This window comes from Magallana gigas, chromosome 6, assembly GCF_963853765.1.
Source record: "Magallana gigas chromosome 6, xbMagGiga1.1, whole genome shotgun sequence".
NCBI classification, from domain to species: domain Eukaryota; kingdom Metazoa; phylum Mollusca; class Bivalvia; order Ostreida; family Ostreidae; genus Magallana; species Magallana gigas.
This window is the reverse complement of record NC_088858.1, coordinates 40057039-40195873: the sequence shown is the minus strand read 5'-3', so window position 1 is coordinate 40195873 and position 138835 is coordinate 40057039. Positions and strand designations below refer to the sequence as shown.

At 33.6% G+C, this 138835-nt stretch overlaps 10 protein-coding genes and 4 long non-coding RNA genes across 22 annotated transcripts; 10 read left to right on the top strand and 4 right to left on the bottom strand.

Annotated features, from left to right (window-relative positions):
• The first annotated feature begins 4705 nt into the window (after positions 1–4705).
• On the top strand, positions 4706–12465 carry LOC117689051 (uncharacterized). Its single transcript, XM_034468673.2, has 6 exons — positions 4706–4846; positions 6948–7204; positions 7843–8067; positions 8302–8372; positions 8746–8824; positions 11689–12465. Exons 2-6 carry the CDS (start codon positions 6982–6984, stop codon positions 11904–11906), a joined length of 816 nt encoding a protein of 271 aa, XP_034324564.2. The 5' UTR covers positions 4706–4846; positions 6948–6981; the 3' UTR covers positions 11907–12465.
• Positions 12466–13901: 1436 nt separating this feature from the next.
• LOC136276627 (uncharacterized) lies at positions 13902–14184 on the bottom strand. Its single transcript, XR_010715170.1, has 2 exons — positions 14048–14184; positions 13902–14011 (listed from the first exon to the last, which is right to left on the bottom strand). It is a non-coding gene; the product is annotated as an uncharacterized lncRNA (long non-coding RNA).
• A 235-nt stretch (positions 14185–14419) lies between these two features.
• Positions 14420–24127, bottom strand: LOC117689050 (spindle and kinetochore-associated protein 1). 3 transcript variants are annotated; one of them, XM_066089142.1, is made up of 6 exons: positions 24114–24127; positions 17214–17453; positions 16807–16907; positions 16253–16426; positions 15279–15448; positions 14420–14798 (listed from the first exon to the last, which is right to left on the bottom strand). In XM_066089142.1, the coding sequence occupies exons 2-6, from the start codon at positions 17445–17447 to the stop codon at positions 14641–14643; spliced, it is 837 nt and encodes a 278-aa protein (XP_065945214.1). In that variant the 5' UTR covers positions 17448–17453; positions 24114–24127; the 3' UTR covers positions 14420–14640. The 3 variants fall into 3 exon arrangements, with proteins under 3 accessions (XP_065945214.1, XP_034324563.2, XP_034324562.2); XM_034468672.2 differs by lacking the exon at positions 24114–24127 and adding an exon at positions 23954–24111; XM_034468671.2 differs by lacking the exon at positions 24114–24127 and adding an exon at positions 23954–24100 and having other exon boundaries at positions 17214–17456.
• On the top strand, positions 24084–27661 carry LOC105317177 (cilia- and flagella-associated protein 53). The gene is made up of 9 exons (XM_011413737.4): positions 24084–24191; positions 24351–24446; positions 24867–25096; positions 25243–25416; positions 25529–25681; positions 25987–26137; positions 26427–26645; positions 26898–27114; positions 27310–27661. Exons 2-9 carry the CDS (start codon positions 24381–24383, stop codon positions 27630–27632), a joined length of 1533 nt encoding a protein of 510 aa, XP_011412039.1. The 5' UTR covers positions 24084–24191; positions 24351–24380; the 3' UTR covers positions 27633–27661.
• Positions 27662–29340: 1679 nt separating this feature from the next.
• On the top strand, positions 29341–37964 carry LOC105317179 (DNA polymerase kappa). Its single transcript, XM_011413738.4, has 13 exons — positions 29341–29459; positions 32296–32450; positions 32837–32992; positions 33260–33378; positions 33663–33815; positions 34047–34545; positions 34650–34774; positions 35044–35210; positions 35357–35389; positions 36041–36137; positions 36251–36422; positions 36580–37597; positions 37714–37964. Exons 2-13 carry the CDS (start codon positions 32297–32299, stop codon positions 37817–37819), a joined length of 2799 nt encoding a protein of 932 aa, XP_011412040.3. The 5' UTR covers positions 29341–29459; position 32296; the 3' UTR covers positions 37820–37964.
• A 1998-nt stretch (positions 37965–39962) lies between these two features.
• Positions 39963–52937, top strand: LOC105317181 (ceramide transfer protein). The gene is made up of 14 exons (XM_034468665.2): positions 39963–40329; positions 44910–45026; positions 45572–45679; positions 46473–46605; positions 46863–46970; positions 47178–47332; positions 47649–47744; positions 47832–47924; positions 48045–48116; positions 49043–49210; positions 49298–49361; positions 49596–49795; positions 49958–50078; positions 50493–52937. The coding sequence occupies exons 1-14, from the start codon at positions 40090–40092 to the stop codon at positions 50618–50620; spliced, it is 1803 nt and encodes a 600-aa protein (XP_034324556.2). The 5' UTR covers positions 39963–40089; the 3' UTR covers positions 50621–52937.
• Positions 52938–55049: 2112 nt separating this feature from the next.
• LOC117689052 (uncharacterized) lies at positions 55050–65931 on the top strand. Of its 3 annotated transcripts, none has more exons than XM_034468675.2 (22): positions 55050–55205; positions 56581–56645; positions 56793–56866; positions 57085–57352; positions 57595–58417; positions 58509–58546; positions 58663–58734; positions 59142–59264; positions 59645–59767; positions 59871–59945; positions 60362–60492; positions 60648–60743; positions 60853–60942; positions 61188–61307; positions 61457–61649; positions 61895–62041; positions 62483–62568; positions 62756–62826; positions 62919–62983; positions 64488–64629; positions 64998–65071; positions 65332–65931. In XM_034468675.2, exons 2-22 carry the CDS (start codon positions 56600–56602, stop codon positions 65346–65348), a joined length of 2874 nt encoding a protein of 957 aa, XP_034324566.2. In that variant the 5' UTR covers positions 55050–55205; positions 56581–56599; the 3' UTR covers positions 65349–65931. The 3 variants fall into 3 exon arrangements, with proteins under 3 accessions (XP_034324566.2, XP_034324565.2, XP_065943843.1); XM_034468674.2 differs by having other exon boundaries at positions 64995–65071; XM_066087771.1 differs by lacking the exon at positions 56581–56645 and having other exon boundaries at positions 55064–55205; positions 64995–65071.
• Positions 65932–73891: 7960 nt separating this feature from the next.
• On the bottom strand, positions 73892–89348 carry LOC105317183 (uncharacterized). 3 transcript variants are annotated; one of them, XM_011413745.4, is made up of 20 exons: positions 89192–89348; positions 88505–88852; positions 87147–87258; positions 86916–87019; positions 86290–86556; positions 85886–86008; positions 85623–85748; positions 85388–85462; positions 82810–82937; positions 80928–81014; positions 80447–80545; positions 79713–79823; positions 78387–78840; positions 76643–76771; positions 76315–76400; positions 75874–75941; positions 75559–75647; positions 74773–74911; positions 74305–74381; positions 73892–74171 (listed from the first exon to the last, which is right to left on the bottom strand). In XM_011413745.4, the coding sequence occupies exons 2-20, from the start codon at positions 88818–88820 to the stop codon at positions 74122–74124; spliced, it is 2640 nt and encodes an 879-aa protein (XP_011412047.3). In that variant the 5' UTR covers positions 88821–88852; positions 89192–89348; the 3' UTR covers positions 73892–74121. The 3 variants fall into 3 exon arrangements, with proteins under 3 accessions (XP_011412047.3, XP_065943841.1, XP_065943840.1); XM_066087769.1 differs by having other exon boundaries at positions 88631–88852; XM_066087768.1 differs by lacking the exon at positions 89192–89348 and having other exon boundaries at positions 88505–89080.
• LOC136276250 (uncharacterized) lies at positions 77318–79760 on the top strand. The gene is made up of 3 exons (XR_010714706.1): positions 77318–77456; positions 79234–79273; positions 79623–79760. It is a non-coding gene; the product is annotated as an uncharacterized lncRNA (long non-coding RNA).
• A 775-nt stretch (positions 89349–90123) lies between the features above and the next one.
• On the bottom strand, positions 90124–109249 carry LOC105317185 (uncharacterized protein KIAA0825). 2 transcript variants are annotated; one of them, XM_011413747.4, is made up of 22 exons: positions 109134–109249; positions 107346–107525; positions 106918–107089; positions 105605–106460; positions 105311–105454; positions 101349–101578; positions 101088–101234; positions 100532–100653; positions 100093–100246; positions 99281–99471; positions 98862–99041; positions 98355–98492; positions 97831–97921; positions 97516–97718; positions 97266–97373; positions 96865–97010; positions 96427–96587; positions 95571–95712; positions 95331–95433; positions 94252–94355; positions 93421–93623; positions 90124–93035 (listed from the first exon to the last, which is right to left on the bottom strand). In XM_011413747.4, the coding sequence occupies exons 2-22, from the start codon at positions 107516–107518 to the stop codon at positions 92841–92843; spliced, it is 3963 nt and encodes a 1320-aa protein (XP_011412049.3). In that variant the 5' UTR covers positions 107519–107525; positions 109134–109249; the 3' UTR covers positions 90124–92840. The 2 variants fall into 2 exon arrangements, with proteins under 2 accessions (XP_011412049.3, XP_034324567.2); XM_034468676.2 differs by having other exon boundaries at positions 107346–107520; positions 109134–109222.
• LOC136276249 (uncharacterized) lies at positions 92928–97472 on the top strand. Its single transcript, XR_010714705.1, has 2 exons — positions 92928–93050; positions 93495–97472. It is a non-coding gene; the product is annotated as an uncharacterized lncRNA (long non-coding RNA).
• On the top strand, positions 109202–113562 carry LOC105317184 (uncharacterized). Its single transcript, XR_898256.4, has 4 exons — positions 109202–109303; positions 110636–110692; positions 112916–113077; positions 113459–113562. It is a non-coding gene; the product is annotated as an uncharacterized lncRNA (long non-coding RNA).
• Positions 113563–117197: 3635 nt separating this feature from the next.
• On the top strand, positions 117198–120836 carry LOC105317186 (ribosome biogenesis protein NSA2 homolog). The gene is made up of 10 exons (XM_011413748.4): positions 117198–117312; positions 117692–117759; positions 117904–117969; positions 118302–118355; positions 118449–118599; positions 119066–119150; positions 119280–119374; positions 119741–119881; positions 120149–120200; positions 120740–120836. Exons 1-10 carry the CDS (start codon positions 117310–117312, stop codon positions 120805–120807), a joined length of 783 nt encoding a protein of 260 aa, XP_011412050.1. The 5' UTR covers positions 117198–117309; the 3' UTR covers positions 120808–120836.
• Positions 120837–124904: 4068 nt separating this feature from the next.
• On the top strand, positions 124905–137662 carry LOC105317188 (E3 ubiquitin-protein ligase MIB2). 2 transcript variants are annotated; one of them, XM_034468679.2, is made up of 19 exons: positions 124905–125128; positions 126011–126224; positions 128488–128659; positions 128841–128947; positions 129383–129589; positions 130466–130593; positions 131162–131272; positions 131584–131688; positions 131995–132193; positions 132833–132963; positions 133078–133226; positions 133834–133990; positions 134323–134483; positions 134700–134826; positions 135005–135101; positions 135345–135421; positions 135781–135911; positions 136580–136825; positions 136937–137662. In XM_034468679.2, exons 1-19 carry the CDS (start codon positions 125102–125104, stop codon positions 137358–137360), a joined length of 2970 nt encoding a protein of 989 aa, XP_034324570.2. In that variant the 5' UTR covers positions 124905–125101; the 3' UTR covers positions 137361–137662. The 2 variants fall into 2 exon arrangements, with proteins under 2 accessions (XP_034324570.2, XP_034324569.2); XM_034468678.2 differs by having other exon boundaries at positions 134999–135101.
• Positions 137663–138835: the final 1173 nt, after the last annotated feature.

Genomic DNA, 138835 nt, shown 5'->3' with positions numbered 1-138835 from the left:
TGTATAATATGATACTGTAATATTATATAATATCGTATCATACGATATTGTATAATATGATATTGGTTTATAATATGATATATTATCACATGAAATTGTATTGTATGATATTGTAAAATATATTATTGTATCATATGATACAATATGTATAATATAATATTGTATTATATAATATTTTACTTTATCACATAATATTGTATCATTTTATATGATACAATGTTGTATCAAATTATATTGTATCATATGATACAATATCATATTATGTATCAAAAATGATACAGTATCATACAATATCATACTATATTATACAATAGAATAACATATGTTTCAATGTTATGATGTATTATGTAATACACTATTGTTATATAATACTATATTGTTTTATATATTATGATATTGTATTATGTGATCAAATACAATAACGTACAACACAATACAATGTCATATCATACGTTACAATATCATATCTCATCATTGTTTATTATGGTATGTTATTGTATTATATGATATATGTTGTAAATATGATAGGATGCAATATTTAATTTGATATTATAGATTGATTATCATATGAACATATGATTATCATACAATTTTTTAACAGATGATATACGATATTGTGTCAAAACAGAATCCATGAATATCCAAGATCATAAAGTATGATTTTCATTTAATATGATAAAGGTGGTCTCATAAAGGTGAAGTCTCATAAGGGTGATGTCTCGTCTCGGTGAGCTTTGTAATCTGTGATTTCCTATGTTTGTTCATGTGAAAAGATCAAGGTCATAAATCGATGGGGGTCATGGTCGATTGTAAAGGTCAGCGTCAAATGCTTTCATCAAAATACTGTATAGATATTTGTTAAAAAAATAGACTGTAAAAAACAAACCACAAAGGTGTTGTTTTTTCGGGGGGGGGGGGGGGGGGGGTTAGGACCGTTCTGTGATGATACAAATTCAAATTGTTACACTTTCTCATATAGAGTTATCATTCATTGACCCTCTAGCTAGAAAAAATTTCTTGTTTACATGTTTCTGTGTTAGTAAAATAAAGACTATCTAAATAACAATATATTTACATCCACTAAGTATTTTTCCAATTTTTCTTACGATTGTAAGAACGCTAGCGCGGGTTATGTATTATATCTAATACTAGCTACTTTCATACTCGCATGATGCACCAAGAAGGCATAATTAATAAATGTATCGTATATGTTATGCATACTCAAAGTTGTGCAAACCGTTGCGTACTTGGTATAAGAATCAAAAAATTATACATGTAACAATTTGATTGCAGTATACTCGAATTCCTTGTCTAATATTATATGTTTGATATGTGATTTTTTTGTATGCCTGTTGTTTACCTGTATGTGTTTTAACTATCCAATTGTCATCTTTCTATGCCGGAATGTTCAGATAACTATTTTGAATCTTCATAATTTTTGTTTTGTATTATAAATAAATTGCTGTATACTAGGGTTGATCCAAAAGTAAAGTCACACAATGCACCGCGCTTCTCATGGGCGCTGTATTGTACACATATGCTACATCAAAATTTGCCTAATCAACAATTTAATTCGAAAATAAAATTTTGACCGAATTTTGTTGATTAATTACAAAGTTATATAAATGTTTACAACATGATATATACGTGACATCGCCGAGTCATGAATTTACGAATTTTTTTTAGGTTTTTATGTCAGACTAAATTACATGCTTCAAAATTTGAAAAAGCTCCAAACAACTCAATATTTTGAAAAAGATATAACATAGACTTTTTCTAACTGTTACATACATGTATATATCCGTGTTCACGATTGAGTAAAATATACATCTTTATTCACAGTGTAATTTTATTAATATTATAAATCGTGTTCACGTACGAAGGAAAAAAAGAAACATGTATACATGTTTATGTTCAATTACAATATGTTCGTGTTCAAAGTGGAGTAAAATTCACATGTTCATGTTCGGTTACGGTATTGTGTGTGTTCATAATGGAGTATTTATATATTCATGATCGGTAACGCTATTTTTTTTTTTGCTCATGATGGAGTATTTACATGTTCATCTTCGGTTACAGTACTGTTAGTTTTCATGATGGAGTATTTACATGTTCATGATTGGTTACGGTATTTTTTATTTTTTTTGCTCATGAAGTTTTTACATGTTCATGTTCGGTTACAGTACTGTCAGTGTTCATGATGGAGTATTTACATGTTCATGATCAGTAACGGTATTTTTTTGCTCATGACGGAGTAATTTACATGTTCATGTTTGGTAACTTTTTTTGCTCATAATGTAACTATTTATTACATGTTCATGTTTGGTTACAAATTTTTTTGCGTTCATGATGGAGTACTATATACATATTGATGTTCGGTAACAGTATTTTCGTTTTCAAGATCAAGTACATCGTGAATACTAGTATAAATATATATGTGTACACTGACTTATTGATAACGGATACAGCTAATGCAGTCTGATTAAAAGTTCAATATCCTGCGAAGATCAAAGCAACACACGAAATATCTGAATAAATCACTTCCGAATGAACCTTAATCACTGCATTCTATAGATTTCCAATTTCTGGATGGGTTTCATTGGGGCCAGTGACACCACTTTGTCGATGTATTATTGCGCCATTTATGAATACCTTCGTTTGTATTTTCGCATTATATCTGGGAAAAGAAGATGAATCGGGTTCATTATCTCATATTATCATCGCTCGCCTCTCTGATGTAGCAGTGATGGCGACATGAAGGGCTCCTTTTTTTCTGTGTCAGTCTTGTCTGACAAGGAATCCCTGTCTCTAAGAAGCAAAATGTCCCTTTGTATATAAGTTTCATCAAGCGCATGCATGCATGCGAACAAACATCATATATTACGATAATCCCTATAATATCCGTCGACCGCCATATTTTACGCATGTTAAAAAATAATTGAGTTGTTATCCTAGCACCAAACGGCTGCGGTAAAATTTACAAATGGTTCTGTAAATCTACTATATAAAAATTAATGATCACTTATCCATAAATTTGAAAGTATGTTTTTTTTTTATTTCCAAAGGAAGACAAATTATTCGTTAATAACTACATGTACAGGAATAGATCATCAAACAACTTAATAATAACGGATGGACTATTTAAAGTTTTCTGGACAGATAATGATAAAATAGTCTATTTCCAATCTTTTACTTATTTATAAGATCATACTGTCTTCTTCTTTCATCGATCATTCCGTTATTTAAGAACGTGGTAGTTTGGCTATATTCTAAAGCCCCCTGGTCTAAAAAAAGAAAAAAATAAACAGAGAGAAAGCCTGCAATTTAGACTCATTAGCAGAGCCACAAAATGGAACTTGATCTCGGTCATTTGTTAGACTGAGAATCAATTCTGGGAATCTTGTTGGGTTATTGGCGAAACCTTTCTTTGAGACCAAAAATGTCACAATCTAGTTATTCGGAGCATTAATTGGTAAATGCCTCAATTTACCGTGGAATTTAAAGCAAGAAAAAAATATAAACAGAGGTTGACTTTTTTTTTTTTTTGTTTTTTTTTTTACAAGCTTGTTTCGTGTAAAAATCGAAATTTCGCCCAAATACCGGTATTATCGAGCTACTATTTAAACGGAATGCGGTGTTAGTTATTGTTTTGCAACAACTGCATGATTAACCTTGTATGCAAAAACAAAAACGGACAATTAGACTACCCCTTGATTTTTTTCACGGTTTATTCCAAGTTTATTGTTTTCTAATCAAACGGTACACTGGTTTGTATACGTACACCCGAACGAGAATAATATTTATTGCTTTTTGGTTTTAATTGTTTTCTAGTCATTGCTTCTTCTTCTTTATACATATTTAAAGCCGAATGGATAAAAATAAAATAAATAAATTTTAAAAAGGGGAATAAGATAAAACTTCCATCAACGTTTATAATACCATAAAAAATATCAAATCAGGTCCTCAGAAATGAATACCATATTCTAAGATAAAATCAGTTAATTTAAACAAGTTACTTAAAACCAAAGAACATCATTGTAGTAATACAATTAGTTTCATAAATGTTGTTAACTACTATAGTATATTATATCATTATTAATCGGATTTTAAGTTAAGCACTCTCTTCATTCATAGATACTAGTAGGTGTAATATAATTCAAATTACACAAAAAATCCAGCTCTCCCGCTATAAACTTAAGATATGAGCTATGTCATAAATTTCACGTAAAAACCAAACAATTTGTTGAAAAACATCCCAAAAGAACATCTCTCTGTACCCCCCCCCCCCCCCCCCCCCCCTCCTTCCAACGGAACCATCAGATCTGGATACTTAGCACGGTATGTGTTGATAAACTGGTTCTGGCAGTACTTCGAGTCCGCAGGGTCGATAGAGAAACACCTACATACCATTATGTTGTTACGCTGAGTACTGTACAGTGATGACATGACCGCTTCCTTAATAATAACAATAACACCTGGCTTATCATATCCATCGATTTTTTATGAGGCAGTTAAGAAGTGTCATGCACTTTGTTCATGTCCCAAGGGAAGAGCCCGAGGACTTTCTTATCCATAGGATATCTGCTAACATTAGCACCGTGAAGGGATTTCGGGATAAAAAAGAACAAAATCGCTCTCTTGATCGCAGAGAGATTTTATACTGGTCGTGGCTATTCGTTGAGGAGTTGGATTAAAGGGGTGTTAAATCACTGGCATACTATTGGTCCTACTTTACTTGCCGTGTGCACTGTTCGCCTATTAAGCTTATTTTACCACCGTTAAGATCGATTGCTGAGGAGGGTTTATTATTTAATTCAAGCGGCAGCAGGTTGCATACATCCGACATGTAAGTATAGCTTTTATTTATATGTTCTACTTCCTTCCGTGTTTTGTCCGATTTGCTGATAATCTGTTGGGTTCAAGGCTAGTACAGATTAGCATTACCAAAAAGTGGATCTTAAACTGCTTCCTTGGCTAAAATATCTCTCTCTCTCTCTCTCTCTCTCTCTCTCTCTCTCTCTCTCTCTCTCTCTCTCTCTCTCTCTCTCTCTCTCTCTCTCTCTCAGTAATAACAACTTCACATGTGCGATTTTCAGAAGAACTGTTTATTCTTCTATGAGCCGGTGTAGTAATTGTACAAATGGCATGCTAGGATTTTTAAAAAAGAACTTGTGTGAAAACATCAAGTAGCTAATCTATACTTAGAGTAGGCATTGACGTGAATTCAACGCAGGTGGTAGAAATATGAACATTAAAAAACAGAAACTGTATTAGTCATGCATGAAAACAAAAAATGTGCAAAATGTACTCGGTCGTTTTGGTGTGTGGAAAACATCGCAGAATATTGTCAAGGGTTTAAAGTATTGTTTGAATGGCTGATTTCCTCAGAAAAGAAACTACTTGATTGTGAATTAAATACTAGACAGTTTATTGTTACAAACATAGTCATACAGAACAGAGGCCTCACGGTCCGCGATTTCAGCGTAATATTTTGAGAATTATTAAAATGTTATTCTGTGTAGGTCCAAGATTCAAATTGTATAAGAGATGTGGACAGGGGACATTCATTCTAATTTCTTTCAGTAAAAATACAGAGCTTTCTGTGCATTATACGACCATACTGCTATATGAACTTCTCTCAATTCTTATCGAAATTCAAGAAATTCGCATCGCCTGTCCAAACACAGCTTAATGATAGGAACGGTAATTATCCGCCTGTCTGTTTGTTTAGATCGGAACCTCTCTTGAGAATCTCGGCCGCGGTCAATATATTAAATCGAGTTTAATGACATATATCATAATGATAAATTCTAACGACATTGTTCAAACTGGTCACATAAAGCAGACTCCGCTTAATATTCATTCAATTACCCACACGATCAATAAACACGGATAATTGCATCTATGCCAGTGTCACGGATATTACACAGTCTAGAATTGAAATGCCTTTTCGTTTATGCTTGTCCACCTACCCATCTTTTATCCAGATTTATCAACTAAACGATTTCTTTCTTGTATTTAATCAGGTACGATGCCGACCCAATCCAATTTCTAATGAGTCGTTAACCAACATACCCATTAATATGATTGAGTCGTGTCGCGTGTAGGACTGTCTGTATTTAAGTGATTCCTTTTTATTGTTTAATGATATATGTTTGGTGACCTATAAAACATGGGGTCACTACATACAGCTATTTTGTTATGGTTTGTAAAAATCAGACGTGGTCGTCTTGGAAACAATTCGCTTGGATAAACAAACATGTACTAAAAGTTTTTACGATAGAGGAATGAAGAGTTGGCGAAGGGGGGGGGGGGGGGGGGGTTAGATCATATGCAACTTACAAACATTGACAAATATATAAAAGCGAATGTTAAATTGAATAAAACTTTAAAAATTCTCTATGCTAGTATGTCTGCGATAACTGTCCTTTTCTTAATACATTGGCAAATATATAAATGTGAAGGTTAAATAATTTTTTTTGTATATAAATTCTCTATGTCTACAACAATTGTCCTTTTCTTAACACATTTCTACCTATAGAAACTAGTTGTATGTATTGCTGAAAAAAATTTAAAGCGAAATTAACGATTGATCAATAAGGGAATATCGTGCCAAGGAACTATTCTAGCAGACTCCAAGCTTACTTATGGTAGTAATTATGGCCCCGTTTTGATGTATTTTTCATAAACCCCGCAATTAACTAGAAGAGGTTCTCATGACAAATAAATATCAGCAGCCTGTCGCTTTTACTACAGTCCAGCTCTATAACCATATCACTCTACACTGCAATGGCGAAGTGTGTTTGACGTTTCGTATAATTTGGTTTAGCTGCAGGCGAGGACACAAGTGAATTAAACCAGGTCACAACCGTTGACAAGGTATATAAAAGGAGGAGGAGGAGAAGGACTGCTCTTTATTGGTTTTTTCTTCTTTTTATTTTTTAAAGTGACTTGGAATCCTTCGACATTTTCGTATGAAGAATGGCTATGGTTACGCATAATGGACAAACGATCGGAATAGCAGACTACGTCTCACTTATAATTGAAGCAGCGAGGAAAATCATCGAAAGAGAACAACGAGAGAAGGGAAATTTGGATAAGAGTGGTATATCTTTAATCAGCGCGGACGCACCAGAAGACAGGCTAACTAACAGCGAATCAGAGACGCCAAAGGAAATGGAAAACACTACGCCAAACCCTTCAGGTAAATTGACGAGCAGTACGATCAATTGTCAAGAAACTCAATGGATCAATTAATTTAAGAGTGCAATTTAAATTCTGTAAACTGAACCGATAAGGGAACGATTATTTCATGCATTTTTTATTGTACATGTCGAGTTTGTTCATTGCTTGCTGTCATCATAAACAAACAATATCGCTAATGTTGAAATCATGTCGACTGTTTTCGATAAAATGTCACACCTCCCAGTCAAACAAACTCCACAAATCCTACAACACGATAGAAGGAAAATTACAATGGTATGGCACCATCAAATTGATTTTTAAAAGTGTTTTAAAACCTTCATTACCATTAATTATACCGTGCTTCATATATCGAGGATTTGGGACATCATAATTTTTAGATCCATTTCCAGTTAATTGTCGGAATAAAATAGAGTTCGGATCCCTCTGGAAAAAGATAATCTATAATGATCGAACTGGGATTAGTTCTGCAGCCAAGGAGAGGAAAATTTTAGCTATCATTTAATTTGATCCCAGTAATGGTGTTCTCAGTTGATAAGATTTGTTATCCTTACTTTTGTCGGCAAGTCGAAGAACATGCAGCAATCGTTATAAAATTTAGAATTCAATTAAAAATAATTCAATGCCCATTTTTTTTAGACATGAACTCGGTGATGTTGCGTTTGCCAGATGGAACCCTTCAATCGGTAGAAGATTACATCGTCGGAATTATAAAAGATGCAAGCAGTCAGATAGAAAAAGAACGCCAAAATACAAGTATTACAGCAGACGACATCCTTGATAAATCAGCAGACGTTGAAAACGTGCAGCAGACACCCCTAAAGACCGAACTCAACAACAGCACGCACGGAAAAGACTCAACACGTAATGATTTCTTAAATTGATGCTCATGGCTCATTAAATTTTCTATCTAAACTATATAATCCACGAAAAATTCAACGATGAAATACCTTAGATGACTAAGGTTATAATGAATTTAACTTGAGAGAGAGAGAGAGAGAGAGAGAGAGAGAGAGAGAGAGAGAGAGAGAGAGAGAGAGAGAGAGAGAGAGAGAGAGAAGTAAAAATATATAGAACATATATCTTCTTTTCTTTCAGCATCAAAGGCAGCAAAAGTATCTAGTCCAAGAGCAGGGCCAGTTTCAAAAGTCTTAAGCCGGATCTTTAAGGTACAATAAATCTGAGGGAGCCCTTTGTATAAATCTAGATAATAGTTTTTTCATATTCTGAATCATATAGGAGTTTCTAATCTCAGACCAGATGTTGCAATTTAATTAAAACTCCCCCTTTGTTTATTTTCTTGTAAATTGTGTATCTATATATACATGAACATTGCTTTTGCTATATACATTCCTACATCCTTTCTGCTTATGATTATAATATTAAGGTTAAATGATCTTTTTCCTGAACTCTAGTTAACCTCCAAACTCTTCCACATAATACTTTAGATTCATCCTGCATGCTAAATGAATGATTACTAAGTGGAATCCTAAGTATACAGTTAAGGCTAAAATATATGATTCCCTTCTTGTTCTTTTACAGCGGGGAAAAACAAAAGAGAAAGAAAAGCCTAAAGACGAAGTAATCCATGGATTTGACGAGTCACAAACAACAGACAGAGGTACCTCATTAATCTCTCCTTGACAGCGAAAAATCAATACCTAGGATGGATTTATTTCCACCGTTCTCATCTTTCACTCTTGAACTTCCTCTTTAGGCGAACATTTTTTTTTAAATTGGATTACGGATTTTTTATTTAAAAAATTGGGTCGGTAGGTCGAAAAAAAAAGAAAAAAAAACATGGCAAACTTCAAAGAAATAAAATAAGTCTTATGTTTTGTTTGATTTTTTATTTACTATTCCATGTACACATGCTTAAGTGTGTCTTTGGGCCACTTTTAGGGCATTCCGAGCCGCAGGTCTCACACCTCTATTGACACACGATTTACAAATTCAGGCCTCTCACACCTATTTTTGGTACTGGGGCCGGGGCCAATGGATTGGGAAAAATGCAACGTTTTGATAGAAATTGGAAATTTTTTTCCTTGCTTAATGTACAGTCCCCTGAACAAAAACCAGGGTATATTGATAGGATTTTTTAAAAGTTATTTTTTTTTAAAATTATTTTTAAAACTGGGAACATGTGTGTATAATAAGGAGAAGGAAAAAAGTGTATTCACAGTGTGTGATACAAGTTTGTTACTGACTGAAGATGTAAAATTTCCCAAAAGGTTTTTTGTGTTTAGTAGCCTGCTATATGTCAAATGGCATAGAAAATAATAAAAAAAAAATTTTTTAGAATTTAAAAAAAAAGTAATCTTATTTTTATTAATGTAAAATTTAATCTATATTTGTATTTATACATTTTACAGATAAATGTTTCCTGATTGTGTTAGCCTATTGACAATATTTATTAAATCAGTCTCTGTACTTCTGTGTATTTGGGGTATTAGTCCAACCCATTGACCCACTTACTACCGTTTTGTAGAGGATCTAGATCTGTTTAGACAAAAAAATTTATAATAATTTTAACATTTACTGCAGAATTATAAACTACTAACAGCTTATCAACTAACTGTAATATCAGAAAAAAAAGTAAATTAATAAACATCGTTTTTAAAATTACACCATCTCTGTCTAAGGAAATTCTGGCTAAGTTACCGATCACAAGAAACAGTTTACAACGCGGTAGTGTTGCACATATTCACAGTGCCTTTATGACTGCTGAATATACAATATATATATAGAATAAGTATAGTTTTCTTTTAAGTTACGTTATTAATTTTGGGCGATCTCAAATTGGGGAAAACACTCAATTTTGGGGGGAAATATGCCTTTTCACGTTGGGAATGGGGCCGAATATCGCCCCCAATTAAAGAGAATCGAGAGGCTTGAAATTAACTGAAAAAACTGAAAGTGTAAAAGTTAAGGTAATTTTTTCGTGAATGAAACCAATTTATGTGGTTTTTATTGATATTTTTCACCAGCCATTTTATTTTATTTTTTGTATTTCTTTAAATTTATGTCGGTCAGTAAAAAAAAATTTGGAAAAGTGCATTTTATTTTTTTTCTAAAAGTCAAAAAAATTCGGTCGGCGGATCCGTAATCCAACTAATAAAAAAACGTTCGCCTTATTTCTCCCGTATGTTTTACTTGTGACAAAAAAGAAATTTACTAGTGTCAATGTGACAAGATTGCAAAGTGTCTCTGGCTCACCAAATGGGGTTTCGCAATTTCCAATCAATTTCCTTCATGTCCATCAACACTGAATTTATTCCAGGTTTTTTTAAACGGAATTGAAATTAGTAAAATGTTGCCTACCCCTGATTTTCCATGGTTGTTTGATTGTTTGGGGTTGAGCATTAAAACTACAAGTACCGATAATACTGAAATGCAGATTAGATCAGTTGGTATTACATGCAGACGAAGTCCTTTGCTTTAGTTATAATAACTTTTATTAGAAGTGAAACAATTTTCCTTTTCATGTTATTAATAAAAACGTATAATATTATGAACAATAATCATTTCCTTATTTGACACTCCACATACAAAAACTTGCATAGACAATTGAATTGGACAAGTCAGGAATACATTTCTTATTGATTTCTACTCGCTAATAACCTGTTAACAATATAGAAAAAAATGTAATAAATCAAGTGAGAATTGTTGAAGACCTGGCAGCAATTTTCAGCAACTTGCCATGAAGAATATTCTAATATTGTCTCATGCTAATTTGGATGGACTTTTGGAAGACATTACATGGAATTGATTTTCTGTGTAATTATCGTTACACAACCTCTTGATATACTGGCAAATTTCTTCACAGTCTATCCATTAATTTTTTTGGCATCATATAACTGGCATTGATGGTTTTGTTAAAGTTCTGATCAATTATTCAATGATCAAATATTTCCTTCATCTTGAACAAGAGGAAGAATTAGTGAGAGAGATAAAATTATCAACCAGACACTACATAAAATATTAACTAGGTAGAAGGAAATAAATAAAATCCACCTTATTCATCTATATACATTACCTATGTGGCATATCAAATTTCAGTCAATTTTCCTTTCATGTTTTCAATAAAATTTTGATGTGCATGCAATACCATTTGAAGTAATGAAATACAACAAACAAGGGCAAATCATATACTGTGGAATCTAGAATTTGTGGTGGCTCAGTTTTCGTAGTATTCATGGATAGCACTCTCCCAAGAATTTACATCCTTGACAAAAACAAATTTCAAAAGAGTCAAGTTTTCTTACTGAAATTGAGAACCGCGCATTTACGAATTACTTTCCCACAAATAAGCAAAAAACCCTTAATTCACGAAAATTGGCCCCCATGAATTTAATTGGTTCTACAATACTGCATGTTATACATGGTACATAAAGTGCATACCATTAAAAAAACAACATTCAAAGTAATTTTGAAAATTTCCATATGACAAGTAATGGTATTATTATTTTTTAAAATCTTTTTCAGCTGCAGAAGAAGGATGTTCGCCCATTAAACCTGAGCCAGGCTCCCCCAACAGTATCCACAGTGAAGAGATTACTGCTCATGTTGCCACTGAAAACCACCAATCTCCTGGCAAAGACTCCAAACAAGAAATTCCCAAAGGAAAGGGAAAACTCAAAAAGAAAAATTCCCTTAGGAAAATGTTATCATGCTTTTCTTCCAAGGCGGCTCAAGCAGACTGAACTGCGATTGGACAATTATTTGATATCTAGACAAATCTCAAATCTGATATCTGATATCATAGAGTGGCATCTGTTCAAACATGATATCTATACTCTGTTTAATGATCAAGAGAATTTATCTGACTTCTTGGTAGATTCTGGATTTTATGACCATCTGTGATCACATTGGATTTAATAACTGTGACCCCTGGAAAATACCAGTATCTGAATTTTGCAAAATTGAATTAGTGGGTAGGATTGACGGGTCGATCATTGTTACTGTCATATTAAATAACATAAAGTAAGGATATTGCATTAATATTCTGTAAACCCATCAATAACTGTGTGCCATGAAGATTGATTAAGCTGCCAAATTAGAGACATTTTTTTGGGTGTGAAATAAATCATTTCAAATGCTCCCTGTAGGAAGAAAACCAAGAGAACTAGTGATGAAGAAAATTGCATTTATTAGAGTCTGCTCTCTTCCTGTCAGGCAAGAACAACAAGGATTTTCTCCCTCCTTGAAAGTGAAATAATGAACGGCCAATATGGAAAATTGCAGCATTCAGTCAATTCCCCTTGGATTTGCAGGTCAGAGCCATCACAACTTGCTAGGCATTGGAGACTGATCCAGAAGACGGGTTCAATACTACTAGGGTTTTGATGTTGAACAGACACTGGGTCCTTTCTGTTGTATGAATGGCGTGTGTGTTATTTATTGTGGGAGAACAATTATGTCACTCTAAACAAGACAATTTAATGACACAATATAGTTTGAACTGTCATGACTTTTGCAACACTGAAATGCAATTTGCACCAAAAAATTATCTGCTTTGAAAGTACACCAGGTTATTTGATTATTTTACAGTGTGAACTTAATAAACATTTATAGTTTCAAAATCCATATAGCACATTGTTTTGATGGTGCTAATTTTGATTCTTATGGTGGTTGATTACAAATCACCAAAATTAAGCTATTGTATATAATTTGTATAGTGTAAAATTTTTCTCTTAAAAAATTGCAAAGTCCTACACCTGCTATATGATAACCTCAAAGGTTCAAAATACATATTGTTTATTATTAAAGTACTTACCTCAGAATAGATAATTTATCAAAATCTAAATGATAGATGGGGTCATATTTAATGACAAAAAATTACCTATTTTTTTCAAAATGCATGCACTATAATATCAAAATTAATTTTTCCTGGACTGGGTACTTGTTTCTTGTTTTTAAATGTATGATGTACTTAGTATGGGTGTGGAACTTGTTGTATTATTATTTATTTGATGTCACTTTATATGTTTCTATTATATCAGTTGAATCCCTTAATTAACAAAGTCCAATCTAACAAGTGGTTACTAGTATTCCTCTCCTGGCCCCCGTGTTTGGCATTAACTTTAGAATCAATACACATAGAGAACGGCAATATAATTTGTTCATTGAAACAAATGTTTTTTTAACAAGTTGCTGTATATAATTGTATTATATTCAAATCATTGAAACTGCTCAGTTATGGGTATTCATTTTTTCATGGACACTTACTTTGAAATTGATACTTTGGTGATTTGAGAGAGAGAGAGAGAGAGAGAGAGAGAGAGAGAGAGAGAGAGAGAGAGAGAGAGAGAGAGAGAGAGAAAGAGAGAGAGAGAGAATAAATATGTACTTATTGGTACATATACATGTGTATGTCTATTATAATTTATTTTTGGTGAAAAATACTTTACCATATTGATCGTCATTTTAACAAAGTAAAGCTTTTAAATGACATTGTAAAAAATATTCCGTTATATGGCATGTTTTGACTGGTCTATCAACCATTTTGTATGTGTATATATAGAAATATGTCGCGAAAATTAACACAAGTATTTCTATTATGGTAAACAATAGAATGCTTAGTTTAAAACTCTAGTTCTGATGTTTTTCATTTAGGGTGTGTGTGTGCATGTGCATTATAAACATAATTTAGTAAAAGGAAGGAAAAATCATTGAAAATACTGGTCAATGAAATCATATTCTTTATCATGGAAATTTATTTAAAATATCAAAACTTATGTAATTTACAATAAATTGTAAAGAATTCTCGCATTAAGTATAGTTTTTTTTAGCTTGCTTCCCTCTCCCTCTTCAAATACACACACACACACACACACACACACACACACACACACACACACACACACACACACACAATGTTGTTTACATAAAATTGTTTAATGTCTACTGATATGTGTTTATAGATGAAATAAATTCAAAACCTGCAATAAACGTTCAAAAGAAAATTCTTTGATCTTTTATTCCCTTTATCTATACATGTGTCATACATGTATTAAAATGCTGTGTTTGAAACGGATGGACTGTAAACCAAATACTGCATGTACTGGTTTACACATCTTTTTTAAAAAAGCAAATGGCTGAGGAAGAAATAGTCTACAGTACATCAACAAATATCTAGGAGCAAGTTGTCATTCTGTATATTTTATATGTTTTTTCATATATTGAACCACTGACTCAAAACAATAACCTGCAAGAGTTTTTACGAGTGCATATTGCAGATATTTATTGCAGGCGTACAATGATTAGTTATATCATGTACATGTAATACAATGTATTGGTAATTTAAAAACATACCCAGTATGCATTAAAATTACTACCCAGTAGTCACATAGAAGTAGTCTGCCCTTGGTTTGATGGATAGACAGAATGAAACAGAACGGAATGGATGGACTGCAACTTTTCAGTTAGACTAACAGCTTAGTAGACTTCTATACAAGCATATCGAGTCAGTTTTCCACCTCTTATTTCCTTAATTCTACCAACATGTCGTAGAATTGTTAACACAGACCGCCCAACACTGTCCATTTTGAAGTTAGTGAATTCCTTGATGTCCCCATCCACTATAAAGTGCTCCCCTGTAAGTGTAAATTTCATGTTTGCAATTATCATGCATATATTATTGGTGACTGGTCTGTGTTTAGAAAATCCCTATAAACTAGGGTAAAGGCATTGGTGGAATCCTTGATCAGTCTTTCTCAACCACTTCTGAACTGACTGTATGTATGTTGAATGAAGTGCCAATCATATTCCGATTCTCAGTTAAAGAGAGGATACAATTTCCTTTAAATTGAATATGATATACACTACTTCTAGAACAAGTACTTGATGACATCATTGAAATGAGAATACAATATTCTCTATAAAAAAACATATTTCATGTGAATTTGACAGTGGCACACAGAATTTTTAATGTCGGGCAGTGGTACTATTAAAATTTTTATTTTTACTGTGGTGGTCGTAGAGTGTGCACAGTTATAACACTATAAAAGGTTCATGGAGAACCTTGGTAGTAGATCAAACATGGTTTGTTAAACAGAAGGTCCTTGTGAACTGACCTTTGGTATCCTTGGACTCCTGTTCTTTGTATCGTTCATATCGTTTCTTGTTCAGATCGTTCAGAGTGGTTCTCTTCATTCCTAGAACTTTGTACTTCTCACTGAACGCCTTGTTCAGTTCATCAATGGCTGTGTTCACTTGACTGTAGTTCATTCTTCCTTTCATGTATCTATGAAAGATGAAAACATGAATGTTTATGTTCACAATGATCTGCTCTGTGGATGAATCCATTGTGAAAATGATTGTGAAATACAGGAGCATTACAGTTCACATGTATCTAGTCATCCACAATGAAAGTTTGACACTCATGTTTCAGATGTAAAAGCATCTTTGCTCAGAAAAAAAATCAAACAGAAGGGGGAATAACTCTAAAATTTACTTCAACCTAACAATAAAATATTTCTTTAAGGTACCTCACTACACCTAGACTTATACTTTTTAAGACACTACATCACAAGATGGCGATTTAAATGTTTTGTTAAACTGTTTATATTGTTCGATTCAGTTGTCTATTGTTGTAGCTCAGTGGTTAAAGTATTGGGCTTCCGAACCACAGATCATGAGTTCAAATCTGCCTGGAGCTTTTATTCATGTTTACTGAATTAAATTTTCGGAAATGTAATTTTTCATCCAAAATTGCACATTTTTTGCCCATATGACTTGAATAATTCTTATCTATTATGATATCTATTATAATCAAGTAATTTTCTGCTGATTTGAGAAAATATTTCAAGGTGTAGTGTGCCACCTTAACCATTTAACAATTTCCATTTACACAATATGTGACTAAAAATTATTAATTATGATTTCATACTGAATATAATGAAGCTATGTCTAAGGAAAAAAGTTTTGGGGTTATCTTTCAACATTAAATATTTTTTTCTTGAGTATTAATTATGAAATACGGCAAACACAAAGAACAAAGATTAACTCCATGAATATGCATCAAAGTGATCACACAGCATTGTCTTACTTTGGGACCCCTTCAAATTCTTCCACCGTGATGTACACCAGGGTGGGGATATACACATTTTTGGCAGGCCTTCTTCCCCTGGAGGGCCCTCGTTTCTTTGGGTTGTTTTCTTTGTCCTCTGAGGATGAAGTTCTCCTTACTGGTGCTGCAGTAATTTCATCTTCACAACACTTGCTAAAGAATTAAAATACATGAAAATTCAAATATATAACAATATCCATACTTCTATTTCATTTTTCATTCATGTAAAATACAGACCAAAAGGAAATCAGTCTAAAAAATAAAATTTTATTCCCCAACTCTCAAAGAAAAAGCAACAAACAACATCAAACTTTAACAGAACTCTCACGAACCTTGTGAAAATATCTCGCATACGAATAAAATTTGGTTTACTGTACTCAATATTAAGGATTAAATTTTGTATTACTTGACAACATTTATTCACATATTTTTTGTTTGTTTAGTGTGGTTATTTTTGAAATCTTATTTACACAAAAACTTTCACTCAAATAGTATATTTAAAGATTCCTGTTTGTATGAATCTACTTTTATACTTTTGTTGTGGTGGATCTGGTTTGACTGGTTTTGGTAGGTGTGTAGGAAGGTTATCCACCATGTGTTGCAAACAGCCAACATCAATGCTCTCAGTTAATGCCTAAAACAGTACAAAACCAAAACCGGTACATATTATTAATGATGCAAAAATGAAAAACATGTAAAGAAATGGAATTTTTTTTTCAAGTTATATACCGTAATGTTTCAGAAGAAATAATTAAATGCATGAAAAATACCATATTCAATACATGAACGAATATCCACAACATGTTCCCATAGGAAAATTATATGTTTAATGAACATATCTCTCTTTTAATTTATCTTTAATCACATACAGTGTCAAGCATCTAAGCAAGCTTTTTTACTGGCCATTGACATTTTCTTTAAAAAAAAAAAAGGTCCATACCTTCAATTCATTGACTTTAGTTTGTCTGTACTTTAAAGCAGACTTAATATCTTTTAAAGTTCCTGAGAGGCCATCAATCTCCTCTGCAAGATCTTCAATATGTTCTTGACATGTTATTTCATCTTCATCGTCTTCACACATTTTCTTGTTGGTCTTCAGGTCCACCATGAATCTGATACCGTCTAACTTTTCACAGAAATGATTCATCAGCGCCATTAAACTATCGGACTCCATGATTCTCTGCTAAAAGGAATAATTTAATTTTAAATATTTATACCATCACATGATGTATCATGTGTAATAAGTATCAATAATCACACAAACCTACAGTCTGTCCCAAGACATTAACACAGCACAATTGGATGAAATTTAATAAAAATACAGGTACCTGTGGAAGAAATCAACTAGACAACATTGAGATGGTGACCATCTCAAAGGGCCCTCCTTAAATTATGGACAATAGGATGAAAAGCATTTCAGAGAATGTTTCTTTGACCTTGCCCTATAACTTAGAAATTTTCCAGCTGGCAATAAACTTTTAATTCAATCTCATTATCCCTAACATACAGGCATTTTTGTTCAACCTGAGCAAGATTAAGCAAATGTGAAATAATCTACGGTCTAAAACTGATTATAAAGAGATCTGCTATGACCTTCACATTGACTTGGTTCAAATTATAAAGTCACTGCACACCATTAACCCAAAAGCTCTCTTAATGTGAAGTAGGAGCCAAATAGGGCCAAGTAAAGAGTATATATATATGCTCTGAAAAAAAGAATTTTACATGATCCAATGCAACCGTGACACTTGACCTACAAACATCATTTAAGGTCACTGCACACCCTTTGATCATATGCACTATGTAAGTGAAGTATGAGCCAGATTGGACCAAAGGGAGAAAAGATATGCTCTGGACAAGAACAAGGTCACTGCACACCCTTTGCTCAAAAGCTCAGTTTATGTGGAGTATGAGTCAAATACTGTAGATTCCTTATTTTACGCGAGTACTTAATTCTGCGATTCAACGATTTTCCATCAAATCGCAAGAACAATAAATCGCAAATGCCAAAATATTATCATAGTTTCATGTACTTTAAATGTGTCCGAAAATTAAACACGAGATTCTAGAATTCGCGAGAAGGGCTTCTCGCGATTTTACGCGAATATTACTTCCTCGTGTTTAATTAGGAATTTACAGTAGGGTTAAGTGGAGAATAAATATGCTCTGAAAAATGTAATTTTTGCATGATCAAATATGACCTTGACCCTTGACCAACAAACTTCATTCAAGGTCACTTCACACCCTTTGACCATAGATACTCATTGAGTGAAGTTTGAGACGGATTGGACCAAGGGGAGAGAAGATATACTCTGGACAAGGATTTTTCATATAAATCTACTATGACCTTCAGCTTCGACCTAGAAGCGTGGTTCAAGGTCACTGCAAACCCTTTACCCAAAGGCTCTCTTTGTGTGAAGTATGAGCCAGATTTGGCCAAGGGGAGAGAAGATATGCTCCGGACAAGAGATCTCCGACAGACAGATGGACGGAAGGATGGACAGACTGATCACTATAGGGCGCCCGCAGAACGAGACCCTAATTAATGAAAGGGAAAATATGCAAGACATCTTTATTGACACATCATTGTTTTTCACTCGGAAAAATTCACAGGAATGAAAACAGATTTCTTAATTCTTACCGAGATTTATAAAGGGAAATGTGACATCTTTTCTCCATTCTGAAGTCACTCAGAATGCCTTGCACAATTTTTTAAAGTTATTATCAGGGTATTTTCATCATCCTTCAATTCCCATAGACTTTTTATTTTTAGTAACCATGTATTCACATTTGACAAGCTAGAGGGTGCATTTTAAAAAAGAAATCTTGGAATTTTCGTACTATTGAATGAACCTAGTTTGAACCCTGAGGTATATATATAAATATCGAATAATTTTAGAAAATAAGCTGCATAAATATCATGGGACAGATTATATGGTTCAAAATTTTCATATTCATGTTCCCTGTTTTAAACAGTGAAACTAACAAGAATGAAATTAAATTTCTGTAAGAAATCTATTCAATAATGAAAAACATAGGTAATCACAGATTACAAAGCTCACCGAGACGAGACATCACCCTTATGAGACTTCACCTTTATGAGACCACCTTTATCATATTAAATGAAAATCATACTTTATGATCTTGGATATTCATGGATTCTGTTTTGACACAATATCGTATATCATCTGTTAAAAAATTGTATGATAATCATATGTTCATATGTTAATCAATACAATAATATAAATATTGCATCCTATCATATTTACAACATGTATCATATAATACAATAAAATACCATAATAAACAATGATGAGATATGATATTGTAAAGTATGGTATGACATTGTATTGTGTTATACGTTATTGTATTTGATCACATAATACAATATCATAATATATAAAACAACAAAGTATTATATTACAATATCATATTACATAATAAATCATAACATTGAAAAATATGATATTATATTGTGTAATATAGTATGATATTGTATGATACTGTATCAATTTTGAAACATAATATGATATTGTATCATATGATACAATATAATTTGATACAACACTGTATCATTACAAATGATACAATATTATGTGATAAAGTAAAATATATAATACAACATTATATTATACATATTGTATCATATGATACAATAATATATTTTACAATATCATACAATACAATTTCATGTGATGTGATAATATATCATATTATAAACCAATATCATATTATACAATATCGTATGATACGATATTATATATTGTTATACTTTCATGTTAAATACTGAAATCTGATTGGTTAAGACGCAGTTAATAATATTTACTATAACCCTCAGCGTTAGCAACGCACTTGGCAACGGGTAACATTAAAAAATATTCCATGCGCGAAAATTATGTGCGTACGGTTCGCTGTAGAATTCACGTTATTCCTATATAAAAGCAGTAAAATTTTCTTAAAAATTTTAAAAAAGACATTCAGTATAACAAAATAAATAGTGCCTGTTTGGGAGGATAACAGTTGAAATTGACACCCCTCGAAAACCATTGTCAACCTCCGCTTCGCGTCGGTTGACAATGGTTTTCTCGGGGTGTCAATTTCAACTGTTACCCTCCCAAACAGGCACTATTTATATAATAATACAGTATCATATTATACAATTTCATGTGATATAATTCTATATTACAGAAACTAATATCATATTATACAATATCGTATGATACAATATTATAGAATATACAATATTGTATCATAGGATACAATATTTATTTATATTTTGCAATATCTTATGTGATAATACCATGTGATAAAATAATAAATTAATAATACAATATAATATTATACAATATTGTATCATAATATACAATACTAAACATAACGATATCATGTTACAATATCATAACATAAAATATAAAAAAAATTGATTTAATATCATATCATATCATATCACTTTTTATTATATTACATATGATATTATATTGTATCATATTAAACAATATTGTTTCATACCATACAATACTATATCATAGGAATCATGTTATATCATTTATCAACAAACACATCTATCTAACGAGCAGGTTTGAGTGAGGTGGGAGATTTCTTTAGCATCCTTGATAATGGAGATCAGGCTCTGCATCTGAAGCAACCTCTGTGTTTCATTTATAATATAGTTAAATCAACTATGCAAGTTATCATCTATGAAACATGTGACCTGTTCCAAAAAAACTAAACCTCATCCAGCATCCGAAACCTATGGCTCAGATTCAGCATACAAGCCTGTCAGGTGCATCAGTATACATAAGACGCATCTCCATGCAAGTTTGGTGAAGTTCAGACCAGTAATAACTAAGATTTTATCATCAGAGGGCACTAGCAATTAAAACCTTAACCTGCTCCAGCATCCGCAACCTAATATGGCCAAGATTCAACATCCATGCCTGTCAGGTGCATCTGTATCATAAGACACACCATCCTTTCAAGTTTGGTGAAGTTAGGACCAGTAATAACTAAGATATATTTTTTAGCATCCTTGATAATGGAGATCAAGCTCTGCATCTGAAGCTTCCTATGTGATTCATTCATATTACAGTTTAATCAACTATGCAAGTTTGAAATAGTACTATTATCTATTAAACATGTGACCTGTTCCAAAAAACTAAACCATATCCAGCATCTGAAACCTATGGCTCAGACTCAGCATTCAAGCCCGTCAGGTGCATCAGTATAATAAAACGCACCATCCATGGAAGTCTGGTGTAGTTAGGACAAGTAATAACTAAGATATGATCATCAGAGGGCACCTGTTTCAAAAACTTTAACCAGCTCTAAAAACCATAACCTCCCCCAGCATCCGAAACCTATGGCTCAGATTCAGCACCCAAGCCTGTCTGGTGCATCAGTATCATAATACGCACCATCCATGGAAGTCTGGTGAAGTTAGGACAAGTAGTAACTAAGATATAATCATCAGAGGGCACCTGCAACAAAAACTTTAACCAGCTCTAAAAACCTTAACCTCCTTCAGCATCTGTAACCTATAGCTCAGATTCAGCACCCAAGCCTGTCTGGTGCATCAGTATCATAAGACACACCATCAATGCAAGTTTGGTGAAGTACTGACCAGCAGTAACTTAGATATTGCTATCAAAGGGCACCTGCAACAAAAACTTTAACCTGCTCCAAAAACCTTAACCTCCTCCAGCATCCGAAACCTATAGCTCAGATTCAGCACTCAAGCCTGTCTGGTGCATCAGTATCATAAGACACACCATCCATGCAAGTTTGGTGAAGTACGGACCTGCAGTAACTTAGATATTGCTATCAAAGGGCACCTGCAACAAAAACTTTAACCTGGTCCAACAACCTTAACCTCCTCCAGCATCTGAAATTTAGGACTCAGATTCAGCATCCAAGTCTATCAAGTCCATAAGTAGGTCCAGATGCATCATCCATGCAAGTTTGGTGAAGATAGGACAAGTAATAGCTTAGATACAGGACCTGCAACAAAAACTTTAACCAGGTCCGGACGCGGACGCCGACACCGACGCCGACGCCGAGGGTATAGCATAAGCTCCCCCTGACTTCGTCTCGGTGAGCTAAAAATTGACATAGTTCTCCTCAGACCTTGCACCTGATGCACGATTTTTAACAATTTTTTCCGGGTACTTTAATGTCATTTATAATACAAAAAGCCTGTAATTTTTTAAGGTTGGGGGTTCAAACCCAAGCCCCATCCCCTTGGGTTAATTATCACTAATAAATGTTCAGTGAAAGATGTGGTATGAAAGGTTTTGATAAGGGTGCAGGTGCGTGATGCAGGCGTTGTAGCCAGTATCATTTCAGCTGGTTAGGAAAGTGAGAGAGCATGAGTTTCTCATGAGTTTATCATTTCTAAGTTAATATCTGCAATTTTCATTTGTTTTAATATTGTGCATGATAGAGTTCTGAGAGATGAAAGTGAGTAGTTGAGTAATGAGAGAGTCTAAGGAGTGAGAGTTAACTGGTATGGCAATACCCAGGGAACACAAGGGAGACAGAGGAGAATGAGTTTGGATGTTAAAGAGTGAGGACACATTTTGATATTATCTGTGTTTCATTTCTATTGTGTAATTTGTGTTTGTTATGTAAATAAACTTGTAAATATAAACAATAGTTATCCATCAATGCAGGTGACAGGGAGGACCCCCCCCCCCCTCCCGTCACAATTTCATTGTGATAAGTTGGCAAATTTATGTTTATGTTTATCAGAGATCTTGTTAGTCTGAGTGAACGTTAAATGTCGAGGTGGCACTTATACTCTGTTCCGAGTTTTTGCTTCCACTACTTTTTGCTTGATATTTCAATAATAGTAAATACCTTTGAGCTCAAACTACGTTCATCCACTAATATGAAAAATGTCCAGATTATATGTTTTGAAACGCCCCCTCTACAGCTTCAGGTTTCAATACACATTCAAAAATTGAAAGTCTACCGAGATTTTGCATTGGATCAGCCATTAATAAGCCCAGATGATAATGTTAAAAAATTGCGCGATGGATTCCGAGTGTATTCCGAATGGAGAAAAGATGTAAACATTTCCCATTACAAATCTCCGTAAGAAAACTGTTTTCGTTCCTGTGAAATTTTATTAGTGCATGAAAAGGGATAATTCTTCTTTGAAGATATCTTGGATATATTCCCTTTCATCGATTTCAATTGTATTTCTTTCACAGGTATGTGTATTTTTATTAAAAATCATCAAAAATTGATGGAAGCAATAACTTGGGACAGACTTTAATTAATATGTCATCTGTCTGTCTGTCTGTGCAGCTGGTGGGTCTCTGATATCTTATCAGACCTGTAGGAATAGGGGGATCATTGGTTTAATTGTTTATTTTGACTCTAGCCAGGAAGTGCTATGATGGGTGATTTATGGCTTCCCGGGTCTTACTCTCCAACTCTCTCATTCTCTGTATCATTTTCACCCCCCCCCCCCCTTCCCAGGGACTTGAAGAGGACATATCTTTAAGTTCATCATTAGTGTTGTGTTTTGCTCTGGCAGTGAATATTTGTTAATATGTAAATAAACTGTAAATAAAACTATTGTTTTAATTTAATTGACAAGTCCGTCACGATACGCTATTTACTGGAATTTCCTCAGTACAAAATCATATCAAACAAATCTAAAATAAAATAGCCTACCTGATGTGTCTGTATATTAAAAAATCTTAAACTATCAAATGAAAAATATCTCCCCTCGATGATTAAACGGTTTTACATGCTTTTACAAAGACATTCTCAAATAAACTATATTAAAAACCAAAATCATTAAATGTTGTTTTCAAAATTTCCGCCCTCTCACCGGAAGTCTCGATCTACTACGAGACTTCATAGACTTCCTGGATACACTGTGCAACAACCTCTACAGTCGATATTTTAGGTATGTAAATATATGAAAATTGTGATGTTTCCCCTATTTTATCGTTTGTTTGGCTATAATAACTTTTAATTTAGGTTAACGTGTTTTCAAACCGAGTAACTTAATTGTTTATTTCAAGATTAACCTATTGTAACTGTATATGATATTCCATAAATCCAGGTGCAAGAAGTATCATATCAACCTTTCAAGATGATGGTCCAAAGACCACGCAGGACCCGGGAGGTGACGGGGCCAACGCCACATTCCGTTGCTATTGTAAGTAGACATTGAATTAATGAACTTGGTCTGTTCAAGAGTGTAAGGAAATAAGACGAGATCCATTGATACAATATATTATAATTGAATATTAAAATTTGCATTGTAGTATATGTATACTATTACAGTAGGTTTTAAAAGCATATGAAGCATTTGTTAAATTTTTGAAAAAATGTTGGTCAAAGGAGGAGAAGTGAACAATTTTAGTGGAAATTGATTTTTTCAATAGTTTAGCAAAATATAGCATTTATAGCACATAGCAAAATGAACTTATTTATTTACTACACCGTAGAACACGACACTCTAGCTCACAATCTAATACTCTTTGGATCGACCATATTTAAAATTGTGTCTTGTAAGTATCGGTACATCATCTTGTACCACTAATATTATAACACAAACCATTTTTCCTGTTCACAGAAAGCAAGGCCACCAAATGTCAAACCCCCAGAGTACTTAATTCTAGAGAGAAGGAAGAAGGAGGATATGCTGGAAAACTATAGGAAAAATACACAATATATGGAATTCAATGACCTGAAGAATGAATGGGAAAGGTCTACTGACAGAAAAATCAAATTGAATACAGTAAAACGGAAAGTGGACAGTCTTTTGTTGGATAGTCAGTTCACAATTGAAGATAGGAGAGAAAGGTACCAATAAGTAGTTGTTAGGATACAAACCACATGCTGTATTTCTCTCTTAGAACATTAGTATGTATAGTTATCATATACATATGATACATATCATATTTAAATTTTTTTAGTACATGTTAAATGTTTTCATTCACTTTACTCAGATTAAGGGCCATGCTCAGATCAGAAGAGCAGAGGTACTTAAGAGAAATGGAAGCAGGAGAGGAAACTGTTTTAGAGCGTCAAGCTAAAATGAGAGAACGTGCCAAATTTTTGAAAGATAAAAGAGAAGAGGAGAGGTTGAATTTTGTTCAGGAGAAATATGATCAACAGTTTAGGTATTCTTCCATCATGCATAAAAGCATTAGCTTTTATAAACATTGGTTACTTTATTTTTTGGTTATTTTATGATTGAGGAAAATATTTATTACCAATCTATTTGATTTTCAGAAATCAGTGTGAAGAATTAAGATCCACATTGTCAAAGAGACAGCAGGATGAGGTTTGTGTAGAAAGACTGGAACAGCTTAGGATTAAGGAAGAAATTGAAATGGAAAAGAAAGAACAAGAAGCCATGTATGCTAAGCTCTGGGAACAAGACATGTAAGTATTTGATTCATTAAGTTGTAGAATGTATCTTTATACATATTCTTTAGCATGTTTTGATTATATGTATAGCATTAGTGGTTCAGAATCCATGGCATTGTTGTCGATGCAAAATGGTTATTTGCTTAAATTCCACTAATTCACATCTCCCTAAAGACGAAATGCTGATCATAATTATTAATGCTTATAATTACTGGTACCATACATACATGTACATGCAATACTACCATGTAAATATAATAACATGGTAAGAGTTATTCCTCCTTTTCAGCAGTCAAAATATATAATTGATTTGCTTTTAGGTTGGCTAAGGCTGCTCGTGAAGAGAGAGATGCACAGTCAGCACATGAGAGGAACCAGGAGGTCCTATCAGTCCTCAGGAAACAGATGGCAGCACTTGAGGAGCAGAAGGAGGCAGCCCGGCGCCTCAAGGAGGAGGAGGCTCAACTTTTGGTAATGTTTTTTTTACATTGACATTTTCCCAACTGATGTCTAGATATGTCAGGTACTTTATCATAATAGGAACCAATTACATATATACATTGCTACAGTAACATGATAGTCAAAAGTTTATAAAATATAAGTGTGTACCTGGCATAGTGTTAATATATTATATGTACACCAACAAACACTTATGTTAAAAAATGATGGTCATTCATTTACCTGTAGTTTAGTCTAATCTATTTAGAAGAAATAAATCAAAACACAAATTTTTAGTATGAAATATGTCATTTTGAAACAGAGGGAACAAGCCATGTTAAGACAAATGGAAGAGGCTAAAGCCAGAGAGGACAAGCTCAGACAGCAGCAGGAAACCCGAGACCAGCTCGATCTGTCCCTGAAAATAAAGATGAAGAAGAAGGCCAAGGCTGAGCAAGAGCAGCTGGCCTTTGACTTGAAGATTCTTGAACAGCTATTGGAGGAGTCTAGAAACGAGGCTATGGAACAGATGCAGAGGAAGGTAAAAATTCCTTTTAGTTCTGTTTTTTCTAAATTGAATAAAAATGTCCTTCTCTGTTAAGACTTTACTCATATACATCATGATTTACATGTACAATATTATAGAATTATGTTATAATGATAAACATTTTTGGATGGAACTTAATTTGTAGAATTCATGTTAATCGTTATTTCAATGCAATATAAAAGTGTAATACATTTAATACTAAAATAGGTCTATGATTTTAAATAATTCAAATAAATGATTTTGTAGAGAGAGCTTAGAGAGGAAGACAGAAGATATAGAGAATACCTCCACCAGTTAATGGAGGAAGAAAAAGTGAAAGAAAAAGAGCTGGAGAGGCTGGTGAATGAAGAGGTGGAGAAGATGTGGCAGAAACGTCTTCACCAATGGCAGCTGGAGAGACAAGCCAGGAAGAAGCTGCTGCAGGATGTAATGGCTGGCAGAGCCGTGCAGATCAGGGAGAGATGTAAGTTACTGGTGAAACTTACCTGGTATTTAAATGATTCTAAAGTATATTTACTTTAAATGATTGTACAGTATATCAATAAGAGAGAGAGAGAGAGAGAGAGAGAGAGAGAAATCCTGTTTACACCATACTCTGTTAGTCATAAATCCCCAAATTTACCAGTAAATTTCTTACAACTCTAATTACATCTTCCAGTGGCTGAAAATGATAGAAAGCAGAGAGTAGCCGAGGAGGAGAGGATGGAGTTGTTGAGGACCATTGAGGAGAACCGCAGGCTTGAGGAGCAGCAGGCTGCCAAGCTGTGGGAGAAGAACCACAACTACCAGCGAGACCTCCAGGACCAGATCATCTACAACTCAAAGATCCGAGAACTGGAGCAGCACCGGGATGAGGAAGAATTCCTGTTGGGAATGCAAGCAGAGCGGGAGTACCAAGTTCGGCTGAAGGAGTGCCTGGATAATCCACAGTATGATAAACTCCACCCCATGAGGAGGGCCATGCAAAACAGTGCTCACTAGGACAACAAATGTTACTGTTAATCGTTATTTCTGTTTTTTAAAAAGTGTGAACTTTGAAGTTATTTCAGTTGTGAAAAAAAAATTATTTAAGAGGCATGTACGTATTTGGTCTTTATAATTGAATGAAAAGTGGATTTGAATATTGTTTGGAATTTAGAATGTTAAAAGTGCAAATCAATACAAATTTAAATTTCCGATAGGTTTTCGTTTTTTGTTAAAAGATCTTATAATGATAATTATGGGTAGTATGAGTTGTAAAAAATCTAATTATGAACTATAGTTAGATTACTTAACTTTTTTTGTTGGTGTAATGAGGAAAGATTGGTATGAATGGAGGAAATGAATGATTGTTTTTTTTATTTTTTTTTATTGAGCTGTGTTAGATATTGGATTTTATTTAAATCTATAAGAGAGTTTTTGAGAGGGATGGAAAGAGAGATAGTGTCAAAGAGAGAGAGGAGATAGAGAGAAAAAGCTGGAATTTTGTCCACAAGCCTGCATTTCCTGTGATATGCTGTAAATACGTGTATTAATAACTTCATTAATCAATATAGAAACACAAATTATTGTTATTCACCGAGTAACAGTACTTTATTATATATTTAAAACATATGAAGTCTATATAGAAATGTTTTTGTATTTCTCTGTGTGAAGCCTGCATGAATTGTCCTCTATATTACATTGTCACTGATCCTTAATTTGAAGGAAATTGTGAGCTCAATATTGTACAGTTTACAACTCAAGTGTGTGGCAATGTTATCTTTTTTCCTTCGAACTGATTAAATGTTCACATTATAACAAAACACTGTCATCAAAATAATTATTCTGTTGAAAAAGAAAATAAATTGTTTTTAAATTACAACTTTCATTTTTTTTTTTTTTGCATTGAAATATTGATTTTACCTTTAGTGCCGTACGGTATTTAAAATGTAGTTTTATACAATACTAAGACATCTTCCAGTAGATTTGGCTGCTTGGTTGTCTGAAAATATGACACTGCATAAAAATAATTTTTGAAAAATATAGAAAATCAATATAACAAATTGCGAATTGTTAAATTTACTTTTTTTTTCAAATCCAGGGTGTAATTATAAAGAAAATTCTGATGAAACAAATGAGGGATATCATATCAATCACCTTTTGATATTCCTGTAGATCGAGGCATGTTGGACTGAAGTACAAATGTGAGAGTGTGAATACATGTACCGCTATATTTATATACAGGGTATATATAATGTCTAACATATTTATGCCTATCTTGGTGGAGCAGAAATAGTTTTTATCTGCCTTTTGATAATTTAAATGCAAACTTTCTATAGACATTAAACCAATTATACAAGATCAAACAAGAAAGACTTACAGATTTGTACTAAACATTGAATTATTTTCTTTTTTATATATAAAAGGCCCATAAAATTAAATTGATGATGAAAGCTCTTTTTAATAAGATAGTTACTTGTTCACATGAAACAATGTTTAGTCCATACAAATTCTATACTTAGAAAAGGTATGAAAATTATCCATTGTGTTTAAAATCAGTTATACTGTTGTCATAAAAGAAATAAATGAGCTGAAATAGTAAATAATAATATACTTTAACTTATGAAGTAAAACAATATTATTGTGACCCTTCATGTGCCAAATTTGTTTTTGACAAATTTTCAGGTGGGCAATGAAGCCCGTGAGCCTCTTGTTTTTACATCGGGCTCGGAAAACTGTCGCTACACATGGCGGCAATGTTGAAAGAAATGATATTTAGCAAGACATTTTAATCTGTGATCATTTTGCAAGCCCCTGATTATTACCAGATCATATTTATATTGTAAGGTGAGTTATTTATTCATGTATTGATTGTCACTTTTGTGCTATATATCGCTTGTCCAATGGTGACATTAATTTTTTTACGTTGCTAAATAACTTACTGCTACAGGCTAAATAGATAGAATGTTCTATCGTTAAAATGACAGATGTCCTACGGATCCGGTTTAACGATAGAATTCGTCCCATATACTCGCTTTGTAGCAAATGAAAAAAATTATATCGCGCTGTATCTCGCCTAAATTTTCATATGATTGCTCTCAAATACCTACAATGTTGCTCTTTTATAATCCCTTATTACCACATTAACTGTTTTTGCAACGAAATTGCTGCCACTTTTATCATCAAGTTTGAAAATTGAAATTAAAATCGACGCGAAGCTGATCAGCATCGCAGCTGCTACATTGCAAGTATATGGGACGAATTCTTACTGTGACCTGAGCGTAGCCTGGTCACGGTAAGATTAATATTCTTTCTACAGGTTAAATACAATCCCTGGACCTGGATACCTTTATTTAATAATTCAAAGTAGGTTTATTTTGCTACTTTAATACAATTTGTCTTTTACATAGAGAAAGTCGCATGTAAGTGAATGCCAGTTTTTGTACAGTAATATGTAGTTTTACAAACTACAGTAAAACTTTTAGTACAAACTAGGAAAACGCGAATTCTCAGATATCGCGAAGTTTTAAGTCTCCTAGAGGTGAATAATAACAATTTTAACATTTTTATAGCGAATTTCTTTACATATTGAAAAGTTCGCACTACCAAAAGTAATGTTTTTTTATTTAAAGCCACAATTAGGCCTAACAAAAAAAATTGTGTGTTTAGGGTAACATTGATGAAAAAATTAGGTTAGGTAGGTAGGGATTTTTTTTTATTTTATCATATTTTTTTTTTGTATGAATCCTAAGAATGTTTGTTTGTTTCATATTTAAAAACGTATTTTTTATTGGAAATAAGATAAAATCACAATCGGATAAAATCAGACATCTATTACACTGTAATAGACTGTAATACAGTGTTTTCCCCAGAAAATTTTTGAAGCATGGGGGGGGGGGGGGGGGGGAGTTTGTCAGAGTAAGTGCGAGGTGCGGTATTAAAGCGCCTAAGCCGGCGAAATCACTGTGTGTAATAGTATAACCATTTGATGAAACGTACTTCATGATATGTACTATAACTGATGCATTTTCATGAAATCTACATCAACAAGTATCATTTCAATTCATAATTATATTTTAATATCTGTGTATATTTAATATACAATTTTTCTGTTTTTTTTCTGGCAAAACTAATAACATTTTTTTTCAAAAATCAGTTTTTTAAAAGGTTGGTCCTCACAAGTTTTCACAAAACACAAGACATATAGATTCACATGGCAGTTCAACATCAGCTTCTGTCCCACTCCTTCTTCTACATATTATATAGAAGAGATTTTTTTAGGGGGTGTTGAACAAGAAATAGGCAGAACAAGTCCATACAATTACAGCAAACTTGATTCAACTTATTCTGGGCAGTTAATATTTCTTGTTTAAATTGGGGGTCCATATCAAAGTTTCTGTGATATCTTGACACCAGTCCCCTTCCCCGTTTATGTGTATGTACACAGTCAATCATTTTCATAGGCATACAATATACGATGTTTCTAGTCATGTGACATCGCTTCCGTGCATTTCTGCAAATAACTGTAGTTTTTTCTTTCTTTATTATGTACATTTTGTCAAGTTTCCAATATCCTTGCGGCAAATAAAGAGTTCAAGCACATCGAATCCAAGCTAACTCCATCGAGTGAACATTGTGCTATTTTTAGATTTTGGAAAATCCACAACATTCGATAATGGCGGAGATGTCGAAAAAAGCACATTATATTAAAACAAGAAGTAATCACGTCTCTATTTATGCATTAATCACCAATTAATAAACTCAGTTTTAATATATCTTAATCATAAGCTAAGTCCTTAAACCGTAAACCACGTGTGCCCCCTTGCCGAGATCGATGTCGAAATTAACTGCGCTCACTGCGGGTGCAAGTGTTTTTCCTGAAGTTTGAGCGGAGAAACGACAACTTTATATCTACTAATTACAGTTAAGATGTGTAATAATTGGAAAAAGAATTTTGCTTTGAAATAAACATGCATAGCGGGAAGCATGGCGGCATTGTGTTATGCATGGCGGGGGATCTTCAATGCATGGCGGTACCGCCATGCAAAATCGGCCTGGGGAAATTTTTAAAACACTGTCTAAAAATGGTAGGATCGGGCCATTTTTGTAGGTTAGGTCGGGTTACCTGAAACACAGAATTTTTTTTGATAGGCCTTAGCAAAAATTATAGTCTGGTGAAAGAAAACATGTATATAGTGAATTTGCTATAGTTATTATTACGAATTCTTTATACAGATATAACAAATCGCAGATATAACGAAGTAAATCCATTGGTCCGTAGGACTTCGCTATAGCCGAGTTTTACTGTACTTTTAAAAAGTAACCAAGAGCTAAGATAGTTTTATTTAAAAAAAAAAAAAATTGCTGCTTTTGAACAGAATATATTTCATGAACTGTACACCACCTTCTGTGTGATGAGGCATAGATAATTGTGATTACTTCACATCGTGCTGAATTAATACAAATTAATTATCATGTTAATTAGAACTGTTCTTGTTAGTTCATTCAAGAAGTAGCTGTTTGGTTACTAATAATCAGTTACATAAACATTATAGACGCAAAACTTGGAAAGCTTTGATTGCAATTGCGCTGAATTATCAAAAACATTTCTTTCAGCTCTATTTGCAAGGGAAAGGTTAAAACACCAGTAATCTAGCATTTGTGACTTGTAATCTTTATTTAGAATGGACACGATGAACAAAACTCCAGAATCATCAGATGAGGAGGAAGAAGAAGACTGGATGGCCATTAATTGGGATGGTAATCTCAACTCTGGAATAAAACTACTGGACAGGAAAAAGGATGTAGACAACCTCGACCAGTCAGAAAACAGTGCAGGTATGACTGAGATCTGCATGTTTACTGTAGGGACATCCAAATTTTTAAGTGAATTGTTTATGATAATACATAGCTTGACTATATAAAATTATGATCTTGATAGATAGAAGTCATTATAAACTTTACATTTTGAAATAACCAATTACTTTGATACTTTTACATCATAATCTCTCTCTCTCTCTCTCTCTCTCTCTCTCTCGTTTATTCAATTTGAATCTTCTTCCTACTGTAATCAATAATAGAAATGGCTAATCATTTATGATACATATGTAGGTCGAAAGATGTCTAAAGAATAATGATTAGATACTGAAGTTATTGATGTATAAAAACAATGATGCAATAGATACCAAGTAAATCAGGTAAATGATTGTATTGTTGATTAACAGAACCTACAGAAGGGAAGCAGAATAAAGGAATGCTGAGTGAAGACAAATCATCGAGTGAGACATTGATGTCCAGAATGTTACTAAATGACAATAAAGCAGGCATGTCTGGACTAGACAAGGGACGCATCAACCAGATCATATTTGAAGCATCCAAAGGTTCATATTTTTAACCATTAATCGTTGGAAGAATTTTTGAAATGTGTCCCTGTTTTATACACTGAAGACACATCAGATTATGAATCTATACAAAATGTTCCTTGTTCTCAACACAACCTCAAGAAAGGAATAACTTTTCCACTAATGTTTGTCAAAATTTCTGTTATTTCAGAAAATAAAGCAAAATGATTGAACCATTTGAGAGATATGCTCATGGATTTTTCAACTGTTGCAATTCTGTTTAAAAAAATTTTAACTATGATTTAGGATCAAAATATTTTGAAAATGAAAGAAAAAAGGAAGAACAAGTCACAAAGAGAATAGAGGAACAAAAACAGAAGCTGAAGGCCATTACACAGGAGCATTTAGACACAGCTCAGACAGAGGTGAGGCTTGTAATCGGAGAGGATTGCTTATGATGATTTAAAAAAAAAAAAAAAGGACTCAACTTATGCATGTAATTTTTAAAATAGTAAAATACATTTGATCTCTACATCTGCAAATCCACCCCCACCCCACCACAACCCCCACAGAAAGTAAAATTTGATTTCTTATAAATTAATTATTGTAAAAATTGAATACATTGTGGTGATTTTAATTTTTCTATGTGGAAATAATACAGAATTTCTGCAAAATATCTGGGAAAAAAGTTTTTGTTTTGATTTTGAAGGCAGATCTCCTGTTGGAAGAATTTGATAGACTGAGAGACTTGAGTAGGACCATTGTACATGTGGATATGGATGCTTTCTATGCTGCTGTAGAAATGAGGGATAACCCTGCCCTGAGAGACAAACCTATGGCCGTGGGAGGAAACTCTATGCTGGTAACTACCATGTATTTATTGCAAAACCCAATATTCTGATTTTTACAACTGATATATTCAACTGAAATTTTACTATAATTTAAAATTTTTATTTATACAAGCAAATAATATTAGTGATGTTATTCATTATAAAAAGTACATTAATTGATAACATAGACCTTATTTTTTAAAGAGTACAGTGTTTATGGTAATTACATATACATGTGTGGTTATTTTACTTGAATATTTTAGTCAACCTCCAATTACCATGCCAGAAAGTTTGGTGTGAGAGCAGCCATGCCTGGATTTATAGGGAAGAAGTTGTGTCCAGAGCTAGTCATCGTTCCGCCTCACTTTGACAAATACACATCAGTGAGCAAAGAGGTCAGGGAGATTCTTGCAACCTTTGACCCCAACTACTGTACTGTAAGCTTAGATGAAGCATATCTAGATTTTACAGATCACATGACAAAGCGAAGTGGTTTGTCGGAGAAGGAACGAACAGTCATATGCCGCACCTGTGATAGTTTTGACAAAAGCTTTTGTCTGTGTGATTTAAATGAGACCTTGGGTCTCAGTGTCTGTGAGAATGGAATTCTTAAGGTCAAGGACAGTCCATCAGACGTTTGTGGTGCGTGCGGAAAATCTATACCTGGGTTTGAACTTGTGACATTTCAAACATCCCTGGAGGATGCTGTAAAAGAAATGCGCTGCAGGATTCAGCAAAAAACGTGTTTGACTGCCAGTGCAGGCATGCGTTTTAATACAAATTTCTACCATCCATATTTTTTTTACTTTAAAAGATAGAGTTACAAAGTGACTAAATATTACATTTGCTGGTCTTCATTTTTGTAGGTATTGCTCCTAATATGATGCTAGCCAAAGTGTGTTCTGACATGAACAAGCCAAATGGCCAATACATCATTCCTTCTACAGTGGAGGATGTTATGTCTTTCATAAGGAAACTTCCGATCAGAAAGGTGATCATGCAGGAAACAATATCTTTTACAGACCAGCTATATTTTCTGTGTGATATGATTAAAATGACTACTTGCTGACAAAAGTTCATTATCACAGATCAGTTCTCAACTCACCATACTGAGATAAAAAAAAAAATTAACAGTATTTGATTTTCAGTATTAATAGAAAATTTTTTAGTTTAAAAAGGAATAACATTTTTATTTATATCTAAATTGTTGAATTTAATGAAATAATTGATTGTCATAATTTTGGGGGGTTTTATGTATAGATAAGTGGGATTGGGAAAGTCTCGGAGAGAATGCTGAATGCAGTAGAAGTGAGGACATGTCAAGACTTGTATGACAAGAGAGGACTTCTCTATCACCTTTACTCTCAAATCTCCTTCAACTACTTCATGAGAATCTGTCTTGGTATTGGATCAACAACTGTTGAAAGGTGAGAGAGAGAGAGAGAGAGAGAGAGAGAGAGAGAGAGACTGCAGTCATAAAACATTACTTGTTCACCTAATTACTTGATAGAGTCAAATATGTTCATGTGATATGATGATAACATCCTTAAGGTATTTTTTGTTCTCTTTACAGAGATGGAGAAAGAAAAAGCATGAGTACTGAAAGGTATTTGGAAACTAAAAATTGATGTTGATATCTGACCTAAAATTAATCGGTGCTTTTTTTTCAATAACATTATCATTAACTTTTCATTCTCTTCTCTGGTACAGATAGATCAAAGTCAACCAAAGTTATTACAAAAATATCCTTAGATAGAGACTTTCAAATTTCTTCACATGAAGGGTCACATACGTGTATATATCAAGAGAAATAAATAGAATATACCGAAAATTGGATTGTGTGTTTAAAAAGTGACTCTCCAAAACCAAATGACCAAAAAGTATTAAGTTTAAACCATGACCCACAGCAGTTGGTAAATGAAAACAAAAGGGATAAGATAAATTTTCATAGAAAATTTGAATGCTACAATTAGTAAAAATCAAAATGGAAATAGCTGGTTTAAAGAAGTGTGAAATAATACAGGTACTAAAAATTGGTGTTTCATATTCATTTCAAGAGTAGGGGTAAGGTTAAGTATAGTATGAAATATACATGCATTATGTAATTATATAAGACATTGTTAAAATTATTGTGATTTAAAAAACACTAGATAAATGCTCCTGTCACATGTTGGTATTTTTGTTTTGGTAAGCGTTGTGGCTCATGGGCTTTTTCTATATACCGGTAATGTTGTAATAGATATGACTGAATTTTCAGGACTTTCCCTGAGATGAGTGCCCCCACCGAGCTGTACAGTAAATGTCTGGAGTTGTGTCACTCACTCGCTGAAGATCTGCAATCAGAGGCACTCAAAGTAAATTAAATTTTTATCTAAGATGAAAAACTTCGAAGCAATGCATTTAATTTTGATAGCGAAAGCTACATGCAGTGGTTAGAATTCATTGAAGGCAAAAACTGCAATTTCAGGGTAAAACAGTGAGCATCAAGATAAAGACAGTTAAGTTTGATGTGAAGACTAGAGCCTTCTCCCTCCCAGATTACACCAATGATGCTGAAGTTATATACATAGCAGCAAAAGATCTTCTCTGTAAGGAGATGAAAAATGTTCACCCTCATCCTCTCCAGTTAAGACTCATGGGTAAGATTTTTAAAATAATAATGTTTCAAAATGAATGGTGTCTGATTCTTATTTCAAAATTGTGTTAATTTGAGAAAAATTAATTGCACACAGATGAACCATCCAAATATGTATGTTTGTTATTTATTTTCTGTTAATTCTTTTAATCCATCTTAAGGGGTTAGAATGAGCACTCTTGTTGATCAGACCCTGTTATCCAACAAGAAACAACAGAACACATTGATTCAGTTTGTGAAGAAGGGAGAAAAGATTGGAAAGAATGAAACTCACCAAGGCAAGGATGAGTGTTCTTATGATAAACAAGTTGATGAGCTGGTTCAGTGTTCCGTGAAAAATAATGTATCAACCAATCAACCGGAACAAAATTCAGATTACACAACACAAGGTCAACTCAATCACTGTGGTAACAATATGGAACAAGGTCCTAACGAGAACTTAATAACTGTAGAAAAAGATGGTAATCAAGGTGATAATGTACAAGATCTAGTTTCTGTGACAAATCCAGTTTCAAAGGAGATGAATACTGAAAAACCTTATGCGAAAATACCTAGGTGTGAAAATGAAAGTGATGGGCAACCATTATCAGATGAGGGTGCTGCTAACATTAACACCACAGAAGAAAAGTCCAACACTGTTTGGTATACCTGTCCTGTATGTGGAGATGAAGTTGGTTGCAGTGACCTAAATGGTTTTAATCACCATATTGACACCTGTTTAAGTAAATCTGTGGTAAAAGAATGCTCAAGATATACACCAGAGGATGAAAGTCCAAAGAGTAAAAAGACTCCTTCCAGGAAAACAGTTACCCCAAAACGAAAAAGTTCCACCAGCACTCCAAAACTCATCAATTCAAGATTTAAAACTTCGCAGAATCTAGGAAAAGTGAAATTTCAAGACTCAGTAGTTACTGTAACCCAGGAAAGTTTTGTGACAGCATCTGCATTGAGTGATGAACCAAGTACATCAAAAATTCAAGAGACAATTGATACAGAATCTTCTGTAGAAAAATTAACAAAATCTCAAGACGGTAACACTACAGAAACACTGGTATGCCCGGTATGCTTTATGGAGCAGACTGGAGCCGACTTGGATGCCTTTAACCAACATGTAGACAGTTGTTTATGCAAGGGAACCATTACTGAAATCCTCAAGGAACAGAAAAATAGCAATAAGAGGTTAGTGTTTACTGTGTCATTGAAATGACTATTTTAACTATGCTTAACTGTATCTCTTGATTACCATTGGCCCGAGATCAACAGGTTTTATCTCTTTTCTTTTCTTTTTTGTGTAGATCCTTTGAGAAACAAGGATCTAAGGGACTCGGAGGGAAGAGAAAAAGACAGGACAGTGGCACAAAGTGCCCAAGTATAGCCACATTTTTCCAAATGAACACTTGACATAGATTTGCAAAGTTGTGCAAATTGACTAGCTATATGTCCAAATGTTAAGATGAAAAAGATTTTTTAAAATTGTTGGTTTAAAATAAAAAGAAGTGGGGTTTTCCTTTGCTTTTATGGCAAATCAAAAGATTTTAAAATAAATTGAATTACCGTCTTAGTAATTATATAGGCACAGATACTACTCTAGCATCTTTATTTTAGATATTAAAAAATAATACACGTTATAGTATTAAATATGATGTTTTAACTAAACATTGTTTTGACTTTACTTGTATTACCCTACTTACATCAAGGCATAAGGGTTTGGATTTGCAGATGTTTTATCGTGATAAGATAGATTTTCTCTTCTTTCCCAAGTATTGCTCATTTTCCACAGACTGACTTTTGTTAAAGGTTGTGCAGTGACACTGAACTGTCTCTAGTTTAAGGTCAAAGCAGCCATCTACAAATCCTTGTCTGGACCATACTCTTTCCCCAGTGTGGTCCATATTTAAACAAAGGAGTGCCTTTTGATGAGGATGTAGACATTGAATAAAGTTTTTAGGTAAAAGGTGAAATTTGTATCACCTGTAAAAAATTTCTTGTCTGGACTATATTTTCTTACTATTTGGCCCTATCTTGCTTATACTTCACAATAATTGGGTGGAAAGGGTGTGCAGTAATTATGAGCCAAATTTTAAAGTCAATTGTTATGGTCCTAGCAGATCTCTTTGAATTTCAGTTTTAAAGCATAATTCCCCCCCCCCCCCCCCCCCCCCCCCCCCGCCCTTTAATAGCTTTACCAAAAGACTGCCTATAGATAAGGGGTGTGAAAAATTTTGATCAAAGCAAAGTCCGCAAAAAGGAGTTTTATATTTATGTCTTTTATCAAAGTTTGGCTCTTTGAGATGGTCACAATCTTGATAGTGTCTATTACAGTTTTGGCTTTATTACTGGTAACTGACAGATACCTGGTATATCCTCCACATATCATTGCTGTACTGGTTTTGGTATTGTTATTCTACCTAATTTACCTGAACTTTATTTATTTTACAACAATTGATAAACAAGTTCTGCTGTAACAACTTATATTATATATCTCTCAATGGCACAGATCATGTACAGGTCTAGAGGGGGTGTCAGGGGGTCCAGACCCTCCCTACAAAATTCACATTTATTTAGATTACATTATAAAATTACCAAAAATATGATGCGGACCTCCGCTGGCAAACTCAAATAAATGTCAGACCTTCCTGGAAAAATTTGCTTGATCAGTGCATGCAGATGTGAGCGAGGGGCTCATTGATGTGGAAGGAGGCCTGGGTATCCGAAGAAAACCCATGTGTCCAAGAGGGCTACCCTCGTACCTTATTGCATACAACTGCTGATGATCATGGGATTTAACCCAGGTCACAGCAGTGAGAAGCGATCAGTGCATTGCCCACTGCGCTTCTTGGACACCCTAATGCTGTGCTGAAGGATAATTACCCATTTCATCCTTATCACATGCAATTTTGTAGCTGGGTAAAAATGCAGGTAAACTTGTGTGCAAATGAAACAAAAGATGCTCATGGGCCAAATCAGTCACCTGAGGATTGAGATAGGTATGATATAATCAACTTAATGGAGTCATAATACAAACTACCTAGACAATGTAGTATAATACATGTAAATCCTGTATAAATAAAAACCCATTTTCCCCCTGGGTATTCTTATGTTTATCATCCATTGTCCCTTTTAACAAGATGATTTTATAGTTATATTATATGTTGCTCAGTATTGCAGTTCTCAAAAAAAATCTTAAATAATTGTTTATATATGGGATATAAACCTACATCAAACTCTGAACCCCTTGTGAGTATATGAAAAGTATATGGACGACAGACAAAATAGCTCACTTGAGCTTTCAGCTCAGGTGAGCTGATAAAAAGCTTTGATGGTATTTGAACAACATATAGATATATTAATCTATTTTATGTTCAAATGGTATAAAACTCGTGAATGCAGAAAATCAATGTGATGAAAAACTTATGAATTATTTCTTTTTATTTAATGTTTTCCGTGAATAATTTTCTATGAGAAAGTCTGCATATGCACTTCCTTTGCTGTCGAAGCTTTTTCCGGAATTGTTTTGGCAGTTCATATTGGTTTTCTCTATTTCGCAATTTCCTTGATGACATCATCATGTCGGTATCTTGAACATAAACACCTACCTATCTAGTTCTGCAAATTTTGGTGGCACTGATAAATATGTAAAACAAGAGGGTGTCGAACGATTTAGATTTGATATGGCAGAAGAACGCACGGATGTGCTTAGTCTTACTGACGATGAAGAAAACGATGATTCTGATTATGAAAATTCATTGCCAGAGTTTCAAGACTCTTTGAGTAAATGGACGAATTATTTACACGGTTGGCAAGATCGATTTATTGTTTTAAAAGATGGAACATTGAGTTATTATAAATCAGAGAACGACACGTCGTATGGATGTAGAGGAGCCGTCAGCCTATCAAAGGCCACTGTTACGGTAAGATGGTTAACCCTTGTACAATTGAACTGCAACTCGAATTTTCTCGCCAATAGACATGTAATCAGTTCAGCTGATCGTTATTTATTGTAAATAAATATCAACTCTTGTTGGTCATTTGCAAAGGTTACAATTTTTTCATTCAGGCTGGCGATTATTGATTCTTATTTATGGAAAGCTAATGGTAGATTATTCTCTTTTGAGAAGTGGACAGGCATAGCCTACATCCATATAGGCTATGTCTGTCCACTTCTCAAAAGTGAATAATGGTAGATATTCAATATTTTTATTAATAATACTGGCGTGCGACCAGTTCTCGCCGAGTACCATATCTCGCCAGTACATTGTGACGTCATTTTTCGTCTATTATTTTATGTGTTGATAAAATTACGTCACAATGTACTGGCGAGAACTGGTGGCATGCCAGTATAATATTAATTAATATCATTTGTTTGTTAGGACAGTAATCAAGTCCCATTAAAGTAACTGTTTTTATTACAAATGAGTGGAGGTGTTGATGAATAAGTGGTATCCATTAATTCCACAAAGAGCCTGTACTTTTATGAATCCACATTTTGCATCCCTTTTCTACAGAACATTGAGCCGCTTGAATCTGATTTAGTACACTGTACTATGTACTGGCATGCCACCAGATCTCACCGAGTACCATTTCTCACCAGTGCATTGTTACGTCATTTATCAACACATGATAAAAAAATTTTGTGATGTAACAGTGCACTAGTGATATATATGGTAATTGATGAGAACTGGTCTTTTGCCAGTAAAGTTGAAAAACTGTAAATTCGGAAAAAATTATGCCTTCAAATGTTAAGACAGATTTACAGTTTTGTTTCATTGCTTAGATGAATATGCCTATTATAATATGAGATTTGGATTATGTGATACTAAGATTTTATGAATTAATATGATAGTGTATTTTAAAATTTTATACAGTCAACACATATAACTCTTTCAATAAAACTGTACACGTGGTTTTTTTTCTAATCAGTATATTTAAATCAGTTGTTATCAATTATCATAATGAAGAAAATTTCCATGAAACAGGAAAGTTCAGGATGTTTAGAATTGAATAGAGAGTCTGTTTGGATGCTCCATCAACACAAAAGTTGTTTTTTTGGTATAATTAAAGAAAAAAAATATGATGAATATCTTAAATATCTCATTTATCGAGGGAATTAAAACTACTGGAAATAGAAAAAAAAACTTCCTTATTACCAATGAAAGAAAAACAATTACAGCACTAAAAATGTAAATAAATAATAAAAGTAAAGACTGCATGTACACTAGACACGAAGGCTGTTATTTGACCCTTAGGAGGAAATTTTATATGGTCAGAATTTAGCAATGAAATCCTTTTTAAATAAGTTCCTGGCTTAAACTAATGCATGTATGAAAAATCAACTTTTAGATGGAAAGGGAAGGGAAAATTGTGGAAATATCCGTAAAACATTCCTTTAGTTTAATAATAACAGCATTTACACTCAGTTGTCAATGCCAAAAAATCCTTTTAGCGTTTTTTTTTTTTTTGAGAACCACAACATTAAAAGATAGTAGGGGTATTAAGGAATGTCCAATAAGTGTACAACTTTCAGGGGGAGGGGTGTGTAAATTTATGATCCACACTGTCACTTCATGTTGAACTGTCAGAGAGATGTCCTTACAGCTGGGGGTGGAGATTTATGTGTCAGACACAGCTGACTGTGTATTTGACTGAATCTCAGAGGACCAGGATATTTTAATTGTGTTTGTATGAGTCAAAAACAGAAAATCAGAGGAAAAGACAATTTGAGTGTATATGACAAGTTTAATATAAAAAAAAGTCATTGTCTTAGACTGGTTAGGAGGCAGATATAGTTGTTTTTTAATACACCTAATACATGTATATGGGCAATCTGGTTTTAGAATTAAGTGATGTGTGCAGAGCTTACACCTGTAGCTGACAGGAAGAAAGTTTTGTACATTTGAATTTGAATTTCCTTCATTAATTCTAATGAAAGCAAAATTGTTGTTTGGTTTTGTAATACAGATTGTTAAGAACATAGGGGCTTGCTTATGTCAAGAGTTAATGTGTGTAAACTATTGTCAGAATGTCTAGAAAGGTGGAGCATATCTTAAATACTGTAGATGCACACCTTGGTTTTACCTGGGGGCCATAGGACAGAGAGATGTCAAGAGAACACAGTTTTCATGAAGAAAATTACACACCTTCGTGTGGTTCAGGAATTTATTCATTGATCACCCACTCATTTTTTCATTTCTTTAAATTCATTTCATGAGGTATTGATTTAATCATTTTTTTTTTGTATGGCAAATTTGTATTTACACTGAAAATAAGGCAGTGATGCCCACGTAGAAATATTGCATAACGAATAAGTTAAAAAATCCTATGACACTCTTTATCTTCAGGTTTATCTGTCAGACACTGTTATCTGGATATTTATTTAAAACTAGTCAATGCTTACACACTTTGATGTTTTATGGAAAAGTGTTATAATAGTGCTGTAATAGCAAAAAGATAAATAGGTTAGTTCGCAAGACAAAGCACAGCTTTACTTTCTGCAGATAGTTCAGTATCATCTTATATTCATCTACCGGTAAATCTGGCTTCACTTCACATGTTAGTTGTAAGAGTTGTTGACATAGTAAGCCATAATATAGAGCCCATTAATATGATTGAGGAAGGGTAATAAAATCTACCCTGAAGTATCAGTATCAATAGAAATCAATGAGGGAGGGAGGTCTTACAAATCAATTAATGACCACTGTCCATCCGTCATGGGGACGACTCATACTGCCCCCCAGACATGGCATGAACTGGTGGGTGAACTCAGATTGCTGATGTAGTATAACAGCTTTATCTAAAGCATGACTCAGGGTGATGAGACATAAGATAGTGTTTCTATTACAAGATATGGTTTGAGATTTTACTGTTAGTGTAGATACAATAACAATGATTTTTTGTTGTGTGTGAGTGAAAACTTGACCAATTTATATGAAAGGAAGATTTTAAACCAAAAATTATCTATGATATTTTCTCAATTAATCAATATTTACATATATTTCTTAACCACGCAGAACTTCCAAATTGAATAAATAAGAGAAATGTCGCACTTCATTATCAACAAGATATGAAATATAAGAGGCAGAGTCCTACATGTAGGTCAAGAATGCCTGGGATGTTCACAGTGACAACCCACTCTCACTCTGTGGCTTAAGTGTTTGTGAAAGCTACTGGAATGTCTTTATTGCATATTCTGTGAGATATGTGTGGTTTTTTGGCTGTTAATATAGGACAACAATTGGTGTGTGTTGTTGTTAATTCTATGTTTTCGTCTAGGTGTAACATCTGCTGATGTGCTATTGAAAACACACCAAAACATCCAACATCGCTATCAGATTTTTTTCTCCTCATTTTTTTCTCATTGACCTAAGTAGAATTTCACAGAGAGAGAGAGAGAGAGAGAGAGAGAGATTATAATGTAAAATGCACTATATATGCTACACTAAATTTAATAAAACATGAGAAAGAGAGAGAAAAAGAGAGATATGTTGTGATGTACTAAACACTGTATGTAGTACATGTATACTGAATTTAGAGTGAGAGAGATAGAGAGAAGAAGAAAGAGAGGAATAGAGAAATGTTATGGTATACAATGTATTGTAGTACACTGACATCACTATAAACAGTAGAATCTACTTGTCAAACTGTTATATCTGTCGGACAGTTACTTTTCTAGTTCATTCACTGATTAGTAGTAATACGTAGACTCGATGACTGTCTGGTCACTGCTCCCTGAAACTGTGAGAAAAAAGTACCTAATTCATTGTATACTACATAGATATTGTGTGCCTAATGGTAGTTCTCCCCGACAGTTTACATGTGTATCTGATTTATGGCGTCTGTATGATGGCTTTGTAACAGGTGAATGCAAAGAATGCAAACAAGGAATTCCTCGTTTGATTATGAATTTACAGCCATGGATGACATCAATAGCTCAAAAAATAGGTCACAGATAAATTTGCTGGAAAGCAGAATGTTGGAGTAAAATTATAGCAGATATATAGGAATGTGATAGATTTGACGAATGTATCTTTTCTTTGAATACCAGATTCCTTAGAATAATAGCATTATCATAAACACTCGGCACATCAAGAGTAATGAGTAAATGCCATAAGTTTTTCCTTGTGTACATTTCTTTAATGTTCAGAGATGAACTCCAATCTAAACAACTTTACTCCTGGTCTGCAACCCGCCCAGTAGAAAGAAAATGAAAAACAAAATATGCTTTTCTATTTCTTTTTAAAAAACATATTTGAATTCTTTAGAGAAGGAAAGAACTTTCAGTTCTTAGCATCATGTATTTGTGATTCTCTTACCAAAATTACTCCTTGCCCGTTTTATTGCATAGTACTTAATTATCAACAATTTCATAAAATATATATTGAAACTACAATCACAGGAATCTTATAGAATGCTGGTGAGAGTTCTCAGGATTGTGTTTCAGGCAGACTTGCCAATATTAACAGAGATATGATATTGTAAGTACTTTTGTTTGTAGCCCCACCAGTTTGATGACTGTCGGTTTGATGTGGGGGTCAATGACAGCGTCTGGTACCTGAGAGCCAAAGACGAGGAGGAGAGGCAGAAATGGATGAACGCCATTGAACTGCACAGGGTATGGACAGATATATGATTGAAAACTGTTAGTTCTTGACCTTTATAACCGGTACTTTGCTTTCATTCATATTCTTGCGCATCAATTTTTGTGAATTTAGTGAGTATCACAATGATATTATCAATACAAGATGTTATTAGAATTTGAATTTCAATGAACATTTAATTTTGTGGATTACTGGTAACTTAAAAACCAAATTTATGAAAATTGGTATTTAACAAATATTAATGAACCTACAGTAATTAGATTTATGAAGACTAGAAATACAGGGGCTTTGATTTAGAAGGAAATGGAAAATGTTCAAAAAATATATATAATTATATATACATGTACGGATCCCCTATAAAAAAATTAGGTATGTCAATTACCTTTATATTGATCCATTATAAAAATCTTATAGGTATGTCAATTACCTTTACTCTAATTACGTGAATAATTGTTTATTAAGACGAGAAATGAGAGATTTTATATTAAAAGAACATTAAAGTATTTGAAGGTATACTTTAGGATTTTAAATTCTTAAATGTATGTCACTGCTTTTGTAGCAAGCGGAATCAGGATACGGGAGTGAAAACAATTTACGTCGCCATGGATCGCTCATGTCACTTACGTCAGCATGTAGTCTGTCCACCACGTCCACTTCCTCATTCAAAGTGAGTACACAAGCCTGTGCATCCCTGATACACCTCTGGCTGCTGACATTCTTACAGCACAAGGAGGAAATACCTTGACCCATTTGTACAATGACCTCCATATGCATGTTAATTGATGAATTGATACATGTAGTAGGAGTTCGATTTATAGCTTTGCTAACTCAAACGGAAATTAAACGGAATTATTGAATATGAAGATATTTTGGATAACTTTAAAGTTACAAATTCTGTAACATCTGAAACTTTGATAAATTGGACAGATTGAATTTGAGAAGTGTAAGTCACTAGGATTTTCTTTAAATGGACAATCATATGTTCTGTAAAAAGGAAGGTTTTGTAGTTAGCAAAAAGCATTATCATACTTTAAAGTGAAAAGTTAAAATCTAATTGGCTAAAAAACATTTCATGAAAACTCATATCTTCTTCAAGAGACAAAATCAAATCTTACATGGAGACAGTAACATTTCATGATCAAAAGTGATACAACATTCTGCAAAAATTGTTATTGAGCAAAATTCATGCATTAGATAATCACCATAGAATAACGTTACGGTCTTCTTAAACCGAGGCCAATTTGCAATATCGAATGATTTCAAGACTGATTAATCAAAACCAAAGCTTAGTCTTTCTAATAGATGTTCAAGTTTAAGAGCTATTACCAGTTTTTTTTATATTTTAAAATATTTGTTGTAATTAATATATGCACTGCATTACAGATATTTAAAATTAATTAGATTATGATCATATCAATTTATCAGTGAAACTAACAATATACTTTTACTTTGAATTTTAGAGGGGACGGGGTTTGTCTGAGAAAGTGGCAGAGATGGAAACATTCCGAGACATTCTGTGTAGACAGATAGATACTCTACAGGGCTACTTCGACAGCTGTGCCTCTGCTGTCTCAAATGGTGCTGTTCAGGAATGTAGGTCTTTTTACAGATTTTACAGTTGATTAGATATAAATTTAATCCAGTGAATGATCAATCAAAGTCAAGAAATATATACCGGGTATTAGATTGAATTACAGACTACAAATTGTTTTATGAAAAAAAAATTGTAATATGCTGTACAAGCCACTAAATGGCACAAATAATAATCAATGATTGGGATGTAAATTTACTTTTGTGTGAGAGAAACAGCCATGTAAATAGCTTATTAGATGGATTTTGATGAATTTCAGTACACGAGGATGACATTGGAGATCCAGATGACCCTCATGATTCCTCATCCGGATCAGATCATCATCATCAAGGTCAACTATTCCATAATCCAAACAGCAAAGACCTAGGTGATTACATGCTTTGTTATATCAATGTATAACCTACCTGCAATTTTTTTTTTGAGTCTTTGTGAACCTTAGACTAAATCTGATTTTCGTTGCAACAAATCAAAACCAATATTACTGAGTCTAGAAAGCAGTTTTTCAGATTTTGTTCTTACATGATGCAAAGGGAAGATAACTGAGATATATTGAACAATGAAATTTGTATTTTAGCTTCAATATTGCAACAACACGGAGGCCATGCAGTGGATTTCAAAGGGGAAGCTCTCACATTCAAAGCCACCACCATGGGGATCATACACACACTCACCCACTGTATAGAACTAATGGCACAGAGAGAGGAAGCATGGAAAAAGAGGCTAGAAAAGGTCAGAAATTCTTAGATATTTGAAGTGCTATTAGTATCAAATAATGCAAACTTAGTCTAGAGTTTGCAACTGATTTAGTCAAATGGTAATCCTTAATCCTTAGTATTAACATGATTAATTTCATCATGAACTCGGGTAGCAGTGGTGATAAGTGAGTGCATTGTCCACTGCGCTTCATGGACACCCTGGAAACAAAGAGAACTCAAGCCCAGCAAAGATTGCATTTAGATAATTTTTGAACAGAATTTATAGATCCATACCCCAAATATGATTTTATAAGAAAAATAATAAAGATGTGCTTCAACTATTTCTTTAGGAGGTGGAAAGGAGAAAGAAGTTTGAGGAAGCTTACAAATCAGCCTCATTAGACAGAGGAAAGCAGAAACTCATCATTGGAGGACCAGATTTTGAGGTATTTAAAGATATATTCCGGATTGAATTTTTGCATGTTTGTACTGATCATGATTGTTGATTTAACATCATGGGTACATATTTACAGGAGGGTCCTAATTCGCAAATGAAGGAGGAAGAATTCTATGATGCTGTCGATGCGGGATTAGACAGACTAGATGAAAAGTTTGACGAGATGATGGTATGAATGCTTACTGATCTCTTTATTTATTCAATTTTTTGTAGAATTAATGCACAAAGAACACTGTAGATACTATACATATCAAGTGGGTTAGTTATGAGTTATTATGTATCATTTCAGACAGAGAAGGCTTCAGCTGTCTCACATCATTCCAAGATATCCCTGAATCCACACCATCCATTATATAATGAGGTACCATCATCAGTAAATCATCAGTTTTTCTAAATAGAACCTGTAAAGTTGGGTTAATTGCATAAGAATTAGATTATTGTACCAATATAAAGTAACAGCATTACTGTCAAATCAAATTATTTCATGTTTTGCAAATGTTCATGGGTTAATAGAAAATTTAGTGAGACAAGGGAATATGCTTTCTCTCTGTTCCAATGGGAAAAAATTGTATTTTAAAATGTGTATACCAATTATGGGGATATAATACTATGGTGTTAACAATGATGAATCAACAGTAATTTGTTCACTTGGAATCAAAGATATAACTATTAATAAATGAAACAGTTGAACTTTGATATCTCGAACACTGATATCTCGAATACAATTGATATGTCAAAGTGATTTGTAAGTCCCAACCACCAAGTATTTTATCTCAAATACTTGGATATCTCGAAGTTTTTTTTATAGTTCCATCTAGTTCAAGATAACAAATTTTGACTGTATATGATAGTTTTAGAAAAAAAAAAGTTTAAATATGCTAGTTAGACTGTGTTGATGACATGATGGGCATGTGTTTTAGATTAATGACATGATGAGTGTGTGTTTTAGATTAATGACAAGATGGGCCTGTGTTTTAGATTAATGACAAGCCTGTGTTTTAGATTAAAGACAAGATGGGCCTGTGTTTTAGATTAATGACAAGATGGGCATGTGTTTAGATAAATGACAAGATGGGCATGTGTTTAGATAAATGACAAGATGGGCCTGTGTTTTAGATTAATGACAAAATGGGCATGTGTTTAGATAAATGACAAGATGGGCCTGTGTTTTAGATTAATGACAAAATGGGCATGTGTTTAGATAAATGACAAGATGGGCCTGTGTTTTAGATTAATGACAAAATGGGTATGTGTTTGGAGAAATGACAAGATGGGCCTGTGTTTTAGATTAACCAGCTCGTGGATAACCACCTGACGAGGATGGATGAGAAGACAGAGGGAGGGAAGGACACCTGGCAGGTGATCGCGGAGGAGGGCGACCTCAAGGTGTACAAGCGGGAGCTGGAGGTAAACGGGGTGGTCATCGACCCACTCAAGGCCTCCTATGTCGTCAAGGTAACAGCTCATTTCCCACTCTTGAAATCATTTCTGTGATTAAAAAAAAAAGAAATAATTAGTAAAAACTTTATACCTTAATTTTAGGGTATAACTGGACATGAAGTTTGTCATTACTTCTGGAGTATTGATGTTCGAATGGACTGGGATGGTTTGTACACACATATTATACTCAGATTTCATTGATGTTTCCAAAGCAAATATTATACATGTAGTACATATTATTAATCAGTAGATGTATTTAATCATAATATCTTTTAACATAAGGTTATTAAGTGTGAGGTGTATTGTTAACAGTTATTATTTACTGCTTTGTAAACTTTCAATAGAACGACTTTTGATTGTTAATGAAACCCATGTTAAATTTTATCTGATTGATTGACAGCTACTCTGGAGTCCAGTGTGTGCACCGATTGGTTGGCAGAGGACACATTTGTCAGTCACAATGTCATCAAGAGGGTGTGGCCTGCGTCACAAAGAGATGCCCTCTTCTGGTCTCATCTACGACATGTGACCGGCTCAAACGACGAGGACCCAGACAGGTGGATAGTCGTCAATTACTCAACAGAGGACCCCAAAATTCCTGTAAGCAATCAAACACTGAACATACTTCTTTAGATCTTTTTTCAGTTCTATATAAATATGAGGATTGTCCCACTGAAGCACAGTCAGTAGAAACAGAATTTGATTTTTTTAAAATAATAAAAGTATGGTCAAAATCATCTATGTAATGCTGGTCTCTTTCAGAACAAGTATGTGCGAGTGACGATGAATGTTGCTATGATATGTGAGACCATCATTGATCCCCCAGCAGACGGCAATATCAGTCGTGATGACATTAAGTGCAAGATCAGCTACACTGCTGAAGGTATGTAGACTGTCAAGATGTTTAAATATTAAGGTGCTCAGCTAGCAAGGTGTCAGCTTCCTGTATTATCGTGTTCAACTCTCAATTTAATTTAACTATCATTATTTTCAACTATTATGGTGTTCAATGATCATGTCGCAAACTCTTGATAATTAGTGAGTGTAATATTTTTGTAATTTAATCTTTAAAAAGTACATGTTCATTGCTTTTCTACTTCAAATATATGAATGAATATATATATATATATATATATATATATATATATATATATATATATATATATATATATATATATATATATATATATATATATATATATATATATATATATATTTATATATATATATCCATTACTTATTAATTAATGTAATGATTATAAGACTTATAAAAAGGTTGATTTATTTTTCCCTTCAGTGAACCCCGGAGGTTGGGCCCCAGCATCTGTTTTGAGAGCTGTTTACAAGCGCGAGTATCCCAAGTTCCTGAAGCGGTTCACCTCCTATGTCAAGGACACGGTCAAGGACAAACCAATCATGTTCTAGGAGCCGCTTAGCCATATCTTCTCTGTGCCTTCTGTCCTCCTCGTCACTTCCTTTTGTTGTAGATTATGCTAGAAGTGTTTTGAATTTTACTGTTTTTTTCGAGTGACAAGTTGAGAATATTTAGTCACTATTTTTTTGTAACACTCTCGTTTATAAACTAACAATTTTCAGTTGAATTTAAATTTAAGCTAATTCAGTACTCAAATAATTGATGTTTAACAGTATTGCAGTTGGTCAATTTATACTGGATTTTGCAGTGAGATGCACCAGTATAAGTGATTTTAAAAAGGCCAGTCAATCTTGAATTTTAGAAATATGTTAACTAGTTATATGAATTTTATAGGATAATATCACCTTGTAAGCTATGTACAAAAGTAAAAGAGCAAGAGATTACTGTCTGTGAAAGTGATTGTAATGTAAATAAAACGATATATATTTTAACCTATATGGATTTCTTAATTTATTGTATGTGATATATAAAAAAAAAACCAAGTACCATATTTATGTCTGTACAAATCTTTTATGACTGTCTTTTTTTGCAGATGTGATTAAGAAAAAAAAATTAATTTGTTAAAACCAAAATTGCACATCAGATTCCTGTATATTACAAATTGAAACATGTTAGAAAAGGAAAAGTGAATTTTTTGTCGTCTCTCCAATTTATACTACAAAAAAAAATAGTAAATCAATATTATATTAATCCTTTCTATGAAAGGACTTTTAAGTGTTCTGGGGCCATATACTTGGAAAATATAAACTACTCATTATTTTTCTATGCTCAGTGTTTCAATGGACATTTTCTGCTGCATTGTCATTAAATGATTGAATGCTTTAATTATATTGTGGGAAAAAATCAGTGTATTCAAAACACAAAAACAAACAGCAGTTAAGTTGTAATTCATGTTCAACTGCTCTTTGTGATATTTTTTTGTGATTTCATGTTCAATTATATTTGATTTGAAGAAAATATTTTCTTGAAATCACATTTTGACTGAAAATGATGAGAATACATGTGATATAGGATTGGAAATACAGCATTGTTTTATACCATTCCATACATCTTTTTTTTTAACTGACATATAAATTTGCAGTTCATGGTGTTGATTTTACATGAAAAATTATTTTGAGGTATGAAATTAATGTCAAGACACATGAGTCAATTCATTAGGGTACTGTACTCCTATTTCTTTGTTCAGACGTGATCCATCCAGAAAATACTGTAAAAAAAAAAGAAAAAAATATAAAATCAACTTTGAATTCCAATGTTTCATAAAGATATGCAGCTTTTTCATGTTAACAAGTTACAGTCTCAAACTCTGGAAGAGTTGTTGGAAATTCCACTATCATTTACATGTATAGCTGTGGATCTACTTTGCACAGCTTAACTTTTCCTTCACATTAAACTTGTATGCTAGTTGGTTTTGATATTTTGCTCACATAAATGTTGTAAATTCATTGCAGATTACATGCATTAATATATTGTTATTACCCAAGATGGGTTTTTTCTTGATTGATAGATTCGCTTTGTTTATACCGCATTGTTGTTTTGATTGTCAGTGGTGAGAGAGAGAGGGGGGTTTATCAGATGTAATCTGGATTAGTTAGAAAGAAGTCTTGAAGGCTTTAACTTAAATGATGTATGCAGAGCTTGGTTACTAGTCTGGCATGTAGATATTTTGCATGTACCAATCTTTTAAATCAAGGTCTCCATGAGAATGTGGACCTCCCAGCACTGGTCTATGTATTACAGACCAGTCTAAAGTCGCTGATTCTACCATTACCAGTAATAACTAAATGTAGCCCTGCTTTGATTAGAGATGCACTGTAAATGTGTTCTATATACATGTAGATAATGGTGCAAGATACACAACTAGTATTATAAAATCTACTTGCTTTAATTGATTCAAAACTTTGTACAGTGTATTTAAGACAATTTTTAGCAAAGATAATACTTATTTCTTAAATTAGTATGTAATGTATAGTAAAAAAAAAAGTCAGAGAAATTAATATACCATGCTGGCACTGATTAAGTGCACTAATATGACTCTTTCACACAATCAGACATTGTTGTATTGTCATGTTCTCAGGTCATTTTAACTTGTTAAGTAATATAGTCTATCAGTGTTTACAATCATGGCATAGTGGACTAGTATACGAAACCATTTCATAGATAAACCTGACTTGTTTGTGAATAGTGATATGTGGTGTTACCTCCCTTTGTATATACATCTTCCTGCAATCAAACATACATGTATGTACATTTCCCCTTATGTTTATGTATATATTCATGAAATTATTAAATTTTGTACATATTACATGTTTCTGTGTTCATGTCTTATTTTACGGTTTGACCAAATTTCAAAAGTTTTATAAACTCTAGAGACAAGTCAGATTAGAGATACATGAATTTTTGAGACAAACTCTGCAATGTTCCATTACATGTAAATACCGCAATTCCTACAATTGCAAAAAGTCAGTACTTTGTTTTGTTTCTCTCTTTATCTGAGAATATGTATAGACATTATTATATATCAGTGATTAAAGGTCACTGCGGTTAGTTTCTTCATCTCCGTAGAGTTTTTTTTCCACCTGCTAATTTTCGATGCAGTAACTAGTAGCTTTTAACACTGGGAATTAACATTACATTTTTATGGGCGTTTTCTGTTACTACGCGTAGGCAGGTTTGCTGTATTATCGCAAAATGCCAGTATTATAAACAATTTTTGCGCCATATATTACAAAAGGGTGAATTGATTGCATTTCTGCGATACAAGTACGAGTTTGCACGTATATTTCATAACTTATCAATCCGCATTTACATTCCTTAAACCTAAGATACTTCATAAAATTATTGCTAAGTTGTTGGGAGTTTTTTTTTGGGGGGGGGGGGGGAGGGGGGTTAAAACATTTTTTAAGCTATTCTAGCTACACTTGACATATTATAGGAGATCGATGAATAACAACAAAACTGATTTACTGTATAAGTATCAATTGTTTTTTTAAATTTCGATTACAAAAAGGGACTGCCCCCAGGCCCTCCTCTTAATCCACCAGAGCAATCTATAACTAATCAACGACCAGAACTATCAGGCTTATAACAAACGTAATATACATGACTGGTGCTGATGCAGAAAGGCAAACGCTAACTGTTTTTCATTTAATCGCAGATATACTTAGGTTAATGTTATAGTGGGTCGGGGGTCCAAACAAGTTTAATAATGTTTTTTCCTTTCTATTTTTATTGACATTTATAGCGTATTCATAAATAATTAATGTAAACCACAAATTACCAAAAGATCAAAACATAGAAATTACGAACTTTGAAGATATTTTTCAAAGCGTTAAAATTTGGTTTGGTTTATGCTAAGAAACCGACAGATTTTGCATCTTAAAACGAAGAAACAATTGTTTTGACCGTTTGGTCAACCCGTTTTGTTTTTTCTTGTTTTGTTTTATTTTGTTTGTTTGTTTTTGTTAGTTTGTTTTTTCTTGTTTTGTTTGTTTGTTTTTGTTTGTTTGTTTGTTGTTGTTGTTTTTTGAGGTATATATATACTTAAACAATAAAATGCTTTCTTTGTTGATTCATTCGGGATATGAAGGTAGCGATCATTGCAGAAAAAATACATAACCGCGTTAGCGGGTTATGTAAATTTTTTCTGCAATGATCGCTACCTTCATTACCCGAATGAATCATCAAAGAAAGCATTTTATTGTTTATATTAACATCTTTCTTTTAGCAAATTGATAAATTGATTATGAAAAGTAAGTAAAATTCACTAAATTACTGTTAATGTACGTTAGTACGTTTACTAAATGAAACAGCCAAATCGTCTCCTGTGAGACTTTGAGTCTGACGTCGTCATGATTATTTCGTGCTGTGATTTTTCCTAGGTAGTTGTAGGTCTCGACCAATCGATAAACTGGGCGTGTCAAGTTTGGTCCTGTCACTTTCTTGTCAGTTTCAGCCGCTGTAGATTTCGACCAATAAATAAACGGGGCGTGTAGATTTCAATCTGGCTGTTTCTATAGAACTAGTATAAGTTTCCGTAAGAAATAGAGGGTATAATACTTGGTAGATGTAAATATCTTATGCCTTTATTCACTTCTACGTAACTCCAGTGCTAATAATTCATAGCAATAAGAATGAAATGTGTAAAAAAAAAAAAAAAAAAAAAGTACTGGTAATTGGACTTTAGTTATAGTATCAGCATGTGAAAACAATTACTTTTTAAAGTGTGTTAATTATATAGAGAATGTTGAGGTACATGCATAACGCACTTTAATTTTTTTTTTCAAGGTGCGTTAAATTGGTTCAAAATTTAACGCACTTTAAAAAAGAATGTATAAACGCGTACTTTTCTCCAAAAGCCACGCCAGAGGGTTTAAATATTAATGTGTTTGGAAGGAAAGGAGGCTTCTTTTAAAAAGGATTTAACATTAGTGACAAATTCTAAATATAACTCCGGTAACTTCAAATTCCGTTTGGGGATTTCCTATCTATACTCTAATCCTCGAATTACTTTCGATTTGATTTTTATGACTTTTTGATGGTGAACTGAAAATTCCTCGCTTATTTATACAAATCGTAAGTATTGTAGATTCAGAAAAGTTTTGATCGTCATATTTTAACGTTTTAATGATATATTTGTCATATCTGTTACATAAACAAAGGAACAGTAAGAAAAAGAAACTACAGTATGTAGTATGTATGATTTATATATTATAAACATTCAAGTACATTTATTGATATTGGTAGGATAATTTCATATCAATTCGTTCTAGAAATGGAATGAAATTATGAAAACATATTGATTATGTTGTAAAATTGATATAAATGATGCGTTAATTTATTTCAGTCAAGCTAATCATATTGAAAAGGAAAGTCATTGCATGGGGGGAAAAAAGGATTAAGAATCTGTATAGATAAAATTAATGATAACCTGAAAAAGATCGTTTCCAACCTCTAATCTACACCCACCCCGTTTAAAAATTTACTATTTAATTTCGTTTGTTTATTTTGTTTGTGAGCGACTGGCCCGGTAAGAAAAAGCTATGTTAATGTTAATACTGTATGAATACAAATTCGTGAGTCTTTGGTATCAGTGAATTTAAGTTAGCAAACAATTAGCTACCACGAACAATGATGATCCACAGTGTTGCAGTAACTTAAATAGTATCCACCCCCAACCCCAAAAAAGAAAACCCTAAATGAAATATACATTTACCGGTAGGTATATGACTTCATAACTAGGAAAAAGGTATTTACTGAATATTTAAAGAAGTTAGTTATGGTACCGTGATTTGTAATGGTGGATCTAGTAACCCCCCCCCCCCCCCCTATGAATGTTGTTTTTTATTCATATTTTTACATAACTTTTTAAAATTTTGTATGACTTAATTGTTAAGTCAAACGGGACCTCAAACATGGGACAGTGCCCCCTCACTCACAGCCTAACCCTTAATCTTACATTACTCAATCCATTGTAATTTGGCACTCTTAATTATCATGTAATACAATGTACTTCGCTTTATATTTATACCAGCAACTAATGTCTAAAAATATATATTAAAGGATGCTGCTTTGTTAGCTAAAACCAGGAAATTGGAGACTAGATATTGAAGACAAGTTTCCTCCTCCGTCATATATTGCAATATTATAATCCATTCTTCCTGGACTTTAATTATAATTTAAATATCTGTAATTGAAGTGTTTTCATTTTGTAGAATTTCACAGCTTTTTAATTTAATTATAATCCCTGGTAACATGGTTTGTAACTATTTTTGGTATTTCCAAAAATAAAATTGAACATTGTTTGGCACCATATTTAATCAAGATATAAGATTTTATAGTCTATTCAGGATGTATGAAGGAGATAATGAATATCTTAAAGCTATTTTGTAAAGCTTTGGTAGATTCTTAACAAAATTCACTTGAAAACTGGAATATTTTGTTATGACAGGATGTTGGTGTGATGAAAGATGGCGTCCAACTATGAACAATACAATGGGGAAATTCCAATGAACTGTAAATATTGTGCTTTGAAAGTGATTGGTTTTTTGTTGAAATCCATGTACATGCATGTATATGTGTTGTATATGTGGGTATTGAATACACTGCATAAACATGATGGAAAATAGAGATTGACCACATTATATGTCCTACATTTTGTAGCTAGTTTTCCAGGCTTTCAAAAGAGAACAAAGATGGCAGACAACAACAGTCAAATTTTGTCCAGAATTGAGGAGGTATACACAAGTTTTTTCCCTCCACTATTATTTTTTTGGTGCATATGGTGTCTTGCATTGTGTTGGGTTGTACATAGTATCGATTAAAGATTCAGACATTTATATGTTTCTTGTTTTAAAAAAAAACTGCCAAAAATTATTTGAAAGAAGATTTTTGTATAAGCTAGGATTTCATTTTGCATTGGTACGATACGACTAATGAATGAATTTATGAACAGAGAGTAGCAATGATACCGACTTTGCAAGCAAGGGTCAGCGAGATGCATGGAGTCCTGAACCAGGTTCTTTACAATGTCAAGAGGATCTCGGAGCACCTGTCCATCCAGCCACCATCGGCTCAAATCAGACCACAGGTGCAGCAGCAGACCATGGGGTTCAGCAGGAGAGAGAACATGGGGTCCACAGGGCTCAGCCAATCAATGACTGGCCTCGGATATGAAGGCTTCATGCAAGAGAAGAGAGAGGCTGAAGACAGAGTTGAAAAACGTAAAAATACTTACCAAATTTTGAGTCTTATTATTTTGTTTTTTTATTTAGAGCTTTAATTGTTATGATGGAAATTTAGGTGCTATCATTCCTATCAAAACTAAAAGCGAGACGATTTAGAGATGTTTTGTGATTTATATTTGAACTTTTTAAACTCCAAAATGACAATTCCCTTCAAAGAGGTAATTGAAAATACATATGTAAACACTCTTGTTTGGCATTAAACTTTTATTTTTTTTAAGCGGTCAGACCAGTAATATCTGAAGCCACACCTAAACGCCCACTAATAACTGAAGTCACATCTGAAAGTGAGGATGAGGCGACCAGATCAAATCCAGATATTCAACCATCAGAACCTGTAGTACAAAATCTTCAAAGAGAGGCTGCAGAAATTTTTGCTGATGGTCAAGATCTCACAGAGAGTACCAGGAGTGTTGCAAAGGTACCTCAAGATCCCTCATTTGAGGAGGCGGTACATCGCAAAGTGGAACCTCAGAAAATAGAACCTTCAAAAGTGGTACTTCAAGGGATGATTGATATGGATATGGCACCTCAGGAGATGGGATCTATAGATGTGACGCCTCAGAATGTGGCATCAGTGGTAGAGGAACCTCAGGAGGTAAAGAATGAGGTCCTCCCAAAACCTGTAGAATTGAATGACTTTTCATCAGAGAATGAGGAGCAGAATGAAACAGATAAAGTGAAAGCTGTGATAGCAGAGGCCCAGAATCAATACAGCAAACTCAAGTGTAGAAGAACAGCAAAACACGATGACAATAGAATCCAGTTTGTTTATGGTAAAGGTGAAGATGGACTACAAGAAGAGGTCAAATGTGGTTCCTTCACTCAAAATATTAAATCTACCACTAGAAGACCAGAACGGAGAGATACAACTGAAAGTAGCTCAGATTCAGAGGAAGAGCCTACAGCTAATGTCAAGTTTGTCCCTTCGTCCGGATCTTCTGCTTCTTCTTACAAAGCCTCAGTGCAACAAAAAGGTGGATATCAGAACTACCAAAACTCCAGCTCGCTTGGTGGTTCTCTGAAGTCCTCCCTCAAAACTTCGTAAGTCATCGTCAAAAAAGAGTTTTAAATTTGCATTCATCTTTAATTTGATTGTACCATTTTATCTTTGTTCACTTAAACATTTTTACAGGTCTCTATCTCTGAAATCCGAACCTGATGACAGACTAGGTAAAAGATTTGAAGAGCTATCTATTTTGCTACTGAGCAAACTAACAGATATAATGATACATGGTATGTAAAATATATTTTGTCTGAGCAATTGTAGAAAATTTGTTCTGTTGTAGATGGTGGATCAGAGCTTAGAATTCTCACAGAGAGTGAACTTGAAGAACTTACTTTGAAAGAGGCAAACAGAGGTAAAATATTTTTGCAAATTGATCAACTCTAGCTCCAAAGATCTATTAAGTAAATATGAATGTACATGTATACAGTAGTAAAATCGGACCTAACCTAAATTGGACATACTTTAAACAATTCAAACAAGTTTTAGAATATTGCTTCAGAAGTGACTTGAAGAATGTTCTTCATTGTGTCCTTAATTAATGTACCATTTGCATATAGCAGTGCAGAAACCTTCACACACGTACATGTAGACCTCTCTGTTTAACTATTTCAATAATGTTGAAATGGAAATTGTTGAAATTATAACTATACCATTTCTAAACTTGTATTCAATAAGGGTTATTTTCATCAGGCAAGCAAAACAATATTTATAGAATTTATTGTGTCCAAATGTAGTTCCGGTTTTTTAACTTTATCTTAGCTGCTGATTGCACCGACCATAAGTCCCAGGGAGCGGACACCATTCTCTGTATCGATACGTCGTCCAGTATGAAGGGCAAGAAGTTTGAGCAGATTACAGAATTTATTGAGTCTTTCTTAGAAGGTTTGTAACTAGTTTATGGAAGTTTTGTTATACTGAAGAATTCAGTTAAACATGATCATAGTTTCTGTACTTGATTCTAAATAAAATATGTATTATCAAAGAAACTGTACATATACTGGTAGGAATAAAGTGTAGCATGATTGCATTTTGTATTTTAGAGAAAATGTTGGCCCATCAAAAAAAAACACCTGAATTATGAATATTCATACTGTTGAATTATTTTTTTTAAATTCAGGCTTCTCTGATTAAATGTTCGTTTAAAGTAGTAAAACCATATACTGGTAAATGACTCTTCAGCACTTAAGTAAAATTTGAAAAGTTTATACATTTAGATCCATTGCAAGAAGAAACTATAGGGTGATTTCTGTTTTACTCTAAAGGTATTGAAGATGTTGCTGTTGAAAATTCTTTGGAAGAGAACATAGCAGTGGTGTCATTTGGAAATGAGACCCGGGTTGTCCAAAATTTGACCAATGACTATTCTAAAATCAGAGATGCAGTAGGTAAGGGCACACCTCAGTGGGGTTATGTTATGCCCTCAAAACTCTGTGTCTAAGAATTAGCATTTTTGGGGGTTGCCATGGTTTTTAATTTTCCATATTTCAGAATCATTGTCGCCTGGTGGTCCTAGCCCTATAATGACTGGTCTTGTTCTCTGCATGAGTGCCATCTACAATAGAGGTAAAGAATCATTTTTTATATATAGAAATAACACTTTTACGAAGTGTACTGACATTTTGGTTGTGTGTAAGAGAGAGAGAGAGAGAGAGAGAGAGAGAGAGAGAGAGAGAGAGAGAAGTTAAATTACAAATTGTTGTTAATGAAAAACCTGCAGTTAGACTGGGTTTTTTTAAATATATAATATATTATATAAGTAAAATATAATCATAGTAGGTAATACAAACATATAACTTTAAAATAACGGTGCGGATTTATCATTTTTCTTATTTAAAGATTTATTGAAAAAATATGTGTAAACATTTCTAAGTCATAATTTATCTGCAATTCACGAATATAATAGGATTTGACAATTATGATTATAGAAAATATAAAATGCGAATTGCAGTTTGACTGTTATTACATGATATTTTGAGCAGGGGGCGTGGTGACCTTCAGAGAGAGGAAGATCTTCCCCCGCATCATCCTGTTGACAGATGGTGGTGTCACTGACCAAAGGATATTCAGTGGACCAGACACCATCGTGAAACAAGGAGGAACTAAAAAAGAGGTCAGAAAGCATCTGAAAAATTTCTATTTTACAATGCATTCAAAAAACAGTTGGCTATACATTACATTAATGTAAAGTATTTCATATGTATATTCAGCTCTCTTAAATTGCTTGATGTCTAGACTATTGATTCTATGTATCATTGTCTGTAACAGGTGTGGCACAAATTGATGGAGTTTGCTGAGCGGTTCCGTACACACGCAGATCCTCGGAATCTGGTCTGCGTTCCCATTGGAGAGGATGCAGACATGGTTCGTCCGACATATTTTGCAGGAATCTTATGATTTCTTAGATTTCCTGGATGCAAAAAAGCTCAGAAAATAATAAAATCTTTTATGGTACTTGTTTTTATTTTTGCAGACTTTGCTGGGACAGCTAGTAAATACAGCTGGAGGAACCCTGGTACAACCAGAGGATGTCCAGAAAATTAGCCACCATTTCCTCATCAATGTAAATATCAGTCTATAATGGATGTCAAAATCACTTTTTATACTTTTTATAATTTCCTGTTTGTGAATTTCAATTTGTGAACAAATGTTTCTTCTAAAAATAAAATAAAAATAATAGACGTCGCTAAAACCAAAAACTAAGCAAATATAAGTTATCTCCCTTAAAATAACAATGGTTCATGGAGAGAAAGGGGTAATTACTTCTCATTATTTGTTATCATTGATATATAATTTTTGTTGTTGCAGACTGTAGTAGCCAAGGTCATCCATGATGGAGCCCTGAGAGGCCCAGAGTTATCTGATGATGAGTTGAAAGAAAAAATTCAGGCTACAGAGGGAGCAGGGGACTTCACAGAGGCAGAAGTGGTGAGATAAATTGGAACAATTTTGGATGTATATGCTGGAAAAAAGTAATAGATATTGCACCCTTAATACTCTAACAACCGATGAAAATGTTTATAAAATTTAAAAAGTGAAATAGTTAAGATTAAATAATCTTGAAAATATGCATTCAGGAGGAGACTCTGGCAATGATAAAGAGAGACAACGAGGAGCGAGCACAAGGGGGCGCCACTGGAGGGTTAGATAGCAGCACGGAAACCAAGGAGATGCCTCCCATTGGTTCCAGGGTCCGACGAGGTCCGGACTGGAGATGGGAAAATCAGGATGACAACATGCCTGGGACGGTGGTGGCCCACAAAGCCAGAGGTCAGTGTTCTATGACCAGGCAACTCAGCTTTGGGGCAGATGACAGTCATAAATATTGAATTTATACAATTCATTGAATAACAGAATTCATATATATATATCATTTTGATCAATAACTGAACACTAGACAATTTCAATACCAGTATACTCATCATTTGATCAATGACATAGTTGATGAGGGATAAACTGTACCCCTGTATTACTACAAATACCACTGATTCATTGTACTCTTGTGATTCTGTCAGGCTACCTCACAGTGGAATGGGACAATGGGAACCGAGGAAAGTATCGTTATGGAGCGGAGAGTGGAGCAAAAGATGTCAGGATGGTGGATGAACCGCGCATGCTACCGCCCGGGATGATGGTGGCTGTGGGGGTCAGGGCAAGGAGAGGTGTGCCATTTGGTTCAGATTTTGGAATTTTAGGAACCTTGTTGTTTTAAATAAGAACTATAAATAATAAGCCATTGTGTTACTTCACTTACTACTGTATGAAGACATTCTGTTTCAGTTTCATTCATTTCTTTTTGGAACTCTTAAAATGATTCCAATTTATTCAACAGTCCTAGTGGTTATTTTTTGTCATTTCACATGCCTGGTAATTTCCTTTCAGATTTTAATGTGATCCATTTTTTATCAATTTTGTTTACAGGTTCACGTACAGATGATACAAATTTAAGCATGCAGAGTTTTTAATAGGAGTGCTAGTTAATTCTTGAAATCCAGAATTCTTAAATCACCCCTCCCATGAAAGAAAAAATAAAGACAATTTGATTTCTTTAATTTTCTATAATTGAAATAGTGTGAAAAAGTCTAAGTCTAGCTCTCTTGTAGGGACTGACTGGGAATGGGGATCACAAGATGGAGGAGAAGGGAGTTCAGGGGTCATATTCAAAGTGGAGGACAGTGGGATTGTCCACGTAAGTGCCACGCCCCTTGCTAAGGTCACATGATTTGAAATTCTGACTGATTTTTCTGCTGACAATTGATTTGAATTGCACTGTGTGAATGTGTATGATATTCTTATTTATGGGGCCATTTGAAAAAAAACAACCCAAACCCCAAAATCAAGTGTGGCTTATCTGATGGGTTTTTTTTTTTTTACAGGTAAGGTGGGATAATGGAAAACGAGGAAATTACAGATTTGGATTGTTCGGCAAATATGATGTGGAAGTCTGGTAGGTCATATACTGACCTTGATCTGAATGGATTTTTTTAGAGGGTCATTAAACTTGATACTGTAGTAGTTAATATCTGTTTGGTTCTGTAGTCCACAGTGCATAGTAACGGAAGGAGCCACCGGTTTATCAGATGGAGGGAGTTCCCAAGAATCAAGTCAGTGGTAGAGAATAGAGGAATAAACTGCTTCAAATCATATCGCTATCATTATCACTTATAGATGTAAATCACAGCTGAACAATTATGTACAATTTCATAACAAAGAAACTAAGTCTTGGCGTGATTATCAGTGGCTCTGTTTTCTTGGATTTTTAGGGTAACCCTGCAATGAAGTATGAAACACAAAATTAAATTGTTAATCATACAATCTACAAAATTATATCCCCTTAAAAACTTGTAAAACAAATTAGCAATCCATGAAAAATTAGCCCTCGTGAAAATAATTGATTACAAGGTAATTTGTATTAGATTAGTCAAAGTTTTTCAGTTAAAAAAAATATTTATACACACCACGTATAAGAATCTCCAAGTTTAAATGGGATTTTTTGTAGTAGATAAGAGTAATTAATCTGTTTGGCGTTCAGAAAAAATGATAAGTTATTGCCCTAGATTTTCTTAATTTCAATTCTTTTTTGAAAAATCTTTCCTAACTTATTACAACTTACACTTTCTCATGTGATTTTGCAAATAATTATAAGTATTGAATAAATTAGTCTTTGTAGTTTTCTTTAACAATTAATACTATCTTATAATGTTTCTTTTGAATCATGATTTAGACTTTGATGTATCAGTATTTAATATTTTGTTACCAAAGAAACCTTCACATTTGATTTAAAATTGTATCTGAAATTTAAATACAAAATAAAATCTAAAATGCAACAATCAATTACCGGTATTTATTTTTGTGCATGAAAAAATGTTTGTTTTTTTTCTTTGGTCTGTAAAATGAGTCATTCATTTCTATATAAAATTAAAGTGGGTATTTTGAACACCAAAATATTGAATACCAAAACTATGTGCCGTAGACGTTATGTATCTAATTTCAACATATTACAAAGCTTTCTGAAGTCTGAAATTTTTTTTCAACCCCAATATTAGCAGGAGATAAGAAGATTTGACAGTTGATAAGTGACAATACACGGTTATTTATGCCTCTGATAATTTTATTTTAAAAATTTTCTGTTCTGTTTTTAATTGTCCCTTAATACAGTTATGTAAAAAAACAACTTATGAGTTGGACCAGTTCTTTGACAATGAGGATTAATAGCTAGGACAATTTTTATCAAATGTTGAGGATATTTTCTGAAACACAAATTAAAACCTGATACCTTGGGCAATTGGATGTAGCCCTATATAGTATTTGAATGTTCTGAAACCCATACCATATAATTACCAGGACATAACACAGGAAGAGAAAACAACTTCCTGGTAAAAAAAAAAAATGAATTGGGCATCAATTTCCTTGTGTATATCACTCTGTGACATATATCTGTTGAAAATAATTTCGATCAGCTCAAAATATAAAATTGTTGACTGCTGTAGAAAAAAAATATGATAAAACATACTTTGTGTAAAGAAGGTCCTTAAAACAGTCTTTTCAAATAAAAAAATCCTTCCAATAAAATCAGAATAAACACATTAAAAGCCATTTGTTTGATAGGAGAGAAAAAGGGTCAGTGGCAATGGCAGGACAAGGATGGGCGATGGAGGGACCACGCAGGGGAGACCTCGGACAAGATTGAACACGTATACCAGACTCGACACGGCAAAGGGACGGTAGTGGTAGAGTGTGAGAACGAAAAGTGAGTACCAGCTCTGCACTGGGGGTGGGGGTTTCTTAGACGCATTCAGGTACAATCGTATGATGATGAACATCTGTGTGTATAGAATGTGAAAATAACAATGAAGACTTTCTCTTATATCTTGGTATACACATCTTTTATCTTGGTTGCTTTAGGCCCTTGAATCATTATTGATTGTGGATATTGGCCAGGGAAGCTCAGTGGTAGAGCTCCTGACTTAATTTTTTTGCATGGATCCCAGGTTTGTTTCCTGGTCCAAGCATATATTTTCATTGTAAATTTGCTCATTCTGCCTTTCCCTCTACAGATCAATACTCTATTTTACTAAGATGCGCATTGATAAAGTTACTTTCTATTCTAAACTGAAGGTACAGAGTCATTCCAGAAAAGAAATGCCAGAGAAATGTCTCAACAGGTGCGGAGTATCCCATCAGGCGTATAGGTAAATGATGTTTTGAATCAATTTATTTTTAATTTGTCACAACGTCGATAAAAAAAGGAAAAAAATCATGCACAGTACCATTCAATGCAAATGTGACAGTCATTCCAACAGCACCTCACTTCTACCATTTTGACATTTTTATTTTGGAAAAAGAAAAGCATGTGGCACATATTTGCGTGCTTGAAAATGAATTTTAGATCTTAATTTGGCTAATTCAGTAATTGAATTCATACATAAATGTTGTAATTTCTCTGTTTCAGAAGTGACAATGAGATAAAGGATTTCTGCTGATTTAAAGAGAACAATGTTGTGATAAAATTCTAACAGCTATCTTTTGTACAAAATTTGTGTAATGCACGAAATGAAAACCTGTATATACTGCAGTACGTATCATATACTGGTACAGTTGTAGGTTTTTATTATCCATTTTACACATAATTATTTAGTTTAAATTAAGATGATATGAGTTAAATAATAAAAGAAGTGTTTCTTTTGGATATTGGAGTATGGAAATATCAAAAAGTCAACTAAAAATTGATTTATTTTGTTGCAAACGTATGTCAAAACATCGCGATAACAATATTCCAATTAAAGGAAATATTGAAATCATAGTTGAATGTACATATAGTACAGTAATTTTGGTATACCTTGCATGGCAAAGTTTGACAGATGATATAGCTCTTTTGATCAGAAAATTGTGATTTGAGAATTTGATAAGGGCTATCTTAAGGTGTCATAATGTTAATCAGTCTGGGATAAGCACAAAGATTCATTCCTGTACATGTCAAAAAAAAATTAACTTCAAGAAAAGAAGTTTGCGTTTGCGATTGATTTTACATTTATGTAATGTATACGAATTTGTGGTTTAATATTGCTTTTTAATTTGTTGTTTTCTTTTAATAAAAATTCAGTTTTGCAATCATTATAATGAATTAATTGTCATTAATTTTATTTCATTCAAGATCTCCACCACCAAGGTGTTGAATACCATAGACACATGTATGTCAAAAAAATCTAGAGCTCTTGTATAACCATTACTTCTAGGATGTAATATTTAATTCCAATGAATCCCGGACAAGTTCCAGATATCAAGGTTTTACTGTAAAAAAACCCTTTATAAGTTTTACATCCTTTTCATAGCTTCTTTGTTTTTTCTGGAATGTTATACTCTACCTCCAGAAGACAGTCATCTCTCTATGTCAATGGTTTTTGATCTACTCCACTACTCATAAACCCTGGACCAAACAGACATATACGACCAAGATATCTGTGAGCCAATGCTCACTAGTGATACCCCCGCTCTGATGTGAATATGCAAAATAAGCAATTAAAGTCAACATTTAACAGAAATCTGGCATCCGATTGGTACAGAAATATATCCCACAATATGGCATGCCTAAACAAATTGTGTGTTAAAATTTCAAGCATCTGCGATAAATAGCTGCTGAGAAATCTTTGAGGAAAATTTGTTTGAAAATTTTGGCTAAAATAAACAAAGTACTCATTTAACAGGAAGTTGACGTCCGATTGGTACAAAAATATATCCCACCATATGGCATGCCTTAACAAACACTGTGTAAAAATTTCAAGCATCTGCGAGAAATAGCTGCTGAGAAATCTTTGACGGAAATTTGTTTGAAAATTTTGGCTAAAAATAAACAAAGTACTCATTGAACAGGAAGTTGACGTCCGATTGGTACAAAAATACATCCCACGATAAAGCATGCCTATACAAATACTGTGTAAAAATTTCAAGCATCTGCGATAAACAGTTGCTGAGAAATCTTTGAGGAAAATTTGTTTGAAAATTTTGCCTAAAATAAACAAAGTCGTCATTTAACAGGAAGTTGACGTCTGATTGGTACAAAAATATATCCCGCAATATGGCATGCCTATACAAATATTGTGTAAACATTTCAAGCATCTGCGATAAATAGTTGCTGAGAAATCTTTGACGGAAATATGTTTGAAAATTTTGGTTAAAAAATAAGCAAAGTACTCATTTAACAGGAAGTTGACGTCCGATTGGTACAAAAATACAATCCACAATATGGCATGCCTTAACAAACACTGTGTAAAAATTTCAAGTATCTGCGATAAATAGTTGCTGAGATAAATGCGACAGAAATTTTTGTTACGGAAGGACAGACAGACAGACACACAAGGGTAAAACACTATACCCCCTCTCCTTCTGAGCAGGGGTATAATAATTCTCTGGTTGGTCTCATTAAAGTTTGCATGATCAAATAAGAAAACGTTTTTTTAAGAATGATGTTAATTGTGCATTGATCAATGTTGAACCACTGTCAAATAAATTCGAAACTGACTAGTAAGTAACTACTTACTGCAATCCATTTTGAGTTCAAGTGAACCCATATTTTCTACAAGTTGGATTTCTAAAACAACTTGTTTATTGGTGCAACCGTATTGCTATAGTTTTTATGTTTAATACCCATTTTCTGATTGGTCGGACCAAGAGGTCACAAAAGGTCATAGCAAATCATTTTGTAAAATCCTTGACCATATATCTCCTCCTTTGGCCCTGTCAGGCCCAGAGTCCACAAGAGAAGTGTTTATTGGTAAAGGGTATGCTATGACCTTGAACCAAGTGTTGAAGTCAAATGTAAAGGTCAAAGCGCATCTCTGTGAAATTCATGGCCAAACTTTACGTTCTTCTCCCTTTGGCCTAATCTGACTCACACTTTTCCAAACGCCTACCTGTAGGTAAGGGGAGTGCAATGATTCTGAACCAAGCTTCTAGGTAAAAAGTCATGTTTATAGCAGATAGTTAAAACATAGTAATCACACATTACAAAGCTCTTCGAGACGAAGCATCACCTTTATGAGGCATCATCTTTATGAGAATCATAACTATGAAAATCATAGTTAATGATATTCAGCATTCAAGCCTGTCAAAAGCATAATCATCATTAGACGCACCATCCATGCAAGTTTGGTGAAGTAAGACCAGTAATAACCAAGAGCACCTGCTCCAAAAACTTTAATCAGCTCTAAAAACCTTCATTTACTCGAGCATCCAAAACCTATGGCTTCAAACCTGTAAGGTGCATCAGTATCATAAGATGCACCATCAATGCAAGTTTGGACCAGTAGTTACTGAGCTACCAAAGGGCACCTGCTCCCAAAAATTTAACCTGCTCCAGCATCTGATATTCATGGCCCAGCTTTAGCATCCAAGTCTTTCAAGTCCATAAGAAGGTCCAAATGCACCATCCATGCAAGTTTGGTGAAGATATAACAAGTAATAACTTAGATACAGGACCTGCAGCAAAAACCTTAAAGATAACATTGATGTCGGGGGTATTACTTAAGCTACCCCCCCCCCCCCCCCCCACTTCGTCTCGGTAGGCTAAAAATTCTTGTTTACAAGAAATTATCTTTCCCCTTAGTCCTATCTGCCTTCTACTCCACTTATAAAGAGGTTGTTGAATAAATTACACTGCTTACCAGTATTAAAGGGAGTCCTTTAAGACTGTCACCAACACTAAATTTTCATATACTGGTACATGGTTGTATCTTTTTCACTTTTATTAGGTCACCTGAGTGACCTATTGCAATTGGTCTTCGTCCGTCATTTGCGTCGTGCGTCTGTGCGTCAACAATTTTACATTTTTAACTTTTTCTTGAAAACTACCAGGCCAATCGTTACCATTTTTAGCTCACCTGAGCTGAAAGCTCAAGTGAGCTATTCTGATCACATTTTGTCTGTCGTCCGTCTGTCCGTCCGTCTGTCTGTCCGTCCGTAAACTTTTCACATTTTCAACATCTTCTCAAGAACTACTGGGCCAATTTCAACCAAACTTGGCATAAATCATCCTTAGGCAAAGGGGATTCAAAGTTGTGAAAATTAAGGGTCACACGCGTTTTCAAGGGGAGATAATTAGAAATTTATGAAAAATTTCGAGAAATTTTCAAAAATCTTCTTCTCAAGAACCATAATGCCAGGAAAGCTGAAACTTGTGTGACAGCATCCTCAGGTAGTGTAGATTCAAAGTTGTGAAATTTATGACCCCTGGGGGTAGGGTGGGGCCACAATGGGGGTCGAAGTTTTACATAGGAATATATAGAGTAAATCTTTAAAAATCTTCTTCTCAAAAACTAATCAGCCAGGAAAGCTGACACTTGTGTGGAAGCATCCTCAGGTAGTGTAGATTCAAAGTTGTGAAAGTCATGACCCCCGGGGGTAGGGTAGGGCCCCAATGGGGGGTCGAAGATTAACACATGAATATATAGAGTAAATCTTTAAAAATCTTCTTCTCAGAAACTAATCAGCCAGGAAAGCTGAAACTTGCGTGGAAGCATCCTCAAGAAGAGTAGATTCAAAGTTGTGAAATTCATGACCCCCGGGGTAGGTTGGGGCCACAATAGGGGATCGAAGTTTTACATAGGAATATAAAAGAGTAAATATTAAAAAATCTTCTTCTCAGAAACTTATCAGCCAGGAAAGCTGAAACTTGTGTGGAAGCATCCTCAGGTAGTGTAGATTCCAAGTTGTGAAAATCATGACCCGCGGGGGTAGGATGGGACCACAATGGGGGGGGGGGGTCGAAGTTTTACATAGAAATATATAGAGTAAATCTTTTAAAATCTTCTTCTCTGAAACTAATCAGCCAGGAAAGCTGACACTTGTGTGGAAGCATCCTCAGGTAGTGTAGATTCCAAGTTGTGAAAATCATGACCCCCGGGGGTAGGGTGGGGCCACAATGGGGGGTCGAAATTTTACATAGGAATATACAGAGTAAATCTTTAAAAATCTTCTTCTCATGAACCATAAGACCAGAAAAGCTGAAACTTGTGTGGAAGCATCCTCAGGTAGTGTAGATTCAAAGTTGTGAAAATCATGACCCCCAGGGGTAGGGTGGGGCCACAATGGGGGGTCGGAGTTTTACATAGGAATATATAGAGTAAATCTTTAAAAATCTTTTCTCAGAAACTAATCAGCCAGCAAAGCTGACACTTGTGTGAAAGCATCCTCAGGTAGTGTAGATTCAAAGTTGTGAAAATCATGACCCCCGGGGGTAGGGTGGGGCCACAATGGGGAGTTGAAGTTTAACAAAGGAATATATAGAGTAAATCTTTAAAAATTTTCTTCTCAGAAACTAATCAGCCAGATGATTCTTTATAATTGTTAAGACTTTCGCCCCAGGACAATTCTTTGGCCTCACAAGAAGGTTCAAAGTTTGCTGTAGGTTTATATCCCATATATAAACTATTGTTAAGGATCTTTTTGAGAACTGCAATACTCAACATATGATATGACTATAAAATCATCCTGTTAGAAAAGGGACTAATGATTATAAACATAAGAATATCCAGGGGGAAAATGGATTTTATTTATACAGGATCTACATGTATTATTGTACATTGTCCAGATAGTTTGTATTATGACTCCATTAAGCTGATTTTATCATACCTATTGTTCCTCAGGTGAGCGATGTGGCCCATGGGCCTTTTGTTAGCTCACCGAGCTGAAAGCTCAAGTGAGCTATTCTGATCACATTTTGTCTGTCGTCCGTCTGTCTGTAAACTTTTCACATTTTCAACATCTTCTCAAGAACCACTGGGCTAATTTTAACCAAACTTGGCACAAAGCATCCTTAGCCTAAGGGGATTCAAAGTTGTGAAAATTAAGGACCATGCCTTTTTGCAAAGGGAGATAATTAGGAATTTATGAAAATTTTGAGAAATTTTAAAAAATCTTCTTCTCATGAACCATAAGACCAGGAAAGCTGAAACTTATGTGAAAGCATCCTCAGGTAGTGTAGATTCAAATTTGTGAAAATCATGACCCCCGGGGGGTAGGGTAGGGCCACAATGGGGGGTCGAAGTTTAACATAGGAATATATAGAGTTAATCTTTAAAAATCTTCTTCTCTGAAACTAATCAGCCAGGAAAGCTGACACTTGTGTGGAAGCATCCTCATGTAGTGTAGATACAAAGTTGTGAAAATCATGACCCTGGGGGGTAGGGTGGGGCCACAATGGGGGGTCGAAGTTTAACACATGAATATATAGAGTAAATCTTTAAAAATCTTCTTCTCTGAAACTAATCAGCCAGGAAAGCTAACACTTGTGTGGAAGCATCCTCAGGTAATGTAGATTCAAAGTTGTGAAAATCATGACCCCTGGGGGTAGGGTCGGGCCACAATGGGGGGTTGAAATTAAACATAGGAATATATAGAGTAAATCTTTAAAAAATCTTCTTCTCAGAAACTAATCAGCCAGATGATTCTTTATAATTGTTAAGACTTTGGCCCCAGGACAATTCTTTGGTTCAGATTTTGATGTAGGTTTATATCCCATATATAAACTATTGTTAAGGATCTTTTTGAGAACTGCAATACTCAACATATGATATGACTATAAAATCATCCTGTTAGAAAAGGGACTAATGATTATAAACATAACAATATCCAGGGGAAAAATGGATTTTATTTATATAGGATCTACATGTATTTTTGTACATTGTCCAGATAGTTTGTATTAATTATGACTCCATTAAGCTGATTTTATTATACCTATTGTTCCTCAGGTGAGCGATGTGGCCCATGGGCCTCTTGTTGGTGTGAAGCATCTCTATGGTAAGAAAAATCTAAATTGTGAAATCCATGGCTCTTCCACCCTTGGGGTGCCACGGGCGGGGTCAAATATGCAAAAAAAGTCAAATTTTCAAAAATCTTCTTCTCTACTCCCACGCATGTGAGGAAAAAACCAGTTGCATGGTTATGATGTCCATGAAGCCCTCTACCAAAATTGTGAAATTTATGGGTCCAGGGTCAGGGGTTCTGGCTCTAGGGTGGGGCCAATATGGCCATATAGTAAAAATGTATTAAATCTTACAAAATCTTCTTCTTTACTACGATATATATTTTTTTAAAACTGAATACATGGTTATGATGTCCTTGAGGGCCTCTACTAAAATTATGAAATTCATGACCCCTTTGTTAGGTGTTCAGGCTCTAGGGTGGGCCGATATGGCCATATAGTAAAACTGTTTTAAATCTTAAAAAATCTTCTTCTCTACTCCCACACATGTGGGCAATAAACTGAATACATGGTTATGATATCCACAATCTCCTTTACCTAAATTGTGAAATTCATGGCCCCTTGGTCAGGGGTTCAGGATATGAAGGGGGGGGGGGGGGGGGCAATATGGAAATATAGTGTTAATGCATATAATGTTTAAAAACTTTCTTCTCTATTCTCACACATCTGTATTAAAAAAACTGACTAATAATTATGTTTACCAGGAAGTCCTCTACTGAAATTTTAATTTTCATGTCCCCTCAAGGATGGGTTTTGACTCTAGGACAGGGCCAAAATGGATGTATAGATGTTAATGCATATAACGTTATAAATTATCTTTACTCCCACACACCTGAGAGGAAAACTGAGTTCATGATTTTGTTGACCAGATCTTAGTTTTTCACCAAAATTATAGGTTTCATAGTTCTATTTGAGATGTGGTTGTCATTACAAATTTATAATTTTTCTACTCCAGTATGAAACCTAATTAATTAGATGAATATATGAGGCTCCGTGACAAGTTTGTGTATGCTACTCAGGTTACCGTTAAGGCCAGTTGGCCTCTTGTTAATACACGTATCAGTAATGATGAAAAAGAATTAAAACTCATTCTTTATAATGATAAAATTGTGCATTCTTATTGTATTTTGAGTAATAGCATGTCATTAGCCCTCATGTATTCATATTTTAAAACAAAGAGAATACACAAGAAGTCCGTCTAAGTGACAGCACAATAAAAGAATCTCTGACTGTTTTAAACATCCATGAAATATAGCACACCAAAAGATACCCCTGCATCTGATAAGCATACCTGTAAATTAACAAACTTGAGAGAAAATAACAAGCTTCTGTATGCACTTTCAAATTGCATCATCATGTGCTTGAATTAACAGTCAAGGATCAGAACAAAAGGCCCTTTTTACTCCTATATACAGAAATTCTTTATTGTGAAACATGTGAATGACTACATGCAAAGGTAACATTTATTGTGAGTTATAAAACTCCCTAGTAATCTTCCACTTCTCTTCATACAAACTTCACATTTTAATGACAGATCTTAGTGAATATAATTTTTTGATCAAATAAATATGTCCCGTAAATGATAAAACAGAAAACAACAACAAAAAACAACAATGAAAAATTATTGACAAATATAAAACACATTGGCCCTTTATCAAAAACAAGTTTGGAACACTACATAACAGTGATGCTTTTTGGATAAAGTTTATATTAGGAACCTTCCAAGCAATTCCATCATTATTTCATAATTTCTAGCTAAAATACAGGTCAATCATGGTCTGGCAAATACACCAATATCTGGTGATGTGGTACACATTTAACCAACTATAATTACCACAGCTGCTCTAAAGCAAATGTCAGCAAGAAAAATTTGTACTAAATAAAAAAATAACGGATTATCATTGAGCCAATGATTGTAGGTCCCTCGTAGAGCTGTTACACCATAAATACAGTTTACAGAAAACACCGACAATACACATCATTCCCCTTCCATACCAAATAACTAACAATATGAAAATCATTCATACTAAAAAAAAAACAACTTTTCATAATGTGAAATATAAAAAAGCAGTCGATCAAATGGTAATAATCTTTTGTTCAACACCTCACATATAATACTGACAAAAAAGTACATCTTACATCTCAAATGGAAAAGGAGCAAAAAAAAATATCTACAAATGGTATGGCTGTTTTAACATCAACTTCTAAACAAACAAAAAACTTAGGTAACAAAAAGACTTCAAACAATAAAATATGAAGTGTTCGTTTTTTATTACATCAATTCTCCTTTCTGGTTGACTCCTACAAAGATCATGTTCAGCAAAATTCTAGGCTTAATTTATACACAGTGGTAAAAACGTCAATATTATAAAGAAAAATAATATCCATGTCAAATTGATAGCTTTCCAGCTACCTTAATTGTAGTGTTTATCTTCAGTGTCAGAATTCTGAATCCATGTCACACTATCTTGAAATACTGCAGTTTCATAATGCCTCAATTAGATAGAATGTTTGGGCTTCATCATGGGTACACACTGAAATTTAACAGGACATGTATAAATTTATGGAAAGTTTTTACATGAATTAAGTTTACATCTGATTATTTTATAGTAAAAAAAAAAATGGCAAATTTGATGCTGATTGATGAAAGTGTAGAGGGCTTTTTACCTCTTCGATGTAGTTTTCCTGTCCTGCTTTTTACTGTATAATCTCTATACTTCCACTGTGCGGGTTGGCAACGCAGTCTGGAAAGACAATTATAGTTAATGTCTTACCGTGTCAACTACTTACCAACATAATATTGTACATGTATTCACGTTATTTTTATAGAAATCTGACAGCTTTGATATCACAGAACCATTATACCAAGTTGCAATTCTGTAAACCAACCTTTATTTGCGACACATGTTTTTTTTATTACAATCATCATGTTAAAGAATGCTCTGCAGCTAGAAATATTCATGACGATGAGGCAATCGCGAACCTTGCAAATATTTCTCACATGCAAATAAAAGTTGGTTTACAGAATATGGCATCCATTCCATAAAAAAATTTAGTGGATGCCATTTGTCCTGCCTTAATTGGTAAATATAATTACACATTTATACATTAATGTCTAGATGAACTCAATCTTACTGTTGCCCCTTGTAGCCGACAAGCACCGTTCCTGTCTTCTTTTTATAAATATCTTCAAGCTTGTCTTTCTCATCCTTTGAGAATGTGTGGAATTCATTGGTTTCACAGTCAATCCATTGCCACACCACTTCTTCTCCATCTGTGAACACAAATACATGAATGTATAAATACTAGTGTACTCGATGTTTTGTCTAGACTCTCAGACACAGAAGGGAAGAGATAAAGTTTTTCTATTAAGTGATCTAAGAGTATGTCACAAATTAACTACCTTTTACCTAAATATCCATAAGTAGTTTACTTTAACCAAATACAGGCTAAGATTCTATATGTTTCAGTAATTTTTGGCTAAGCATCCAAAGAAATGTATTGAAAATGTCAAAAGCAAATGAGTTAAATAAAATCCTTCTTTGAGCCATGAAGAAGCGTACGGACCATGCCTTTCTCTGGTTTCCACTGTCATAAGCAGGAGTCATTGACTCTCCTTAGCTTGGTTGACTGAGATAATGTAGATGAAGTGCCTTGTCTATGGGTTTATCACACAGCATCAATTAAAAGGCCACAGCTGGGGCTTGAACCACTGACCTTTGGATCACTGGCCTAGTAACACCTATGACCACTAAGCCATGTGCTCCCCAGAAGCAAATGAAGTATATCATAATGTAAGTTAAACTTTTACACTTACCAGTTCCTTATTTGAGTTCATATTCTCAAAACAATAACTTTTGTGTAGAAAGGGGGATACAACATGATCACACAACCAGTTTTTTTAAAGAGTCCTATACCTACCCATAGGTTCCCTGGTGTCTGGTTCTATTGGGTCCATCCCAGGAGCACCCACAAAACTAGGTTGAGCAGCCGCTGTGGCACCACTACCTCTGTTATATACAGGTCTCAAATTAATCACCAGGTCTCAAATTAATCACGTCTCAAATCAGGTCTCAAATTAATCACAAGGAAAATATTTCCGAACTAACATGTACATGCACACTCTGCAAATGAGCTTGTTACTATCAATAGATCATCTTTTTATAGTATTACCAGGAAGCTTAAACTTAGGACACAAGGTTTAATTATCCATGGTTTAATTAGCCATGTACTTACACCACTTCTAGTTCCTTGTTTCCCTCACCATATGAATAGCGATCAACAATTCCAATTGGCCAAATTACCTGAAACATTAAAAATTTTCAGTTGCTATTTATATACATATGGTCTTTCCCTCCTATATATTCATGCACTATGTATTAGACCCTGACAACTTTAGGCACAGTACATGCACAAAACAACACTATTATATAGATAGAGCATCTCCCTCTATACCAGTAGTAGTATACAAAGCAATTCCTTAAATTCAAGTAGACAGAGCATTCTTAAATGTGGAAACTGGAGACATAATAGTTTACAAATACTACACATTATTGCTTATTATTTATTTACATTTAATCATCATTTTCTCTACATTTTCTCTGACTTAAAATTTTTGTCTCTGTGCAAAAGAGAGAGAGAGAGAGAAAGATTGGTATAGCATTTCCCTGTACTCACAGAGACTTTGTTATTTCTGTGTTTGCGGATAACCGTGCCGGTTGTTTCTGGACCACCATCTTCATCACCTCGGTTCCAATTAGGTCCTGTAAAATAGAAATCCATTCAACAGAAGCCTGCCTAAGAAATTAATCAATTTACCTTACTGCATATATTGCTATCTTAGTTAACCCCTGAAAAATAGTTATAAGAAAATGTTCTTGTGTATCATCGAAAATAAGACAAAAAAATTACTATTTAAATTCTCCCTTTGAAAAAATATGTTGACACCCCCCCCCCCCCCCCCCCCAAAAAAAAAAATGACTTCAGAGCAGTATTCTCTCCTTACCACGCTTGACTAGACATCCAACATCAATAACTTCTCCAGGCTTGAGTGCTCTTGGGTCATTGATACGGAATAGGTTTTCCTGTGGATATTCTCCATGGGATCCACAATCCCATTTAACTACAACCACTCCTGTGGACGATTAACAAAATAAAAATGTATTGCATATTATAAAAACATTTATATATCACAGAACCAATCAATCCTAGTAAGTATTGTAATGATAAAATCCCATTAAAGTACACTATCTAATGAACATGATTAATGTTGTAACAACCTATAACTCTTTGGAGTGGAATACTCTGAAGGTATATAAATACTGGGTACCGTAGTTGGTTTGGGGGAGTTGTTAGTGAAGGACAGCAGTGATAACTTAGAAAGAACGAGAACAGAAAGAAAGCAGACAAAATGTAGGGTTAAGAAATAAAAGGCAAGTAACTTAGAATAAAGGTGCCTGGTGTAGTAAATGTGAATAAGATCACGACACGATGTGAATATTAAGATTTCTCTTATAAATGTGAAAATTTTCAACTCTCCTGTTATAAGTCTCGCTATTACTTGTCAGGGGTTATTGATTTGAATCATCTCAATTTTCAATTACAGGAAGGAAGTTTTCTGTAAATATTGGTTTTTTTTAGTGCAGTGGTTCTTGAGAATAAAATACTTTAAGACACCCAACCCATTTTCAATGTATTTTTAATATCTCTCAAAATAAAAAAGGTGTGGCCCTTCACTTGGACAATTTTAAATTTCCCTCAACTACAAATGCTTGAAATGTGCCAAGTTTACTTGTGATTGTGGTTCAAGAGAAGTGAAGGTAAAGATTTTTTTCATTACTCTCGAAAGCAAAACAATATACATATACAATATTCATGGGGGTCAATGTTGGTGGGTACCCAAAATTGTCCTGGTCAGTGGGGACGTTATTTCGTTGGTAGCAAAAATTCTATTTCGTAAATAAACATTATACAAATGCATATATTTTACATTTGTGAGGATGTACATTCATGGGCAAGGGTTACCCACAAAATTCATGAGCATTGGTTCACCACAAACAATGATGATTCCACAATATACTATGGAAGATGACCTAAAAGATAAATTTTCTCTATATAAATTTTCTCTACCGGTATATATTCCTTTGTAAAACTTGATCCCCCCATTGTGGCCCACCCTACCCCTGGGGACCACGATTTGAACAAACTTGAATCTACACTACCTGAGGATGCCTCCACACAAGTTTAAGCTTTTCTGGCCTAATAGTTTTTGAGAAGAAGATTTTTAAAGATTTTCTCTATACATTCTTATGTAAAAATCCATTCCCCCATTTTGGCCCCACCCTACCCCGGAGACCATGATTTGAACAAACTTGAATCTACACTACCTGAGGATACTTCCATACAAGTTACAGCTTTTCTGGCCTAATAGTTTTTGAGAAGAAGATTTTTGAAAAATACCAACAAATTTTCAATAATTCTAAATTATCTCCCCTTTAAAGAGGGCGTGGCCCTTCATTTGAATAAACTTGAATCCCCTTCACCCAGTGATGCTTTGTGCCAAGTTTGGTTGAAATCTACTTCTGGCTCTGGAGAAGAAGATGAAAATGTAAAAAGTTTACAACAACGATAATGCCGCCAACGACAACCCCAACGACGACAGACAACGGACAAATGGATTAGAAAAGCTCACTTGAGCTTTCAGCTGAGGTGAGCTAAAAACAAAAAAAAACTCAAATAAGCCAGCCTACCCTCTCCTTTATGAGCTACCACAGTTCCCGGCATGTTTTGATCATCAGGCCACTTCCAGTCTTCTCCCCTGATTACCCGAGTTCCCCACGGAAAACAGCGGTTGTGCGGCGCTCCATAGGACTCAAAGAGCTCGCCATCTGACTCAGAAAGGCTGACGTCTGGTGATGATGGCACCACACTATCTAATCTCGTTACATTTGGGGGGCCTGTCTTCAAAGGACTGACTTTAGGCTGGGGAGAAGCAGTCACCCCTAGTGGAGGAATATTTGGGGGTGGGTCTTTTATCTCGGGTTTTTCACTAACATGCGGGGGAGGTTGTACAGGTTTAGGTGTGGGTAGGGGGTCTGGTTCTTGTTTGATATTGGGTTTTGGGTGTTCTTTTTTTGTGGGCGGAGGGGCAGGGAGGGGATTTCTGCTATCATTGTCAATTTTTAAAAGGTGAAGTATTTCTGCCTGTAAATGACAAAAAAAATTTCATATATTACAACAGTAACAGTAATACAGTAGTGTAACAAATTTATCTTCCAATCCCTAAGTTAAATACCACTCATATTAAATATATAGTCCTTGTAATGCTTACAACAGCTTGTTATATCAAATATTATTAGTAATAATAATTTATTACCTAATCAAAAGGATTTTGTTTTTATTACAGATTAAATATTTTCGTTTATTTTGTATGTGTATTCAGGTTTGAAAGTGATCCATGTAACTGCTGGTCAATAGACTGCGATCTATTGGACCGCCGGTCAATAGACTTATTTTAGAAAAAGTTTAATTGCTACAAGATTAAAAGATAACTTTATTATGTTTATTTTACTATTGTTCTTAAAATTTATTTTTTAGGTCATCTTGGTATTGATAACTATGACCTGAATGCAAAATGGTATGAAAACCTTCTGTAATTTAAAAATGTGAACACAAAATACTATGAAGGGTATTAAGTAATAAAACAATTATTTAATGCCTGAACAGTCAATAGACCCGGATTTTTTCCCTTGATGCAGGGAACAGCTCAATATGATCTATTGCCCAAGGAAAAATATTTGGGTCTATTGACTGCTCAAGCATTAAATAATTGTATACTATAGAACATGTAGATACTATTTCCACTTTATGTTTAAACAATGTTTTTGAAAGAAAAAAAAAATTACTTTTGCCAGTTTGCATGAGGAAAAGGGAGAGGGTAAAAATTTATATATAAAATTGCTTCTTCTCATTTATCCTGTTCCCAGCCCGCATCTCAAGAATTTTCATATTCCATGTTTCCAACATATGACCTACATTTGGCCAACAACAGAATGAACATAAATGCGCTGACTGACCCTGTCTGTGTCTGTTAAGTGAGTGGCCGTGGTGTGTTGAAGTGCAATGGTCTTGGGGTCACTCCGTCCATTATCCTGGCTGATGGCTGTCCTCGCCCGGGTTACTGGGTCCTGAGAGGACAAGACAAAATTAATCGTCACCAAAGAATCAATTATTGTATCTCCATTGGCCAAATCACCACAAGATCCAAACAGTTAATTCAATGCAAATTTTAAATGATGTTTTATATAAAGTAAACTCTGAAAATACTAGTTTAATTTTTATTTTATTTTTTTAATAAGTGTTTCATTAATAAGTTGAAAAATTTAGATAAAAAACTCAAATTAAGCACCAATTCAGTTAATATATACCATACAATGATACTAATACATATTATGTACAGTAGTATTCATTTTTCAAAAGTTAATTAAAACTTTAGTTTGCTTGGGGAAAATTTCACAAACTTCGCAGAAACCATCTTGTTAAATTAAAGTTGTCATGAATATTTTTTGCTGTGTAGGATCTTTTAAGAGACTTTATTCAATAAATAATCAACATGGGCTTGATTGCTTAACTTATTCGCCACAAACAATTACATATATCAATGGCGAGCAATTCATAATAATAAAAGTTGGTTTACTCCATTAATTGTACAGATATAAATTTAGTAATTAGGTATTAAATCTACTGTCCCAAGATGCCGAAATTCAATAATCATTATAAACAAAAGAATTACTATGTACAATTCACTTACCTGGTAAAGGTAGTAGCGACCTAGTTTTAGTGCATTTTGGGTATTTGACATTGAATAAAAATGTCCATGACCCCTTTCAGCAATGTCTTTCAAGAAAACCTAAAAATTACCAAGAAAAGAGATCGATCGTACACTCAATCTGACATATTTCATTAATTAATACATGTATTTCTTTTAAAAAGTATTCATTTTTCATTTACAGTTCATGAATTTAATGCAATAGAAATATAGAGTTTTCAGATTTTTTTTGTTTTGTTTTGTTTCAAACATTAGTAGATCTACAAACTTTAGATTTTTTCAAAATTTTCAAATTTCAATATTGGTTTGATAACTACAAGCTTAATAGCTTTGGTTAGCTTGATCAATAATAACAGAGATAATCTTCATCAAATCATTTAAATCAATACACTAAAATTCAGCTAAATGTCTGCAAAACTGCTCAAAATGGATAAACTTCTAAATCAAGCAATGACTGGCTCACCTGGTTACATTCTCCCACTCCGATGCAGCTGACAGTGATGGGGGAGCGTTCTAGGATGGGCAAAAATTTAAACACTTCTGACTGCACCTTCAACATTCAAAAGGAGCTTATTAATGACAGGCTATGATACATTGTACTAAATACCAACTTTTCAGTTATTTGTTGGCCCCGTCAATTTCCAGATTCCTTTCGCGAAAACACTTTACTTTCGCAAACAAACGCTAAACTTTCGTGAATAAATGTGTAACAATAGCGATATAACGCGTTACTTTCGCAAATAAACACGAAACTTTCACGACTTAACGCGTTATTTTTGCGATTTATCGCGAGACTTTCACGATTAAACGCGAAACTCAAATATAAATATTGTTGTTTCATAGAAGAACACATATGAAGAATAATTACTGAAAACAGAATTACTAACTTAAATAAAACAAAATAATATCATATAAAGATGTAAATGAATTAGATTTAACCTTATACAAATTAACATAAATTCAAACGTTGGAAAGCTTTAAAGTCTTAGTACTGATTTTCAAAGGACATAATGCATCGCGCTTTTCACATTCTAATGGGCGCTGTATTATTGAAAATGAGGCAGCAACATATTTTAATTATAACAATTTTTCATTCGAATTAATTTTATGAAGTATCATTTTAGAATTTAAAGGATATCATTGTGACATAACTTAACGTCTAGTTTAATATCAGAAAGATAAGTCAAGCTGTGAATTGAAATTTTCAAGCTTTTGTTCTAATCTAGATGACGTAAATTCGTCCTCCGAATTTATCACATCTGTCATTTGAAAATTAATACTGAGATTTTAAAGGTTTCCAACGGTTGAATTTATATCAATTTTATAAGAAAAAGATCATCAATGAATGCCTGTTCGAACACAGGCTCGGCGAACAACTGGAAATCGTAATTTGATGCCCAAACTTATTATCTACTTTGGACATATAACATATAAAAATGTTATAAAGTTTTATCAGATTTATTGATATCTATATGCAAAAGAGATTATTTTGTCTTAACAAGGATATTATAAAAATAATGAATTATAAGTATATTATGATATAAAACTTAAAATGTGTTTGTTTTCAATCCTCTTTCTTCATAAGGGTTCTGTATGAAATGACAATATTTATATAATGGTTTCGCGTTATATCGCGAAAGTTTTGCGTTATATCGATAAAGTTTTGCGTTTATTCGTGAAAGTTACACGTTTTTTTGCGAAACTAATGCGTTACATCGCGAAAGTTTCGCATTTATTCACGAAAATTACGCGTTTATTTGCGAAAGTTTGCGTTTATTTGCGAAACTAACGCGTTATATCACGAAAGTTTCGCGTTTATTCGCGTTTTGTAGCGAATCTAACGCGTTATATCGCGAAAGTTTCGCGTTAATTCGCGAAAGTTACACGTTTATTAGCGAAAGTTTCGCGTTTATTCGTGAAAGTCACATGTTATATCGCAAAAGTTTCGCATTTCTTCGCGATAAAAATATTTTTTTTACCTACGAAAATGAGCTCAATGGGCTTTCGTACAAACAAAATATGTGCAAAACATCAAAACAGAGTTAATTTAAAGGTATTGTTCAAAACTGAATCGCAGACTAAATGGTTTTAATCAAGTAGTCAACTTAAGAAAGTATATTTTTATCTATCTATCAAATACAACTTGTTCAGGGAGAATTGATAACAAGGCAAAATACATGTTATTATAAGCATTATTGTTCGAAACCAAAACAATAAAATATTAACCTTACTAGTATAGTATTTGACAAACCTGAAACATCACAGTATTTATCAAATATACATGTATAAATGTACAAGAAGCTGAAGCAGATAGAGAGAATACAGAGCTTTATTAGTATATGTACCTTAATACCATTGGTTTCGTAGTCTGTTCCATGACAGGCATCTTTGTCATGGCTGTCTGTTGGGTAACCATCAGTAATCATCAAAATTCTTTGATTTACAATGTGTCCATTTACTTTCACCCGCTTCCCTTGAAAAAAGGAGAAATATGATAGTTAATATTAAAATAAAATCAGTATTTCACATGTATGACAACAGTATAAGCTACCACTATATTTTTTAATAATTACCAAAATTATCTGTTTTCTTGTTGATAACAGGAATTAAATGAGTCTTTTTCAATGTTTTTCATAAGGAATTACGGTACTGATAACAGAATCAAACTTTTAAAATCAGAAATAGTATAATAACAATATTGATTAATGAATCCAAATAATCTAATTCAACTCAGTCTTTTAAAATATGTCTATGTTATAAATTTTGGGACAGCCCTTGCACTTATTAAATGGTATGAAAGCAGAGAAATTAATCTTTCATCTGGGTTTGTATTATACAAATATTGACTGGGGTTGAGGGCAACATTGAATTTTTTAGCTCCGAGCTATGATATATTGCCCGACACAAAGCGGAAGGCAATATTTTCGTCCCAAGGGGGCTAATACAATCAATGTTGCTCAATAACACAGTGAACATTTGTCTTATTATAAGAAAAAAAACAAGAAAGGGTTTTAAAACAAATTGCCATAAATTTCTCAGCTTAACATAGAAATCAAGATTTAATTTTTGAGCAAAGTCCATTTCTTAAATATCCTTGGAATTATATGGTCTCAGGTAATATTCTGCCGCCCTTCGGAATCATGCTACAGATATTCGACCTGTTTTTACAACTCAATAACTCGCAAATCCTTGTATCGGTTATGTTAGCAAACTGCTGCATTGCGCGTCTTTTGTTTACAAGCTTGCCTTGACTGATTGTTTTTTATGATGTCACCTTGTTTTTGAGTTGCAAAGGTTTATTTATGTCACTGTCAACGGATAAACAAATCACAACCGATTCATTGAAATGGTAGAAATTGTAATGTAAATTATAATTAGATTGATTTTAATGATTTGAATTTGCTCTTGGTAATAGATGTTTTCTTAGACATTCATGCTTAAAAAGCGTCACATTATAGACATACATGTACAAGGTTAGAGGACATGTAGTTCCGACTTCAGAAGTGAACGCATAAGATTATAGTATTCTGGTAAATTCCCATAAGAGATCATGGAACTTTTCTTATTTTTGCGGGGTGTGCTGAGCATACTATACTTTTAGCAATATAGAGATTGAGTAACTGAGTACTCGTTTGTTGAGCACTCCTAGCTTTAGTTTTGATCACTCATTTGTTGAGTACTAATTGATTTTGGTTAATACTTATTAGCTGAGTATATATATAAATATTCATTGAGGTTTCAATTTCATTATTTTCGTTGGCAGTAAAAATCAACAAAATTAAATCCATGACGAAGTATTAATGAATACAAAAAGATTACGATATGATGAAATTAAATGCCAACGGAATTTTATTTGGTTACAAAACAACAAAATTTTGACCCAACGGAAATATGCGCTTCTACAGTAACTCATCAGTTGAGTTAGAAGATTAGTTTTTGTAGTCTTATAGTTTTTAAATTATAAGTGATTTTTCAAAGAATTTTGTTACTCAAACAAATAAGGAAATAATCAAACACACTGATTTTGTTAGAAATTAAGGCAGGAACATTATTTTTGTGTAGTTAAGATTTCTTTCTAGTTTGTGAGTTTAAAGTTCTTTGCTTAAAATCTTAAAACTCAGTTCAATATTTAGGGGATCTCCCAAAACTCAATGTTAAGGTGGCTCTCTACACCTTAAAATATTTTCTCAAATCAGCAGAAAATAACTTGATAATGATAGATTTCATAATGGAAAAGAAATATTTAAGTCAATTAGGCAAAAAAAAGTTTTGGATGAAAAATTACATTTTCGAAAATTTAATTCGATCAGTAAACATGAACAAAGGCTCCAGGCGGATTCGAACTCATGATCTGCGGTTCAGAAGCCTAATACTTTAACCACATATTAGGATGATATACAACCAAATTGAAGTATATAAACAATTTAACAAAACATTTAAATTGCCATTTTGAGACATAGTGTCTTAAAAAGAGTAAGTCTGGGTGTAGTGAGGTACCTTAAGGTAAACACGTTATAGAATATTCTCTTGATATTGTTCCTAGCTGGTCAATATTAAAGAAATATTGACTGGTCAATATATTTTGGACAAGCGAATACTGCAAAACAGCAATTTTTGTGATGACACTATTTCGCAATTTTCTGTAGATAAACTGGTTCGCAACAATTAATTTTTGCACGTAAGCCTTATCTAGACCATTACAACAATAAGACAAGGGCTGGTTCACAGCGAGAAATATTTGCTATGACGAGGTTCTCGCAAATCCAGTAAAATTTTCTCTCTCTTGAAAAAAAGTTGGCTTACAGTTTTTCAATTCTTGACTATTCGTCTACGTACATAGAGTTGTATAGTGAGAATATGCTACTGAATGTTATAATACAATGTACTGCAATACTCTTACTGTTAAATATGAGCTGCACTCACCAAACTTGTGACAATATGCCACAGCCATTGCTAGTCCAAACAACATTGGAGTTTTTCCACCAAGCTTCACTTTTTCTGTCACAAAGAAATAAAATAACCAACAGCTCACACTGTTTTTATATCAAAACAATATGTTAAACTGAAACTGGACTAAAATATTACCATAAGGGCATTTAACTCCATAATTTTCGGTGTACAATGTAAATTTATTTCATTGAATTGTGCAAATTGATACCTTGTAAGGCATCTTTGATAGGCATATAATCATTGGTGAAATGCTGGATGACCTCACACCGTCCTCCAAATGTCAAAATAGCCATCATTTCCTCCAAGTTGTGATCAGAGGCAGAAGTCTCCACTTCTACAAATCAATCAATCAATCAACTAACTTTGATAAGGTTGCCTAGTGTTTTAACTACAATCAGTAAAGTATGTGGCCCATTTCTGTTCCTGAACCATTCATCATTTACGCCATTGTGTAATACCGGTATGACTTACCATCTACCATTTGATCTATGAAGTGCTGCATTTCTTTGAACATGGCTTTGTTGATACTAGTGGAGACATCAATCAATAGGACCGTGTACAAACCAGTTGGAAACTGTGGATGAGTGGGGGTGTCTGGTAAAAGACAAACAACTAGTTCAAGCACATGTGTACACGTACTGTAAACCAAGAAAATTTCAGGTGGTTCTTACGAACCACATGGCTGGAAATATTTCTTGTGGCAAACCAGTATCTTGATGAGGTCAATATTTGCTGAAGCTCAGCATAGTTGCAAACCATTTATCATTTGTTAATCATAAATAAAGTAAAAAAAAAAAAAAAAAAGACAGCTTACAGATTTGATCAGTCTCTTTGAGTTTTAGACAACAATGTTTGACTGTACAATACACTTTTACCATTAAACACGCTTCTGAGAGCAGACATCAGATTTGGATCCTGGATTTGTACATTGGTGGACTGTAGGAAGCTTTCTGGGCTCTGGTAGTCCACTGGAGTAGCTTGGGGTGGGGGCACATCTTTGGGGTCATCCAGTGGGGGCTCAGCAATAGGAACACTCGGTGAAGGAGCAGCCACTTTTTTTGGTTTGACGTCAGGTGGAGGGTCAGAAATAACTGTGGGGCCTGGTTCTGAAGGAACATTTTCGTTTGCTGGGTTTTCATTTACTGCAATATAGAAACGCTCTATATATAAAATCAGTACTAGTATACAGTTACTCAATTATGGATACTGTAGATTTCTAATATGAAAAAATGATAAAAGTTTGAGGTTCCTGATCTTTTATTCCCGCACATGATACAAAATAGCAGAATCTCGGAATTAAGTTCTTGCCCAAAATAAGAAATCTACAGAGTGAATGTACTTAAAAATGTTGAAATAACTATTAACAATAAACAAGTTGCCACACAATACATTGAAAGGTGGATTTTTTGTCCTTAGTTCATTGTACTGTAGTAAGAGAGAAATCTGCAAGTCCAATAAAATACAACTAACATAAGAATAGAACTTTCATTGTTTACATTACCATTGTCTTTTATTGTTCCTCTCTCTTGTCCAGACCCATCCTTCTCTTTAAGAATCACTGGACTGGTAGGTCTGAGATTTGATGTTCCTAATGGAGCTGAATGCCTTTAATTATCAAAATAATTCAGTTCTTAGTACAATATAATTAATCTGCATCTTTCTATGTGATCAAAAATTCTATATGTATTTGTAAAAAAAAAAAAAAAAATCTGTGTATCTGTAAATCACAAACCTTTTAGCATATGAATATGGTGGATTTTGCCTTCGTTTCTTTAATATGTCACTATACTTTCCACGTGGAGGACGATCATGGGGAGAATCATCCGTATCGGATTCTTTGGAAGCTATTGAAATTTTTGAAATTTCATTTCTCAGAGTACATGTAATTAAAAGAACTACGGGTAGGTTAGAGTTTCAGTCATATTTTGCCCTGTTTCAGATTGATCTTTAAAAACATCAGAAAAAATTGAAATGCAATGTTAATTTACACAAGAATATATGCCCATAAATTAAGAATCTTTAAAGAGTTAACTGATTAGCCTTTCACAAGGGTAATTGTGACATCACAAACAGTGCATTTTCCCATAATTTTCATAAAACTGAGCAGAAGACACCAGTCCTTAGTGGTTTTTTGAATAGAAAAATATGTCCGCAGCCATTGCCCACAATGAAACACATATTATAACTTTATCATGTAATATCACATAAAATATATTAATTTTGTTTTGGGCGATGGCTGCGGACACATTTTCCTCTTCAAAAAACTATGAGAAAATGTGTCATTTTTCATCATATTTGACCAAATCTTAGAAAAATGCCCAAATTGTTTAAGCCATAATTATTTTTTGAACCAAGATAAAAGTGAATAACTTGTTACCTTATATACACACATGTTTAAGATGGTGTAAGTGTATTTTCAAGAGATTTAAACAACTTTTGAATATTAGCTAGGGCAGCTATTGAGAGAAACCGTACCTTCTTCTTTCATTTATTATACATTTATTTTACACAAAATCAGCACATAAAGAAGGTGCGTGAAAATTTCAAGCTTTTTCATCTTATGAACCTATAAAGACACTCAATATATGCTGATACATGAATGATAAATGCATGCAAGCAAATATACTAAAAAAAAATAGCAAATAAGGAACATAAATTAGTACATCTGTATATGTTATGAGAGTAATAGCTTTGTGTTGGGTGGGTTTGAAGTGTAAAACCGAGTTTCATGATTCATATACTTCTGGTATCAGAGAATGAAATATCATCATCTTTACAGGTATACCAAAAAACATATTGTTGAATACTCCTCTTACTTTTGAATGATGGGGGACTGCATTCACACATTCTAAAAAAACTTTTTAGTGGAGAGAGAGCTTAGAGGCAATGCAGTACAAAACATGAAATGGATACAATGTCATCTCTCATACATTCAAACTGCTGACGTTTGAAATTTTATGTTTCTAACAGTAATACATGATAGCAATATTTTAATCTATTGACTAAAAAAAATGAACTATCCTAGACTCCGTGATACAAGCCCACGTGAAGTAGGAACCATACTGTAATCTTTGAACTCCCCTCTCTCACCTGGTGAGCGAGTGCGTACACTCTCCATGGAACCATACAGGGAATTTTTAAGACGAGAAAGTCGAGAAAAGTCATTAGGCCCATTTAGGTTCTGTGAAATTCGTCGTACAAAGGTTTGGGTCTTACGTGATGACGTTTTGATTGCCCCGACGGAGTCCACTAACTCCTCCAATATGCCGTACATCTCTGAGGAATCTTGGGCTAGACTCTGAAATCTGGTGTCCAGGGTTTCCAACATCTGAAACACTGTGTTGAATCGCTCCTGGATAAGCTGCTCCAAATATTTCATCTCTTTATTCATGTCGTTTGATGCCATTGCCCATGTAAGAAGACCTCAACATCAAATGTCTAAATCGAAAGTACAACATTAATATTGAAAACAATCGGAGGCAAAACGAAAGTACACTTAGGTAGTGATAGACCAAATCAACTTTCGTTCCATATTTCGGAGGTATTGTTGATGAAGAAAATATAAAATGTGAATCAATGATCCTTCACCCGTGTAGAAAATGTTTAAGTTTGAAGGCAGTGAACAGAAACAAACATTCAATTTGGGAAAATCCCAACTTAAAATTAGAACATACTTGTTAAAAGAGAAAGAAAAGAAACCAGGTTCAATAGAAATTGAAACATATCTTTTTTACAATTAAAAAACCATAACAATAGTGTTTGTTTTAAAATACTCACCAAAATTTATATAAATGTGTGTATTTTTGTTCGTCAATCAGAAACAAAAACCGGAATTCCCTCTTCTTAAAATAGAAACACATCGTACTTGTGTTCAGGACAAGCTTATGCTATTTATTTAATATATTTAACGTTACTAAAAAACTAGAAAATTTTTCAATACCCCAAAAAACAAATTAAGTTATTCAATTGAATATCACACAATAATAACAGAAAATCAAAAATTTTGAAATTCAACGTTACAAAATGAACACAATTACTGCAAGTATTTTTTTTTTTGCATTTCTGCAAAGCAAAACTTTTTTTTTTCTTTTTGCATATTCATGACATTGTCAAATACATGAACCCCTTCACGGTAACTGCGGCACTGCTCTTTTGCAGGGCAAAATGACATAGTTTGGTGAAATATGACGTAACGTCAATTGTGTCATTTACGTCATTTAATTATCTACCTACTGAAATTTCGGCAAAGTATATCATTTTGCCCTGAAAGATAGCAGTACCGCAGTTATCGTGAAGGGGTCTATTGGTTACCCCCCCCCGGAATTTAAATTAGAGATACACATGCAAAGCAAACACTGAATGGTTATCATTGGTGTATGTGCCATCTACAAAAAAAGTTAGATCTATTTTGTACTTATTAAATTTTTTAACCATAAAATACATAAAATTCCAGGAAGTTGCAGATGGAGTAATCAAGTACTGGAAGTTGCAGATGGAGTAATCAAGTACTGGTTCATATGAAACATCCTGTTTCTTGGTTTTACTCTTGCAAACAATGGGAAGTGAGCATCAAATGTGCTATTTAAAGAACAAGAGCAGCTTATATTACAATGATAAAAATCTCTTTAAAAAACCTTTGTTCATACAATTAATCATTATTAATTGTATGGTTTTACATTAAAGAAAATATAACTCAATTAAGATATGGACTAAGGAATAAATTTAATATTGGCATAATCTACATAATTTGATAATTAAAAACAATCCTGCTGCAAATGAAGTTGTTAACAGTTCATTATCATGGATTTCAGATAATGTATAAATAAAATACAAAATAACTTCATAACAATGTATAAAGCCTAATTCTAAAAACTCCTAAATATTACAGATGAAAATACTACACAGAGGAAGAAATAAATTAAACAAAAATAGCCAAAGAAAATAAATCACAGTTCCTAACAACCAGTTTGTGGGTAAATGCACTGGCAAATCAACAACAAGAACTGTTTCCTGCTTCAGAAAGTTTAAAATTACCAAAATAAGCGTCGGAACCCCCCCCCCCAAAAAAAAAAAAAAACAAGACAAAAGCATCCCTTGAACACTCCCCCTCCCCTTAAAAATAATATCTATCGTACTGGTAGTACCTGACAGCACCTGCCTTTTTAAGACCCTGAGGCTGCAGGACTGTATAGTACCTAGGAACTCATTTAATTTTTCAGTTATTAATGTTATTAATTATTATCAATGAAGGTTACCCATACATACTATCCTCAAATACATGTACCGGTACTTGCTCTCTGTTTTCTGGAACACTGATCTACCAGTATATACTTACAGCACTAAAATAATCTTAGGGGGAAGGACAGGAAGTGTTTATTCCAGAAATTCTTGCATCAAAAAGTGAGATTCTATATTTAATCTTCTTAACTTTTTTTATCCTTCAAGTAGGAAACATAAATAGCTGCACCCCACCCCCACTTTCCCCATGTTTTTTTGTACCAGTTATAAGAGGGATATGGTTGAGTACAAGTAATCGTGGACGGCATATGGAACAAAATAAATAGGATGTATACAAAAGATAAATATAAAAACAATGGCTAAAAAACAGTTATCACATTGGTGGGAGATTGAGGTGACCATTGATAATTTCACAAGATTCAGACTTGTATTCACATTTCATAGAACAAATAATAAGATGGGAATCATAATAGCTCACATATTGACAGACAACGATCAATAATTCACAACTGTATAACATGAACGTATATACTGTGGTTTCATTAATATTCAAAGGTATCAATTTTTGTGTGGATGAAGTGAAAATCACAGTTTCAAGGATATGTTAATTTGTGGCAAATGAACATACAAATACAAAATGATAATAGAAATTATACTTCAATGATCATTCAATTTCATGGAACAACTTAACGACGAAATATACGAAAATTAGTATTCAACGAATATTGATGAAACCACAGTAATGGTTGGTGGTGGTACAAAATTCACAATGTATACTGAAACAAGTGTTAAATAGGAAAAAATCATTAGAATAATGTGACTAGAGTTTGTGTGTATGTACAAAGAATGAGCACTTTCAACAGAGATTTGACGTACTACAGTAGATGTAAGAGTACAGACATCTTTTCATGGCAATAATTATCACATTTTCTTCAAAACACAGGTACCAGTAATTGAATTTCAATTTAGAAGCACCTTTTGTGAGAATCTCTATTAACGTGATTAGTTCAAGAGACATAGGTATATTATTTCATATCATAACAAAATCAGCATTGGGTATCAAGCAATGGTTATCAACACATTTCAATTATTTCACAATCATATCTTTTTTTGTAAATCACGCAAAAAACCAAAAAAACAAAACATAACCGAACAACAAATAGCAAATAGGTCAGACATGGATAGATATATAGGTGACTGAGGATCAGCGGCTCAGTACAGCATTATTGAAAATAATACCAGCTAGGGTAAAGAATCCACCCCACCCCTCCACACAATCACTTCATCTGATAGAAAAAATGATGCTAGTGTAAAATGTACAATATTTCTATGAGCTGAACAAATCTATACCCTCTATATATTACTACTGGTAGTTATATCTAGCTTTTTATATAAATGCAGAAAATTAAGAAAATAATAAAAATTTCATTGATTTACTTCTATTAGCATCAGATTTTTTATCTATATTTATATCCCTATGATTTACAAATACATGTATAAAAACAAAATGTCTAAGTAATCACTAAAATAGATTTGGACTTCTCTATATAATACATGTACATAACCAAGGAGTTTCTTAATAAGTTTGAGCTTACTGTGATTTTTAATAGTCATCAATATTAATAAATGTTTTGTAAAATGGTTTTAATATCATTGGTAATAATATCAGTCTGGAAGAGTGAATCAAGTACAGAATTGTTATTAATTTTTGGTGGTATCACATAGGATCTACAAGACTAGTACAGGGTAGCTTTAGTGTATATGAGCATCAGCTCAGAATGAGCTAGACATTTGTAAGTGCTGGTATTCATTCCATGGTAATTCAACAATCTAACCAATAGATGACTTCTATATTTTTAAAATTTAATAACCCCTCTTTGTCAGTACAATGTATAGCCAAAAAATAATTTCACTATCACTTCAGTTGGTAGTTTTACAAGCAATTTTGACAAATATATGTAGATAATCATTCTTTAAAAATCCAGCAATATCAATGCAAAACATTTTTCAATTCGAGTTTTATAACTTGACAAAAATTTAACATAAATTCTTCATAAATCTTTTTAAAAACTGTAAATCCTAATTTCCTTACAAGTAAACTTCTTGAGCAATTTTTAAGACAAACAAATACATTTACCATGTAAAGTTATAATTGACATCTAACAAAAAAGGATATACATTTTCTCGTTTATCCCAACTCTCGGGGTTCGTTTTCGTACACTGATTTGAGTGTTTCCACTGGCTTCTTCTCTTGCTCCTCCAAATACGCACCATCCTGCATCTCATGGCGATTATAGAGCAGAGAACGGAATCCAAACTCACTGATACCCAGGTCTGAGGACAGAAGTTCCTGCCAGTTTATTGTGAAGGATTCAATGGTGGGCTGTATAATGAAAGGGTAAGAATTTTATAGCTTTTAGAGATACACGATTTTTTAGTGCATGTGTCTGCATGAGACAGTTGCATGGCACAGCTATTGCTAAGTTTACACAACCAATAATCTTTCAATAATTTTCATTTTTGAGTATAATATCGGACAATCTAGAGTTACATTTTACAATTTGCAAGGCAAATTAAAATTAACGAAGGATGCAAGCAATGTTATCATTTATTTAAAATTCTGAGTCATTTTTGATGTGAACTTTTCAGCCTTAAGCAAAGTGAATTTTGAAAGACATTCTGCATCATACATACATGTACTACACATCAAAGTGTGTTAAATTTAATCTGTGATATAATATTTTACTTAAATATCTGAAATAACGTACATGATCAAATTTTCGGGTTCCAATCATTTCGTACTCTTTACATGCATTAAACTCTTTGAATTGATCCACTTCAGAGCTCAGGGTGAACTGTGGGATATTTTCCACTCCAGATGATGGCAGTATAAACTGGATGTCAAACTGTCGCTCCAACCAAGAAAAGTTATTTGCAATCAGACCATACAAGCAAGTCAGGTCAGCTTGTCCTAAAGTCAAAATAATAATATTCACATAGACTATATGAACCAGATGTGATACAGCGAAAGCCAAAGTGAAATACCCAGTACATTTACTTTAGGAACAGAATCTTTACTGTGTCAAACTTGACAGCATCAAATTAATAAATTTTGAAGCATAGTCAGAGAAAAAAACTAGGATATTTCCATGTATTTATACAAAATTTGGCAAAAACAATACTAATTTATAAATTATAAGACTATTGGTAATTTTTGCAATACAGTTAGTTATATTCTCTGAGAAATAATAAACCCTAAAAATTTATATTAAGACTACCGTTAATTTTTGCAAAACAGTATAGTTATATTCTCTGAGAAATGATTTAACCCTTAAAGTTTAAAAAGTACATTAATGAATACATATGTTTTCATGCATATTGTACTTTCTTTTCCTATCTTTAGAGTAAACTACTCTTGCACAGAATTTGCCACATTATTACATATATAGTAAATAGAAGTTTGGTTTGATATTTTTTTTCAATCAATGTGCAGATTCACTCATAAATGCTTATGGTAGTTAGAAATAGGAATCAATATTAACAAAATGCTCTGGAAGGCAGATGAATTATAATAAATTGCAACAGTGGAGGCATTTTACCAGTCGGAGAATCCAGAATATTGCTTGCTGCCAAGGTGAAGAGTTGCTTCATGTATTCATTGGTGGCACCCTCGAGTATTGTGTGGTCATTCATCTCAAACATCCTACAACAAACAAGGAAGAATGCAAAAATGGAACACAGGTTAAGTGGACACTAGACTCATTGAGATGGTGAACATCTCAAAGGACCCTACTTAACTAGTGTACAATAGTATGAAAAGCTTGCTTGCTTTGATCTTAATTAACATATGACTTAAAAATTTCCAGTTGGTATCGAACTTTAATACAAGCTTATTAATTCTTACCTAAAGGTATTCTTTTGGTTTTAATCTGAGCAAGATTAAGCCAATGGGAAATTAATTATGGTCTAAAATGGATTTTAAAGAGAACTGCTATGACCTTCACATTTGACCTTGAATGACCTTGAAACATTGTTCATGGTCAATGCATACCCTTTACCCACAAGCTCTGTTTATGTGAAGTATGAGCCAGATAGGGCTTAGGGGAGAGTATATAAGTATGCTCTAAAAGTAGATTTTTTGTGTGGTCTAATATGACCTTCACCCATGACTTGCCTTTGACCTAGAAACTTCATTCATGGTCACTGCACACCTATTTGACCAAAAGCACTGTGTGGGTGAAGTATGGGCCAAATCGAACAAAGGGGAGAGAATATATGATCCAGACAAGGATTTTTTTACATAATTCTACTTTGACCTTAACCTTAGACCTAGAAACTTGGTTTTAAGATCAGTGCACCAAAAGGCACTCTGTGGGTGAAGTTTGAGCCAGATTAGGCCAAAAGGAGAGAAGATATATGCTCCTGACAAGTGATCTCAAATGGAAAGACATAGATTGACGGATAGAAGGACTGCAGCCAGACAGACTGACATTATAGGTTGCTTGCAGAGTGGGTCCCTAATCAATATGGCAATCCAAGGAAATATACCACATGTATAACTGCTGACGTACATAGTACATAAAGAACTGCTGACATACATAGTACATAAAGTACATTTATACCCTATTGGGCTAATGTACCGGTACATGAATATTGTATAAAACACTACCATACTTACACATTGTTGAGGTAGCTTGTAATGGCCTGGATTTTGCTTTGAACCCACACCTTATTCTCCTTGCAGAATTTCCCAGCCAGCTGGGGTGTAGCATTGCTTTTAGCTGAAATATCACGAGAAAATAACTGAAGACTTCGAGGAGAAAATATCACCACACTTCATCAAAATGAATTCATGAATATAAATATCAATGAAAATGGAAAATAATTCTTAGATCATGTGTGTATACTATGCATGTACCTTTGGTGTTGATGAGCACATAATAGACACAGTCTGCCAGGGACCTGAGGGTGTCCGTCTGCTGGTGATTCAGATTGAGGCCAGTGACCCTCTCCAGGTAATGCTTGTCTTGTAGCCTCAGTCGCAGGCAGGTGCCTATAACCTGTAAAACAATTACCAAAAAATCATAAAAAATCAAACAAAGCCATCTAAATCCTCATAACAAACACTTGAAATCTATACAATGAAAACAGCTAGCATATAAAATACTGAAGAAATATGTTAACAGCTAGATGATCATTAACTGTTGCATCAGTGGACACCTTCATCCAATCTAAGATATGCCTACTAACCATGGGCCGACTACGCTACATGTAGTGCTAGTACAGTATATATCAGTTCCGTGATCATTCATAATTTTTTGTTCCATCTATGAAATTACTGGTATCAGTGAAACTCTAAGGTTTTGAAGGTATGAAAACAAATATCAATTCATAAATCAACCATTCACAGATTTATTGAATCTTTTACGGCTATTTAAGCTTTCCTCCACAAAAGTGTGAAGGGGCAATCTGATAGTAAATGGCATGGCAATGAGAAAAGTTCAGAAAATTGGCCCTAGAACAGCTAGGGTATGCAAAAGACCCTTAAAATAGCACGACAGGAAAAAGAATGGAATTACAACCCATGGTCTAATACCGAAGTCAAAATGAATGCAAATGTAGTCATACAGTGTTCCACTAAATCTGATAACTGAATGATAATGCAAACATAAATTCTTACTAATATTGCACTTGTAGTACATGTACACGTATTCACAACATCCACAGAAAAACACCAATAATACTAGTATGTTAGCAGTTTGAGACTACTGTACCTTCATTCCAGCACAGTGGTGGGGGGTTTTAATGTTGTTGGCTGTGCAGTGCTCCTGCAGTGTCCTCATCAGAATGCAGAGTGTGTTAGGAATAGAGAAGACATTGTCAGCAATGTAAGAGACCATCTGTCTCATCAGGGCATCCATCAGCTCTTTCTGACCTGAAGAAGAAGCACAGACTATCAGGTACAGGGATATTCAGCATGGGAACTGATTAATATTTGTCAATTTTAAGGTGGTTTATTATAATAAATGCCAAACTACAGAACACCCAAAATTAACCAACATCCTTGCGGTAATCATTTTCATGCATATGTATTTAAGAAACAGCAAAATTTCATAATTAAAACATAATAATTGCTTTAAGAATAACATACAAAACACATAAAGATTTGTAAAAGCATGTAATTGTTTATCAAAATAAAATGGAGCCCTTACTTTCTGAGCTTTTGGACCTGGAGGATGGGGGTGTGAACTGGGGTCGACACCCACAGGGCAGGTCAGCTATGACTGACATGATGGGGCGTATGGGGGGACCGGAGTTCCCGTCCAGGACCACAGACACTAGGACAGGCTTCAGGACACTGTAACACAGGAAACAAAATCAAGTACAAATCATCCAAAAGGCTGGAAACATGAGTGACAGAGTGACACACTACAGGATACAAAACCCAATTCAAATCAGTAAACGGTTGGAAAACAGATTGAAAGTTTTTAAAGTGTAACACAGGAAACAAAACCCATATCAAATCATCCAAAGGCTTAAATACAGATTTACTTCACAACATATTCCTTGTACTGTACAAGTGTATATTTAACGGTAGGGAAATAATCCTTACCTGTTTATGAATGGGTCCAGCAAGGTAAACACAGTCTCCATCCATACAGGCACCGTAATATCCTGACCAATCAGTGTCTTTGTATCCAACAACTTCCACTCATTACATCTGTTCAAAATTTATTTGAAGACAAAAGTTATTCACTTAGTCTCTCTCTCTCTCTCTCTCTCTCTCTCTCTCTCTCTCTCTCTCTCTCTCTCTCTCTCTCTCTCTCTCTCTCTCTCTTATGAAAACATCATGCATTACATACCGACTTATAACTGGCACCAAAACTCTTGCTACTGATTCCTTGAAGTGATGGCACTGTGTTAAAACTCGGGTTATGACAGAAAAGGTCTGCGAGACCTTCTGTTGATGAAGGTTCTTATCATTGTTTGCCTGTGTTGGAGAATCTCCCGTCACACTTTGAGTGAGGAATAAAATGGGCAGAGTGAAATCCTTCATGATATAAGCCTAAAAAGATACATTCATGATACTGTGTGTAATACTACACATAATCCTCATCATTGAGAGTGCATGTACTTGTATACATGTAAAATCGTACAAATCAATTATCTTCACTAACCTGCAGGACTTTTGACCAATCAATGTCGGGCTGAGATAAGAGAAGCTTACAGTGGAAATATACCGCAGTGGTTGTCCTCATATCAAAGTAACTGAAATGACAAATATGCTGTTTATTTTGAGGACATGTCCCATTCACTTTTTCATTCCTTTTTTTTCAAAACTTAAATAAATACTTCCAATCAAAGCAACATAAGGATTCTATGCTATGTGTTTTTACAGTTTGCTTGATGTTCTTAGCTTATACATGTAACATGCATCAGACCCCACAAGATATTGTTTTTTTTAAATTTTCTCAATGTATAATATTTAAACCCATATCTTGACTAACGAAATGTTAACATCGCAATTTTTGCCCTCTTTCTCTGTCAGAAGGGGCTAATTTGTTTATACATGTTTGATGGGTCTCCTTTTTTCTTTACTGGTAGGGCACCTTATAGTTAACATAAATAACATAATAGTACACTGTACATGTGTATTTTTCATTTTTCAACAAAAGATAAAGTATAATTTATTTGTTCATACTGTTTGTGTCCAGTCTGGAAAATGGTTGGCTGTATCCATGACAACCAGTGTGTGTTGGTACCGATGACCTCTGCAGTAGGAGTTGATCCACCGGTGGGCTGGAGTTCAGGCAGCTCATGGAAACCTTTCTTGTACATCCTGGAATTTATAGAGGTTAAAATAATAGAAAGCAAACATGATGTCACCCAAAAACTACAACTATAACCTAGCATCAAACTATACTCATGTGTGATTTTATGAATATGTTCCAATGTGATTTTATGAAAGTTATATTTCATCAAGCAACTTCAGTATCACAATCATTGCTATCTCAAATACTAAAGATGTGTCCAATGATTTGAAAGTCCCAACCACTGTTTCTATTTCTACATCTCATATCCTTGGATATATCTCAATTGCTTTGATTGATTTTTTCTCACTTCAATTGATACTGAGATAAAATAACCTTTGATTGAATGCTATATATAAATTGAAACAAAATTATTTCATTGCAAAAGGAGTAAGTACTTGTAAAGCATTTCCAGTGGAGAGGCAACTATAGCCATGTCTGCCAGGAGAACTGAGCAGAAGTTGTGTATGCTGTAATGAGGCAGCTGAGATGACCCTGGGTCAAGGTACATGGAAATAGAACTGCATGCTGGAAAAAGCAGTTCACTGGCACACAGCAAGATAGAGATGATGTCAGACCTGCAATAGCCCGTACAATAAGTAAATTCATATGGATAAATCAATGACACGTGTTTGGTCTATAGAATTTTTAAAAAAAATTCATAGGTAAATGGAGAGCATTCATTATATTTTTTTTTGCTGAAAATGCTTCTTCTTGTAAGGTATTTTGCCACTCATAGTGAATTATTGTAACATGTATATCCAAAATATTTCTGAATACAGGCAGCACTAACTTCTCATATACATGTATTACTAACCTATATTGTGAGGTTCTGCGGTAGCTGGGCTTTGAGTGGGAGTATCTCTGGGAGAAGATCTGCAGAGAGTTGTGTAGAATCTGGCTGTAAATGTCCTGTGACAGCCGGGGGGAGCATATAGTCCACAGGTCATGACACAGTCCACGCAGGTGGTAGTTCCACATCTGTACAGGGAAGGAGCACCGCTCACCCTGGAGGTACACCACAAATCAAGATGTCACAATACCAAAATCCTTATTTATATGTACATTGTAAATTTTTAATCAAATTAGTGTCTTAATATACTTCCATCTAAGAAAAGAAAATTTTAAAAAATTTGGTCAATTTTGCATACTGTAGAAGCTCAAATTTTCGTTGGGTCAAAATTTCAATGTTTCTAAACCAAATACAATTTTGTTGTCATTTAATTTCATCATATCGTTATCTATTGTATTCATTAATACTTGGGTTAAAAATTTGTCATGGATTTAAATTCGTTGATTTATACTGCCAACAAAAATAACAAAATTAAATCCTCAATGAATATTTCTGCTTCTACAGTATTTGGCCTCGCCCATAAGGCCCTTGTACTTTACCCATTTTATAACAAAATACGAGATTTGTACATCCAGAGAACCAAACTTTTGTAAATAATAGCGAATATTTAAATCTGCTGCATTTGCATCTCTTGATTTTATTTGAATATTAATTTCCCAGGTTAATAAAGAATTTTTAGTACTTGTATGTTACCAGAATAGCTTGACTTTATTATCACATTTGAAAATCAATGCTTGGTTTGATCTTGGTTGAGTACTGTAGATTTGGACATTAACCTCTTGGAATTCTTTGCTGTCCTTCCAGTTGTAGCTCTCCATGTCGTGAAGGACGCTGGTCGCCATGTAATTATTGTGAATCTCTACTGTAAGCTTAAACAGGGCATCCACCAACTCCTGGTAATTCTTATGCAGGCTGGAGAAATTCTTCTTGCTGAAATATTATAGAGGAAAAAGTTATTAATTAAAGCAGTAAATAAGGTTAAACATAAGCTAGAGAAATAAAATACCTGGTAATATACAGTAATACATGCTTATGTGGAAGTGCAATTTTGATTCGTTATGTACATGTAAAAGTAATTCATTATATTCCATAAGTTTACTTCACTACTTAATCCAGCGCAAAAAAATTACCTTGCTACAAGTGAAAATTCATTTAAAGTTCACTGTAATTGTATTTTACTGTTTGAATGCAGATGCTTTGACAGTTTGTCCTGACCTGCTATCGTCGCCTGTGAGCACCATTTCGTAGTGTTGTAGATGATTCTTTATGTAAACAGAGCTGGACAACAAAATGTAGAGGGTTTTCATGGGAGCATTCCTTGGAACATCACTGCTAAGCTACAATGCAAGTACCAGTTCAATATTTCGCGGTATCAAAATATTATATGACACCAGTAATCAACTAGAGTCTTCTCACTAATAATTTGTTACTTAGACTAAAATTAACCATCAAATTGATTGCTTTCTGTTAAAACTGTTGATTCCTTATTTCATGTGAGTACTTAATTCCGCTTATCAACCATTTTGTGTCAATTCACAAGACGATAAAAATCTTGAGCATCTGATTTATGGTACAATTTAATATAAGTTTACAAATACCAATAGCAAAATTTTAAAAACGGATGCTTCGCATGAATTTAAACAAATTAGGAATCCTCAGTATCCACCGTACTGAATTTCATTATTACGGTACTACTTTTTGCTTATAAAAAGTGAAAATATTTCTATCATATTTCATAATTTCTTTTAATATTACAAATTGGACAGACTACCTTGGAGAGATGAATGTGAAAGTTCTGTAGACAGAGGTTGATGGCGTCCACAAAGGCCAGCCTCACACAGTTCAAGATGGAGCCCTCTGTCCCAGCCCGGGCAAACGGCAGCAAGAAATCCAGCTCAGTCATAAAACAAGACACTGACTGAAACCATAACGTACAAAATATTTAAACAGCAACAAAACAAGTACAAAGAGGGAAATTATACAGTTGTTGTTTTCATTCAAAGATTCCTTGACAAGCAAAACCGAAATTTACCTTAGAAATGGATTTTGGGTAATCCAGTTTGCCTCCCCACAGTTCTTGGGGGACAGATTCAGTGTGAAGTACCCCTAGTCGAGTCCAATCTCCAAGCTCTGAGTCTAGAGTAGTCTTCAGGAGATTGCGAATCCGTAGCCCCACAAACTTGGCTAAGTCAGGAGCTATCTTCTTAAACATCAGCTTCCACTCCCATCGCAGTCTCTCTTCACCTCGAGTCCTCTCCACAACTAAAATCAGGCCAACATATCAACTGACATTTATCATTGAAAACTACAATAAACTGTCTTCTGATAAAATCTTGTATAATATGGTGAAATGAATTTATGCCATACATATAAACATAGGTAATCATAGATTACTAAGCTCACCGAGACGGAGCATCACCCTTACGAGACATCACCTTCATAAGACCACCTTTATCATTTTATATGAAAATCATACTTTATGATCTTGAATATTCATGGATTCTGTTTTGACAAAATATCGTATATCATCTGATAAATTTTTTTATGATAATCATATGTTCATATGTTAATCAATTCAATGATATAAAATTAAATATTGCATCATGTCATATTTATAATATATATCATATAATACAATAAAATACCGTAATAAACAATAATGAGATATGATATTGTAATGTATGATATGACATTGTATTGTGTTATACCTAATTGTATTTGATCACATAATACAATATCATAAAATATGATACAATATAGTATTATATTACAATATCATATTACATAATACATCATAACATTGAAACATGATATTATATTGTATAATATAGTATGATATTGTATTGAGTGACACTGAAACATATTTGATACATTATATGATATTATATCATATAATACAATATAATTTGATTCCAACATTGTATCTTATCAAATGATACAATATTATGTGATAAAGTAAAATATAATAAAATACATTATTATATTATACATATAGTATCATATGACACAATAATATATATTACAATATCATATAATACAATTTCAATATGGTGAAATGAATTTATGCCATACATATAAACATAGGTAATCATAGATTACTAAGCTCACCGAGACGGAGCATCACCCTTACGAGACATCACCTTCATAAGACCACCTTTATCATTTTATATGAAAATCATACTTTATGATCTTGAATATTCATGGATTCTGTTTTGACAAAATATCGTATATCATCTGATAAATTTTTTTATGATAATCATATGTTCATATGTTAATCAATTCAATGATATAAAATTAAATATTGCATCATGTCATATTTATAATATATATCATATAATACAATAAAATACCGTAATAAACAATAATGAGATATGATATTGTAATGTATGATATGACATTGTATTGTGTTATACCTAATTGTATTTGATCACATAATACAATATCATAAAATATGATACAATATAGTATTATATTACAATATCATATTACATAATACATCATAACATTGAAACATGATATTATATTGTATAATATAGTATGATATTGTATTGAGTGACACTGAAACATATTTGATACATTATATGATATTATATCATATAATACAATATAATTTGATTCCAACATTGTATCTTATCAAATGATACAATATTATGTGATAAAGTAAAATATAATAAAATACATTATTATATTATACATATAGTATCATATGACACAATAATATATATTACAATATCATATAATACAATTTCATGTGATATGATAATATATTATATAAACCAATATCATATCATACAATATCGTATGATACAATATTATATAATATTACAATATCATATAATACATGATGTAATTCTATATTACTGAAACCAATATCATATTATACATGATTGTATGATACAATATTATAGAATATACAATATTGTATCATTGGATACAATATAATATTTTGCAATATCTTATGTAATTGTACCATGTGATAAAATAATAAATTAAAAATACATATAATATAATTATACATTATTGTATCATAATATACAATACTATACATCACAATATCATGATACAATATCATATAATAAAATATCAAAAAAATTGATACAATATCATATCATATCGTATAACTTTTTATAATATAACATATGATATCATATTGTATCATATCAAACAATATTGTTTCATATCATACAATATCATAGGAATCATGTTATATCATTTATCAACAAACACATCTATCTATCAAGCTGGTTTGAGTGAGGTAGGAGATTTCTTTAGCATCCTTGATAATGGAGATCAGGCTCTGCATCTGAAGCAACCTCTGCGTTTAATTTATAATAAAGTTAAATCAACTATGCAAGCTTTCATCTATAAAACATGTGACCTGTTCCAAAAAACTAAACCTCATCCAGCATCCGAAACCTATGGCTGAGATTCAGCATTCAAGCCCATCAGGTGCATTGGTATCATAAGACACATCATCCATGCAAGCTTGGTGAAGTTTGGACCAGTAATAACTAAGATATCATCATCAGAGGGCACTAGCAATTAAAACCTTTACTTCCTCCAGCATCCGCAACCTATAGCTCAGATTCAGCATCCATGCCTGTCAGGTGCATCTGTATCATAAGACACACCATACATTTAAGTTTGGTGAAGTTAGGACCTGTAATAACTAAGATTTATTTTTTAGCATCCTTGATAATGGAGATCAAGCTCTGCATCTGAAGTTACCTCTGCGATTCATTCATATTACAGTTAAATCAACTATGCAAGTTTAAATTGTACTATCATCTATTAAACTTGTGACCTGTTCCAAAAAACTTAACTTTATCCAGCATCCGAAACCTATGGCTCACACTCAGCATTCAAGCCTGTCAGGTGCATCAGTATCATAAGACACACCATCCATGGAAGTCTGGTGAAGTAAGGACAAGTAATAACTAAGATATCATCATCAGAGGGCACCTGTTTCAAAAACTTTATTTCACCAGCTTTTAAAACCTTAACCTCCTCCAGCATCCGAAACCTATTGCTCAGATTCAGCATTCAAGCTTGTCAGGTGCATCAGTATGATAAGACGCACCATCCATACAAGTTTGGTGAAGTTAGGACCAGTAGTAACTAAGATATAATCATCAGAGGGCAACTGCAACAAAAACTTTAACCAGCTCTAAAAACCTTCACCTCTTCCAGCATCTGAAACCTATTGCTCATATTCAGCATTCAAGCTTGTCAGGTGCATCAGTATCATAAGACGCATCATTCATACAAGTTTGGTGAAGTTAGGACCAGTAGTAACTTAGATATTGCTATCAATGGGCACCTGCAACAAAAACTTTAACCTGCTCCAAAAACCTTAACCTCCTCCAGCATCCGCAACCTATAGCTCAGATTCAGCACTCAAACCTGTCTGGTGCATCAGTATCATAAGACACACCATCCATGCAAGTTTGGTGAAGTACGGACCAGCAGTAACTAAGATATTGCTATCAAAGGGCACCTGCAACAAAAACTTTAACCTGGTCCAACAACCTTAACCTCCTCCAGCATCTGAAATTTAGGACCCAGATTCAGCATCCAAGTCTTTCAAGTCCATAAGTAGGTCCAGATGCATCATCCATGCAAGTTTGGTGAAGACAGGACATGTAATAGCTTAGATACAGGACCTGCAACAAAAACTTTAACCAGGTCCGGACGCCGACGCCGACGCCGACGCCACCGCCGACGCCGACGCCGAGGGTATAGCATAAGCTCTCCTTGACTTCGTCTCGGTGAGCTAAAAATTGACTTTATCTTAGCCTTATTCAAGTGAACACTCTTGCCCATTGGACTTGTAGTTTAACTTTATTTAATCAGATTACTGATGCATGTTTTGTTCTATGTGAGATTAATTAAAAAAGTGTTTTTGATATATCTGTACTAATTTGTACATAAAGTTTATCAAACTTTAAGGAAATTATTTGGTTATATGTATATAACTTAGACCCTTGTGGTTACCTTTTGGAGCTGGGATGCTGTCAGAGAGACTGCTGGGCATGGATCCAAATGAGGTATTAAAGTTTTCACTAAAGGACATGTCATCTGAGGTGTAGCTGAGGGGACGCCTCTGGATCTCTGGACTAGATGTTGTCTTCAATACACCTTTAAAAACAATATTTTATTCATAAAAATGGTCACAAAATCTATTGATTCAATAATTAACATTTTTTCCTTAGAAAGTTTACATGATATGTGTATCCTTTTTGAGATGGCATTCTAGTTGTGAAAACAAAAACATAAATCTTGACCCACCTCTGAGACTGCCTTTCCGCTTCACTCGTTTACTGGTCACGCCTGCTGGATCCCAGGCTGCGCACCTCAGCAAACACTCCACATGTTCCTCAATGTGCAACACAGATGTAACAACATCCAAAATGGACTCCATGTAAATTCTGGGTAGACTCTGACTGTTTTGCTCTAGTTCACCCTGCTCAGAATTTGGGGACTGATTTGTATGGGCTAAGGAGCTTTTCCTGGGCTTATTGACAATGTCCTCAATATCCTCCCATATATCCTCTACCAATGCTGACATTTCATCTGAAAATTTCTCCAAATACATGTCATGCATGGCCCTTGCAGTGTTGAAAGATTTCTTGAAAATTCCTGAGTTGAAAATAACAAAATCTTCATCGATCATGTTGAGTATAATGTCAGACAGTTCCCTGCAGTTCTTGGTGATTTCCATGGAGCTATACTGTTCAGAGTCCATTTCTGGCAGCAAAGTCTCAAAACAGCGCTCCAGCTGTTGGGATCTCAGAGTCTGGTACTTGATGAGGATGTCATCTGATGGATACAGAGCCAACAGACTGTGGATATACTCCATCCGTTTCCCTTCAAAAAGGTCCAGATCTGGCTTAGTGCTATCAATGGGAAGTTTCTGTAACTTGTCGGTGAAATAGCGGCGGAAATGGAGGGAAATCTGGTCCCACTGTTGAGAAATTTGCATTTCTAAATTGTCAGTTACAGCATTGACTGAGGTGACTGACTGCATGGGATTAGATCCTTGATGGGATTTACAGGGCAGGGACAATCCCTCTTTCGAGGATAATGATAGCAGATCCTGTAAAAGCTTCTCTTCACTCCCTGGATGATTCTCCAGAACTGATATCTATTAAACCAAACAAATGCACTGAATTAAGATCTTTTACTTATTTTAAATAAAAGAAATAAGAGAAGGGAGGGAGTAATTGAATAAGAATTTTATCTTTGAAGTAAAATCAGAACATTTCAAAAGTGATGGCATCTTAAACAATACACAATTTTTACATACTGGTCAGTAAAAACTTCACATTTACATTTTTGACATTATTCACTGAAATAGGTAGTATATTATGGTTACAGAAATATTTATGCATGGGCATCAATTTTCATGGATTTGGTGAAAATTAAAGTTTCAAAAATACATAAATTCATTCATAACAGTCCCATTAGTACAATATATTCTGAGATACTGATAGTGTGCTTCAATGAACATTGTGGATCATTAACTCAACAAAGACACTGATAACAAACGGGTATTGATGAAAGTCATGAAAATCGCTGTATATAGGTGTGAGAACACTCACAACATGACTCAGAATGGTGAGTACGTCCTCAGCCTCTGGGTCGTAACACGAGTCCTTCTCTATGATGTGTGTGGAGATCACATGGTTCACTGCCTCTTTAGGACTACTATACTGTTTGTTTCCAGGTAGTTTATTACAAGTCTTCAAGATTTCATGGAGACACTCATCCATCCTACAAAATACACAATTTGAATTGCTTTAGTTGTGCAAATTCTTGTTTAGAAAAACTAAATAAAAAAAAAATGAAGTAAAGAATACCATGCTCAAACATTAATTGAGAGTGGAAATTACACATTAACAGGCAACCCAAATCTGTGCTAAGCTAATACATGTAGTATCATAATACATGTACTATTCATCGTTATTTCAGATCTCATTATTGAATGTGCTTTGGTTTAGCCATTTTGATTGTTCATTTGTTCCCTTACTTGTGACTGTTTTCATCCAGTTGACTGTCTAGCTCGTCAATGTAAGCCCCTAGCACAGCTACACTGGGCGGGGCACTCTCTAGCAGTGACCTGATGGGAGGGACTGTCATTGACCTCAGGAACTCCATCTCCCTCTGCTGAGTTTTTGAAGTTTGCTTTTGTAGTTTTTCCATGACTAGACTGAAAACAAGACACTGCTGAATAATATATTCATATATAACATTTTATAACAACATGTACTGCATATTAGTAATTACACTGTACAAACTTGAAAATCTGTCGAAAGAGGTCATTTTTTTTCTTTACAAATATGGCAAGTTCTTCTCAAAACGTATCCCTGTTTCATTTGGTAACTTACATTCTCTGTCATATTGCAGTGCAAATGCCTTTATCTGTATATTGAACATTTTTTTGAGTTTTCTTGATACACTATATCACATTGTTAATGAAAAGGGCAAAGAACCAGAGAGTAAATTCAACTTAATTAAAAGGGCAAATACATTTTTGTGATTTACATTTTACATGGCTGAATGGTTAGAATTTTCAATCACAACCAACTATTTGCTTTTGCGTGATTTGATTATACCTGTAATGTTATTAATCACTAGATTTAAATAATAAAATCAAAATATGAAATTTTATTTTAGGACTAAACCACTAGGCATTTGCGCCACTTTATCAGTGTAAAAATAATTTTAATTTTTGTTGAAAATTTTAATCAAACACATTCTTATGCCACATATGACTAAATTAAGGGCCTGTTCTACAATTAACACAGTTAGCTCTTATCAGGCATTCAAAATGAAATTTTAAAAGAAGGTCTGAAGTATTACTGGTTTTTTCCTCCAGGAGGATTGACCTGTTAGTTCCAGGGGTTCGTCACCAATGTAATGGGATGGGAGAAATTTTGGTGGATTAGACCATGTAGAGTGGCAATCCATACTCTTACCAGTTTGAATCTCGTACCAAGATTTTTTCTATACTTTAAAATTGCATGTTCAAAGCAAAAGATTTGGCAGAAATTGTAGACTGAGCACGAGTCCTAGGGTAATGAATATATAGATAGGTGGATCCAACTGCATGTTTCAAATGAATTATTATAGATATTTCGCAGTGAAAATACAATTGTGATTCATATTAACTTCACCGTCCAAGCAGTCAAACCATAAAACAAATAATATGCAAATATCAAACACACCGACTAACTTGTAAAAACACATGTACAATGTTCCTGTAAATTAACATTAAATTTCACATGTAATAATACAAAAATTGAAGTTTTTTTCAAAATTCACTGCAAAGAATTTTGCTTTTTCTGATTTTTTCACTAATTCTTTTTAATCAGCCCGCAGGATGACTAAGTTGGGATTAAACTTCAATTGCGCATGCGTAAATTGGAATTCTTGGAAGGAATCAGACAGTCCGCGTAGAGAAATTCAAAGATGTTATAAAACTGGTCAGTTTCTAGGTTTATGTACACTGCTACAAGCTTGTCTCTACATACAGTCATTAAAATAAGCGTGCAAACTAAATATACACTTGTAAATTATTATTGTTCTAGAACCTACATAACTCGTATTTTAATAGATTTTAATAAATTGTGTACTCGCGTTTGACCTAAAATTGATATTCCTCTGGCTGACTTTCTTAGCTTTTTAAAAAGCTAACCTGGTACCTCATTAAAATAACATCATGAATATGTGCATGTGTTCCTTATTCATCAAATGTCTGTTTCTACAAAATCGTGATTGAGATAACTGACAAATAATAATATCATCAAAATCATACCTGTCTCAACGCATCAAACTGTATGAATTTGTCCTAAGCATTCATTTTAAAACTTTTATTTTGCGATTGCCATAGCTTTTGGTTGCACCACATCGGAAGTAAATAAAATACCCTAAATAATAAAACCTGACCGGGTTTCAATATTGACTGCAAGCTAAAAATATCGAGAGGTATGAAATCATGCTATAATCTTTTGATTCAATTTTAAAGATGTTCTTCGTGTTTTAATTCTATTCCATAATTTTGATAAATACTTTTAATGGCACACACAAGAGAAATGTATTCACATCAGTTTAGGTCATACCGAATTTCCTCGAAATATTGTTAGGTTAAATATTGTACGAGCTTATCAGTAAGTAATTTTTTTTCTTATAACATAAGCATTTTGAGCATTGGATGCCAGAGCTAATTGGTTATGAAGGCCCGAACGGAACTCAACAAAGTTTTATATGGTTTGAGCCTAAAATGGCCCCCTTAAATGAACATTGTCATTTTACTGTAATTCTTTGTTTTATTTGAACAAATATACATTTGAAGTTTTTTCATAATTTTCATTTTGATTTTAGTGCCCGCAATTTAAAAATATGACATCTTAAAATTTACCTTTTCCTGCCATTTTCGCATATTTAGCATAAAACGGCTTGTTTTGAAGCAGTTTTTCTTCAAGGAAACATTGAGCGACTGCTTGGACAAACAAAATATTTTCACCAAATATGTATCTATCCAGTACTTATAAGTGACAAATAATTCGTTCGTGTTCAAAGAGTCGCTCTATATTTCCGATGCGAAAAAAGATAAGAAAAATGTAAATTTTTGACTGATTCTGATTTAATTATAAAAATAGCGTCACTTCTGACGTCATATACTGCCAGTGAGTGCATATAAATAGATGAAAAACATATTTTATGTCAACTCTTTTATAAAATAACACAACAAATTAATGTGCCTTATTCACTTTAAAATTAGCGAATTACGGGGGCCAAATTTGACTAATATCATGCCTATAATATATATTATAGTTCTTTACAATAAGGCCCCAATGTACATGGAACATTTTTTGCATATGTAACGGGATGGGAAAAATAACCAGACCAGACCGGAATTTTAATCTGGGCCCTCTGAATCTCTAGTCAGGTGCTCTACCAACTGAGCCATCTGGCGACAGTATTCGAACCGATCTCACCGTCACATTCCTTCCCCCTTAAATCTTTTCGCTCTTAAAGATCATCCCAGCTAGGCTCTTCTCCTGGCAGGAGTTCACCTGTCATTCTCCCAGGAGTTGGTAACGGCACCAAAAGGTTACGGGATGGGAGAAATAATGAGGAATCAGACTGGGATTCAAACCCGGGCCCCCTGAATCTCGAGTCAGGTGCTCTACCATCTGAGCTTTCTAGTGTCGGTGATTCAAAGTGACTTGACCGTCACACATATACGGTAAATCAGAGAGAAAAGGCTTTTAGTTTAATAGAATGAATTCTAATTTTCATACTTAATTTTTGCAGAGGGAAAATTTAGTTGACAAGGATAAGAAGTAAAGAATCCAGGACATTTGTCCAAAGGTAAAGAAAAATGAAGCTATTGATAAGATGATTTTCTCATAAACAGAGCTTTGAGTAAAGGGTGTGTTGTAACCTTGAACCAATTTTCAAGGTCATATGTGAAGGTCATAGCAGAATTATATGTAAAATCCTTGTCCAGAGCATATCTTCTCTCCCTTTGCTCCAGTCTGGCTCATACATAACCTACATAGTGCCTTTGATCAATGGATATGCAGCGACCTTGAATGATGTTTGTAGGTCAAGTGTCAAGGTCATATTAGATCACACAAAAATCCCTTATTAATAGCATATATATACTCTCCACTTAGCCCTATTTGGCTGATACTTAAACAGCTTTTTGGTTAATGGCGTGCAATGACCTTGAACCAAGTCAATGTGAAGGTCAAAGTGGATCCCTTTAATATGTTTTACGGTGCGACCGTTGGGGCGAGCACAGCATGTGATCAAACAATGAATTATAATAAATCAATAAAAATAAAATTAACAACGTAAAATTTGAATGCAAAAAAAATAAAACATACCTATTTTTCAGTAAATTTTCATTATTCATAGTTTATAAGATTTGTTATAATTTATTTATTTATAAGTAGAACAGTAGTTTAATCTCAGATAAAATGTTGTGGAATAATAATGATTTTAATACTAAGTATATAAATATTCATTGCACTGTATCTCCTCTTTTAAAGTGATTGTAACGTCAGTTCATCCCCCTTTTTTGCAGAAGACATTTTTTTTCCTTAAACCTACTTATAAACCCCCCCCCCCCATGTTAAAAAAATGATATTTCATTTTTTTTTCCAATTTACACATAGAAAATCGACTTATCATGGATTTGTCCCCTCTCCTTTTTAAAAAAAAAATTAATGTTTGATTATTATTTTTTTAATTACACTAAAAAATATTTGCTTATCATATTAAAAGAACATGGTGCCCCCCCCCCTCACAGCATGTAATAAATGGAAGGGAAAATAAAGAAACCATTGAACTGCTAAAGAGCTGAAGGATTAGAATTTTCATGATTTTTTTTTCTTTTTGCTTGCAAAGATTTTTTGGATGATGAGGCTGCCATCCACCCACCCACCCCCTTTAAAAAAAGGCGCTGCTACGTATAACGTTACGTTTCAGGAAATTACCGTAATTATAGTGAATAAAATATTTGTGAGCATTCATCCAAATTAGTGCAATTTACAACTGTTTCCTGTATCTGAAGAAATGTCCTTATTCGTCAGCTGTTCTTTATCTTAGCCTTTGCAAGATTTTGAGAGGATTTTGGTCATTTCAGCAGATTTACAATAACTTCAATTAGAGTAATTTCCCCTTATCAGTGCTTATTGTGACGTCAAAGGTGACGTTGGTTAAGTGTCGTCTTACTCTTTAAAACTCCCCTGAGAAATAAAAGTATGCGAAGTATACTGTTTTATTTACTTAAAAAGCATGATGTTCTTAAAATTACACATCTTATAAGCTTTTCAAAGGTTTTACTTTGATTCTCGGGAGAACGTGATGTTGGAACGTGAGGTTGGAAACCATTGGTACTATGAATTGTGGGTCAAAATTTACTGACTCCGAAAAAATCTATCGGATCAATGTGTAAACGTTTGTGACGTCACACGATTATTTTTGATTGAAAGTGTACTGAGGTGAACTTTAGAGGTAACATTGACTGTATGTCGCTTACATCGTTATTGTTTTTACTGTCTAAATTTGTCTTGCTGATTCTCGTGAGAGTGTGAAGTGATAAAAATTGCCATGATTACAGGGAACTACTGGGACGATTAAAACGATGCATTACTGGTCCGATTTACTGACGCCAAAAAAATCCGTTGAATGAATGTGCAACTAGTCCGAATTTTCTATTCACACACGCCTTGCCGGTAGAGCTCGCTTCGCGCCGGCGCTGTGCGCCGGCGAGCTGCGCTCGCTATAATCAGTTTTAGACCATAGATTATTTACCATTTGATTAATCTTGCTCAGATTGAACAAAAATTTCTGAAAGTAAGGGGTAATGAGATTGAATTAGAAGTTCAATGCCAGGTGAAAAATTTGTAAGTTATAGGTCAAGGTCAAAGCAAAATTCTCTGAAATTCTTTTCATTCAATTGTCCATTATTTAAGCGGGGCCCTTTGAGATGGTCACCATCTCAATGTTTTCTAGTTGGGCTTTATACAGTATCTGAGAACATTGAAAGACCTAAATACTAAGTTGTGATCATTTTTTTTACAGATGGCAAAACCCACGAAGTTTGTTATGGATTTCTTCAGGGGTCGAACTGTCTATGCTCAGGCTGCAGCTGTTGGTACAGTTCTAACTTTATTGAAGCTGCACATAGAAGACCTACATTACAGGGTTGAAACTAAGGCATCTCAACTCTGTGCCAGACGATGGGTATTTACCATTTACTCATTTTTGGCCTGAATCCATGTTCATTCGAAAATTTGAAGGAGAAATACTCAGATTTAATGAATTCACATTATGACATAGTGAAAATTATCAAAATATAAGCTTTGGGCACCCCTTCTCCCTCTCCTGCCAACAAAATACTCCCCTTGAACTATATCCCCCTCTGATAAAGAAATGCCCTTATTCAGCATTACTTACTTACTGACCCTTATCTAAAGTTGCAATCTATCATGAAATTTACTTGTCAGAAGTTTGTTATAAGTGTTACTGTTTTTGATTAACTTTATCTAAGTTTGCAGGCTGTATAATTCTTTGTAATTTATCCGAGAGCAATTTACTTATGATTAATCTTTTTCCTACTTTCAGCTGAATCGTGGGAATCAGTAGCTCAAGAGAATCTTTGTTATTTTAGAAGAAACTTTATGTATTGCTAGTGATATAAAAATTAAATTAAATGTTTATAAAGTGATGATGTGTTGTATTTTGTACCAATAATGATATACAGTTGAACTTCGATATCTCAAACACTGATATCTTGAATACAATGAATATGTCAAAGTGATTTGTAAGTCCACACCACTTATTCTAAAGTATTTCACCCTCGATATCCTGAACACTTTGATATCTTGAAGTTTCTAAACAGTCCCATCTAGTTTGAAATAATAAAGTTTGACTGTACCAATAACGTAGTGGATTAATTTAGTGAAATTTCAGAAAGTATATGAAAAAATACCAGTTGTATTTATGTAAAGGACATAAGCCTCAAACTGTCCATTCTTTAAAATAAAGAATTGATCAAGGTTTTTAGGACCAAGATTAGTTTTAGGCTTTAAAACATTGTTTTAAAAGCAATCTGACAAGTAATATGTAGGTGTCCATTCTTGAAAATAATGAACAGAAAAGCTGTCCACTCTTAAAGATAATGTACTGTAACAGTGCTCAACATAATGGACAAAGACAGGTTAAACTACATGTATTAACTTATTAGATGGCCACTGGGAAAAATATAAATTAAGACAATCAATACATTTGTCAAAAAAGCAACAAATTTGATATCAAACACCTTTGAAACAGACAGCGGAAACAATGAAATACTAGTAAATAGTCCAATAATATATTTATCTATCTATTGCAATTACCGGGTAATCCCCTTGATCACAATTACTACTATTATGTAGTTCCAAAAAATCCATTAGAACATAGATTGATCGAGACACACTTTACTGCACATAATTCACATGAATTCACATTCTTCAGTTGTTTGAAAGTTAGTTATTCATCATCTGAACCATTTCCTTCCTGGAAAAAGCTCATATTAACATTAAATCTATATACCCCTGGTACCCAGTAATGGAAAAATTCCTGCATCAGAGCCTGTCCATGTTCTCTCCGTTTTCTTTTTCTATTAAAGATATACTGTACTGGTTTTCATAGATTAAATATGACTCCAACATCTCAATATTTCAACGTAAATTTAGGAACAATTATCTTTCCTGCGAGAAAAAGTGGGAGGGCTGAACCCTCTATGATGCTATGTGCCTAATGATTAGGTCTAACTTTGCCAAAAAAGTGCCCCCCCCCCCCCCGGTTCTGACGCCTATGAACCTGATACCCCGGTACTAGCCATTCTTAGTAAAAACAAATGATTTGAGACAATATTTTATAATATCGGTTTAACATGGTCATTGACTCATTGTTCGTATCTGTGTCGCAAGGGTGTGATACTGGTATGTAATGAAAAAAGTGTCGGCTAGAAGCTCAACTTTTCCATCCTTCATGGTACCAAGGCATCTTATCATATCAATAAGGGTCCTGCTCTATTTGGATCTGTCCTTTACTCACAGGGTGTCTTTGGGTGAAGGGTGTGCAGTGACCTTAAGCCGAGTTTCTATTTAGTTAAGCTAGGTCATTGTAACAGACCTACATTTATGTTTAAAACCCTTGTTTCCGCCATATATTCTTTCCCCTTGGCCCAGTATGGCTCGATCATCCACAGTGGGCCAAAATTTCTAGTTAGAGGTCAAGGTCATATTAGACCTGTGAAAATTTCATGATCAGACTATATATTACCTCTATACTGTATATTACGTAATATTACCTATGCTTGGCACTGTCTGGCTCACACTTCACATTTCAAGCTTGTAACCTTAAACCAAGTACATTGTATCTATGTCAATATTGTGAAGGTCATAGCAGATATCTTTAATACCAAGGTTTTTCTACCATAATTTCTCTCCCTTTTGCCAAATATTATTAATTGCTCAGACTTTACCAAACAACTGCCTGTATTTAAGTACGTGTGTGTAGTAACCTAGCTTGAACCAAGTTTTAAGAAAAGGTCAAGGTCAAAAGGTCTTTATGTCAACCCTTGTCTGAACCTATTTTCTCTCCCTCTTTTTAGAACAGGCAGTATTTCAGGAGTCTGATATGGGTGTTGTTGATTTGCTTTAAAACTAGCTGCAATAGCAAAACTTTTTTTTCGTACCAATATTAACCCTATGGCTTTAAAAAATACTTTATGTTCTAAAAAGAGTGACAGTACCTTTTCAAATTGAAACGGTCATATTTCAATATTTATCTGCGATAAAGTCTTATTTAGTACAGTATTATTTAAAGTTAGTCTTCGTTTGTATAGTAGTTTTATCCACTAAATATTTCATTATTGTCAAAAATAAAATCTTTGAGAATTTTTTTTATACTAGACTTTGACCCGTGCGTGCACGGGTTGACATTGCATATGATATCGGACATTTACGATCTATACATCGACACACCGTATCATTTTTTGAAATTTACATAACCAAGCTTTAAGCCTACAATAAAGCTAATAACTTCACTACAATAGGCTTAGTTAGAATAATCTAACTGTGTCTCGGGACAGGCCTTCATCACAGCTAAAATGCCTCCAATATACAGGTATTTTGGAAAAAAATTAATAAAGCTGCATTGAAAATAAAAGTCAAATTATTCATAACAAACCATTTTGGACTGTAAATACATTTCATCTAAAATTTTAATTCATATTAATGAAGAATTCAACACTTTTTCTCCAACGTTTTTTCCTCGCTTCAAATTTACACTTTGACAATCTGGGATTGTTTTATATTAAATACACTGAGTTAGAGTTATCTCCCGTATTCTCTTTGATGAACAGATTCAATGAAAATTTACACGTATTTGTATTATCGTTTCTGAGTTTATCCATGCAAATATGATATTGTGGACACATTAACTAATAAAGATCCTCCCGTGATTTAGCGTGAATGTAATGCGCACGCGCAAGATTGTAAGATTTAAAAAATCCAGATGATTTCCGGATTTTTAAAAGGAATTTTCATTGATTATTAATTAGCGAAGCTTGATTGAGAAAAAATAAAAACAAATTGGTAATCTTCAAGTACCAATGATGTTTAAAATATATATAACAAAAGACAGTACTCTTCCAATTTCTCGGTATTAAAGCCAAATAATTCGAGTCTATTATTTTAATATAGTAGTATAGATGTGGAAAGGGGAACAAAATTAAAGTATCAGGAATGTTCAGTTAATTTACAATTATGCCAGCTCATATCGATTTTTTTGTCCATATTTTTATCACAAAGAAAGAGATTTTGAATATTTTTTATTGCATATAAATGATAAAATACATACACAAATGGTTAGGACATAATTGAGTTCTGACAACAAAGGTCTGTACAAAACTTTCAACTGTTATAACTTGATATAAATTTATAATTACAAAATACCAAAATCCGTGATATCTACGAGTAAAAGAAATATGCACATAAACTGTATTAAAGGGACTTGGACACGATTTGAGCTCAAAATGTTCAAAATTTATTTTTATACAAAAGTAAACTATTTTATACATAGAAATCAAATAAAAAAAATTCATCTGAAATCGGTCCGGGTCCCTTTAAATAAATCCACCAGTTTCGTTGATATTCAATAATTATGCACTAATGAGATTATAATTGTTTCAGTGTTACTTATATGAAAATGGTCTGGTTGTAACAGATTAAGAAAAAAATTGTTTCTAGCGATAGTAGAATTTTTTGAATGGTTTATTTAAAAAAGAGATAGAAATATCGCAATTTTATCATTTCGGAAATCTTATATCCACTTAACTCATTTTGATATTTACTTATCTGCCACTACTTCCTTTTTAGACTGCCGAGGAAAAACATTGCCACACGATTTCACAAGTCCAATAAAACATGGTATTTATTTCACTTTGATATCGACATTGATGTACATTTATGATTAAAGATTTAACATCTCCCGAAATCATACGAATAGGCTTCATTCAACGACAAACGGGTCTTGATTATCGCTTGCAGAGCAGTCTGTCTATAATATCAATGAAAATTTTATCTGGAAATACTAATAACACACATAAACTTATAAATAATTCTTTTCACTGTCAATGTTTCTTCCCATTTGTATATTTGTCCCTGCTTGACAAATTATGTTTATTTAACTATAACTGTGACTACTTGCTTCCATATGATTAAAGGTAGTTGTCGTTTTTCTTTCAACAGATGATAACAAGTACTGTATTCGATTGACTTCTCTTACCGTCTCCTTTCTTGTTTTCAGCCTCAGAATGAACATATCGAACTTCACAGGAAGCGTCATGGATACAGACTGGATTATCATGAGAGAAAGTCAGTGACGCCTCTATATAATGAATGATTTGGGGTTTAATTTGACTAATATGGATGAAATAATATTTTACATGTACTGTTTATTTTACACAGGATCAAAAAATCTTTTATCATGTTATACAATTTCAAGGTTTTATTTTTCAGGAGAAAGAAGGAAGGGAGAAAAGCTCACGAGATGGCAGAAAAAGCCAAAAAGCTCAGAGGAATAAGGTAAGTTATTTACATATAACATATTTTCATGGGTAATCATTTGTTGCCATCAATTTTTGAGATGTAGAAAAAGTATTTGATAAAGTTTAGAGGCAATCTATTACTTAGATAATGGACAATAGCTTTATCAACACAAAAAGTTGTCTGATTTCTAACTTTGATTAACAATTGATTACATGGATGAACTAAAAACAAAATCCATGAAAATCGGGGCTCAACAAATAATGTTGAAATAGAACATTTAGTGAAGTGGATGGTATCTGTAATTATAAATTTGACATTTTTTCTCAAATTTCATACCAGAGCTAATAAATTTTTAATTTATTTTCCAGAGCTAAATTATACAACAAGAAACGACATGCAGAAAAAGTTCAAATGAAGAAAACGTAAGTTTTGTTTAGCATACACAATTTTCATCATGTTATCTTTTAGGATCTGTTCATGTTGATATTGTTTTTCATTTTTTTTTGCTCTTTAAGAATAAAGATGCATGAGGAAAGAAAAACAAAGCAGAAGAATAATGATGAAGTACCAGAGGGAGCAGTACCCGCGTACTTGTTGGACCGGGAAGGTCAGAGTCGTGCCAAGGTCTTGTCAAACATGATCAAACAGAAACGCAAGGAGAAAGCTGTAAGTCTGGAGTGGACTCAAACAAGTCAGACTAAGATGTACAATGTTATTCTGTTAACTGATTTCAAAAGTTTTGTAAGGTGATGTAGTGACTAATATTCAAAGTAATCTACGTGAATATTAAAGCAGAATTTTAATGGCTTAGAGGGAAGCTATCGATAGTTAAAACTAAACTGAAACAAGATACATTGATAAAGAGTAAGAGCTAAATTCAGCAGTGGTCTTTAATCACTTTTATTCATAGTAATTGTTCTCCGAACATCATTTCATTTCAGTATATTCAAATCTTTTGCATACTAGTACGCTGTATCATATAATGATATATTTAATATGCATGTTACTGCAACTGTTTTTTGATTGTTTACTTTAAGACTAATGTTCTTTTATGGTTTAAGGTGTAAATTTATCAAATTGAAATTAATCTATTTTGACATGCAACACTATGTCTATTCTCTTTAATAATTAGGGAAAATGGGATGTTCCATTACCTAAAGTAAGAGGAATGAGTGAAGCAGAAGTCTTCAAAGTTATCAAAAGTGGCAAAACAAAACGTAAGTTACCAATATATTTTTTTAAATAAAGGTAAAAATACATGTACTGTATATGATATGAAATTTTGTAATTAAATGTACAGTATTGTATGGGTTGTATTTGGCCTTATATTTGAATGTTGTTTACAGGAAAAGGCTGGAAAAGAATGGTCACTAAAGTTTGCTATGTGGGTGAAGGATTCACAAGAAAACCACCCAAATTTGAAAGATTCATTCGCCCAATGGTATGCCAGTTACCTACAGTTAACCTTAATGCCTTAACAAATTTTGATAGGTGTCAATGTTCAACAACTACACCTCAGTAAACATCATTAAAAATTATGCAGTCTCATATGAAATGAGTGATAAGTTATATAAATTGTAGTTTTATCATTTATGAATACATGTTTTCTTGACTCACCTATCCACTTTGTGTTAATTGGCATATAAGGCCCTGATACTCTGCTTCCACTTGCGTCTGTCTCTGTCTACTGCCCTTACTGATGCCAAGCTATTCCATCCCATCTGTACTGCTCCTGCTCTGGTTACATGTTCTCAGAATTTAATAATGCATCAATATACACGTATGAACCATAAGTTGTTTTCTTTAGGGCCTACGATTCAACAAAGCACATGTAACACATCCAGAACTTAAAGCTACATTTTGTTTACCCATCATCGGTGTGAAGAAAAATCCAACATCAACCATGTACACAAGTTTGGGCGTCATCACAAAAGGAACCATCATTGAGGTGAATATAACAATATATGTGTACTCACAAACCTGATAAAATTACCGGTATGTATATCGTGTACACCAGCAGTAAATTAGTGATTATTAACTAATGATGAAATATGTACTGGTAATATATTGTAAGCTGTTTTAAAAAAAGACGTTTCACCTCAATAGGATTTTTGATAAGAAAAAAATCATTGAAATTGCTGTAGATGACATTTTATTGTTTAAAAAGACCAGTGAATGCATTTGAATTCTAGAGTGGTTTTGATTATTTTTTCAGGTTAATATCAGCGAATTAGGTCTTGTGACACAAGCTGGCAAAGTGATATGGGGTATGTACATATGTTCTTATTTTGTCATACACGGAGAGTAAGTGTATTTAATTTACCTTAGGCTTATGATCATTGAAGTTTTATAACTTCAGTTTTCCAAACTACAACACACTATTGAAGTTTGAGTACAACTACTCATAAGTCTTTCCAGTTCCTGCTGGTTTCAAATATGTGTGTTTATTATCATTGATAATTTTAATTCAATCCTTTTTTATCACGTGCAAATCTTCATCCTAATGGAAATTCATTTTGATTTTGATTCATTTAATCTTCACATATAAATTTATTTGTAGGGTGAAATTTCTACATATAGTCCCAGTAAACTCAGAATGTCTATCACTTTTTGACAATTTCCTTTAAACATACATGTACATGTATTGATAATCACTGAAAAACATTTGATATAAAAACAGGTGAAAAAGTTTTAAATATTTTTAAAGAAAGGAAGATGTATTTTAAAGATGTTAATTATGTAAATTAAAATTAAATCAACCATTGATTATATTTATAGATCATTTTTTCCCAATTTACTATTTCAGGTAAATATGCCCAGGTGACAAACAATCCTGAAAACGATGGATGTATCAACGCTGTACTATTGGTGTAACTTTGCTTATAAATAAAACTCGGCAGTCAGCATGTCTTATTATTGATCAGCAACTTTAAAAAATTATAAAACTACTCATTTTTTTGGTTGAAAGCTCTCTTACTTATATTTTTTAAATAGAAAAAAATTGGCAGAGGCATCAGAAGGTACTTATACCAACTTTTATTCGTATGCGAAAAATTTTGGTGAGGTACGCAAGAGCCTCATTGGCACGAATATGTCTCACCGTGGAACAGTATTCTCTATTTAGCTGTAATGAAAAGATAAGGTTTGGTTTGCAAAAATTATTCGCTGCAAACCAGTTTATCTCAGGTAAATTTCAAAATAAAGTTGTTGCAAATAATAGTTGATTTACAGTATTCAACATTGGGAAGACAATTTATTGCAAGATCTAGAAGTTAATGTTGGTTATGGCAGGGGGAGTGAAAAAAGGCATAAGGGGCAAAGTATTGTTGTGTTCCTTCTTTGGAAGTAGACATTCTGTGATTTAATAAAAAAGAAAACAATTCCATACACTTTGCTTTGATAGAGCTTGCATTTGGCTTTATACCAGTATATGTTTTACTACAATTTACAAAAAAGAGTTATTATATTTCTGAGAGATAGCAGTAGTTATATAATATATCTGAAAAAAACCCTCAAAAAATACATGCGTCTTATGTTAACCCAAACTCTTTAAGAAACATTTTTCATATCGTAAAATGAATGCTTTTATAAAATCTATGAATATAGATATATTCTTATTTTTAGTCATTTATTTAAACCAGGTTGATTAAAAAATAAAATCTATTTAAAGTGTCTATGGATTTCAAGCTAGTGAAGCGTAGTCATCTTTGCTAGCCAAGGTTTTTCAATACTGATTGCTTCTCAGAGCATAGTTTACCAATAACTTCAACTTTACAAGTTTTTCATCATTTTCAATGATGAAATTTTTTACACACTCCCAATAAACTGGGAAGGGTGGCCAGCTCCATGATAATTAAACCCCCAATGATATATGCCTGCAACATCGGTCACCTGATCTTTACATGTGTTCTGTAATAGAAATTAATTAGAGAAGGTATAATGCATTCCTTCAATAGTTACTACATGTACAAAGGTACCTTATTGCTCTGACATACATGCCAGACAAAGGAACATGTACCAAAAACCCACTATATGCCTCTAAGAGTGTAACAAGTTGTAAAATCCACTGACCACAGAAACCTGTAACACGTTGCTTCTTTAGTGAGTACATATTTGCTTTTGTGAATTTTCTGCTTTTCTTGCAGTAATTTTTGTTGCAAAATTGGGGCTGAAGTTGCTGCCCCTCCCACTTGTTCCGACACCCTTAAATGTGGATTCCCAACTTATGATGATTATAATCAAGATATCTCAAAGATCATTTATTCAAACGGGCAGCATATATAATATAATACATATTACATGTCATGATGATTAATGAACTCGATAAGTATATGTAGCAAAACTATATTCGTCAAGGTCAAGTCCATTATCAAAAGGAAAGAGTTGACACATCACTTCCAATGAATGAAAAAGTGTAACATATTGACACAGAATTCACATCACAGACTGAGAATTATCAGTGAGTAAGTCTATCACCATTCAAAATCTTCAGTTATGAATCAAGACTTCTCTGTCCCACTGTCAGATTGAGTTGCTCCTGCCGCCAATGCCTTTTGTCGCATCCTCTCTTCGTATTTCCATTTTTCTGGAAGCCACACATAGACATACGTTCCCACAACGTTAAACGCAATAAAAGCTACCAATGCTCGCCTTTTCGTACGAAGAAAAAACGGTACTGGTACTCGTAACATGTTTTGTAACGTACATTTAATCGGATATTCTTTACGCAAAGTAATATTAGAAAAAAACCATGACTGAATTCCGGAAGGGGGAGGGGTCGAATTGTCTTGAAAAACAACTACATGTAACGCTTTTGCAGCATTATTAAAACATTAATAGCTACAATTCTGTTTTGGAATTAATAAAGTAAAATTTCATTTGGCAAATATAAAAAATAGCCATGAAATAAAATATTGAGTAGCAACATACATCTTTTATTAATCAGTAATGTTATACATGTATATAGCATATACGTCCCCGACATGTATAATTGCGTATAATATATGTTAAACTCGGCAAGTACTCATGTCTTGTATTTCAAAGCACAATAGAAATAATCATCTCTAGTGGAAAGATTGAATTGTTAATTGTCTATTTTCGAGTTGAATCGATGTGTATTTAAATTAACTTCATTTATTTATTAAATTAAATTAAAGATAACTTCAAATAGTTTTAAAAATCTTATCGCTACTTTTTCCTTTTTTTTCTTCTAAGTTTGAACCAGTCTTATGATTTATCGGGGTCTGTGCTTTATTGCATTACGCTTAAACTTGAAAATAATCTACAGCACTCACCGTTTTAATTATTGACACCGTTTAAAAACTATGCAATAATTGAAATAACTTACATTCTATACAACAAAATTATTTATGAATACTTGAAATAGTGAAACTTAGCTTGAAGGAGATTATGGTCACATCCAGGTATCTGTTCAGTGACTAGGCTATGCTATGGCAGGCTCATCTCAAATTTGAAACTTAACCACCCAAATCTGACTGTGTAATAAAAAGGTATCGAATACACAAAGGACTAACTAGTGGTCCATGTTAAAGAATGCCATCAAGGATTTGTCAGATTTTATCAGAACAAAATTTATCCTGTTACATGTCATCACACAACTTTTCTATATACACTTCAGGTATTTTTTTTATAATTATTACTTTTTTTTGTAATGTCAGAAAACTTTGAGGCTTTTATTTCTCATTCTGTGTACAAACGAAATAATTTACAACATTACATCCATGTACAACTAGGCAAATAAATTGATACAGGAACGTTGCATGGTTGTCCAACATCTTAAATCGCCAATGGAGGGCGTGCACATTACCTAAATCTTCTATTCTGTTGTTATGATTTTGTTTTACCAGTAAGTGTGTTAATATATATATGTAAATTTCAGAAAATATCTTTTGTAACACAATTCAGTTCTAACCAGTATATCGTTCGGTCGAAACCATTAGCAACCTAAAAAAAAAATCATAGACTGTACGAAAGAACCATGATGATGTCAGACTCAAGTTCCCATATCTATCTTGTTGGAAGCACCATTCGCAGGGTAATGTTTTGAAAAATTAAAAACTTATAATTACCTCATCTTAGGTAAAACTAGTATAGTGGAATATCTTTGACTGGTTATATTTAGCACATTTGCAAATTACCTGATGCAAATTTAAACATTTCCTATTCCTTTTTAATAACTATACTTGTATAACATACAAGTAATGTTATACGGATACGGATACATTGGAGTCAAAACTATTTCATTCAACTTTTCTGAAAAGTTTAGTTTTATTGTTCAGATTAATTAGGTTTTTTATTTATAGTAGAAATTCTTGCTTTTGATATGTTTAAAAAAATGCCAGAAATTTTTCTGTAAAAATTGCATATTTCTTAATTAGCAGGGTTGATTAACAATGTATCAAATTTTCCTATTATTTCTTGAGGAGCCGAAAAACATCAAATTCCTTTTAGCCTACTAGAAAAACTGTGCGTCTTGTCACACATCAGTAGTTCAACATGTCTTCTCCTGGAAACAATCACTATAACGGTGTTGCTTATTAAAACACTCAACCAATTTATTATTCTGCCCAACATTAGTTTAAAAAAAACTTAGATAAAACTCATAATCATTGGCAATGCAGTGGCGTCGGGAGCAAATTGAAAAAAAAGGGGGGGGGGGGGGCTGAAAAAAAGAGGATTATTTAATTGTTATGGTTATGTCTAACTCTACAAATAAAATTGGGGGGGGGGGGGCTAGCCCCCCCCCCCCCCTTCCCGGTTCCGATGCCTATGCAATGCATTGGTCGTTAATTGTCATAGTACAACTCGAAGATTATAATTTCAAAACAGCATTTTTAAAATTTCCTTTTTTTAAAACAACAGGCATAGAATCACTATTTCGTTTCGTCACGACAAAATCAGCTACACGTACAAGAAAAAGTCAGGGCGCCGGTGCGATAGTCAAGTTATTTTTAGCAAGGGAATTTCTTACTCTGGTTTCGTTTTCGTAAGTGGAGTGTATTGTGATTTATATACAGGTTTGAAATAAGAATACTATTACTGTTAGTTTGTCAGAAGTATTATACTGTATATGAAATCACATTCGAGAGCGACGACATTTAACATGAAGTCGTCAGAGTGAAAAGTGCAGCTAGGGTAAAAAGTGAACATGGATGAGAAGCCTGTGGCATCCACGGTAAGGTTTACACATATGAAGGTCACATTCGTTTCTTATTTTCTTATTACTTTTTTTTAGAGTCAAACTTTAAACAAAAATGCAATTGTAGCAAACACTGATGAGAAAAATGTAACTTTCTGTTTCAATCCAGGAAGTAAAATTCGTACAGCTCGGTGTATAATCTTTGTACAATCATTGTATAATCATTAATCAGATAGACGTGGTGCAAGACCGAACTCGTTAAACGAAGGGTTTATTTCTAGTAATGTTTGAATTTCGTTCGTATTCTCTTAACTATTCTGAGAAAGATACGGAACCAACTGAGTATACGAGATATACCGATACTTTAGGCAAATAAACAATTTAATATATTTCCTATTGATATGTTGTTTTATCTTGCAGACTCGTTCACTTCACTTGTTACTTCTCTACCATGCAGTTCATAGACACCAAATTTGTTGCAGCCAAAAAAAAAAACCAAAACAAAACAAAAACAACCCCCCCCCCCCAAAAAAAAAAGAAAAAAAAACACAAACCCAACAACATTTTTAATTGTATTCAAGTTGATTGATTTCTTTTAAAACATATTAAAACATAAATTCAACAGTTTGGTCATTGCAATGATGAAATAACGATGTTTTAATTAAAAAATCAATAAAATGTTTCATCAAAAAATGCAGTCGCGCATCAGATAATGCAGTCGCGCAATTCCTGACTTTTTTAAACATTCTTTAGCTAATGCATAAATTATTTATTTGCGTTTAAAAGATTATGAATCATGTTTGTCCTCCCCCCCCCCCCCCCAAAAAAAAAACCCCACTGATTTGTTGTCAAAAACAACAGAAATAATTTTGACTTACCTATTTAGTCGTTTAGTTATCCTCTGGGTGCGTTCTGTAGATACGACCAGGCACCAGGGTGGTGAGGGGACCAGACTGGGCATCCAAGAGACAGGATAACGGAGAAGGATTTGTGGGAACCATAATCTATGTCCCTAAGCATGGATCCAACGACCACAAGGTGACGGTTATCTGGGACTCGGGATTAGAGCGCCGATACAGGGCGGGGCAGGACGGAAAGTACGACCTTAGGGTGTTCGACTCCGCCCCTTCAGGTAATTAGAATGTCATCTGGGCTGCGTTCAAGATTATTGAGGCTATTGTACCCGTTTAACTTAGTCAAATTTTATTCTTCCAAATTTAGTATTTACAATGCTTAACTAAGGTATTTCAAATAGTTAGCCAAAATGTTAACGTTATAAGTGAGATACAGAACTCACAGTGTTATGGATCACGCCATGTTTTTGTATAATTTTAACTCGTGTGTTGAATATAAAATACATTTTTAAAACAAAATAAAAAATGGCAATATTTTAAAAACTAATTAATCATGCTCATAATAAACTTGGAGATAGAAAAATCAATGGAAAACGGAGCTTTTACTAGTATATAAAACGTATGTAAAAAAAAAAACATGGCAGGAGCCTTGTGTACATAACAAAGAAATGTGAGCTCCATGTTTCTTAACTTGATAACTGACTGTACAGTTTTGGCTGATAAATGAAAGAAAAAAAGAATATGGGTGGATAGGGCGAGTAAAATGCCCATACGCGGTCGGACAGGCTACTAAAAAATCAAAGTATCAACAAATCTGATGGGGTTTTTTTTAAATCATTTAAAACAATACATATTTAACGAATCATTGATTTGTAACCTGTAGGTATGTTCAATTCTTGGAATATGTTGACTCAAACAGGCGTATACATATCAAACCCTGCAAATATTGTCATTTTTTAGAACTTCAAGGCATTTTCTTTTATAGAGTGGGTCTGTGCTCCATATTTTTCTCATAGTCTAATTAAGGTCTAATGGAAAACAAACCGATTTCAATCAACAAAAACGTGGAGAGATGACCCACTATACATTAAAAATATCATTTTGTATCCCAACAACTGAACATATTGAAAAAATAATACAAGTCCGGTAATTCGTGACCTTAGTCACACATAATATTTAAAAAGCCGCCTTTGTTGTGTCTGAAATGGCTCAGTGGTTAGAGTACCTGGCATAAGCTAACCGTATATATCTAGGGTTTTTATGTTACGGGTTCGATACCACCAAAATTTCCGACAATATTTTTTTCTCTTATCTTTTGTTAAATGTATTAAAAACTGACTATAGTTAGAAATTTTGCTTTTGCAAAGTTGTATTATAATATATTTGAATAGATTTAATTGGGGAAAAATAAATTTAAAATTGTATTTCACTACTAAACCGAATGGGCATTTGCGCCATCTTATTCCCCCATCTTCTTTGTTATAGTATGTCCCAAGTTATTGCTGTCATCACTTTTTTGATGATTTTTAATAATACCTGTGAAAGAAGTACAGTTGAAATCGATAAAATGGAAAATATCCAAAATATCCTCATTGACATATTGACCCTTTTCACTCATAAAAGTTTACAGGAACAAAAACAAATTTCTTACGGAGATTTATAATGGGAAATGTTTACACCTTTTCTCCATTCGGAAGTACTCGGGATACCTCGCGCAATTTTTCAACGTTATCATTCAGGCTTATTAATGGCTGATGCAATGCAAAATCCCCATAGACTTTCTATTTTTGGATGTGTATTGAAACCTGAAGCGGTAGAGGGGGCGTTTCAAAACAGATAATCTGGACATTTTTCATATTAGTTGATGAAGTAGTTTGAGCACATGCAAAGGTATTTATGATTATCGAAATATCAAGCAAAAAGTGGTGGAAGCAAAATGTCGGGACAGAGTATAAGCATTTTTCACATTAAAATTAGATAAGTAATATTTTAAAAAACCGTTGCATTAAGCAGATATATATAGGCTTTACAATAATGCCAGTGCCAAGGTCGCATAAATTGCACATGTCTAAGGCGCATATTCCAAACAATTCAAATATGCCATATAGGTCATTGTTTATAAAGTGAAACCACTTTTATTTTTCAAAGGCAGATTAGACTTTTACCGTTAATTTCCAAGAGACAAAATCATTCCTATATTTTAACAAGAGCTTGGACTTTGGGTTGTTTCAAACATCACTGTGACGTAGGCCTTTCTATTTCGTTGTTCGCCACTTAAGCATGTTTTTTTTAAATCAACACGATTTGTCTGGCTTTTGAGCTAAAACACTCGCAATCGGTGCATATTCCGCTTGAATCCAGTGTCATTTTTAACTTGTTTTGACCCAAGAAATAGCTACATGTATCTACAATCTACTGAAAGTCCAAGGCCTTGTTAAAATGGTTCTAAATATTAGTGAGACAATTTTGACAATTTCGAGTTGTCTTTATATCTATGCCTACTGTTTATTTTAACTTATCATCCGGATTCTAAATGAACAGGAGAAGTACACAAACATATAGTATGTGACGTTTGTAACGAGCAAGATATAAAAGGACTGCGGTGGAAATGTACGGATTGTGAGGATTTCGATCTTTGTACAATTTGTTACATGAACGACAAGCACAAAAAGGAGCATGGATTTGTCAGAATCGACTCACAACAAAGTAGCGCGTAAGTTGCATGGGCTTTTGTTGTCTATATTTTAGAATCGTTTTATTTTATTTGCAGAGTCAAAAATAAATCAATCCAAAAATTCATATACAATTCAGTTAAACCACACTGATTCTTTGACAACTTTATCTTCATCATTTTCATTCATCATATCAATTTTTGAATTCAACTTTCTTGCCAGAGTTCCTGTGCCTCCAAGAAACAAAAGTCAATCGTTGGAAGCATTTGGTCTATACCCAGACACTGAAGTAATGAGAGGCCCACACTGGAAATGGAAAAACGATGATGGTAATGTCATGAGAGAGAGAGAGAGAGAGAGAGAGAGAGAGAGAGAGAGAGAGAGAGAGAGAGAGAGAGAGACTTAATATGAAAAATGACGAATTTCAGTATCAGAATTTTAATGATGTCGAGACACCATTATCGTTTTGTTGTCATTTATTTAACTGTCTATCCATTACTGTATGTTAGTTGATGATTTTCTGCATGTTGATTTTTCCTTCACAGCGGGAAATGTTTGACCAAAATTTATAAACGAAAAAATATATAATATTTACGTCGATATAGAAAATATTCCTGTAATAATGAAGTGAAAGTTTTGAAGTACATGTACATATTAAAATCTTTTGATAATAAGGTATAGAACTGTTCATAGGAGCTAGGGGAAAAAAGTCTGTTAACTATCCAATCCAAAGGATGCTCAAATGGTTCACATTTTGTATCAAGGTGGTGAGGGTCAGGTAGGGAAGATACAGAAAGTGGCCACGTGGGCTGGGAAGTACCACCGCGGGGGTAGGAGGGTCCAGTGGCAGACTGACTCTTCTGTGAATGAGTACAGAGTAGGGGGCGAGGGATGTGTTGACGTCATCTACACAAGAAAGAAATCGGCGACATCTGGTGGCAAATACTATCCAGACCATCTGCCTGTTGTTGGTAAAATCTTTGACATATAATATACTCTTATAAATCCGTTATCCATATTATACATTGTAACATGTGGCAGATACAAATGTAAAGTTTCAGAGTCAACGAAGTTGCGAAGGGTATAATGTTTTGACCCGTCCGTCAGTTTTTTTGTAAGCGCAGCTCCTATTAAACCACTGCAAGGATTTTTTTGAAACTTTGTAGCTATTTAGGATAAAGTACACTGTATGTAGATGTGCATATTACCAGGAAATTTCGATTCCATTATTTTCTGGGAATTTCGGCCCTGTTGAATATAGAATTTTGTGGTTAACGAAGAAATTAAGGTAGATTTGCAAATTTGCAGTAAGTTTTTATCGGATGATTATTTGCGAATTATACTCTTTATAAGGAATAAGGAATCATTCTTTGAGTATTATGAGGTGATAATTTTGGTTGGGGCGTGATCAAATCCAATAAATCCCGAAGGGCTTTATAATAGATATGATCACGCCCCGACCGAAATTATCACCTCATAATATTCAAAGAATGATTCCTTATTACTTATATTTATATAATTTTAGGCCATCGTACGATTAAATCTTTAAATATAAATAAGCAAACCCTGCCGGCGCCTCAATTTGGCGTCATTTGTATTATGGGTTATATAGTACAAAATCGATACGTAGTGTTATCACAGACAAAGACACTGGATAATGTAAATATATCAAATTATTATGTTCAATGCTTATTCTGTCATTCAGGATTTGAAGCATGGTCAAGTAATGGGGTGCTTTGGGTATGTGGGCTTGCTCACTGTTTCTTTCATTATTTATTTCCTAAAATGACACGATCAACAGTATACATGTATATTGCAAAAGGTGATTAAGTTTTTACTATATTTAGATGTCGACAAATCCGGAATAATCTTCCTGAAGTCGGGGGACAAAGTAGAAGTAAATTTGACCGTGAAGGCCTTTCGGCAGTTGCAGGATAATGCCATGTATGGTGGATGGGAGGAAGGCATGGAACAGGTGAGTGTTTGGGCCACATGGACTCGTTGGTTGTAAATGGTTCATGTTTGCAAAACCTTACAACTTATCAGTAAAATCCTTTATTTTATCTTTTGGTAAATATCGAAGGAAGGATAAGTTTTGCATGCATATTCACACCGTGTTTTAAACGTTTTTCTTTATGCGCTGGAATAAACTATAGTTGTTTGGATTCATTCAAGCATTTCTTTGGATTTCCCGTTTATTTTATATGAAAATATACAAAATTTCTATAAACTAATTAAACTAAAAATCCGGAATAGGAAGCCGCAAGAAAGAAACGTTTTATAGTTTACTAGGTGGTTGATCCAAATAAGTGTAGAGGTTGTAAGGACTTAGGTTCTTAGAATGATTGGTCATATTTATTGCCCATCTCGAAGACGTAGCCCTGCATGTTATTAACAGTTATATGCATCATATGTATTACACAAATTTTGTGTGTTATATCTATGAATACGATCTGATATGCGGACAAAATGTAATTAAAATACTTGCATCATCTAAAATAGTATATTTTTCTTTTGATTTGTGAAAAGTATGTTTATTTTAGTGTATTGGAGAACTTGGAACCATTGTGCAGATCTTGTTTCAAGGGAAAACTTGTCGAGTACAGTACACAGACGGCAGAATCTGGAGCATCAATAGAGTGGCGCTCACAAGGGTATATAACAAATAGGTTCTCCACAGACTAAACCTTCACGAACAAATATACTTTCTCTAACTAGGTACTAGTAAGAGTCTTTGCTTTGCAATTGTTGGTTAGCAGTTCATTTTGGCAACTACGGTAAGTGGAAGAGCTGCAATATTTTCAGTTTTTATTAGTTCAGTGCACTGACATTAAAACTAAAAATGTTAATTAAAATTCAATTTTGGTTCTATGATAATCATGGTTCTTAAAATTTAAATGATTAAAGGAAGCTAGCAATGTTTATTATATTAAATCAAACTTCAACAGACCTACTATTTACTTAGGTCCATACCTTTTCCGCGGGCGATGCCATCACTGTTCTGTCAGACTACAATGCCGTCGTGGACCTCCAAGATGGACACGGGGGATGGAATGACAACATGAAGTCGGTAAGTATAAAGATGAAACAGTTGTGTCGGGGTTTGGATGTAAAACCTACACTATAAGACAGACCCTAATCTAAAGCCGTCAAAGGACGTCCAGATACTATTCACTGGGTTGCATTGTACGTAACCATACTAACAATTCTTCATAATAAAGAGGGATGGAGAAGATTTTGGTTTCAGATCGTGTGTATATTACTAGTATTGCATCGACCATCAGAGGAAAATTTTGTCCGTTGTTCATTAGTTTAATACCAATAGATCACAGGGAGTTATTCTAGGCATTTTCTCTAAAAATAATTTTCACTTTAGGCTCTAGGGGCTAATGGGCGCATTAAAGACATAGACAAAGATGGAGACATTATTGTCACAATTGGGAATAAAACCTGGACTTTTAGTCCCGTTTGCATCATGCCCTTGGAGAATGAAGCCGTTGCCGCAGAAATTCCAGCCATTCCAGCTAAAAAATCAACCACACAACCAAAAGATAAAGCTTCAGAGACTGTGAATGGTAGGCATATCAAATTTGTTTCATTATAGTTGTGCAAGAAACTATAATTTTCAAATTAAATTTGATACTTGGGTCCTTCGTTTGAAATTTTTATGCGGAAGAAAACAAATACACTGCATCACTGTAAAACTAAAAAAATGCTTAGTCTTTTTTTCTGTTGATATATCCGCCTACCGAAAAAAAAGAAGATATTTCTTTCATTTAATTAATTTTAATATCATAAAGATAAAAGAAGTAAAAAAAAATGAAAACTTACTAATACCAAGGTGATAACAAGATAACGAAGAGGAGGCAGTTAATGTGCATCAGGCATGTGTTAAATGTTTCAAGGACTCAGATGTGTACTAGGAAATTCACTTTCTCAGAGCTTCTCTAAATCTCTTTCCATAGCTATTTAGATCATTTTTTCTAAGATTATACTAATTAAGTACTATTTTAAAATGATGTTGAATGGTGCCGTTTGATGCCATTTCTTGGCATTAGGGAATTATTCTCAAGAATTTGTGTAAATAAATTGATAAATTGCTTAAATTTGTTCACAATGGTTTTGATGTCATTTGTTTGCAACATATACACTTTAAAGTTATCTAATGTATGAAAAAAGAACTTAAAACTTAATGTATACCCGTTTATTTACAGAGATGATAGCCAAGATAGGCGGACATTTAAAAGAGCAACAACGAAGTCAGGTTGAGGACATCATTGCCGAAGCAGCCATGGAAGGCAATATTGAGACAGTCAAATCAATAATTCGCCAGCAACCGAGTGCGGTATATAATGATTCTTCATAATGCAATGCAGTTCACTTTTGATTTATTGAATGAATAATTAGTATAGGAAAATACGTCTAACTTAATTAAGTGTTTTTCTTTTTCTTTTTTAAGGTCGACAAAACATTTGAGGGGAAGACGGCTCTGCAATTTGCATGCTATGATGGTCATATTGATATCATAAAGTTCTTGTTGGAAAGCAAGGCCGACCCTAACTTTCAGGATTCCGAGGGAGATAGCCCTTTACACTTTAGTGCTCATGGGTAAAAATAAAGGTTTTTATACTTAACAATCACTACAGATCTTAACACAAGAGATGCTAAATCGTAGTCAAATTGTTTTGTTTTGCAAAAATGTCATGTTTGCACAATCTAAAAGTCGTCTACAACTTTTGTATGCTAATTACATACTTTGATAAAATCTCTATAAATTTGGGTTTAGTTAGACTTTCAGACACTGGTAGTATTTTAGGTCTTGTGACGCAAGGCCAAACTTGCTAAGTAATGAAAAGTATACATCTAAGATACTTTTTAATAGTAAAAATATATCTAAATGTCCTTTTATATCTTCAAATTTTATATCGCCGCCTTAATGCTATTTTTAGAATATTAACGCGTTTATTTTATTTTAAATTAGCGTTAAGAAAGAAGGAGATATTGAAAATGCAAAACAGACACAAAATACACGAAATATGACGATAATATTTTGGAAAAGCATAAAGTGTCTATGAACGTATATCAAACATTGTGGCTACAAGGTTTATTTGTGTTACAACTTGCAATTGTCTATACGCTTTATATGGACAAGTTTCATTTATACTGTGTCATATGTTTAAGCAATTAAATTTAATTTCTGTTTCGTTTTTGAAAGAAATGAACCTAATGCAATGGTAGAACTCTTGAAACACAAAGCAAATGTCAACATTGTGAACAAGAAAAAACAGACTCCTCTTCATATTGCCGTGGGAGTGACTAGCCCAGAGTGTATAAAGATACTGTTAAAAGCCAACGCTGACCCATCAATGAAGGTACTTGTATCCAATATTAACTTTACTGATACAATCATACATGACTCAAAAATATTGGACTGCCCCAACGATAAAAAATACTACAAACTTATTGCTTTTCAAAAATGAGTATGAAAATGAATAAATTTAGTGATAAAGTTATGTAAATTACAATTGACTTTAAAGTATTATTTCAAAAAATGGGTATGATATGAAAATGATGAAGTGTGATAAAATTTCCTAGATATCAATTGACTTATTATTAAAAGCCAATTTATGAAAAGTTATTGATTTTCCAATCAAAATGAGATTGTATAAAATGATTAAGTTTGATAAAATTATGTGGATTACAGGACTTTGATGGGGACACTCAAATGCATGATGCAATTGCACAGAAAAACAACGAATCAGATATTGTGAAGTATCTTCTAGAGAGTCCACGGGCAGACTTCTCGCAAACCAACAAGGGAGGTTTCAATGTACTGCATTGGGCAGCCATGAAAAATTCCAAATTGTGAGTCAACTAAAATTGAGAGTATAAACACCAAATGTGGTTCACCGAGCATTCCGTTTCGTAACTATGCCTGCTGAAATATCAGTAAATTAAAAATGGAACTATTTGATATTAATTAAATTTCAAACAAACTATTTCAAATTAGGAAATTCAAAGTTTATATTTTGAACATTTATGTGCTTTCGCGGTGATTACAAATGCAATATTGTATTGTAGGGCTGTTGAAATAATATTGAAAAAGAAGCCCCAAATGGCAAATGATAAAATGTCGGATGGAATCGCTGCATTGCATCTAGCTGCTGTGAACAATTGCATAGAGATTGCCAATATCTTAATCAAAAGTGTAAGTACGCTTTGGTTAACAAATAGATCTAATATAGATATGAAAAAATATTCGGGGAGGCGTTCAAGAAAAGAAAAGCTTTTCATAAACGAGAGAGAGAGAGAGAGAGAGAGAGAGAGAGAGAGAGAGTTTCTGAACTTCAAATGTTTAAAATACAAATTTTTCATCCCAGGGTCAGTGTGATGTGAATATCATGGACAAAAAGAAAAGAACGCCCTTGATATTATGTGTGGGCCAAGGTCACCAACAGATGATGGAGTTGCTAATTGGGGCGGGTAAGTCCATACAGCTGGTCGACTTTATTTGGAACGTGAAACAAAATTAATAGATAGAAAAAAAATATAATAACATAAATGATAGAAAATAAAACGTAAAAATAATAATGCACGAGTCAATTAGATTTTGTGATAAATGAAATTCAATGTTATTTTTAATTGCAATATTTGTTTTCTAAGATTTATTTAATTTGGCTGCTTTTTAATATTGTATTTAATATTTAGTTTTACGTTCTATTACAGGGAGCAAAGTCAACGCTCAGGACTCCGATGGAAACACGGCACTTCATGTCGCTATGTTGATTAACGCTTTGCCAACGGTAGGGATTTAGTGTGTAGTACTTCATAATTTTTATCAAGAAATTTCGATTACAATTTTTATATTCTGGTGTCACCTAATGGTTGTCTGATTTGGGGGTTTTTTAAGTCTCAAAGCTAAACAAAATACATGCACAAAAGATAATACATTAGAGACGTTTTCAGTAGTTAGTATCGCTGTAAGATTACAGGAAATAATTAAATGTCTATATATATAGAAAAACTTTTGGCCATGTAAGAATTTTTTAACTTATTTAAACAAAATTTCAAAAAAGTGCTGAAATTGAAAATAAATACGAAATTCATTTTATGAGCTTATAATTGCTAATTAAAGCAATATTTGTACACGTAACAAATTCAGCAACAAGAAATGGACACCGAGATTATCTGTGCCTTACTGGAGGCTAAGGCGGACATCAATATAAAGAACAAAGATGGCGAGCTACCTTTAGACTTAGCCGGTGATGAAAAGACCAAACAGTTTATGATTAGGTGAGAAACTCAGTTTTTTGTTAATTTCAGTTGAAAATAACGTGAAATCCATGAAAGTAATTAATGTGATTTTAATGCACAATAAATAGCCAAATAAAATAAAGCTCAAATAGAGCAAAATTATGATCTTCCACATATTTGATTTTTAACGTGAAAATCATTATAATAAAATGTCAATTTTTTGGACATTGTTATAAATGTAAAATACAAAGTTTTTTAGTATAGAAAGCATAGAAATATTCTTCTGAAGCACAACTGGCTTGGTACCAATAATATACATTTCTTTTTTGGCTTCATGAATTACACTATAAAAATGACAATTCAGAAATTATATAATGCCTGTACTATTATATTAGAGTTCGATATGTACAACATGGAATATTTCCTCTGAAAATATAAAAATTAAAAAAAAAATTAGACTGGTTGTACATGTTTATGACATACGAAAAAGCTCAATGTTTATTAAACAGAGGAACAGAATGATATAGATGAAATATAAAAGAATATACAATGTACATATGTTATAACATAATTCTATCTTGATCTTATTTGCAACGAAATGCCTAGCAAAAGATTCGATTCAGTTTTATTTCTTCAAACTCGGCTACTTACCAATACTGTCGTCTTTAATAAGCAAAAATTCTTTAAAGTTTTGCTTTAATGTTTAGTCTTGCGAAAAAGGCGGAGGCTAAAAATCTACAGACCACGTCAAGAGGGATAGGGATTCCCCCGGACTGGGAGCCAATGACAACATCTGTCCGCTTCAAACGTGTTCCCCTCTCACCGAATGCTGGCGGTATGATGCAAAAAGAATACAAAATGGTTGCTGAAAAATTTAACAAAACGCTTGGACAAGCTACAATTCTGCAAATAGAAAGAGTTCAAAATGTGTATTCCTGGGAGACATATCAATTGTGAGTCTGTTCAATACATACCTAATCTACTTTTGTTTTTAACATCGCTAATTAATTTTATATACGTTCATCACAATATACAACAAAAAATAAATTTAAGTATTATTGCAGGACAAGGAGAAATCTTGAACACAAATATGGTGGCGTTGGGTGTGCTAATGAGGAAGACCTATTTCATGGCACGAAGACCGATTACATCGACGATATTTGTAAAGATAACTTTGATACACGTCTGGCAGGCGAAAGAGTTGGAACTCTATTGGGTTATGGGACATATTTTGCCAGAGACGCCAAATATTCCAATCTGTACGCAGGCGCAGACAAAGATAGAAACAAGTACATGTTTCTGGCCAAAGTATTGTGTGGAAAATGGGATCAAGGCAATCCGAATTACAGGCGCCCTCCTAAAATTGATCCCAATGATTCCCACTCTGAACTGTATGACTCCTGTGTGGATAATGTGGATAATCCTAAAATATTCTGCATTTACGACAAAAACCAGTACTATCCAAATTATCTGATCAAGTACAAATAGATCAGCGTATAAATACAATGGAGCCACAGTTGTCCGGACGTTTTTGTTCTGAAGTCCAGTCGTCTGGATATTTGAAACGTCCGGATATCTGAAATGTGTCTAATATTGTCGGACGTTACATGAAACTGAAAATCCTTACAATTATTAGTAAGTTTTTAGTTTCTTGTCTTTTTATATTCAATAGTCTATGATAAATTTCTATTGGAAAGTTATGTAGTACCATAGGTAAACATAACATGAGAGTTATGATTTTTGCTTTGACTGTAACCTCCGTTTAATTAATAAAATAAACGGTTAAACCTAATTGTCTTATTTTCTTTTTAAATATTATACTTTTTTATTATTCTTCAGAATCCCAACAACCCATTGGAGTTGATATTTTGATATAGACTTGGAATTATAGTATCCAAAAGGGGTAGAGTTTGAAAAGATATTAAATCGTTTTCATAATATTTGGATCATTTTGGAGAAACATTTTATGTCAAATCTTACAGACTTATATTTCGTAGCATTTCTTTTGTTACGCCCTTTTTGAATATTAAGAATTCTAACTGCAAACAAATCGATCATAGAGAAAAAACTAGAACAAACGCAAACTGACACATTTAAAATAGAAATAAAAATATCAAACAAAAGAAACAGTTTTATGAATTATTATACCGATGATAACCGGTTAATCAGTGAAACGATGTTTTAAATTAGCCACAAAAGTAATCGGTCTTGGTACAAACAAAATTGTGTAAATTTTTTTAACGGCGCGTACTGCAAAACTGTTTCCTTTGGTTATAAAAAACGACATGAAAGTAACCGAATGATAATGTCAAGAAATTTTCTGCTTTTAAAAATTCTGAACGGATAAATAATGCCAAATTCTTCCATTTAAAACCCCGTATATTGTTTACACTCTTGTCAATTATTTCGAATAGAAAAGTGGACATCTGAGATAGTTCTCTTGTTCTGATTCTAAATGTTCCTCAAAGATATGCATTACTTGATGTTTGTTTATAATGAAAAAATAATGCTATCACTGGGAACTGGCATTAGTTATTAACTTACATTGTCTTTTTGGTCGTACTGATGCAAGAAAAAACACCCGAATGAACTTGTTGGTATATTAATGCATTTGGTGAACTCCCTTCCATACTTTTATCTTGTTAATCTGACCTATTAATTTGGAAATTGCTATGATTGCCTATTAGGGACTCCCCATTTGAGTCTGAAATCTGAGTCCGAAAAAAATAGCCATTTTATCCCTTTTCAACAAACTCCTTTTCATTGTGTCTTTGCCTAGTTTCAGGTTTCTTGTACCGCTCTTCCTACCTACCCACCTCTTTTTCAATTTTCGTCCTTTTTCGGCATTTTAGTTGCTCAAACGTCTGGGGTTTTTTCCCTCATTTCTTTTTGTTAAACGTTACTTCCTCCTTTGTCGTCCCTAATGTTCCATCTCCGCTGGCCAAGTATCCGATTCGTTATTC

Excerpts from the sequence above, each read along its gene's own strand:
- LOC105317183 (XM_011413745.4), bottom strand. The coding sequence starts at position 88,820 with ATGGCATCAAACGACATGAATAAAGAGATGAAATATTTGGAGCAGCTT. Across the intron at positions 86,009-86,289 it reads TCTCAGAAGCGTGTTTAATG|ACACCCCCACTCATCCACAG; the intron begins GTAAAAGTGTAT and ends GTCTTTTACCAG. Across the intron at positions 74,172-74,304 it reads AGGAAAACTACATCGAAGAG|TGTGTACCCATGATGAAGCC; the intron begins GTAAAAAGCCCT and ends GTTAAATTTCAG.
- LOC105317188 (XM_034468678.2), top strand. The coding sequence starts at position 125,102 with ATGGATGAGAAGCCTGTGGCATCCACG. Across the intron at positions 125,129-126,010 it reads AGAAGCCTGTGGCATCCACG|ATACGACCAGGCACCAGGGT; the intron begins GTAAGGTTTACA and ends TGCGTTCTGTAG. Across the intron at positions 135,422-135,780 it reads TGATTAACGCTTTGCCAACG|CAACAAGAAATGGACACCGA; the intron begins GTAGGGATTTAG and ends TAACAAATTCAG.
- LOC105317179 (XM_011413738.4), top strand. The coding sequence starts at position 32,297 with ATGGACACGATGAACAAAACTCCAGAATCATCAGATGAGGAGGAAGAA. Across the intron at positions 32,993-33,259 it reads CATATTTGAAGCATCCAAAG|GATCAAAATATTTTGAAAAT; the intron begins GTTCATATTTTT and ends ACTATGATTTAG. Across the intron at positions 34,546-34,649 it reads GTGTTTGACTGCCAGTGCAG|GTATTGCTCCTAATATGATG; the intron begins GCATGCGTTTTA and ends TCATTTTTGTAG.
- LOC117689051 (XM_034468673.2), top strand. The coding sequence starts at position 6,982 with ATGGCTATGGTTACGCATAATGGACAAACGATCGGAATAGCAGACTAC. Across the intron at positions 8,068-8,301 it reads GCACGGAAAAGACTCAACAC|CATCAAAGGCAGCAAAAGTA; the intron begins GTAATGATTTCT and ends CTTTTCTTTCAG. Across the intron at positions 8,373-8,745 it reads TCTTAAGCCGGATCTTTAAG|CGGGGAAAAACAAAAGAGAA; the intron begins GTACAATAAATC and ends GTTCTTTTACAG.
- LOC105317177 (XM_011413737.4), top strand. The coding sequence starts at position 24,381 with ATGATGGTCCAAAGACCACGCAGGACCCGGGAGGTGACGGGGCCAACG. Across the intron at positions 25,097-25,242 it reads ATTGAAGATAGGAGAGAAAG|ATTAAGGGCCATGCTCAGAT; the intron begins GTACCAATAAGT and ends CACTTTACTCAG. Across the intron at positions 25,682-25,986 it reads AAGCTCTGGGAACAAGACAT|GTTGGCTAAGGCTGCTCGTG; the intron begins GTAAGTATTTGA and ends ATTTGCTTTTAG.
- LOC117689050 (XM_066089142.1), bottom strand. The coding sequence starts at position 17,447 with ATGGAGTCCGATAGTTTAATGGCGCTGATGAATCATTTCTGTGAAAAG. Across the intron at positions 16,427-16,806 it reads CCAGATCCACCACAACAAAA|CAAGTGTTGTGAAGATGAAA; the intron begins GTATAAAAGTAG and ends TTAATTCTTTAG. Across the intron at positions 14,799-15,278 it reads GGAGTCCAAGGATACCAAAG|GGGAGCACTTTATAGTGGAT; the intron begins GTCAGTTCACAA and ends TTACACTTACAG.
- LOC105317181 (XM_034468665.2), top strand. The coding sequence starts at position 40,090 with ATGGCAGAAGAACGCACGGATGTGCTTAGTCTTACTGACGATGAAGAA. Across the intron at positions 46,606-46,862 it reads AAATGGTGCTGTTCAGGAAT|TACACGAGGATGACATTGGA; the intron begins GTAGGTCTTTTT and ends GATGAATTTCAG. Across the intron at positions 49,362-49,595 it reads TGTTCGAATGGACTGGGATG|CTACTCTGGAGTCCAGTGTG; the intron begins GTTTGTACACAC and ends ATTGATTGACAG.
- LOC105317185 (XM_011413747.4), bottom strand. The coding sequence starts at position 107,518 with ATGGAAAAACTACAAAAGCAAACTTCAAAAACTCAGCAGAGGGAGATG. Across the intron at positions 100,247-100,531 it reads CTCACAGGCGACGATAGCAG|CAAGAAGAATTTCTCCAGCC; the intron begins GTCAGGACAAAC and ends ATAATATTTCAG. Across the intron at positions 93,036-93,420 it reads GAACCCGAAAATTTGATCAT|CCCACCATTGAATCCTTCAC; the intron begins GTACGTTATTTC and ends TTCATTATACAG.
- LOC117689052 (XM_034468674.2), top strand. The coding sequence starts at position 56,600 with ATGGCGTCCAACTATGAACAATACAATGGGGAAATTCCAATGAACT. Across the intron at positions 60,744-60,852 it reads TTGGAGAGGATGCAGACATG|ACTTTGCTGGGACAGCTAGT; the intron begins GTTCGTCCGACA and ends TTATTTTTGCAG. Across the intron at positions 62,984-64,487 it reads AGGGAGTTCCCAAGAATCAA|GAGAGAAAAAGGGTCAGTGG; the intron begins GTCAGTGGTAGA and ends TTTGTTTGATAG.
- LOC105317186 (XM_011413748.4), top strand. Across the intron at positions 117,760-117,903 it reads CTGGATTATCATGAGAGAAA|GAGAAAGAAGGAAGGGAGAA; the intron begins GTCAGTGACGCC and ends TTTATTTTTCAG. Across the intron at positions 117,970-118,301 it reads AAAAAGCTCAGAGGAATAAG|AGCTAAATTATACAACAAGA; the intron begins GTAAGTTATTTA and ends TTTATTTTCCAG.